The sequence below is a fragment of the Bubalus kerabau genome, chromosome 9 (assembly GCF_029407905.1).
Source record: "Bubalus kerabau isolate K-KA32 ecotype Philippines breed swamp buffalo chromosome 9, PCC_UOA_SB_1v2, whole genome shotgun sequence".
In the NCBI taxonomy this organism is placed as follows: Eukaryota; Metazoa; Chordata; class Mammalia; order Artiodactyla; family Bovidae; genus Bubalus; species Bubalus kerabau.
In genome coordinates, this window is record NC_073632.1 from 67,727,813 (window position 1) to 67,831,512 (window position 103,700).

At 43.0% G+C, this 103,700-nt stretch overlaps 3 long non-coding RNA genes across 3 annotated transcripts; 2 read left to right on the forward strand and 1 right to left on the reverse strand.

Annotated features, from left to right (window-relative positions):
- Positions 1-17,438: 17,438 nt before the first annotated feature.
- LOC129619950 (uncharacterized) lies at positions 17,439-41,008 on the forward strand. Its single transcript, XR_008698314.1, has 3 exons — positions 17,439-17,578; positions 31,553-31,690; positions 40,542-41,008. It is a non-coding gene; the product is annotated as an uncharacterized LOC129619950 (long non-coding RNA).
- An 8,853-nt stretch (positions 41,009-49,861) lies between these two features.
- Positions 49,862-98,777, reverse strand: LOC129619952 (uncharacterized). Its single transcript, XR_008698316.1, has 3 exons — positions 98,589-98,777; positions 87,134-87,350; positions 49,862-49,973 (listed from the first exon to the last, which is right to left on the reverse strand). It is a non-coding gene; the product is annotated as an uncharacterized LOC129619952 (long non-coding RNA).
- Positions 74,655-78,838, forward strand: LOC129619951 (uncharacterized). The gene is made up of 3 exons (XR_008698315.1): positions 74,655-74,842; positions 74,921-75,034; positions 78,310-78,838. It is a non-coding gene; the product is annotated as an uncharacterized LOC129619951 (long non-coding RNA).
- Positions 98,778-103,700: the final 4,923 nt, after the last annotated feature.

Sequence of the window (103,700 nt, forward strand, 5' to 3'; positions counted from 1 at the left end):
GCCAACTTTCTACTTAAAATACCTAGATGAAATAAAGCCGGATAAAAAAAAGCAAAAATTATTTAGTTAATGCACAGTTGAGTTCAAGCTAAAGAAATGTTCCAGAACTGAAAAAGAAGCAGTCATCACAACCTACAGTGGCAAGAACTGAAGTATAGTGGACCACACAGCCGACAGGCCCTGGCATAGACCTGTGGGGCTGAGGACTAAAATGTTAATGCCTTTACAGGAACAGAAGAGTCAAGGCCTTAGATTATTGAGAGTCAAGGCGGAGGAATAGAGCATCATTTTTCTGCAAGTCATCTGTGACGTAAGATCCTGGCCAGCTCCGCCCACAAAGATGAATAATCACCTCCTACGTGTTAGGTAAAGAGAATCACCTGAGAACACTGCCTGTGGGATCTGAATGTGCAATACCAGCATGGCATAGCAATTGACAAAAACCAGTCCAAGACAGACAAGCCTCCGAGGGTCTCTGCAGAGGAAGACATAAAGACAGCCCAACTCCAGTGAGGCTGCCACAGAAAAGAGCTTGCAGCAGTGTACTTTACAGTGAAATACTACATTCACAGAAGGAAACAGCTCCCACGAGAAAGAGACAGGATGTGCAGAACTAGGAACCTAAGGTCATAGAACAATCAGAAAAGGCTTATAAAATAAGCATGATGTCCCAGGCCCCTAGGACACCTTCCTCTCTTACCTACCTGCCTCTCCCTCAGCTCGTGCCTATGCTATCATTTGGGAGATGGGTCCCCCATGACCAACTTATTGAGCAGGAACAGTTGGAACTTAGTTCATGGTGAATTGGGTTGGCATGATGGTACAAGATGACCATGGGATGCTTCTGCACTATAACACATCTCAGGGTGTCTCAGGAGGACAGCCATGGGGGGAAATCCCTCAGATGAATAGATTCAGATGATGTACTTCATCATCTTCTTTGTGTAGAAAGCATAGTGACCTGGCATAAAGATTTACATGGACTCGTGGGCAGTAGCAGATGGTTGAGCTGATTAGTCAGAATCCTGGAAGGATTAAGATTGAAGTATTGGCCCAAAGAAGGGTAGGGATGGAGCCTTCATGAGCCTTCATGAATAGGCATGAAGTGTGAGATCTTCCACTTCTACACCAGAAAGTACGCCAAAAACGAGAGAGCCAACAAGCTGGAGGAGGTATTTGCAAACCAGGATGCCAAAAACCCTTGGAAAATCCTACCATGCATGCCAAGGCTGTCAGACGTTTACTTGCCATCTTGCAATTCTTCTGTCCTGTAGGAGGAGATAAAACACTGGCACTAGCATTATAAGAAGCACTGTACACAAAGCCTTCGGGGTTTCCCAGGTATCTCAGTAGTAAAGCATCTGCCTGCCAATGCAGGAGATGAGACGCATGTTCAGTCCCTGGGTGGGGTAGATCCACTGGAGGAGGAAATGGCAGTCCACTCCAGTATTCTTGCCTGGAGAATCCCATGGACAGAGGAGCCTGGCAGGCTACAGTCTATGAGGTCACAAAGAGTTGGACACGACTAAGCCACTAAGCACGATGATGTAATATTATCTTGGTTATAAAACAAAAGATATTTGTTTGAAAAACCTTTAAGTTGATGTTTGTCCCCTGTGTTAATTTGTATCTCATGGTTTCATAAAAGAACCAACTAATTAATTTGTGTCTGACATACAGCAGGGCATCCTTGCTGCTCTTGCCAAGTAATCCTGAAATATCCGTAAAGCTAACAAGTGGTCACTGTTCAGAGTCCTTGAAGATCTCTTACAGATAAAGAAGATTGAGAAAACCCAAGAGAGAAAACGGAAAAGCAGTTCACAGATGAAGAAAACCTGAATGGTCAACAAAACACATAAAGAGATGTTCAGTCATCAGAGAAATAAATAGAAATTAAGACAGTGGCAAAATGTTATCTATACTTTACTGAATATTGACAAAGTTCTGGGGGATGAGAATTCTCATACAGTTCTTGTGGGTATGGAACCACCTTGGAGAGCAATTTACTAACAGCCAGAAAGTAGAAGCTTTGCCTACCACATGTACACTAGAAATACTATCATACAAGTGCATGAGAAAATATACACAATATTTTTTAGTCATGTTGCTGTCATAGAATAAAAAATTGGAACCAATCCAAATGTCCATCAGTTGGGGAATAAAAACATAATTATCATGCATTCCCAAATGGAAAACTATGTAGTAATTTAAAATATGAGCAAATGAGTTCTATAAGCATCAAAATAGGTAAATCTTGGAAACACCATGTTGAGGGAAAACAGCAAAATATGATTTATGTAAACATTTTAAATATACCCAAACAGCACTCTATACAGCACTGTGTGTAAATCCATACATATGCCATAAAAATGAAAGCAGGGACAAGAACTAAAAACCTATTGTAAGAGAGTGGTTCACTCTGGGGAAGGAGAAAAACATTTCTACTGTCTATGTAATTTGTTTATATTCTAAAAAGAAATCACCTGGGGACTTCCTTGGCAGTCCAGTGGTTAAGACTCTGAGCTACCACTGCAGGAGATACAGGTTTGATCCCTGGTCAAGAAATTAAGATCCCATCTGCTGTGCGGCCAAAAAAAAGAGAGAGAGAGATGATCTGAAGCAAATAGAGCAAAATACCAACATCTGTTAAGTCTGGGTGGTGGAGACTTTTATGATTGTTTGAAATGTTTTGTCATTTAAGAAAAAGGTTTCAATTGATTAATTAAATTAAAATCAGAGACAAAGCAGAGCAGACTCCAGGCCTGCGCCAGGCCTCCTCTCCAGGCCAGAGGAGAAGGGTGGAGCTCAGGAGAGCCCAGCCACCATGCAGTGTGAGTCCAGGAGCCCTGGATGGGGCCACGAGACAGCCACAGGGAGCAGGGGCTGGTGGGGCGTGTGACGCTTGGTCTGGGTTGAGTGGGACTAGGCTGGAGGAGGAAGAAGTTGGGCCTCAAATCTGGGGCTGTTTGGGTCCAGCTGAGTCAGGACTGGTGAAGGGGATGACATTTGGGGTGAGCATCAAAAACCTGCCAGGGGAAAGTTTCGGGGCCGACTAATGGCTGCTCTGATCCTTCCTTCCCCGCTTCCTGTTCCTGAGACCCTCTTCTGCCTCCTCCTCTTCTCATCCTCTTCCTCACTCAGGAATCCTCTTCTCAGGACTTCCCTGATCCTTCAGTGGTTAAGAATTTGTCTTCCCAGGAGTGTGGGTTCCATCCCCAGTCAGGAAGCTAAGAGCCATGTGCCTTGTGGCCAAAAAAAACACACACCATAAAACAGAAGTAATATTGTAACAAATTCAATAAAGAGTTTAAAAATGGTCCACCTCAAGAAAAAAATCAAAAAAAAAAAAAAAAAAAAAGAATCTTCCCCTTTCTCCAGCCCTCCATCATGGGCACTTTTGTTTTGTCTATGCTATAGTACTGATGTCTGTATTAATGCATTTGCTCTATTTAGTAAGAGGCTGAGGTTCCTCATGGTGACTTAAAATAAATTGGTTTAATTATTTTTGTATCACTAGAAATTAAAATAATTTTTTAAGACTCTGTGTCTTCCAAAAGATATTCCCTTACTCTGGTCTGCTCAGCAGCCTTTGAGAGAAAAGTGCTTGTGGGGGGCAGGGGATGGGGGCTCCTCTTCCAATATATACTTTGCTTCAAGTTTTTTCTAAAAATAGTAGTCCATTAAATATCTACTGTGTGCTAACCCTTGTGTGGGCTCAGTACTTACATGAATTATTTCATTTAATTCTTGTAAAAAAAAAATCCACAAGCAATCCTATGAGGTAGCAAAAAATCCCCATGTTACAGGTTATTCCCATCTCATGAATGTGAAAACTAATGCTTGAAGGGCTTAAGTAACTTAAGTTAATTCTAGAAAATGGCCCAACAGAGAGTTAAAGCCCTCAGCTTTCAGAACTCAGCCCACAAGGGAAGAATTGTCTCTGATGGGAGGTCTGGACAGGACCCTTGAGCATATTATATCTCTCAGTATTATAAGGTTTCAGAAATTCATGTTTTCTGGTAAATTTAGGACTTTGTGCCCTCTCAGTATAAGTATTCAGATGATTCCATTTTCAACAACACAACAGAATTTTATTTTTAGGGTGTTACACCACCTTCAAATGTGGAAAGCTATATTATAAAATAAATATCAAACATCTAATTCAAATACCCACTTCTCTCTCCCACACACACTCACTCACTTTCAGGCACCCACACTTCCGGATCTACTAACCTAAATCAACAGGCTTAAGGGTTTCTCAGAGACTCCTCTCAGCATTAAGGATGCTAATTGCTACTCTCGCAGTTACTGGAAGATCAAAGAACCGCCCACAGAGCAGGGCTGCGCTGTTACATCTTTCAGAGACCAAACACTAATACTGCCCATCCCCCGCCATCCATCTCCCTCTCAAGCTGCCACGTTGGACCAATTCCTCTTCCTCTTCCCCACAGGCTCTCCCTGCCCCTAAAATAGCTCTATGCAAAAAATAAACACCCAAAAAAATGCCTGTAGAATGAATGGAGAAAGGTAACTTCACTATCATTATGCTCCCCTTCTGATTACCATGGTTTGTCTAAGGACCTGCTTGTTTGTTTGTGATAGAGATTCAGAAACCCGTCACAGGGAACCCTGCCCGGTCTCTATCCCAGGAGTGGGGACAGGCGTGCGGTGCCCTGTCACCACTCTGGCACTGAAGGCTCTGGACAAACCATGCATCACCACCCTGCCTCCTGTCCTCGAGCACGGCATGAAGCCAGAGAGCTCTCACTCAGGCCAGTTCTGCATCTGCTAGAGAGCAGGGTTATGAGAAGGGATCCCACTTTCTGGAGAAAGACAGCCCCCTTCGCCGGCGGGCACAATAGAAGGGGCCTTCCATTCAGTCTCGCGTTGCAAAGTGGAGTTGGCGCAGCCAGAGAGATTTGATCCCTCTTAAGGCATAAAATGTGACCTCAAGTGGATGAATGAGGCTCTCTCCACACTCTCAGGGGCTCCAGAAAAACTGTTCCAAGTTTCCTCGAGAGGAAAAATGAGATTCAATTACACGCAGGCCAGGGAGCCAGTCAGAGTGAAGACAAGGGGAGTCTCAGAGTCACCCTAGGGAGCTAGGTCAAGGCGACTCTGAGGGAGGTGACCCTTGCTCATCAGATCATCAGGGCTCTGACTGAGATGGCGCCTGTGCACTGCAATGGTCAGCTTGAGTCTTCAGGAAGACATCGAGTTGCACAGAAACCGGTCCCACTCAGGCAGTGATGTGCTTCCTCCCCACTCTGTGGACAAGGGGTCTCTTCCCTCCCATCCCATGCAGGCAGGCTCAGCTCCTCTGATGGATCCAGCCCACGTTCACACCTGGGTCCCTGTCTAGGGCTCCCAGAGTCAGCTGAGCCCTGTTCCCAGCCTGCCTCTCCTCCAAAACGGGGTCCTCATGTCCTGGGGCCATGCGTGCACATGCCCTCCTCCATGGTGCGTTTCCTCAGTCTGTTCTGGCCTACAGAGATTTTAATGTTGTTTTTTCCCTTCCTTCCTTCTTGTCTTTTCTTTCCTTCTTTCTCCCCTTCCTTCCTTTTTCCCTTCCATTCTTCCCTCCCTTCCTTTCTCCCATTCTTTTCTTTCTTTCCACAGTTTTCCCCCAAAGAAGACCATCTAAAATCCATCCCCACCTTTCCACAATCTGCCTCAGTGTCTCTGGTTTAAGGGTTTGTCTTCCATGGAACCATCAGTCTCCTAACAGTTCACCATCTGCCAGTTCTGCTCTCTCAAGTCCATTGGAAACCACAGCCACATGCAATCTTTTCTAAACATGGTCTGTGCATTGCACTCTCCTGCTCAAATGCCCTCAATGACCCCCATCAAGACTTTATTATTTATGCTCTGTCAAGGATGCCAGTGTGGAGGTATGTAAGGGAACCATCAACCTTGAATTCTAATTGGCACGGTCTTTGTATCTGGGCAGGTGGACTTGCCTTACATAAGTCCAAGCTGCAGAAATGTCCTAAGAGCTTGGGAACAAGATACAGTCTAAATGACTAGGTGTTGGCGTTTGGCTACCAAGATGGAAACCCCTGAGCTGTCGCTGGCTAGGAAAGGGACATGACCCCAGGGGCTAGAGATTCAGGACATACATGATTATTCTAGGAACAAATGTATATAGTGTGGGATCACCTAACGGTGGTCAACCGTCCACAATTCCTCTTCTCTACCCTCCATGCTAGTTAGTGCCAGCTTCCTGGGATAAAAAGTGAAAGGAAGATGGAATGAGAAATGAGTCAAGTGCAAGATGAGAAACAGCCGGCTGCCTGTCTTGCATGGGCCGTTGTAGTCAGCGAGAAGGTAAAGTAGCCAAGTATTCACCATGGAGGTGGCAGCTTGAGTGCAGAAGCACCCATGAGTGTCGACACCAGTGCTACAAGCCCAGGCCACTCAGAGAGTCACAGAAAACACAAAGTTTTAATGTTGAGTTCCCATGTGACACACCCAGGAATCCCTTGAATGGAAAGGCAAGAGTATATGAAGGTCCCTCTCCAGGTGGGATCTGAGTCAGGTCCATTAGAGTGACAATCATTTCTCATCTACATACTCAAGCTGGTAAACTGAGGGGATATGGGTTGTAGCTGAATAACTCATAAATTGAACAAAGCTAGCATGGATGGAGGAGCCTGGTAGGCTGCAGTCCATGGGGTCACTAAGAGTCGGACACGACTGAAGCAACTTAGCAACAGCAGCAGCAGCAGCATCCACTTTTGGCCGCTAATCCTTGGACCAAAGATCAACTTCTCAGCCCTCGGTGAACGTACCCCAAGCATCACTGCTACCATGGTTTTGTTCATGTTGTATTTGACTAAAGTGCCTTTCCTTCCTCCACTTCTCTGAATTTACTTCTGAAAATATTATCCATTTTTAAGGGCTCAACTTATATGCTACCTCTTATAGGAAGTCTTCCATGATTACCTCATTTCTAAGTGATTTTTCTCTGCTGAGTTCACATGACTGTTTGAACTTGCATGATGACTCCTACCACATCCCACTTTATGATGGAGCTATTCATGTGGGTCTCAGGTCACAGTGACTCCAGGTGACCAAATCCTATGGGATAGCATTTTTAGCTACCATTTTAGTTGATCTGTCAGTGGTATTTAATACTGTTGAATATATTCTCCTTCTTGGAACACTCATCCCCGTGGCATTTGTATTGGGTTTGCCTACCTTGTTTTGCTACCTTCTTTGGGTAACAGTACCCTGCTTTTCTTTTGAGGAACTTTCTGGCCAAGAGGTGTGGGCATGACTGATGCCAATCTCCAGCTTAGTGATGAACACATAAACTGAGTCATGCCATCAAGAGTGATACCTGGTGTCTTGCTGGAACCAATAAAAGAGAGAGAGTTTTTCTTTATCTTGTGTGTGTGTATGTGTGCATGCGTGCATGAGTGCACATGCTTAGCTGTGTTCAGCTCTTTGAGACTCTGTAGACTATAGCCAGCCAAGCTCCTCTGTCCATGTGTTTCTCCAAGCAAGAATACTGGAGTGGGTTGCCACTTCCTTCTCCAAAGGATCTCCCCGACCCAAGGATTGAACCCGCATCTCCTGTGTCTCCTGCATTGGTAGGTGTGTTCTTTACCAGCTAATTCACTGGGGAATCCCTTTCTTTACCTTAAGTAGGATATAAGCCTGAAGTTTCTGGCAGTGACCTGATCAGGCCACCACATGGAATAACCAATTCAGCAATTGGTTAGATGGTTAGCAATTAGAGAGATGGAGAGAGAGGCAAGTTCCCAAGGACCTGTCTGTATACTTGAATCCAGGCATGTCTGACTAGTTCTGAGTTCAGGTTATAAGAGTCAGTGAATTATTCGTCTCCTTTTTTTTTTTTTTTTATCAAATCAACTGAAGGTGGATTTCAGTAGCACGTATTTGAAGTATCTGAACGAGTCTAGTTCAGAAGCACAAAACATGCTCCTGGCTTTCCTCCTGCCTGGTTATTCCGGCTCCATCTCCTTTGCTGACCAGTCTTCCTCTACAGTCACAGTGTTTGTAAGTCACTCAGTTGTATCCTGCTCTTTGCAACCCCATGGACTGCAGCCTGCCAGGCTCCTCTGTCCATGGGGATTCTTCAGGCAAGAATACTGTAGTGGGATGCCATGCCCTCCTCAAGGGGATCTTCCCAACCCAGGGACCAAACCTGGGTCTCCCACATTGCAGGCAGGTTCTTTATCTTCTGAGCCACCAGGGAAGCCCCAATCCTCCTCTATCCAGTCTTTAAATGTCATAATCCATCCAAACTGGTCCTACCTCTCCTGCTCTTCTGTTCTTCATGTCTCCCTCGGCAATCTCAGTCACACCTCTGGCTTCAATCACTGTCTCAAATTTATAGCTTTAACCCAGGTCTCTCTTAAGACAGCAGATATATCAATTCATCTGTGTGCTCAGTGTGTCTACTTGAATGCCTCAAAGGCATCTTGGAGCAGTCACATCAATCATGAATTAGGATTTTTTTCCTCCCCAAAGAGCTTCCCTCCTCTGTTCCTATCACAGAAAATAGCACAAGACAAAAAATAAGGTCTTCTAAGCGATCCTCCACACGTTAGCCAAAGTATCTTCTTAATGTAAATTAGACCATGTCTCTTTTGCCTAAATGCTTCTAGACCCTTGCTATGGCTCCCAGGATACGTGTGGAACAAGGAACACAGAGCCAGAGCCCTGGCCACTGTGGTTCCCGCCCAATTCATCTTTCAGTGCTCTCTGCCTCCCTCCCTGAGCTCCCTCACTCTGCTTCTGATCTCTTCCTCAAAAGTGGCACGCTCAGGCTTCTACCTCAGGGCCTTTGCACTAACTCTTCCTTTTGCCTAGAACCCTGCCCTCATCGCCACCTAGTTCACTGCAGCCATCCTCAGGGCTCTGCTAGAAAATCCGAGAAGACTTGCCTGACTCTCAGATTGCATCAAGCACCCCCAAGCCATTTTCCTAGCACCTGGTAATTTTCATTCATCATACTCATGGTATCTGTTTGATTCATTAATGTCTTTCTTCCCCAGAAGACTAAGCTCCAAGGGGGAGAGACCATGTCCATATTTCTCATTCCTGTTTCCTTAGCACTCAAGCCTGCTATATGATGGCCAGCAGGTACCAACGAACATCTGTAGAAAAAAGTGCTGGATCCTTGATATCTCCTGCTACATGAATAAGTTCTCGGAGACACATGGGAGCAGGTGGGTATTAGGAGGGCAGCATCAAAGCAGTGGGATTGCCAGTGTTGAGGAAAAACAGTGGAAAAGGGAATTTCCAAGGGAAATAGCACCCCAGTGGGTGGATAGAAGCCTTCTGAGCATCAGGGCAAGACTATCCTAATTAAAGTGACACCACGAAGGGGAAGTAGGGTGAAACACGATCACGGGACAGTGAGTTTGTAGATAGCTCTTTGCTTGGCTGGGCTGTTTAGTTGAGAATGGAGTGGAAAGTCCCAGGTGATATTTTCTAATACAGATATATTTTGAAGATAAGCATTTGTAACCTAATCAAAGAGCTTCTTAACATGTGCATGATATGTATCATGGATAAGATTAAAAAGGTGGTCTGGGCTTGTCATGGATCATTCTGTTATGTGATTTAAGATGTGTGATGTACATGCTAACACTGTGTATTAAAACCTTAGAAGGAAATGTGACCTAATGGTGTTAGAAAACTAATAAGGCAGGGGCACAGAAGCATCACCCTCTGTAAACGATCTGTGCCAAGAGGTTTTTCATGTGCTACTCAGTCAGTAAAGAATCCCTGCAATACAGGAGACCCGGGTTTGATCCCTGGGTTGGGAACATCCCCTGGAGAAGGAAATAGCAACCCTCTCCAGTTTTCTTGTCTGAAGAACCCCATGAATAGAGGAGCCTGGTGGGCTACAGTCCATGGGGTTGCAAGAGTCAGACATGACTTAGCAACTAAACCACCACCATGACCAACCAATGCATGCCCCTCGGACAGGGAAGTCAAGAACAAAAAAATGAAAGGATCATTTAAAAAAATTGAATAAGTATGCATTGGACGGCTAATTTATGCCGTCTCTGCAACTTCCTAAGTCTCTGATTTCATTTAATTTCTTTGTGTCTCGGTAAAATTGGCATAATAGAGATTGTTAGGAATATTAAGTAGATAATAGTACATTGAGGTCTTAAAAACAGCGCCCGGACTAATATAAACAATTTAAAAGTTAACTGTTATTTTTTTTTTAGGTTTTTTTTTTTTTTATCATTATACGGAGATGACACTTTAGAGTCCCTTGGACTGCAAAGACATCAAACCAGTCAATCCTAAAGGAAATCAGTCCTGAATATTCACTAGAAGGACTGATGCTGAAGCTGAAGCTCCAATACTCTGGCCACCTGATATGAAGAGCTGACTCACTGGGTAAGACCCTGATGCTGGGAAAGATTGAAGGCAGGAGGAGAAGGGGACGACAGAGGATGACATGGTTGGATGTCATCACTGACTCGACGGACATGAGTTTGAATAAGCTCCAGGAGTTGGTGATGGGCAGGGAAGCCTGGTATGCTGCAGTCCATGGGGTCAAAAAGAGTCAGACATGACTGAGTGACTGAACTGACTGATATCCAGTGTCCTTTCTAAGAACGGAGGTTACAATTGTGAAGAAGACAGATGAGATGGAACTCTCATGGAACTCATTTCTATTCCAGTTAAGGGGGAGACCAGTTAGTAAGTAAACTAGTAAACAAGTTCATTTCAGAGAGGGATAAATGCAAAAAAGGTGATGGGGTGGGGCATTCCTGTGGGCAGAGGCCCCTTTCAAAAGGGCCAACAGGAAAGCTTCTCTGAAGAGGCAACATTGGAGCTGAGATCTGAACAATGGAAGACATGCGAAGAAGCCTAGCAAAGGCAGTTGAGGCCAGAGGCACAGCAAATGCAAGGGCCCTGAGGCAGAACTGAGTTGAAATGTGAGAGGCAGGAAAATGCAGTGTGCCTGGGTATGGTGAGAGAGGAAATCAGTGGTAAGAGATGAGTTCAGATGCAATGAAATGGAGAAAACCATCAGCACCAGGCTGGACTGACCAAGGAACAAATAAATAGCAAGAATCATGATGGCACATTCCTGATAGATGGAGGCTACGGTTCAGCAGAGTGTGAGCCCAAGGTACCCAGGAGCCAGGGTCCTGAGCCTAGAGAAAAGAATGGCTGGTACTGAGGCAGAGTCTTGCCATGGGTCTTGGCCTCAGAGGAACTATCAGGGGAGTGTGTCATTTCCTCGGTCCTGTCTCATCACAACAAAAATTTGAAGTGACAGACCAGCATTAGAGCCCTCGGACGGGCCAGTGTTACAGCTCTTGGACAGACGAGTGTCACAGGTCTGTGTTATAGCTCAGAGGAAAATACATCCTCGAGGTGTGAGGGCATGCCAACCCAAAAGATGCGAAGAGAAGAGAGAGAGACAGAGAGACCCCTGGCCCTTCGGCTCCTCTTTTTATATGTTTTTTTTTTCTCCTCCCCCTGGGCCTGCCCTATGTAAATTGGCTAGCCAGGAGTGCTGTTTGTTCTACCTGAGGTCCTCACTCCAGTCCTCGGACCTTCCTTTGTTCTATTTTAGTAGGCTTTTCCCTTCCTTGTCTTTTAGGCACCGCCATTCTGGACTCCTTTTTCCTGTCCTAACTGCCTAACAGACCCATGGCTTCAAGAAGGCAAGACCTTTCTGTTGGCCGTTGATCTTTCCACACACCTGTTATGGCAGATACAACAGAGAGTTGCCTAATCAGTATCCATGCTCTCTCTTTTCCTCATTAGCAGAAGCTTGATTTTGTTCACAGCAGCTTTAGTCCAGAGTGAAACAGAATTAGTCTAACCTAATCAAAACAAGTCTGCAACTTGAGGCCTGTGGTAACAGGGTGCTTAGGAACCCTGCCCCAAGGAAGTTTCTCTCTTAGGTATGAGAACCAAAACCATCTCCCCCACACCCAGCCTGGACACAGAACTGAAACTCGTCCATGCTGTGTGCACTCACATGACTTGGCTATTCCATTGTCTTCCTTAGAATGACTGGACTATTCCAGGACTATCTCACCTGAATGTCACAAGACTCATGAACTCCTCAGTGGAAAGCATCAACGGTGTTCACCCTAAGCTTCTTTCAAGCCTCCTCTGTGAATCCTTACCTTGCTGTTTCCACTGATGTTACCTTTAATCAACTTCCAATTCTCAATAAACTGTGATGTCACCTACTCTACCCCAAGACCCTGCCCAAGGTATCTTGGCCAGGGTGTGTTTCTGTGGAAGTGTATTTCTGTTATCAAAAGGTGCTGTTGGCAATGCTTTGGAAGCCAGCCTTTGACAAATCTCTCTGTCAACATAGGCTTTGTCTAGTGTTGTGTGTGTATGTCTGTGTGAGCGCTTAGTCGCTCAGTGGTGTCCAACTCTTTGCGATCCCATAGACTGTAGCCCACCAGGCTCCTCTGTTCATGGGATTTCCCAGGCAAGAATACTGGAGTGGGTTACCATTTCCTCCTCCAGGGGATCTTCCTGACCCAGAGATCGAACATGCTTCTGCCACGTTTCCTGCATTAGCAGGCAGATTCTTTACCACTGCACCACCTGGGAAGCTTTGCCCAATGTTAGCTACAAGTAAACACATACAAGTTATATGTATATTTCAAAAGCTAAAGATTTCCAAGGGGAGAAAGAGGCCTGTTTTAAAGGAGTGCAGATAAATATGCATCAACTTTTGGATATCCCTCTGAAATTTGTTTAAATTCCTCTTACCAGAAAATCAGGTTATAAATCTAGTACAATTTCCAGAAGTTCTCAATTAGATACCAGAGGCCACAAATCTTTTTTTCTTAAAAAAAAAATTTCTTAAAGTTTGAAATCACCTACTGTGTAGACTTAAGTTTCTTAAATCAGGACAGATAACAACTACTAACAAATAAAAAATACTACAAAGTTAACTGATCTTTATTTTTTTTCCTATGGTATTAAGATCAGAAAGCATGATAACATCCTAATTTTAAAAAATCATTTCTATATTTGTCACTCTGGAAAATGGTTCATTATTATTATTTATGTATAATTATTCTTTGGTTGATAATTAATTCTTTAAATTGTTTGACTTTATTTTTCTGTTTGTTTGACTCTACTGATAGACCAAGTTCCATGGTCAATGGACTTAACAGGTTTTACTTTTTTTATTTTTTGCAAAATGAAGTTAAGTGTCACCTTGTGTCTTGTGAAAAAATATTCAAGAGAGAAGTCTTGACAACTGGTTTTACAATATACAACAAACTCACATCTTTGAGTGTTTTACTCTGTGAGGCAGATTCATGGGTGAGAGCCCTTGGGAGAGGATAAAACATAGGAGACTGTGAACCAAAGTGTGATCCTGGGGTTACTGCTGACCAGAGGCCAGAACCCAGGCAGGAGACAAGCACATTATCTTATCATCAACACTCTGTGAATGAGGTACATACTGCTTAATGTACATTTTACTGAAGAAAAAATTAAGGCACAGAGAAGTTAAATAATACACAGAAGATCACACAGCCGAGTAAGCACCAGAACCAGAATTCAAGGTGAGGCCATCTGTCATAGGCTGTATGAAATAACACCTGTTTGTGGTGGTACCCTAGCAGGGCCAGAGGAGAATAAGAGAGAGAATTGAGTGAGCCAAGGCTGGGAGCCTGGGGGAAACTGGGTAGATTGGGAGGCTCATATTACACATTGCTTCAAGCTCGAGGCCAAATTCAAGGAGCAGAGATAAGATTCTTCCTGTTTCCAGCTGTGAGATTTGGGCCAGGCCCAGAAGCTGCCGCCCGCTCCTGTAGCCGTCCACATGGAACACTCAGTGTCAGGGGGGTCTTGTTAATAATGCAGACCCGTAACACAAGCAGGATGGCAGTTTGGAAGAGACGCCTGCCACTGCCCAGCTCCCCTCCCTGAACACAGGCAGAAGGAGGATGACAGCAAGACATGCGAGATGCTAGGTGAGCTGAAGGCAGTCAGCCGCCAAGAGGGTGGGCTGCAGACCCCATTAGGATGTAGTGAGGAATAAGATCCAAGGAGACTGAAAGCTGAGGACATAAGCGTGTGGCAGGAGCCAAGAGATTGCAGAGAAATGTCAGTCAGAAATGGGCTGCCTACTGAAACGAGTTAAAAGAAAAAGGCAGAATAAAGAGCGGTAGGTAAATACTAGGGAAAGAGCATGAAGAAAAGAGTGTGAAAACAGACAAGCAGGGATCACAAGAGGTGATGCTGTAATGGAGCAAGATCCTAGGGGCCTTCCCAGGACAGACTTCCCCAGGTCCTCTGCTTCTTGTCTGTAGAAAACCTTTGGCCGAAGAATAAATTTAATCCGAGAAGTGAGAAAATGCAGAAGCAAAGGAAAACAGTCAAACAAGACAAAGTAATAATAGTTCAGCCATCACACAAAGTCAAATACTTTTAGTTTCTCCTCAAGGGCTATAGATCGGAGAAGGCAATGGCACCCCACTCCAGTACTCTTGCCTGCAAAATCCTATGGACAGAGGAGCCTGGTAGGCTGCAATCCATGGGGTTGCTGGTGGGCTGCTGTCTATGGGGTCACACAGAGTCGGACACGACTGAAGCAACTTAGCAGCAAGGGCTATAGATAATATTCTGAGCCATATCCTTTAAGCTGTTTTGCAGATACTAAAACCCCCATCAGGTGAAAGCATTAACTACATGATGATCAGACTGTACCCATGACATAAGCTGCCACAATTCTGAGAACTGGCTTCAAGGAAATGGGAACAAAACCAACCCTGGAATTGAAGATTAGCTGTACTTAAAACCATCAAGATGACGCTGATTAGACCACGGCATGACCAATTTCAAGATGACAGTCAGAACTGACTGTGCTGTTCTGCACGGAGCCCCGTCCCTCTGCCTATATACCCTTAAAACTCTCCTTTAAAAGCTCTTGACCCTGATCAACAGGGGGAGTTGGCTTTTAGACATGAGTCCACCTTTTCCCTAGATTGCTGGCCTCCTGAATAAAGCAAACTTTAGTTTTTATTCCAACATTTGTATCTCAAGTATTGGCTTTCAAGCAGCAAGCAGACAGACCTGAGTTTTGTACAACAACTCCTTTGATGGGGAAAAATTTCCTGGAGACTAAAGTCATTAGGACAGAAAAGAACCCTCAGTTGCGGTCTGCTTGTGTCTGACATGGTTCTGATATGCCATATGCACATGATTATTGCGGACACTCCTTAGTTGTAAATAAGATAGGATGCTTCTGCTGCCAGCATCACTAGCCTCATATCTGTGAGGATGTAAGCTCCACAATAGTCAAGGCTATGATGATGTTACTCAGCACCGTAGCTCCAAAATTCAGCATAATGCCCGGGGCGTGGTATCTGTTCAATAGTATTTCTTGGGTAAAATAGGAAAGAAGGAAGTAAGGAAAGAAGTAGGGGAAGCAGGGAGGAAAGGGAAGAAAGAGGGGAAGAAGGAAGGGAGAGAAAGAAGAAAGCAATAAGGAAGGAAAGAAGGCAGGAAAGGGAAGGGAAGCTGTGACTCAGGGCAGCTACACTTGGCTAGCCAAACTGACCATCTTTTTGAAAGTGAAAGTGTTAGTTGCTCAGTCATGCCTGACTCTCTGTAACCCTGTGGACTGTAGCCCGTCAAGCTCCTCTGTCGCTGCGATTCTCCAGGCAAGAATACTGGAGTGAGTTGCCACTGCAGATCCTCCTCCAGGGGATCTTCCCGACCCAGGAATCAAACCTGGGTCTTCTGCATTGCAGGTGGATTTCTTTACTGCTCTGAGCCACCAGGGAAGCCCCATCTTCAGGAAGGCTATATGCAAATGGCTGTAAGAAGGTCTCCCTACCTCCTCTCCCAACACACACACAGAAATTCCAGGACAACTGCTCAAACTACAAAAGGGGGATAAACAATCCAGGGTGTGCATAGCAAAGCACTAAGCAGGCTTTGGGAAGCCTACATCCCCATGCCCGGGCCCCCTGGGTCATCCCAGTGCACTAGGTTAGTCTCTACTGTCTCTGTGTGGAGTTGACCTCTGGGCCTCGGGAGTCTTTAAAAGCCAAGCCAACCCAACCACACTCTGGTTTAACACACACTCACAGGTTCTGCACTGCCAGCGCCGCACCAGGAGCCTGACAGAGTCTCCCCTCTTCAGACAAACACTGCCCCTGCTTGCACATCAGAACACCCTTGGTATTACGGCCAAGGGAAAGAGGGTTTATCCCTCTGTTTTAGTCAGCATAGGTTAATTTATGCTGCAGTAACAACTCCAATAGCTCAGTAACTGAAAAACAAGATGTATTTCTCACTCATGCTACCTGTTCATCACCAGTTGGCTGAGGTTCAATTCTCCATTCCTTTCCCTAGAATCCAGGCTAAAAGAGCAACCATCCTGTGTGTATGGTAGAGGGAGAGAGAACTTCGAAGACTCTCACAGTGGCATTTAAATACTTCAATCTGGGACGTCTCTGGAAGTCCAGTGGTTAAGAACTCCATGCTTCCAATGCAGGGGGTACAGGTTTGATCCCTGATCAGGGAACTAAAATCCCACATGCCTCATGGCCAAAAAACAAAAACATCAAACAGAAACATTATTACAATACATTCAATAAAGACTTTAAAAATGGTCTATTCCCCCAAAAACCTTTAAAAATAAATAATAAATAATTACTTCAGTCTGGAAGTCACAAACACATCAATCACTTCCACGCAGTCATTGACTGGAAGAGTCACTCAGACCCCCCCACCCCCACAGCCCCAAGGGGTCTGGTGATACAGTCCTGCCATAGATCAGGAAGGCAGAGAGCTGGAAAGAGTGACCCTAGTCTGGAACTGAGCCTTAGACATGTGACTCAATCAATCCTAAGCCCCTTCCCCTTGGCAAAGTGCTGAGGGCTGGATGCCTTCCACTGAGGAAGTGTGGGGAAGCCCAGCCTAGAAGGATGGAGGTGCTTTCTAGGAAAGCTTGATGCATGGGGGTCCCTGTCCACACTTTCATATCCAGTAAGTGGGGGACAGGGGTTGTCTCCACGCTCGACCTTCAGTAGTGGTCCAGAGAGCAGCACTGAAGTAAGCAAGTACAACAAAGGGGCTGGCTTGAAGATATGTTCTCTTTTAAAAAAAAAAATGATACGGGGACTTCCCTGGTGTTCCAGTAGTGAAAACTGTGCCCTTCCAATGTAGGGGGCATCAGTTCAATCCCTGGTGGGGGAACTGAGATCCCACATGCCTCACAGTGAGGAAAAAAGAAAAAATATTGATAACAGAGAAATAGAAATTAATATGGATGTTCCCACCTCCCTTGTTTCAGGAATCGAGCTACATTGTTCCTTACTAAACAGTCCATGTGTTAAAACTGAGATTTGCCTTACTTCCTGGGATGGGTTTAACTGGAGGTAGAAAGGAAAGGGAGGTGTTGGGGAGAGAAACACAATCAGGCCGAGTCAAGCTGAGGAGGAAGGAGGTGGCAGACAGGCAGCCCTGCGAGCAGCAGAGGGCAAGGGATGCGGAAAGAGACAACGTGCAGGGAGAAGGTCAGAGAGCAAGTGCTGTTACCATGTCCCTTCTCAAAGTCCTCCCAGCAACTGCAAAGGTGAGTTTGCCCTTTACTAATGGTTCCTCTTTCTTGGAAATGGCAACCCACTCCAGTATTCTTGCCTGGAGAATCCCAGGGCCAAAGGAGCCTGGCAGGGTACAATCCACGGGCTCACAAAGTTGGACGGGACTGAGCGTACACACACGCACACACACACACACACTCCTGCAAAACAAATCACACGGTATCACCATTTTTAATGGAAGCATTTAAATTATCTTCCCTTTAAGTCAAAATCAAGTCAGAAGTACAGTTATCACTGCTGTTGCTGAAGACATTGCTCGGTATCTTTAAAAATGCTTGAGGACCAGGAAAAGATAGAAATGCGGCTTGATTTAGATATAAAGAGATGTCAAAATGTCATTGGTTAAGATGATGCAGTCGTTACCGGAAAATTCTGTGAAATGCAACTGTGTCTCGCACAAGCTTCAGCCAAGGCCATTGGCTGCTTTGTTCCCTGGTTTCCTCCCACTTACATCTTAACATTTTCTGCCCAAAATGCAGGAAATCACTTCAGCTTACTGAATACTCCCCCCCACCCAAACCTGAGAGCTCACCCCCAGCATCTATCACCATGAACCTCACAGTTTATGGAAGTAGAATAGAGCCTGGAAAGAAAGGCCGCAGAGATGTTTTAGTGACCTCACGCATGCATGCACCTCTTCAAAAGTGGATCAGAGGGTCTGTGACTGAAGGACACATATAGCCCTGGGCTGAGCACCCCATGGGCCCTGGAAAAAGCCCCATACAGAAGAGCCACAGAAAACTTAGTTTCAGAAGAAGGGCAGCAGAGGAAGACGTTTGGACACCAGAGGTCCAGGGGGGAGCTGGCCACATGCACTGACTCCTCCTGCACCAGGGAGAGCTCAGGATGGCTGAGGAAAACTGAGAACCAGAGGTCTTAAAAATATCAGTTTAAGCCCCACCTAACGTTTGGCCCCATGGACAGAGGAGTCTGGCGGCTGTATAGTCCATGAGGTCGCAAAAGTGTTGGACACCACTTAGTGACAAACTTAGTGTCAACAACAAACTTTTGGTCTAGACCTCAGAAGAGCTGAACCAGGTGACTTCTGCCAGAGCTTTTGATTTGGGAGTTTTGCATGGTTTTTCTGTGCTTGTCTTATGAAAAGCTGGGTGGTTGCAGCTTGCTTGGGTTCTGGAACATTTTAGAACCTGCATAACCAATATGGGCCTTAGAAGGAAGTGGAGAAGGCAGAAATCTCAAAATAGAAAGAAAGAAAGGGGAAAAAAAGGAAGCAAGGAGGAAAAGAGGAGAAAAGACAAGAGAAAAGAAAGAAAAAAAGAAAGACCCCACTCCCTTCACTTCTCCTCTCTGCCCATACAAAAGCCAGTGATGCTCCACCACTGTTCCCACACAGCCAGGCTGCACTCTCACTAGCAAGGCCATATTTTTATTAAACGCTGTGCTCTGGGCCCACTGACAGCAATCAGAAATAATCAGGCTCCATCAAAACCCATGCTACCCTGGAGAATGGGTACGACTTCCGCTTGGGCCTCCCTAGTAATTTTCCCTCTCTGAGCAGGGGCAACATGGAGCGGCTGCTCAAACACCAAGAAAAGGTGCAGCAAAGAGGCTCAACTCTCCAAGAGAGAGGACAGCCCCAGGCTGGTTAGCCAGGAAGGGGACCGACAGCGCAGGGCAGCCCGCAGGGGCGAGGCCGCCACAGGCTGGCTGGGGAATGTCCCTGCCGGTGGGGTGAGAAAGCTTCCGTGGCCATGGAAATCTTGATAAGAGATGACTCGCCCCACAGCAGCATCCTGGAGGCGGCCTGTCCGCCCACACGCCCATGATGGGCAGGCGAGACATGGCTGTCATCGTCCAAGGCAGCAGGCACCAGGCATCCTTTATTACCAGGGGAGCAGGCTCAGATCACCCTTTCTATGCCAGCTCTTAATTTCTTTTGTGTGGTCACCTCCCCCACCTGCCTTTTCCATAACTCAGTTGAATGGATCTGAAAGATGTCCAGAACTGGGTTGTCACTGGCAAAAGGGATACAGAGATGAGTTTCATGTATGCATCCTTTGATTGACTGAATACATATTGGTTGCGTGCTTGCTGTATACCTGGTGCTGTGCTTGGTGATACAGAGATTCTCATATTTGTGTCCATTTGGACAGAACTTGCTAGCGTTTTCTACATTGAGGGGAGGTGGGAGCTGTGATATTTGAACATCACCGCAGGGCAAACTGGAGATAATGCCTGCCCAGAGGAGGCTGCCTGGCTCCTGGGTGTTGACAGGGTTGGGTGCCAGTTCACAACTTTCGCCTTGTTTCTATTAATGAGGTGTAGGTGGTACCTCTAATCTGGGTCTGGCAATCTCCTCAAATGCCCTTGAGGGAAATTTTCCCTACTGTGGACTTTTCTTTCTCTTTTTAGTTTTGAAGCCTTGTCATAAAGGAATTTAGGGGCTTCCCCAATGGCTCAGCAGTAAAGAATCTGCCTGCAATGCAGAAGACCTGGGTTTAATCCCTGGGTTAGAAAGATTCCCTGGAGAAAGAAATGGCAATCCACTCTGGTATATTTGCCCGGGAAATCCCATGGACAGAGGAGCCTAGCAGGTTACAGTCCATGCGGTCGCAAAGACTAGGACACAGCTGAGTGACTAAGTGCATATGTACCCCCTCCACCCACCCCCGCCCCACACACACACAGAAAGGAATTTGTACAGAGAAATGCTGGCCTTAGGGTTAACCACATCATGAAGGTAAATGATTTAGCCTAATTTTCTCTGCAGTTGGGAATCTTAAATTAAGTCCATAGGAATCCTTTAAACTCTTTAGACTCTCATAATCATTAATATGGGATTATTTAGAAAATGGACTGGTATGAATATTCCCATTCTCTTGGTCCTCTTGATCAGAAAAGCCTCCCTCTTCTCTGACCAGTGAGTCTAGGAAAGCAGAATGTCACAGAGCTGGTAGATCATATATTCCCACAGCTAGACAGTTTTCTAGAAGGTTTTCCCAGTTGGACTCCAGATATTCCTGAGATGTGCCTCAGGGGTTTCTGGGAGTGGGCACCTCTGACCCCTCCTGCTTCTCTCAACCAAAGAAAACCCATGGTAATGTCAGTTTTCCTTTCCTAGGAAATATCATTTGAAGAAATGTTCCCTGTATTAAGAGAAAGAAAGAGAGAGAGCGAAGGAAGGAAAGAAGGAAGGAGGTAAGAAAAAGGAAGGAAGAGAAAGAAAAAAGGGAGAGAGAGTCCAAACCACACATTCACCAGAAGAGGAGACGAAAGCCCAGTAAGTTCACAAGACTTACCAGGCTCACACAGCTTCACAAAGCTAGCACTGGAGTATAGCTGGACTTCCCACTGCACATCTAAGATACCGTCTCTGTTTAGCCAAAGACACCAAGGCCTTTGATTTCACTCCCCTATTTTAAGGGAGCATGTAATATACTGGTTTTTGTTTACCTTTTATTTAGCAATTTTCATATAAAATTCTATCAGACTTCTGCTGATTTGCTTCATTAGAGAGATTCTTGAGGAAGAAGGCCCAAGCTGAATATTTTTATGTGGCTAAAGACAATCTTTGTTATGTCAAAGCAAGGTGCTATGATGAACCCCGTCAGTCAGACTCCTGTTGTCTCCTTGGTGGCAGGACGAGGGGAGCAGGCAGCCTGGGAGGGTCAGCTGTAGCTTGTACTATTATAACCTGCACCTTCCTCCACAATATTTTAGAAGATAACCTTTGTGGGTGGGAGAGGACGCAGATGCTTGGGTTAAACCAACATTTATCATGACAATGTCTCATCAAAACAAATTATTTCCTTTTCACCATTACCTGACTAGTCAACTTTTCCATTATTGCCCAGCTTTATCTTTCTGTCAGCATAAAAAAATACCAGCATGAGGTACCATGTGCATGAATTCTACAAAAAGCATATCGTCTGGAGGTTTCACTCCTGCAAACAGGCCCTCATATTCTCCCATTTCCTCCTGCTCGGTGCTTACATTCTGGTGCTTGGCAACCCGATGCCTGCTGTGGTAACTTACACAGGGGGCAGGCGAGAGGTGATAGCCCAGGGGAATCCCCGGGAAAGGGCAGATCTGCCAAGGGCCGCTATCAGATAAGGTGGAGGTTGTGCAGTGACTCAGACACTCTGAAAATGCATTATTCATTTATAACCATACTTCCCTTTATCAGAAAGCATGCCCTTGAAATGCTGTGTCTAAACAAAGTTCTGCAAATCCAGTCCTGTGTTAAAGGCACTGGAAAAACTTGCTATTCACATAATTCTTATAAAGCAAACTTTATCCATCAAAGCTGGAGGAGGAAATGGCAACCCACTCCAGTATTCTTGCCTGGAGAATCCCAAGGACAGAGGAGCCTGGCGGGCTGCAGGCTACTGGGTCGCTAAGAATCAGACAACGAATGAGCGACTGAGCACGCACACACACATGTCTACCAAAGACATCATTTATTTGTTGATTTGTTTATTCATTCCACGAACATAGGTTTATTCAGGACTTGGATCATGGTACTGGGTCAGTCACTGATAATAAGGGAGTGAGGGAGATATGACTTTTCTGTGCTTATGAGCCTCAAATCATTACATGAGCACTACAAGAGAAATACTGCTGACTGATTTTTTGCAAAAATGCATCTTCAGAGATATCTGCTTATCAGCAGACTGTGACTAAATAAATCATATTCTTGGGGCACCTGCCCCTCCTCCCTGACCCACACAACTGCCATCCCCAGCAGTTTGTTCTTCCAAGGCAGCATTTCCAATCATTTTCCCCAACATGTTTTAGTTTTGTTTTGATCCAAACCTTTTCTTGCAGCCGATTTGAAGTCCAGTGTGATCCATGAGCTTAGATCACAAGCACAACGGGGAAAATGACTGAAGAGAGAGAGCAGCTTTGGAGATAAGAGAACCTCGTTTGTGAAGAAAAAGATCATTGGAGACATCTCATTAACACATAGGTCCCTGTTTGTTTATGGGCATGTACTAAGTGGGTGACAAGAGAGCAATTAGCAGAAGGTTGAAAGATCAAGTGCCGAGGTTGATCCGGCTGCTGCACTGCTGAATGGTTGATCTGTCAGCAGCAGAAACCATCATGAGGACCTGACATGATGTGGTCCCTGGAAGAAAAACACCAGCCACTTAGTGGAAAGTTGATTTCACCCCGGGGTGGGGTAGGGTAGTGCAGTAATTTGTCCCTGCTGAGATTGATACGGGTGTGTCTTCCTGCCCACAGCGCCTTGGCTTAGCCCCACCATCTGAGAGCTCCCAGAGGGTCTGATTCGCTGATCTGAGCTCGTACATCCCATTTCCTCTCACCTGGGGACCCACCTTACAGGCAGAGAGGTGCCAGGATGGCCTGCGACCTCAGGATCCAACACTGCGCAGTCAGGAGGCTGCCAGAATGGCCTCTACAGGGCCCAGATCAGGTGCCAGGTCTGGGATAAAGCCCTCATTCAAGCTGCACAATATACTCTGGATATTCTGAATATGGGACAAAAGTGGCCCCTCTTCTCAGGTGATCTAAGTCACTTATGTAAGTCACTTAAGTGATCTAAGTCATTTATGTAAGTGACCTATTAAGGGCTTTGTGCTTCTCATTCCTTAAATGTACAATAACCAGAGCAAGTCAGAGCCAGACAAAAACCTGGTAACCAGAGAGACTGAGATTTCTGGAAAGGTTGGGGAGGGGTCTCAACTAGATCAGCAAAACTGCCCTCTGAGAAAACGGGCATTAATCAGGCCTAGGGGTAGCATCAGGGACTTTGGTTGGTCCAACCAACCTTCCTGATGTTTGTTTGTTTGTTTAAAGGAATTGAGAGGAAAACCAGCTGAGTGTTAAGTCAGCCAGCATCTTAAAGAATTAGTGATGGGCCAGAGTGAATTTAATATAAAGTGTGAGTGGATTTGAGCCACGTGAGAGGAGGAGGGTGCCAAGGCCGTCGGTGCCTGACCGGTAGACACACCCAAAGCCTCTTACTGCAAGTGTCTGCTGCTGGAAGCTTTTTCTGGACTTTAGGGGTGCTCAACCTTGCACAGGGCAGCCCAGGGGTGCTGAGGAATTGATACACCTGGGAACAGGCTGCAATAAAGCACAGCAGGTGGTGTGACTGGGAAAGGGGCTTGGAGAACATAGAACAGAGAAACAGAGTGCTCAGGAGTGGCCTCTCTGAGACGCAAAGCATGAGAAGACAGAAGAGTACTCATAGGCACAGAAGCAGATAGAAAGTGCCTCCAAGGAAATGGTAGACGCACAGAGTGGACAGAAACAGGCAGGACTTATACCGTGGAGGATCTTATCATCCTTGTTTGGAAACCTCAGTTATTTCCTATGAGCAACAGAAATCCACTGCAAGGGTTTTTTTTTTTTCTTTTTCACAGAAGGTTACAAGATCCAACTTCTGTACCATTTTTCTAAAGTCTACATATATGCCTTAATATACGATTTGGTTTTCTCTTTCTGATTTACTCTACTCTGTATGACAAACTCTAAGTCCATCTGCATCTCTACAAAGGAGCCAATGTCATTCCTTTTTATGGCTGAGTAATATTTCACTGTATATATGTATCACATCTTCTTTATCCCTTCCTGTTGTTGACCATTACGGTACAGATGAAACTATTTGCAGGGCAGGAATAAAGACATAGATGTAGAGACTAGACATGTGGACACAGGGGAAAAGGGCAAGGGTAGGGCAAATTGGGAGAGTAGCATTGACATAGCCACACTCCAGTTCAATTCAGTTCAGTTCAGTCGCTCAGTCGTGTCTGACTCTTTGTGACCCCATGAATCGCAGCACGCCAGGCCTCCCTGTCCATCACCAAATCCCGGAGTTCACTCAAACTCACGCCCATGGAGCTGGTGATGTCATCCAGCCATCTCATCCTCTGTCACCCCCTTCTCCTCCTGCCCCCAATCCTTCCCAGCATCAGAGTCTTTTCTAATGAGTCAACTCTTCGCATGAGGTGGCCAAAGTACTGGAGTTTCAGCTTCAGCATCATTCCTTCCAAAGAACACCCAGGGCTGCTCTCCTCTAGAATGGACTGGTTGGATCTCCTTGCAGTCCAAGGGACTCTCAAGAGTCTTCTCCAACACCACAGTTCAAAAGCATCAATTCTTCGGCACTCAGCCTTCCTCACAGTCCAACTCTCGCATCCATACATGACCACTGGAAAAACCATAGCCTTGACTAGACAGACCTTTGTTGGCAAAGAAATGTCTCTGCTTTTCAATATGCTATCCAGTTTGGTCATAACTTTCCTTCCAAGGAGTAAGCGTCTTTTAATTTCATGGCTGCAGTCACGATCTGCAGTGATTTTGGGGCCCCAAAAAATAAAGTCTGACACTACCATGTGTAAAATAGCTAGCTAGTGGGGACCCGCCGTATAGCACAGGGAGCTCAGCTCAGAGGTGGCTGACCTAGAGGCGGGAGGGAGGCCCAGGAGGGTGGGGATATATGTATAGACATAGCTTATTCACTTCATTGTACAGCAGAAACTAACAGAACATTGTAAAGCAATTATACTCTAATAATAATCATAATAAATGATCTAACTCGGGAGATTACTCTGGCATGGTATGGAGAAAGTTTTTGTAGGAACAAGGCTGGAGACAGAAAGACCAGGATTGCATCTGGCATTTAGATATATGAGTCTGCTGTGCAGGGACATGGCATGACCAATGATACAGTCATGAAAGCACTCTGTCGAGGGGATGAGATGTTCCAAAGGGAATGTAAACAAAAAAAATGAGTGGACAGCCCAGACCTAAGTCCGACGGACACAAACATTGAAGGAAAAGTTAGAGGCAGAGAAGACCTCAGAGAAGACCAAGGAAGAATAGCCAGAAAGGTAGATGAAAAACCAGAGTAAGATGGCAGCTAGGAAACCCTAGGGAAGAGAATATTTGGTCAGTAGCATCAAGTACTATTAAGAGGATAAGCAAGATTAGTCTCATCCACTGCTTCTGACAAAATATTATAAAACACAGTCTTTTAGGAAAATAATTCTTGAGAATCATAACCTAACTCCAGGGGATTTATTCAGAAGAAATAATTCAAGCAGAGAGGAAAAAACCTACTTGAGTGACTATGATGATATTATTCATAATGGCAAAACAAATAGACAGTAAAAAAATCTTTAATGCCTCTGATAGAGAATTGACTCAGAAAAATTATGACCCATAAATTTATTGAAATATTTTGCAACCATTAAATATTATAATTGTGACTGCCATGAAGCAACATTAAAATGAATATAAAATAGCATCAAGTGAAAAAGCAAAATGCAAGATTCCATGTAAAAATGTAAATGTGTATACAGATAAAGATTGAAAGTTCACGGAAAATATAAATACTTCAGATGTTAGAGAAGTAGAGTTGTGAATTTAAAAAATTATTCCGAGTATTACTGTTACATACTATATAGACAATAAATTACAATCAGGAAGGGAAAAAAATACTATGGAGCAACTTTATAACAGGTAGGAAAACCTAACACAATGTCAAAAAAACTTGCTGTCTGTGTAAGGATGGGTGCACGCTAAGTTGCTTCAGTCATGTCCAATTCTTTGCAATCATATGGACTGTAGCCCACCGGGCTCTTCTGTCCATGGAATTCTCCAGCGAAGACTACTGGAGTGGGTTGCCATGCCCTCCTCCAGGGGATCTTCCCAATCCAGGGACTGAACCCGAGTCTCCTGTGGCAGATTCTTTACCACTGAGCCACTGGGGAAGCCCCGTGTAAGGATAAGAAAACAAACATAAATGTTGCCACCTATAACAAGGTTTTGTGGAAGTGTTTGTTGCTTTCTGGGCCAAAGAGGATCAGATAACTTAAAATATACCTGATGTTCATCTAAAGAGAATAAATGTCCAAATAGCCCAGAGTGTGAAAACTGTTTACTTTTGGAAGCTATGAAAATAAAAGGAAATGAAGTTAAATGCAGCCTGATATTCCCCATATTCATAATATTCACAATAGATTCTACATACTCTCCCACTTACAGGGAGGAGCAAGGGAATTCATATCATTTGAGGGCCAACATGGGCCAGGAATACTACTGGTCCCTTACACACAGTAGTGGGTACCCCGCTGAGGGAGCGTGAGGACCCATGCGTCTATGGGGCTCTCCATCTACAGATTCTGCTCCTTCTTTCTTTGCCCCTTGTCACTTCCTCAGTGGGGAATTCAGTGAATTTCAGTGACTATCTTGCACACCTGGACAAGGCTGCTGAACCTGGACAAAGCTGCTAAACCCAGTGGAGACATGGCTTTGTTTCCCTAACTTAGTAAATTTAAGTGTCATGGTTGTCTTGTCACCTCTTCCCTTTCCATCTCCTCCTTTCTCTTCTCTTAACTCTGCCTTCATAGTTTTGAAATTCATCCATGCGTGACCCTATGGCTGAATCTCTGTTGTGTAATGCTCCTTTATTCTAGTAGCTAATCTCTTCATCTCACCCATATGCAGCATTTGAGCTCCATGCCAACTACAACCTTGTGGAATGTCAGGGCACTCCCTTCTGGGTGACTTCTAAGGAGGATTTAATTTCATCCCTGATAATCACATCCTGGTTTTATTTACTTTTCTAATAACTCTATTAGAATGTTTGGAAGATGACGTGCTTTTAATTGTTTCCCTCACCCCCAATGATTGGGAGAGTTAGTTTCTCTAATGGGCTTTGTAACTCCCATCCTTTATTTTTTATTGCTAATGGACTCTCTAGTAATATAAAATGACTGATGAGTGCAGTCAGAGAAAAGCAGAAAAATCAATACCTGCCCAGACTCCGTATTAGTTAAAAGCAGGTGAGGAGCTGAGGCTGTCAGACAATAGAATTTGCTCTGGCTCTAAAGTATCTGAAAGAAGGAAAAATTAGCTTATATGGGCTGTAAAGCTCTCAACAAAGGAGACTTTTCTTTATAAACACAGGGTGTTGGAGCAGGAGAATCCCAGAATAGGTTGGGTGTTCTTTGGACAGCTGTGCGCACTCTCTCCAGTAGAGGGCAGTGGTACACGCACACACTGACCACCAAACTGGTGCTGCCTTTCCCGAGCGCCTCTCCTCCCCTTCCAGTAGACCGTGCTGCGGTGATTTGGACCAGATCCAAAGCACACCCTGGGGCAGACACAGTCATAGTTAGCAAAGCCTCAGAGACAGCAGGCTCGCATTTGGTAAACCAGGTTCTGTGCAGCAAACCTACTAAACTTTGTACACCCATCACCTCATTTAGTCGTCACGACAGCCCTATGATTCAGGTACTATTACCATCATCATCTCCACCAAGAGATGAGAAAAACTAGGTTGGTCAGCTTGCCCAAGGACCCCCAACCAGTGGTTAGAACTGATACTGGAGCTGGTTCTACTCTACAAGCGACCCTGTTATGAATGGCTGACCCTACAACCTGTTCCGTTCATGTGTACCATTTATCATCTTGCTCTAGGGACTTACTTGACAGCAGAACCATAGGTAACTCATCCTTTCATCCATTCACAGCTAGCGGAGGGTTTTGCACATCGTAGGTGGTCGATAAATAAGTCTGATTCATCATTCATGCTTTAGTGTATCTTTTGATGGTCCTGTGATGGGCTGGGTAGTTTCAACACGCTCTGCATTTTGTCTTCGTTCACATTCTAAGATAGGTGATGGCCATGACACAGATGAACCTGGTGAAGGCATAAAGTGAGAAGTGAGAAATAAACTTGAACTAATACCCAACTGGATGAGGAATTTAGATTATAAATATAAACCAAAGGCAAACGGCTAAGGTGATTCTCTATGCCTGTTTCTTTCACCTGCAGTTCAGTTCAGTTCAGTCACTCAGTCGTGTCCGACTCTTTGCCACCTCATGAACTGCAGCACGCCAGGCCTCCCTGTCCATCACCAACTCCCGGAGTTCACCCAAACTCACGTCCGTCAAGTCGGTGATGCCATCCAGCCGTCTCATCCTCCGTCGCCCCTTCTCCTCCCATTCCCTCTACTATTCCCAGGTTTCTAAAACCTTCCATTAAAGTCCAGATTAAAAAAGACTCTGGGTCACTGTTTCCATAATTTTCTGTCAGCTGCCACCCCCAGGACTAGCTGGCTTTGAGCTTCTGTCCCCAGCTTTCCCTTTCAAGATTTCAGCCAACTATGTCTCTCTTGGTATCTCTCAGAGTTTAGTACCATTCATCCCAGAACACTCACTCGCCCTCATCACAATTCCTATCAAAGGCAATGAGACTAAATCCATGCTTATCTATAATTTAAGTTATAGTTAAGACTATATAGATAAGCACATTTGAATGTGTCTACATATCACCATTTTATCACCTCTGTTACAGGTAGAACTTTTATACCAATTCACTAATACTGTGCTATTGTCTTTAAAAAAAAATACTAAATGGTTAACTAAGGTAATCGTGGATAGAATCAGGACATATTTTTGTACTTTAAAGAATTAAAGAACATTAGACTGTAATGATGTCTATAAATAGTAAAGAGCTCAACAGTAGAGAATTCAATGATTATTTCTCAAATTGGAGCTCACAGATGATTTCTCAGAGGTCCTAGGGCTCTCTAGGAGAAATTTTAATGTTGTGTTTTTATTATATTTCATGAAAAATTAATATAAGTGTATTTTGGTTATCATTCCCTTTGAGAAGCTGTACAGCATGGTGATTAAGAGCCTGATCTTGAAGTAAACTGCCTGTGTTTACATCCTGACTTTGCTGTTACTGGCTGAGTGACCCTGGAAATTCTCAGCTCCTCAGTTCACTTATTTGTACAGAAAGGGCTATTTCATAGGGTAGTAGTAAGGGTTACGTGGATTGAAACACAGAAAGCACTTGAAGCAGTGTCTGATACACAGTAAGGACTTTATAAATGTTAATCATTATTTTAATTATTACCAAAAATGCCATATGATTTCAAGGTTTGTGTTTGTGTATTTATAATCACATAGTAACCAATACTACTTGAACTTCAGCACTAAGTGAGGGGTGGAGAAAGAGCTTGGATACATAAACGATGTGTTCACACCAAGTGAAGTCCAAATGCTATCACAATATGCCATACGGTGATGGATTTTTAAGAGTTTGAATGGAGAAAAGGAGTGGGAGAATTGAGTCACTCTCAAAAGCTCGCAGTGGTAGAGAAACACTGAACTCAAAAAAGAAAGTGTATCATCACTGCTATATTTTAAATGGATAACCAACAAGGATATACAGTGTAGCACAGGGAACCCTGCTCAATGTCAGGTGTCTCAGGGGTGAAGAATCCACCTGCAAGGCAAGAGATGTGGGTTTGATCCCTGGGTCGGGAAGATCCCCTGGAAAAAGAAAGGGCAACCCACTCCAGTATTCTTGCCTGAGAAATCCCATGGACAGAGGAGCCTGGCAGGCTACAGTCCATGGGGTCACAAAAGAGTCAGACAAGACTTAGTGCCTAAACAACAACAAAATGTGGAAGCCTGGAGGGGCGTTTTGGAGGGGAGTTTAGGGGAGAATGGATCCATACATGGCTTCCCAGGTGGCTCAGGGGTAAAGAATCCACCTGCCAAGTAAGAGATGCTGCTTGGACCCTTCAGTCAGGAAGTTCCCCTGGAGGAGGAAATGGCAACCCATTCCACTGTTCTTGCCTGCAGAATCCTGTGGACAGAGGAGCCTGGCGGGCTGTAAATCCATAGGATCGCAAAGAGTCAGCCATGGCTGGGCAAGTGTAAACAAACGTGGATCATGCATATGTATGGCCAAGTCCCTTTGCTGTTCACCTGAAACTATCACAGCATTATTAATTGGCTATACTCCAATATAAAGTGAAAAATTTTTTTAAAGAATGTGTATCATAGTGGACAATACCATATTCCTGTGGCAAGAGGCATTTTAGTCTCAGTAAAATCTCATCTGTCAGTATTAATGTTGTGATTTTAAGTTTTCTTTACCTTTCCTTTTATTTTTACTTAATTTATGAATTTCTTTTTAGAATTGTACAAGCTCTTTCAGCAGGAGTCTGTGTCTCCTTTTTGTTTTACGTATTTAAGTATTTTACATATTCTAGATCAATACTGGGACTCCGGTGGATTTTTTTTCTTCAAAAAAAAATTGTCTTTGAAAGAATTTCCAAACTTCTCAAGCTTAAAAATGCTGTTCTTATTGCTACAGTCTTGCCCTTTGGTTTGGCAGGTGGACCAGCAGTGAACTAAGTTCATTTAGGTCCAAGTTTTGCTTGGACATGTGAAATTTGAGGCATATATATCCCCATAACACCCCCTTCTTGTTATTATTTACTTACTTAACTTCAAAGGCTCAACTTTCAATGTTTAAAAAAACATTTCCAGCACTTAGAATAGCTTGTCTTACATGCTATATATTTATTTGAATATGCAAACCTAAACAAAATAGCAAGAAGCCGCACTGTAGAGCATGGTCCTGAAGAAACAATCATCCGTGCGTCCAACAGTCTCTATATTTCCATGAGAAGAATTCAGCTGGGAAAGTCCCTGAAAACACGGGACCTCCAGCTCCAAGTGGTGTGAGAGTTTGGCCAGAGTTGGGCTGAGGTAACTAGTCCAAGGTCGTAGTCACTCTGATTCCTTCCTCATGCTTCCCAGTTTGGTTCCACTTGGAAGACTCCTGACAATTTAAAGGAATAGACTACCTCCTTTTTTTTTTTTTTTTTTTTCCTATTGTGCCCTGCTCAGTCCTCCCGCGGACTATACGTCCATGGGATTTTCCTAGCAAGAATACTGGAGTGGGTTGCCATTTCCTCCTCCAGGGAATCTTCCTGACCCAGGGATGGAGCCCACTTTTCCTGCATTGCAGGAGGATTCTTTACTGCTGAGCCACTGGGGAAGCCTTTCTCCTATACCTTCATGCTTTTACTAATGCTCCTACCATGCATACATACCAAGTGTTCCCAGGCCGCAGAGAAAGCATTGTATTTAGAGGCCATGAGGTTTTAATTAACTGGTCTAAATTGTTGAATTAATGTCGGCAGCCCTAGGGATCAAATCCCAGTTGAATAAGAGGAAAAGAAGCTAAGCACATCCACTGAGATGAATTCCTAGAAGTAATGTCTAATCAGTGGCTCTTCATCTACCCAAGAAGCAAAGGACTCTTGATGTCACCCTTAAAGGTAAGCGTTTTCATGATATCCTGAAGAAGGTAGATGTATGATCTGTCATTTTCAAGCTGAAGAATGCGAGGCAGGGGTAATATTCAAATTAGTTCACAACTGGGAGGGAAAGGAGGTCCAACAGCCAAGCCAGTTGCCCTGAAGGCCCAGCTGCACCAGGTGTGAGCTGCTGGGTGGCTCCATCCTGAGGTGGTCCCCGTGGTTCCAGAGGAGGGCGAGGGAGGGATACCCAAGGGGCTCAGACCACAGCGATTTACCAGCCAATGGAAAAAGTAAATGTTATTTAATAATAGCTTTGACTATAGCAATGTTCGCTGGCTAATTCTCAGCTTGAATTTACCATGCCTTAGGGCCCAAGCTGGGGGAACAAAGAGGATGCTCAGGTTAGGAGTTTAGAAATTTGCTTATTTTCCATAAAGGCATGAGGACAGGAGCGTTTTTCAACACCAAGCAGTTGTGACTAATGGATTAAAGGTGAAGAGGGTAACTTCAACATGGGGAGGGGGTAGGGTGTCAGAATTTACCTCATTGTGAGGGCAAGGTCTTGGATTTCTGCTGAAATGTCATCGCTCCCGGACAGATGGTAGGTTTTAAACCACGTTTGAGATGTACAGTTAGTCGTCAAGAGACAGTTTCCTCTTAGATGGGACTCAAATTCCAAAGCATCTGCTTGGTGGGTTCTTGTTTTTTGAATTTTTTTTTCTTTTAGTTGCGCTGAGATTTTGTTGCTGCAGGCAGGTTTTCTCTAGTTGCGGTGACTGGGGCCTCCTCTCTAGCTGCGGAGCGCGGACTTCCCATTGTGGTGACTTCTCTTGTTGTGGAGCGCTGGCTTCAGTAGCCGTGGCACACAGGTTCAGTAGGTGGGGTATGCAGGTTCAGTATTTGTGGGGCAAGGGCTTAGCTGCTCCAAGTCATGTGGAATCTTCCCAGTCCGGGGATCAAACTCGTACCCCCTGCATTGGCAGGCAGACTCTTATCCACTGTGCCACCAGGGAAGTCCTGGTGGATTTTTCTGAATGCATATTCTCTAGCTAACATCAAGCCAGTCACAGAAACCGATGCTCATTGATCAATGGAGGAGGCAAAGTATTTTTCTGGGATTGTTTTAAATTTGCTGCAGGCCTAGAGCATGCTGTTTTCTCAGCTCTTCTGCCAGTGCAGCCATTTTAGGCTAAAAGGGAGAAGTCGTCAGTATACTCTTGAAAGGGTGAAGCCAAGGTAAGCTTCTGTATGAAGGCAAAGCCTGTGCTTTTATGAATGGGAGGGTGGGTGTTCCAAAGATAATTACTTTTTGATCTGAGTGATTGAAGGAAATGACTTTTCTGAACCAACCTTGCACAGAATTCAGTCAGTCGGGGCACAATTTCTTTCACATGCCATGGTTCACCCGTCAATCCCACCCCCAGCTCCCCTGCTTCCCCCGTGGACCCTGCCTGGTGTTAAGGCAGCCCACGCCCGCATTCCAACCAACATGAGAGCGGCAAAGGACAGCAAATATGCTCTCACCGACCTGAAGCTGTCAACCAAAACCATGACCCCCAATCCCTTGTCGCCGACAGAGCGTTCGGTCCAGGCAAAGTTTTTATGCTTTTTTAAATGAAGTGCTTTGAGGCAGGTTATTTGAAGCAGTCATCCAAGCTTGTCATTTAATGGAAACTGTGTGCAGGAAATTGCCGAGATGGAGATCTTTGAGTCAAGCAGTTCCCTAACTGGGGGGAGACAAGTGAAGCCAATTCTCATCTTCGTTTCTGAGTTCTAGTGGGGAGGGTTGTTAAGAACACTGCCCCCCCACCCCCTCCCAGGGGATGGGAGGATGGCAACACTGGCTTTAGTATGGAAAGTCTGTCTCTCACACACACACACATCCCCCTCCACACAACACACACACATCCACACACCCGCCCCCACACACCCCAAACTGCACTTTGTCAGAGCTACACATGACTGCCTCCCTCTACTCCCACTCCCTGGGAAAGAAGGAGGAAAGAACAGCTCAAAAGCCATCTCTACTCCTTCTTTTTCCCTTTCCGTGCCCATACATTTGTTCTAAGTGATAGGATGATCTTGGAGACTGGGATTGACTATACACACTATTGATACTATGTATAAAATAGATCACTAATGAGACTCTACTGTATAGCCCAGGGAACTCTACTCAATGCTCTGTGGTAACCCAAATGGGAAGGAAATCCAAAAAAAACAGAGGGAATATATGTATAAGCATAGCTGATTCACTTTGCTGTACAGCAGGAATTAACACAACATTGTCAAGCAAATACACTCTAATAAAAACTAAAAAAAAAAAGGAAAAAGGCAGTGCCTAAACCCAGGTCTAAGAATACGTTGGACAGATCATTCTGGTGGCTGTAGTTGTCAACATTTATGGTCCCAGAAACAGGTTTAACTGTCTTCTGAAAATTAGGTAGTCTTGCGTTGAAAAACAGGAGGAAATGACGGCTATCTCATGCTCTGATCTGGCATGGAAACATCCTGCGCATGCTAATTAGCAGGTCCTCACACCCGATTTGTGAAGGTGAGTGAGGGGCCCACTCAGTGGACCCAGGAGGTGGCAACGAAAAGCTGGCACTTCGCAGCTGCCACCCCGCCTTCCATGGCAGCCAAGGTGCCCAGTTGCAGGGCTTCCCCTGAGCACTGAGTCCCAGCAGAGGAATTGTGTGTTCTGACATTCTTTGCTAATGATCCTAGACGCCATGCCATTTGAAAGCCCTCTGATGGCAGTTTTCCTCTGATGGCAGTTTTGAAAGGAGAGAAAGGGGAATGGATGTTAAGCGAATGCCTCTTCTATACCAGGCAGTGGCTTATTTAATTTTCCCCAGAGCTACTATATTATTTTCCAGATGAGGAAACCGAGGCTCACAGAGAGATAAAATGGATTAGGAAAAAGGGATTTAGTTATGGAGGAAAAACAGAAACCTTCCCACCCCTGCCACCAAAACACAAAATCAAAACCAAAAACCAACTCTGAGGTCCAGGCAACTTACATAACCCACCAAAAGTACTGTTTTCCTATCAGCACCAACCAAATCTAGGATCCAAATCTCCCAGGATCTCCACCCTGTCCTGTATCCAGTAGCGTCTAATCCTAAAGGGACTGGTGACTGTCATGGTCCACGTGGTGTGGCCGTTACCAGTCCTGCTCCATCCTTACACCTCTCCAGATGATTTCTGTCCCATTTCCTTACTTCATCACAGGATTCCTCACCTCATGAAATCCAATCCCCAGCTGATGACTTGCCTGGCAGACAACTTTTAAGTACTCTCCACTGTAGTCTGTAAAACCCGGACAGTAACTCTAATCCTCACACCTAGAGATTTTGCACACTAACTTGTTAATGGTTTGGCAAATATTAACCCCACCGTAAAGGCACAGATAAAACTCAGTCTTCCCTCACAGTTCTTTTTTTTTCTTTTTTTTAACTCAAGCACAAATCTTCCTGCCTACTAGAAAGCTGATATTTTCTTTTTGATAACTATAAAAATTAGCAACTTGGATGCACTGGAGAAAAAAACTAAACTGCATATGTTCTTGCTTCTCTTTTTATCTAAGCGAACAGTGCAATGTTCCCGGGACACAGACGCCTGCTCTGTGTAAGGGATTGTCATATTGAGCTTGGCATTCCTCATCGATCACACTGCCCTCTATGTATTTACAGGGCTTTGAATAATCAAATCTGGGGGGTGTATACCTTGTTGTCCAAGTTCATTTCACAGCACATTGGTTAAGATAGATTTTTAATATGTCATCCAGGTCAATGTCAGTGAGCAACTCAGAAGGCCTAATGAAGGTGTTTCAGGAGATGAAAGACTAGCAAAGTGGTCCGTGTTTCCCGGAGGCTCTCTCCCTGAGCAATTCCACCCCAGCCTTATAAACACACACTTTTCCATGCAAGTCTCCCTTGAGTCCAGGCTGTCAATCATTCCCAGGCCAGCAGCGGTTTTATAAAGTACACAAAGGGTAATTACAGAAAGACCTCCACTAATTTTCACATGTAATCGTACCCTGGGACTTGAACCCAGGCTCCCTCCCACTTGATGGGTTTCCTACATAACTTCAATCTGGCAAACACAATAGAATGTAACTGCTTGGAGGGAGAGAAGGAAGCAGGGGGTGGAGGTGGAAGTTCAGACTAGCACAGCCCTAATCTTGAAGATTATTATAAATCCTTGAACACTGTGGAAACAATTAGATCTCTTGATTGGCCTTAACATTCCAAATCCCATTAATTAGCCTGGTGGGCACCTCATACTGTTAAGCAATGTGGTATAATGCGCCCACACCAATATCTGGCTAGAGGAGACCAGACAGATTTTAATTTTAGCACTAAGAAATTATACCTATTTCAGGCCTTGTGACAACCTCTGTGTAGAAATGTGGCTTTTTGTCACTAATATTTTATTTTTAAAAATTACTTTTGCTTTAGATATCCCATGAATACAAATTTTAAACTGTGCTCAGTTTCAAAAGTTGTTTTCTTCCTCAAAATTTGGAAGAAGATATTTTGAAATGACAAATTTCATTCAAAATAGACTTTTTTTTCTATCACTGTCATTTACAAGTTGCAAATTCTAATACTTCTAAGATGCAAATATTCACACAGCATGAAGTACCATGCTATCTGCCATGATCACACTAAAGCAAATGGAACATATGGTCCCTGGTGCTTTTTAAGTCTCTTGAAATACAAAAGCAAATAAACAAATAAGCACATATATCCATCATAGAACCCATAAAACTAAAAAGATATATGTCAAGTTCATTATTAATTCTCACCTGTGTCTCGAGAAAGATAGATGAGACAGATGAGATAAGCATACAGAGGAGAGAAAGGGATCAGGAGGCAGAGAAGGCAAAAAGAAAGAAAGAAGCACAGAATCAACCACTGGCATACCAGGGCAGGACTGAGGCAGAGGGACGGCAACTTTTTCCATTACACCCCAGGCTGGCAGAGGCAGCAACAGGTTTGGCAAGACGGGACCAAAGATGGCTGCTTATGTCACAGTAATCCACCCTTAGATAATGCTGCGTGCCAGGCACCTTAACTGTATCACCACCTAAATCTTTCCAACAACATATGAAATTTAAACCCATTTTCAGATGAGTTTAAATACAAGGAGTCTATGTAACTTGCCCAAGGTTGGCTTCCTAGGTGGCGCTGGTAGTAAAGAACCCGCCTGCCAATGCAGAAGACGTAAGAGACGCATGTGCAATTCCTAGGTAGGGAAGATCCCCTGGAGGAGGACATGGCAACCCATTTCAGTATTCCTGCCTGAAGAATCCCCTGGATGGAGGAGCCTGGAAGGCTACAGTCCACAGAGTTGCAAAGCCCTGGACATGGTTGGAGCCACTGAGCACACACACACACATGCACCCAGAAAATGGCTGAGTCAAGATTAGAACCCAGAAGAACTTCCCTGGTGGTACAGTGTATAAGAATCCGCTTGCCAGTGCAGGGGACACAGGTTCAGTCCCTGGTCTGGGAAGTTTCCACATGCAGCGGAGCGACTAAGCCCATGGGCCACAACTACTGAGTCCGTGCTCTAGAGCCCACCAGCCGCAACTACGGAAGCCCCCATGCCTAAAGCCTATGCTCCACAACAAGAGAAGCCACGCAATGAGTTTCACTCACAGCAACTAGAGAGAGCCCACTCGTAGCAATGAAGACCCAGCGCAACCTAAAATAAATCAATAATTTTTAAAAAATTAGAATCCAGAAGACAGGCTCCAGGAATCCCTGCACTTAGCACCCTCTGAGCTCCATTGCAAACACGCTAGAAATTACCCTACCAGGTGAATTACTCCATCAGGCCAGTCATCTGTTCTGCCTTTATTCTAAAGACATTGCCTAAACATACACTCAGCTTTTGGGTCAGCCCTGTCTGTGTGATACAGTCCTCTAACTCTGAAATTAGTTTATTGAAATTGGAGTTTTTAGAACTACTGATAATCAGAGCCATGCATGGCAAATAGAATGAGCTCTGGAAAATAAATTTTTAGATGAACAACAGTGGATGATGGTGAACAATGTAATTAGTTTCCTCGAGTGGCCTAGGAACTTTGATAGAACCAAAACAGGGGGTCTGTGTGTGTTACAGGTAATTGTATGTTATTAAAACTCACATGCAGGAGTCATTTGGATCTTTCTGAGAAGATTGCTTGTTGTGATCACTTTCTAGTCGACTCCAGACTCTACCACTTCTCATGATGTCTGAGGAGTGTTTCCACTTAAGTATAATATTGATTTTTAGTATGGTCTTTTGTAACTTTAGCATTCCCACAAAGGCATCTAGAGCACTCCTGTCTTTCCTGAGAAACAAACAAACAAAAAAAAATAGATATAACAACCTTTGTTGTTTAGTCGCTAAGTCATGTTTGACTCTTTTGTGACCCCATGGACTGTAGCCTGCCAGGCTCCTCCATCCATGGGATTTCCCAGGCAAGAAAACTGGAGTGGGTTGCCATTTCCTCCTCTAGGGGATCTTCCCTACCCAGTGATTGAACTGGCTCCTCCTGCATTAGCAGATGGGTTCTTTACTACTGAACCACCAGGAAAGCAATAATGACCTTGGGAGGCCTGATATAAGAACCCGGTTCTTTTAAAGTCTGATATCTAAGGAGAGGCATACTAGAAAGATGTAAAATGATTTCAGTGCCCAGACTTCACAGGCTGTAGTGCTCTGGGACTTCCCCAAATCTAGGAGGTCAATATTTCTGGCTCTAGGACTTGAATTTATTAGTTTGTGCAGAATTAAATAGGAGGAGGGGAGCTGACTCCCACTAAATCTACACATTAGAAACTGATGTATAAACCAGACAACGTTTATTTATTTGCCATTAAGGAAGTGTCCTTCCCATAATTATACACCCTATTGTGACCAAACACAGCATATTTCTCCAATGTGTTAAAATTGATTTCTTTCTGGATGTCAAGAAGGCTCTTGATCATTTGTCACCATTCCATTGCTTCAGATTGTGGTCATTACAATAGATTAGACTATTAATACTACATTAGGTTATTTGTTTCAGCCATTTATTTTCTTCTATGCTTGGTCATCTTAAATGGACTAGTTATTTCCCAGACCATCTACAATTCACCTCTTGATATGGGTAACCACACAGAATTTCTCAGTTAGTGATCTACGTTTCTAACTTGGTATGTTAGAACCCACCTTTATAGTTTCTAAGTTTAAATTAAATAAAAACAAAAATTTAACTCTTTCCTTCTCACTGAAGGCAGTTACAGTAACAGCTGACTTTGTTGAGTTCCTACTATTACACAGACTTTGCTATAAGCATTTTGAAGGTATTAACTTATTTAACCCTCACAACTACCTAGAATTTAGCTTCCATGATTTTCCACATCTCGTAGAAGAGGAAACCGATCTGATAAATAACTTTCTCAGGGTCAAAGGGTTAATAAGTGGCAGAGCTAAGACATAAACACAGTTTGATGCCCACACTCTTAACCGCAACACTAAATTACCCTCTTAGCCTCTCTGCTACTTGGGTGTTATGACTATTACAAATGAAAACAAAAAAAAAAAAAAAAGGAAGCAGCTGTTTTTCTCACTTGCTCTGACTCTAGCTAACTGTTCTTGACTTTTTTGCATTTTATCCATGCGGAACAAAGCTATATTTGTATTAACTCCAGATAAGTAAGTACCTGTTTTTAGCAGGGTCAAACATTTGAGAAGGTTTAGCAGAAGCTGGTAAAATATTTAAATTCAGTGATGGAATGGAAAGATTGCTTCCTGTGTTATCAAAACCTAAGGATATCCATCAATCCCTCCATTCTTCACTTTCATTATAGATACTGAACCCCCTTCTCCAAGCTTCTGGGGCTTCCAGCTAGGGAAAGTTATACCTGAGTGTGAGAACAGGGAGCATGATGTTTACAAGCAGAACAGCCAGCCAAAGGAGAACAAAACATAACGGAAATGTTGGGTAGCTGCAATTATTGTTAACTTTTTAAATTAATTTATTTAATTGGAGGATAATTACTTTACAATATTGTGATGGTTTTTGCCATGCATCAACATGAGTCGGCCACAGGTACACATGTGTCCCCACCATCCTGAACCCCCCTCCCATTACCCTCCCCATCCTATCCCTCTGATTGTCCCAGAGCACCAGCTTTGGGTGCTCTGCTTCATGCATCAAATTTGCACTGGCCATCTATTTTACATATGGTAGCGTACATGTTTCAGTGCTATTCTCTCTGACTGAGAAATCTTAGGCAGCTCATTTAATTATTCTGCCTCCGTTTTTCTCCCTTTGAAATGGCATTAGCGGTACTTGCTTCTGCCCATTTCATTAACACTAAAGAGAAAATGCTTAGAAAAGGACTTTGCCCTCTTCAGAATGTCCAAATGGAATCCAAATTTGTTGTGTATTTTCCTGCTGTTGAATACCTGCATGAGACTATTTTTAAGCTATTTTCTTTTTTAGCCTTCTTAGAGCAGCAGGTAGATTTAGACAGTTTGACCTTGGCACAGCCTTTAAAAAAATGATTCAACACAACAAATGGCCTGAGTTGGTGATGGCTAAGGTGTGGGGAAAGGACTCGGAGTGAAGTCAGGATGCTTGGGTTTGAGTCCTGAGTTCAGACCCTGCCATCTGAGTTGGGTGAAATGGAGGCAGTCTGGCATCCTCATGGGGACTCAGTTTCTTCATCTGTAAAATGGGGGCTCTGTTTCAGAACTGTGATGAAGACACAGGGGAATGAATATGAAGGAGTGTCACGACTGCACAAATCTAACTCCCAGTTTACTTCTTGACTTAGCATTGGACGAGACCTCACGCATCGCCTGGTCCCATCCTTCTATTTTACAGGTCAGAAAACTAAGGCTCAAGGAGGTCAGATGACTTCTCCAGGGCCTTGCCTGCTGACTGCTGATTCCTGTTCTCCCTCCCTCTCCACTTTCCCTGGTTTGTGAGTGGCTTCTTAAAACAGAGAGGGCAGGACACCTCTGTGGACAAGCAACCCCTGAAAAGACAGAGGACACCGTCCCAGGATACTAGCCGGCTTGCACCTCAAGTACATTCTCTGTGCAAAAGAGAAAAGTCTACACTTAGACATCAGCCAGAGCTTGGAAGAAACAGATTCAGCCATTAAAGTAATCCTCACACACCTCAGTGAGTAAATACAGTCATCCATATAGGAACCAGGTAGGAGTAAAACAACAGGTGCTTTGAGAGAATTACAACATGTATTTGTACCAGGGCCATATAAAAACCTTTTCCAAGCCAACAGGAAGGGCATTTATTATTTTCACTTAACATTTATTCAATAAAGAGTGTTGCAGAACAGGCTCTCATAATCTGAGCCCCCTTTGACTGTGTGTATAGCTTTTCAGATACCTGAAATTTTCTTCCTCTTACTTACAAAGATGCTCATTGAACTGCAAGAGGTGAGTAAACACCTGGAGAGATCTCAGAGGAAACCTGCTGAATGGTTCAAGGCTCTCCCTAATAGAAAGGATCAGATAGACACCTGACCTTCAGTGTATCCCAAAATATTCCAGCAGAAGGAATTAAGTCTTTAAATGTAGGCAGAAAGATGCAGAAAAGGTCAGGGTTGAAAGAAACACTATGATGGGGTCTAGATGCCCTGGGATCCTGTTAAAATGTAGATTCCGGATCAATCAGTCTGCAGGTGGATTCTGAAGTTCTGCTTTTCTGACAGGCTCCCAGGTGATGTTGACATCTGTTTGGGACATTTTCAGTAGCAACTCCATTCTCTATGCACCCATCCTTAGCTATTATTAGATAAAGCAAATAAAGTCTTGCAAAGGCTTTTGGGGGCTTGCATGAAGTAAAAATACAAGTTGATCAAGATATTGCTTAAAAATGGTACAAATGAACCTATTTATGAAACACAAATAGAGTCACAGGTGTAGAAAACAAACTCATGGTTACCAAGGGGGAAAGTGGAGGGGGGAATAAATTGGGAGATTGCGTTTGACATATACACACTACTATATATAAAATAGATAACTAATAAGAACCTACGGTACAGTACAGGGAACCCTACTGAACATTCTGTAATGACCTATTTGGGAAAAGAATCTAAAAAAGAGTAGATATATGTGTATGTATAACTGATTCACTTTGCTATAAACAGAAACTAACACACTGTAAATCAACTATAGCCCAATAAAAATTAATTTTAAAAAACTGTCTCTAGGTAGAGGCAAAACAAGGGCTATCTCTATCAGCAAAAAGAGATATCTGAAAATCCTAACTAATATTAGGGAATTTGCAATGTAATATATCATTTTCTCCAAAGGGATCTACCTTTGAATCAGGGCTGGAGGGAAAGGAAACTGCTGAGCACAGTTCCTCTAATAGTGCCGTGTCAGGCCTGAGGGGCAGTTGGTGAGAGATGTATGTGGGGGGATATGTCTTTTCTAGCATCCCCCAGCCACTTTCAAATACTCTGACTTCAAATATATGTCTTTTGACTCCTGTACCTGAAATAGCCAAAAATAAATATTCATGTGTTATGTTATAGGCATTTCAGTCAATTCCCAAGTGTACAATTTTAACTTAAAAGACTACAATCACCATAGCTTAAGTAACTGCATTTCCCACATTATTTAGCACCAATGTGTGTGCTAAGTCACTCCAGGCTCCTCTGTCCATGAGATTCTCCAGGCAAGAATACTGGAGTGGGTTGCCATGCCCTCCTCCAGGGGATCTTCCTGACTTAGGGACAGAACCCGGGTCTCTGACCTCTCCTGCATTGGCAGGCCAGTTCTTTACCACTAGAGCCACCTGGAAAGCCCATTTAGCACCATGCCTTGCTCAAAGTAAAGCTCTAACGAATATATTTTGACTGAAAGAAAGGGTGAGTAGAAATTTATTCATAGCCCTGGGAGGCATGGTGATTGGAAAAACTACTAGTTTTTCATTGGTCCTCATAGGCAAAATTACAAATGTAAACTTAATAATTCAATTAGTTTGCTCTGAAAGGATCAACTGATCTCTTATAATTAGCTTCAGCCTTGAATTTTACCCAGTAGGTCCTGGATTCAGCCTCTGTTCTACACGGAGAATTTCTTAGGGCTTCCCAGGTGGCACAGTGGTAAAGAAGCCACCTGCAGTGCATGAGATGCAGGCTCAGTCCTCGAGTAAGGGAGATGCCCTGGAGCAGCAAATGGAAACGCCCTCCAGGATCCTTGTCTGCAAAATTCCGTGGACAGAAGAGCCTGGCAGACTATAGTCCATGGCATGACAAAGAGTCAGATATGACTGAACATGCACACACACACACACACACACACACACACACACACACAGGGGCTCATATGGCAAAAGTATGTCACAAAGACCATAAAAATTTCAATACTCTTAAAAAGGTCCAATGTAGACAGCAGATCAATAAATGAAATGATGTCCTGATCCTTGAAGAACTCTACAATCACTGAATAAATGACATGAAGTTATTTTCATTATGAACAAATTTATTTCAATTTTCATTTTTTCAGCAAATATTGGTTAATATACTGAATTCAAAACACCACCTTTTCTTCTATTGAAGAAAGAACTTCAATCCTAAGAGGACAGATTTAAAAAAACTTTTTAAATCACAAACCTTTTTATTAAACATGGAGGGAAATAAGTTGCGTTAAGTTAACCCTAGAGTTTTCAAAATGCAATTATTTCATATACAGCTCAGTCACAAAGTTCAATGAACTTTTCCCCCCAATCAGTTTTACTGAGGTGTGAGTGAGAGTGTGCAGCTTGATGAGTTTTGACAAACATGCCTCCACTACCATGAAGATATAGAATATACATCTTGTCCCCCAAAGTGCCTTCATTCTCCTTGTGATCAATGCCCACCAACCCTGACAACCACAGCTCTGCTCTATGTCACTAAGGTTTTGCATTTTCTAGTTGTTTATATAAGTGGAATCACACAGTAGTTAGTCTTTTTTGTCCAGCGTCTTCCACTTAGCCTGTTGCTTTCGAGATTCATCCTCTGTTGTTGCGTCTTTCAGCAGTTAACTCCTTTTTATTGCTAAGCACTATTCCATTGTGTGGATATATCATAATTGGTTTATCCATCCAGCAGCTGACGGACATTTGGGTTGTTCCTAGTTTAGGCCTATTGTGGACAAAACTTCTATGAACATCCAGGTACAGGTCTTGGTGCTGGACATAGCTTTCCTTTCTCCTGGGTAAATACCTCTAGGTCAGAGTGGTGAATATGAAAAGGGAAAGCATTAGTTGCTCAGTCGTGTCTGACTCTTTGTGACCCCATAGACTGTAGCCTACCATGCTCCTCTGTCCATGGGATTCTTCAGGCAGAAAACTAAAGTAGGTTGCCATTACCTTCTCCAGGGGGTCTTCCCGATCCAGGGATTGGAGCCAGGTCTCCTGCATTTCAAGCAGATTCAGAGCTACCAGGGAGAAGGCAATGGCACCCCACTCCACTACTCTTGCCTGCAAAATCCCATGGACAGAGGAGCCTGGTAGGCTGCAGTCCATGGGGTCACTAACAGTCTGAAACGACTGAGTGACTTCACTTTCATTTTCCACTTTCATGCATTGGAGAAGGAAACGGCAACCCACTCCAGTGTTCTTGCCTGGAGAATCCCAGAGACAGGGACAGGAGAATCCCAGAGAATCCCTGCCATCTATGGGATCAAACAGAGTCGGACATGACTGAAGTGATTTAGCAGCAGCAGCAGCAGCAGAGCCACCAGGAAAGCCAGGACTTGCATGGTGAATATATCAGTTCAGTTCAGTTACTCAGTCATGTCCAACTCTTTGTAACCCCATGGACTGCAGCACTCCAGGCTTCCCTGTCCATCACCAACTCCCGGAGCCTACTCAAACTCATGTCCATCACATTAGTGATGCCATCCAACCATCTCATCCAATGTCGTCCCCTTCTCTTATGCATTCAATCTTTCCCAGCATCGTGGTCTTTTCCAATGAGTTAGTTCTTCACATCAGGTGGCCAAAGTATTGGAGTTTCAGCTTCAGCATCAGTCCTTCCAATGAATATTTAGGACTGATTTCTTTTAGGATGGATTGGTTTGATCTCCAAGGGACTCTCAAGAGTCTTCTCCAACACCACCATTCAAAAGCATCAATTCTTTGGTGCTCAGCTTTCTTTATAGTCCAACTCTCACATCCATACATGACAACTGGAAAAACCACAGGTTTGACTAGACAGACCTTTGTTGGTAATGTCTCTGCTTTTTAATATGCTGTCTAGGTTGGTCATAACTTTCTTTCTAAGGAGTAAGCGTCTTTTAATTTCATGGCTGAAGTCACCATCTTCAGTAATTTTGGAGCCCAAGAAAATAAACTCTGTTACTGTTTCCATTGTTTCCCCATATATTTGCCATGAAGTGCTGGGACTGGAAGCCATGATCTTATTTTTCTGAATGTTGAGTTTTAAGCCAACTTTTTTACTCTCCTCTTTCACTTTCATCAAGAGGCTCTTTAGTTCTTCTTAGCTTTCTGCCGTGAGGGTGGTGTCATCTGCATATCTGAGATTATTGATATTTCTCCTGGCAATCTTGATTCCAGCTTGTGCTTCATCCAGCCCAGCATTTTGCATGATGCACTCTGCATATAAGTAAAATAAGCAGGATGACAATATACAGCCTTGACATACTCCTTTCCCATTTGGAGCCAGTCTGTTGTTCTATGTCCATAATAAGTGTATATTTAACTTTATAAGAAACCATCAGACAGTTTCTCTGAAAGTGTCTATGTCATTTTGCATTTCCACCAGTAGATTACGAAAGTTCTAGTTGCTTCATAGTTTCACCAAAACTTGATACTGTTAGTTCTTCTCATGTTCGCCACTCCCCTGTGGGTGTAGCAGTATCTTGCTACTTTAATTTGCATACGTAACCGTGAACTTCCAGATGTTCAAGCTGGTTTTAGAAAAGGCAGAGGAAGCAGAGATCAAATTGCTAACATCCGCTGGATCATCAAAAAAGCAAGAGAGTTCCAGAAAAACATCTATTTCTGCTTTATTGACTATGCCAAAGCCTTTGACTGTGTGGATTACAATAAACTGGAAAATTCTGAAAGAGATGGGAATACCAGACCACCTAACCTGCCTCTCGAGAAACCTATATGCAGGTCAGGAAGCAACAGTTAGAACTGGATACGGAACAACAGACTGGTTCCAAATAGGAAAAGGAGTACGTCAAGGCTGTATATTGTCACCCTGCTTATTTAACTTGTATGTAGAGTACATCATGAGAAACGCTGGGCTGGAAGAACCACAAGCTGGAATCAAGATTGCCGGGAGAAATATCAATAACCTCAGATATGCAGATGACACCACCCTTATGGCAGAAACTGAAGAGGAACTAAAAAGCCCCTTGATGAAAGTGAAAAAGGAGAGTGAAAAAGTTGGCATAAAGCTCAACATTCAGAAAACTAAGATCATGGCATCTGGTCCCATCACTTCATGGGAAACAGATAGGGAAACAGTGGAAACAGTGTCAGACTTTATTTTTCTGGGCTCCAAATCACTACAGATGGTGACTGCAGCCATGAAATTAAAAGACGCTTACTCCTTGGAAGGAAAGTTATGACCAACCTAGATAGCATATTCAAAAGCAGAGACATTCCTTTGCCAACAAAGGTCCGTCTAGTCAAGGCTATGGTTTTTCCAGTGGTCATGTATGGATGTGAGAGTTGGACTGTGAAGAAAGCTGGGCACTGAAGAACTGATGCTTTTGAATGTGGTGTTGGAGAAGACTCGTGAGAGTCCTTTGGACTGCAAGGAGATCCAACCAGTCCATTCTGAAAGAGATCAGCCCTGGGATTTCTTTGGAAGGAATGATGCTAAAGCTGAAACTCCAGTACTTTGGCCACCTCATGCGAAGAGTTGACTCATTGGAAAAGACTCTGATGCTGGGAGGGATTGGGGGCAGGAGGAGAAGGGGACGACAGAGGATGAGATGGCTGGATGGCATCACTGACTCGATGGACGTGAGTCTCCGTGAACTCCGGGAGTTGATGATGGACAGGGAGGCCTGGCATGCTGCAATTCATGGGGTCGCAAAGAGTCGGACACGACTGAGCAACTGAACTGAACTGACTGAATGTCTAATGATTCAAACATCTTTATTTTCCGATTGGTCATTCATGTATCTCCTTTAATTAGCAACTCTTTACAATGGTTTTACAATAAAACCTCACTTTAAACATCAGTGAACTCAGGTCAAGAAAAGAAAATACATGCACTCACATTTATGCCACAGAGCTCCTGAGACAATGTCCTCAAGAAAGAAATGAGAGGTTTTATTAAACAGTTAAGAAAACTGGTATGTGTGAATTTCCACAAATACATTTGCTAGTCTACTTAATAGAGAGATAGAGATTTGGCAGCTTCCCTGGTGGCTCAGTGCTAAAGAATCCGCCTGCCGATACAGGTTTGATCCCTGGTCCTGGAGGATCCCACATGCCATGGAGCAACTAAAACTCTGCACTGCAACCACTGACCCCACCCCCGCTCTAGAGCCCAGGAACCACAACAATGGAGCCCTCATGCCTTACAGCCCGTGCTCAGCAACCAGAGAAGCCACTGCAATGAGAAGCCTGAGCAACACAACTATGGAGTAGCCCCCGCTCATCACACCTAGAAAAAAGCACGCACAACAACTAAGACCCAGCCCAGACAAAAAAGTTAAAAAGAGATTTTTTTTTAAACACAATAGTGTAATTTTCAAATGAGAAAAAAAATCAAAACCTAAATTAAAGAAGGGAAAGAAAATACTTTAGAATGTTGACTGACAGTTTTAAACAATATCAGCTTTGGGTCAGATTGTGATATAAAGAGAATATAGTATGGTGGGTTACAGCGCTGGTGATAAAGCCAGCCTGGATTCAGTCCTGGCTCTGGCACACGTGTGCTGATAAGCCAGGTCGCTGAGCTCTCGAGTCCAATGTCTTTAGGTATAAAATGAAAATGATAATAACTACTGCAAAGGTTTGTTGAAATAACACATGTAAAGTGTTTAGAATGGTATCTGGCATGTATTAAGTGTAATGTAATAAATATTAGACATTGTTACTCTGTTGATGATATTATTATATACACTCTTGAAAGCATGAGATTGAAATGTGTAGCCACCAAGCTAAACAAACAAACACGAGATTTGCTCTATAAATAGACCCTTTACAAGATTGACACTTGAGATCAATCCAGGTCACCACTGCTGGAGTGAGGTCTATTTTCCACCTCAGAGCAAGTTTAAGGAGGACTCATTTCTGCAAAATCATCTCCTGTAATCTGCTAGATGAACTGTCCTCCTTTCTGAGAGGAAGACGTCACCTCTTCCAGTACTAAGAAAGAAGACTATGGTTTCCTGAAAACAAAACCATAATTTGATCTTCTTCAACCCCAGTAATTAGCTAGTGGCTCAAAAGGAGTTTCTTTGTAAGACATTCTGTATATGAGGCCAATCACTTGCTAGAACAGCAGCTTCTAACCATAGGTAAAAATAAAAAATTATTATAAGTTATTATGAATAAATCATAATTAATTATGCTTTTACTTTCAATTTTTATTGAAATATAGAAGATTTACAATGTGTTAATTTCAGATGTATAGCAATGTGATTTAGTTATACATATATGTGTAAATGTATATATTCTTTTTTTACATTCTCTTCCATTATTACTAGATATTGAGTACAGTTCCCTGTGCTATACAGTAGGTCCTTCTTAATTATCTATTTTATGTATAGTAATATGTATACTTTAATCCCAGGCTCCTAGTTTATCCCACCCCCTCTTTCCCTTTTGGTAACCATAAGTTTGTTTCATATGTCTCTGTGAATCTATTTCTATTCTGTAAATAAGTTAATTTGTATCCTTTCTTTTAAGTTACCACATATAAGCAATATCATATGACATTTATCTTTCTCTGTCTGACTTACTTCACTTAGTATGATAATCTCTAGGTCCATCCATGTTACTGCAAATTGCATTATTACATTCTTTTGTATGACTAATAGTCCATTGCATATATGTACCACATCTTCTTTGTCCATTCATCTGTTGATGGACACTTGGCACCAATAATTTGATATTGTATTTAAATTAATATTTCAGTAATAATTTCATTTTCTACCTACTTGTGGAAAATAGTACATAGCCATGAAATTAAAAGACACTTACTCCTTGGAAGGAAAGTTATGACCAACCTAGATAGCATATTCAAAAGCAGAGACATTACTTTGCCAACATAAGTTCGTCTAGTCAAGGCTATGGTTTTTCCTGTGGTCATGTATGGATGTGAGAGTTGGACTGTGAAGAAGGCTGAGCGCCGAAGAATTGATGCTTTTGAATCAATTGTGGTGTTGGAGAAGACTGTTGAGAGTCCCTTGGACTGCAAGGAGATCCAACCAGTCCATTCTGAAAGAGATCAGCCCTGGGATTTCTTTGGAAGGAATGATGCTAAAGCTGAAACTCCAGTACTTTGGCCACCTCATGCGAAGAGTTGACTCATTGGAAAAGACTCTGATGCTGGGAGGGATTGGGGGCAGGAGGAGAAGGGGACGACAGAGGATGAGATGGCTGGATGGCATCACTGACTCAATGGATGTGAGTCTGAGTAAACTCCGGGAGTTGATGATGGACAGGGAGGCCTGGCATGCTGCGATTCATGGGGTTGCAAAGAGTCGGACACGACTGAGCGACTGATCTGATCTGATGTAGGACATTAAATCAAATAAAAATGTTTGCTGAGGACACTTGCAATCACTCCAAGTGCCCCTCAAGGTCTGAGGCTCCCAGATGGGGGGACCTCTATAACAGAACATACATGCAGATTTTCTCAACCTTGCCTCCCCCCATCTTGTGTCCAGAGACATCTTCCTGCCCTAAGATTATAACAATTTCCCCAAATGTTTTGTGTTTATCATGCAGAATGTATGTATAGCACATAAACAATTTTAAAGACCTCCAAGCCCAGGAGAGACCATCCAATTTCTTCAAATACTGAACTGTTCTCTTGACTGTGTTTTCTAGTATCTTCCTTCTGATTCTAGCAGGATCCTTTCTGTAACTGGTCTTTACTGCATTCTGTGGGGATGCAGAATGGAGAGACAGTTTCAACTTACTCAGCAAAAGTCCTCCAAGTCCTGAACTCTTTTCTTCTGCATGACCAAGATGAGACTTCTTTTCTGTAGAGATAACAGGTGCATCTGTACAGGTGTGAGTCCCTTGCAGGCCCCTAGGAGAAGCTCTGTGTTGTGGGTTCAGGTGTCATCCATTCACCTACTCTTCACACAATGGTAGAAAACCAACATCATTAACACAGGCAGGGAGGTGAGTCTGCAACAAACTGTTCTTAAGCATCAAAGACCAACTGATCGTTTGCCTTTTTAGTGAATTCCAAAAATCTGGAGTCATTTGAGTCCAAAGGGGGAGCTTATGAGAGTAGCGGTGGGGCAGGGGGAGCAAGGGAAAAATAGAATCAACTAAAAATATGCCTTCAGTGCTTGTGCTGCTCATTAGACCAGCACTGAAGCAGTACTGGTATGGACTGAATAACTGAGACTTTTTATAAGTAACTGAAGAGCTATAAAAAGCGTAGCATTTAAGAAAACAACAAACAGCTGTGTCGAATGAGCAAGAAAACTCTAAAGAAAGAGCCTGTCTGGGTGGCAAGAGGTCACACTGCTTCATGAGGAAGTACTAAAACATCATCAACATTTGCTACCTCAGTGTGTTTTCCTGGCTGGTCATACTACTCTTCCTTCCTCAGCCCCACTTCCCTATTGAAATAGAAAAACAAATGCATGTCACCAGAATGCTCAGCAATATTTCCTGGAAACAGCATTTCTCTTCTGTGCATCTAACCGTGGGTTAGGCAGTGGTACCCATGAGGGGTTCCAGATCAGCAGGGTGAATGAACACCTTGTGCATTCAGGCTGAGCCTCACTGCCCTGGGACCCTGGGGCTTAGCTCACATGTGTCTGAGGTCCTGCACACAGCTGCCCTTTACTTTAACGGAAAATGCCATCTGCAGGTACCACAGCTAGCAAAAGGCAGCCCTAACCCTCCCTGCTTCCTCTGGTAATTAGCCACAAACTCAATAATGAGGCAATTACCAGTGGGCGGCAGCATGGTAAGGTGATCAAATACATGGGCTTGGGGCTCTGATTTCCAAGTCCAGCACTTACCCCTGGGTTGCCTTGAGAAGTTAGCTAACCTCACTGCACTCTGCTTGCCTTTACAGTAATTAGTAAGTCAAGCAAAGTTCTCTTCCCATGTCCTTCAGCTGAGCCTCAGGTGGACTTTTTAGACAATGGTCTACGATGACTCTAAGAGGGCAGACTGACTTCTTCCCTAATTTCCAAGTTTTAGACACTTTTTCTTAATGGTACATAGTAAGTGTTGCTGCTACTGCTAAGTCACATCAGTCATGTCTGACTCTGTGCGACCCCATAGATGGCAGCCCACCAGGCTCCCCCGTCCCTGGGATTCTCCAGGCAAGAACACTGGAGTGGGTTGCCATTTCCTTCTCCAGTGCAGGAAAGTGAAAAGTGAAAGTGAAGTCGCTCAGTCGTGTCTGACTCTTAGCGACCCCATGGACTGCAGCCTACCAGGCTCCTCCATCCATGGGATTTTCCAGGCAAGCGTACTGGAGTGGGGTGCCGTTGCCTTCTCTGATAGTAAGTGTTAGTTGGGACAAATAGAAACTGAATAGTGGGTACAGATGGACCTATTTCCAGGGCAGGAATAGAGATGCAGATGTAGAGAATGGACATGCGGGCACGAGGGTAGGGGGCAGTGGGGGGAAGGGTAGAACAAACTGCTAGAGTATACTGACATATACACACTAGATGGTGGGAAGCTGCTGGGCTTCCCACAGGGAGCTCAGCTTGGTGCTCCATGATGACCTAGATGGGTGGGATGGGAGGTCCAAGAAAGTGAGAATATATGTATACATACAGCTGATTCACTTCACTGTAAGCAAAAAACTAACACAACGTTGAAGAATTATATTCCAATTAAAAATAAATAAAATGCATTACATTTTGTAATTTCTAAAGAAAGTGAATAGGAAAATGATAGACCTAGATCCAATCATATCAATAATTACATTCAATTTTAAGTGGACTTTATTTAGAAAACAGGTGGTCAGAGCACAGAAAAAGTAAAACCCAACTAGGTATTGCCTATATAAGATATACCTTAATCATAAAGGATTCGGATCAGTTGAAAGGAATTGGATGGAAAAAGTATGCCAACAGTAAGCAAAAGAAGACTAGAGCAGCTATAATGATATTAGATAAAGTAGACTTCATTACAAATAACTGGTCATAGGAAAAGAAGAACTCATAATTCAATGGAAAGATATAATAATTATAAATACCTATGTACCCAATAACAGAGCTTAAAATCAGTTCAGTTCAGTTCAGTCGAGAGCTTAAAATACATGAAATAAAATAGGCAATTAAAGGGAGAAATAGAAAATTCTACAATCATAGCTGGAGGTTTTAACACACACATCCACAGCCATTGGTAGAATAGCTACACCAAAAAAAAAAAAAAAAAAAAATCCATAAAAATGTAGAGGATCTGACCTAACTATTAACAAATATCAGTTATAGTTTTCTCTTCCTTCCATTCACATTTTCAGTCCGTTGCAAAGCTGCCAGTTCTGGCTCCCCGCCCCCTAGCAAGCAAGCCACTCAGGCCTTTGTCCCTTCAGAAGGCAGAGAAATGTGGATGGCATTATGCTTGGAGAAGCTTTTCAAAACTTAGTCTGCAGAGAACCTTCTGAATGCTGTAAGGTGGCTACATTTTTTTTTTTCCCCTCCTCAGACTGTTTTATATGAACCAAGTCTAGAATCACCAGTCTGTTCCCACAGCCATCCTGCCATCTGCTAAGCTTGACAGCCATTGCTGGAGCTCTCAGAATCCTTCCCTAAGATATCTGCAGTGTAGCCACAACAGATGTTTAACCATCACATTCCATACATGCTGCCTAGGGCAGGACCTCCCTCCATATGAGGACAGTGCTGGAGGTCATGTGGAACATTAAAATCTTTTGAAAGTGTCCACAGCAAAAGAATTTACACTTTGGCTCTGCCCCTTAGGTGAACTCTAAACAAATACAGCCCTCATTTATCTTTATATCTATTAGCAATTACTCAGATAAAATTGAAGATTGTATTTGAAAGAAAAAAAAAAATAAATGACAAAAACATTGTCCTTTCGAAAACTGTGAAAGATAAGGTTGCACCTTAGAAATATTTGCTCCGGTTTCTTTTCTGCCCAAGGCTGCTGTTACCTGGCAGCATTCCATTCCATGGAGTGTCTCCAGAGTAAGATATGTGTAATCCAAGGGCCTTATTATTCCAGCTGAACTGAGCAAAAACTTCCCCAAATAAGCAACTGATTTTTTATTCACCTGAGGACACGGACCTCAGGTAGACCAAGTTTCAGTTAAAAAGTCTGCATGCAGAGAATAAGGCATTTCCAAAGTTTGTGGATTTCACATGTGTTGGCATCTCTAACCACCATAAATCTATCCAGCATTCCATTCATCCCAACAGCCCTTGCTATGCCAAGGCCACGATTAAGGGTAGACAAAGTCTAGGGAATATGGATGTGAAACAAGAAGGGAACTTTGCAAAGGTTTTCTTGAAGACCATAATTTAAATAGCCCATTCAGTCATAGATAATGGCATTAATGGAGGTGGAGAAACCATTTCTGAATAATAAAGTCTTCTCTTTTCAGGATGTGCTTCCAACACAGCATAGCTCCCTGAGAGAAGAGTCTACTACTTTTCAAGCCCTTTTACCTCCAATCCCATTGGCAACTTTGGTGCAAGCATGCTAAGTCATTTAAGTTGTGTCCAACTCTTTATGACCCTGTGGACTGTAGCCCACCAGGCTCCTCTGTCATGCAATTCTCCAGGCAAGAATACTGGAGTGGGTTACCATGCCCTCCTCCAGAGTATCTTCCCAACCTAATGATTGAACCCACGTCTCTTAGGAACAGCCTGATTGGCAGGTGGGTTCTTTACCACCAGCACCACTGGGAAGCCCAGTAACTTCCATGTTCTCTCCTTAAAGAACACTCCTAGCACTTCAAATGGCAGCACCAAAACTCAGCTGCAGAAGTCTTGGCCACTTGATCACAAGATCTTTTCCCCCTTTAGGATCCTGTTCACCTGGACTCTTCCTCATGATAAAGCCTGTTAAAAAGGGACAAAATTATAAGAGTATCCCCTTCTTCAACAGAGTAGTCTTTGCTAACCAAACAGAGAGTCTGGTTCATTCCATGATTAATCTTTTCAATGCTCTGCAAGGACAAATAGGTAACAAGCACGAGGGTAAAGCATTTCCACAAACACATTTTTTACTGGAACTTGTCCTTTTGCAAAGCTCTTCTGCCAGATTCCATTAGGAAATTGCAAGCAGATTCATACATCCAAGTGCTTCTCTCTCTTTCCTTCTCATAAATATATAGACATCACGTGTCAGGGAGGGGGAGGACACTGAGTCTCTTGCATGGCATACCCTGCACAGCAGACGTGCAGGCAAATGCGAATACTCAACACGGCGGTGCGTGCATATATGCATATGAATATATATCATGTTATTACTCCTTGGCAATGAGATTCCAAGTAGCTACAGAAAGGGGAGGGAAAAGTTATAATCAATACAGCTGCACTTCAGAATGTCAACTGAAAGCAGACAATGATAAGAAGATGGGCAGCCTGTCCCTAGCAACATGAAAATAAGAGCCAGGACCACCTAAGGATTGATTAGGGACTGGGCCAAATTCCAGCCCTAAACTCATCACAAATTATGCTAAGAGCTCCCCAGGGAAGGCTCCAATTGGTATTTTTGAGCTACACATCCCATTCTTTTGATATAGACATCAGGACTGCCTGGGAGACTATCAGAGAATGAAAAGGCAAAGCAAAAAAAAAAAAAAATTGGGGAAGAGTTGTGCTCCCATCCAAATGCTTTCAAGCTTCCAGAGAAATCCTTCAGCTTCTTTCAGGCAAGCTGAAATTATTATTCCACTTTGTCATTCAGGTCCCTAATGAAGGGCACAGCCACCCCATAGAAAGGTAAAGAGAACTGTACATGAACATGTCAGTGGGCAAGTAGGAAGGGTGCAGCCTGGCAGAGGCTTCTAGCTGAAATGGGAGAAGTCCCTCCAAATCTATTTTTCAGGCAGTGTACTTTAAGATTTTTTTTTTTCCTTCTTCTTCCAGGAACACTTAGGTCCTGTCTTTTTGTAGACAGAGACATACACTTAATCGTAAGCATATTGTATGAAAGAAAAATGTATAGACCTTCTAGACCCCCAAATATATAGCAACGGTTCCAATTTTCATTACCAGAAATAACCAGAGGAAATGAGAAGCAGGTGTGGGAAGGCTTTTCTGAGTGATGCCAGGGCTTCATTTTAATTCAGTCCTGTATGGTCTGCCGCTGCCTCCCTGCCCTGATGCTCACATGCTCAGAGGTCAGGCTATTTAAATCAGCCCAATACACTCAAACGTGTTTCTTTCAGATCCCAGCTCTATATGGTTTACCAACAGAATACTGCACCAACTTCTGGCAGAAGCATCACTGTACCTCTTAGGAAATAGAGGCTCTTCTTAGGTGACATGAAATCTTTGGGGGCATAGCTTTGAGGAGCTCAGAACTTATCCAAGGAGAAGCGCTCATACATAAAGCATGGAACTACTTTTGGGTGGGTGGTAGAAATATAAAACAAGTTCCATAGTTCTTCTATTGGTAAACTAAATTTTAATGGAGTATGGAATATGGGGCTTGTTGTTATTGGGAACTGTTCAGATCACATCAATTTCTGATAATGAACTTGTTTGAGGGCAACCACCTGGAAAAGAGGAAAGTTGACGTAGATCTGAGGGTCTATTTTTTTTTTTCCTTTTCATAAATAACCCACATTTGCTTCTTTTATGTCCTTTAGGCAGCCCTTTTAATTCTTTGAAAATTTAGCATTGCCCACAAATTAAAAAGACATTAGCATCTGCTTTGAATGTATCTATCAGAAACCAAGGCCCACAGAGAAAGAATAACAGCTCATTTACTGGACAGGATTCCCCTGCAAGTGCCTGTTGTAGGACAACTCTATGTTAGTTTACAGCCCAGCTCTGAGATGACCACATGTGGCAATTTCAGAAAAGAAAGGGAGGGTCAGGAATAGGCTCAAGCCCTGATTCTGCCACTTCCTGGTGGCTGACCTTTGATGAGTGACTTAACCTCTATAGAACTTAATTTCCTAATCTATAAAATGAGGGGTTGAAATAGAAGATTTCCAAGGTCACTTTCTGTTATAAAATTTTATGCTTCTAAGTATCCAGCCCTCTTGAAAAAAAGCATATCTGGCTGTGCTTGTATGAATTCACTACACTTCTCACTCTAATGAGCTAAGAAAGATCTTAAAGTGACAAACTATTATATCTGATGGTAAATGTGTAGCCATGACCTTAATGAATGAATTTGCTCATAATTCAGCTCCATGGACGGGTCAGAGGCACAACAGTGGTCGTCAGCTATGGTAGACTGTTTGGGGGCCAAGCCTCAGCACAAGACAGTGCCACAGAGAAGTCAGAGCCTCCACTTTAGTGCTTGAACTCACCTCCCCTGAAATTTCACCCACTGGATGTCCCAAGAATGCCCACGCTCCCTTCCTAAGCCTTGAATCCAACCAGGAGATAGGCTGTGACTTCACATGTGGATGTGCAGAGCTCCTGGATAGATAGAAATAAGCCCTTGATGAAAGGATAGGTAATTATATTGGCTGGCCAATGTACTTTCAAACCAAAATGCTCATGTTTAGTGTTAGTTTTAGTGGATAGAGGGCCTCACTCCTTCTAAGATCTAAACTCACCCAGAACTGCATATATTCTTAGATCCATATTTCTGCTCATTTTCCCCTTTCACTATGGTAATCCCAGTGTTTCTCTCCCTTGACTACACACATTCACCCTGATTTACATGATGGACTTCTAAGTGTTGGAAACAGCCCTGACACAAATATGCGCCCTGCACTCACAGAGGGTAGGTGTACATGGATGCACTCACACACATGTGCACTTTCTTTTCAAAGATTATCATCAAAAAAAAAATAAATAAGCTCCTTGAACAACCTCAAAATCGTAAAGTTTTGAAGTGTGGCATCTGCATTGATAAATACCCGTGTTTTTACAGGGTACTGTACCCTGGTGTTTCAAAAAAACTGTTTAGTCGGATCATTCTTTTTCAGATTAGAGAGTCTCCCTCAATTAAACATGTGTGCCCAGTCATTTCAGTCGTGTCCAACTCTGCAACCCCATGGACTGTAGCCCCCCAGGCTCCTCTGTCCATGGAATTCTCCAGGCAAGAATACTGGAGTGGGTTGCCATGCCCTCCTTCAGGGGATCTTCCCAACCCAGGGATAGAACCTGAGTCTCCTGTGTCTTCTGCATTGCAGGCAGATTCTTTACCACTGAGCCACCAGGGAAGTCCCATTTAAAATAATTAATCTTCATATATGAAAAACATATTCAAACTTTTTAGAACTCTGAACTTTTCTTCTGAACTTAATAAAGACAATAACATTGACAACAGTGGAATTTTATATGAACCTACTGGGTATGCATGTGTGCTAAGTCACTTGAGTCATGTCCAACTCTGTGTCACCCTATGGACTGTAGCCCACCAGGCTTCTCTGTCCATGGGATTCTCCAGGCAAGAATACTGGAATGGGATGCTAAGCCCTCCTCCAGGAGATCTTCCCGATCCAGGGATGGAACCGGGCCTCCTGCATTGCAGGCAGATTCTTGACTGTTGAGGCTCCAGCGAAGCCCCCATGAACCTACTACTTTTGGAATAAATTATCCCTGGCTGATAGATAAGCAACCGTTATGGGTTGAATTTTGTACTCCTCCCCCAAATACACATGCTAAAGTTCCAAGCTCCAGCCCCTGGGAATGTGATCTTATTTGGAGATAGGGTCACTGCAGATGTAATTAGTTGAAATGAGGTCATAGTGGAGCCCGGTGGGCCCCAATCCAATATGACTGATGTCCTTATCGAAGGGGAAACTTGGAGACAGACACATACAGGGAGAACACCATGTGAAAATGAAGGCAGAGATCCTGGTGTTGCTTCTTCAAGTCAGGGAACAGCACCATTTGCCAGCAAAACACCAGAAGCTAGAAGAGAAGCATAAGCCAGATTTTCCCTCACAGCTCTCGGAAGGAACCAACCCTGCTGACACCTCGATCTTGGACTTCTAGCCTCGAGGACTGTGAGTCAATAAAGTGCCTGCTGTTTAAGCCTCCGTGTACAGCACTTCATTATGTCAGCCACAGGAAACTGAAACAATAACCAAATTTGGGGATTTTCTCCTCTAGGCTTATTTCTAAATTATCAAGTCCAAATGACTCAAACAATTTGTATAAGGCTGCTTTGTTCATTCTACTAACTGCACACACACAGTCACGTCCATACACGGAGAAGAGGGACTGGACCTGGCCCTATCGAGAGCCGTCGCTGGGAATGCCCCACAGACCGTGCCGTAGCTGTAGACGTCAACAGGGGTGGTGTTTTCTTACTCTCAGTCTTGAATCAGTAAAAGAAGAAGAAGAAAAAAAAAAAAAGCACACTTGCGTATTCACTGGTTTGGGCCCAGTCATGATTCCTTTAAAGACGCTGCCAATAGATTTTAGTCATTCTCTGGCAAAGGTTTCTCTTCAACCGCAAACACTGCATAGTTGCGGAATGACTCACCACTTTGAGTAATCTAATTCCTTGACCAGTACATGCCTGCTGCTCTCAGCACACACTGTCTTTAGTGGTGTGTTTTGTTTTGCTCTTTTCTCCCAGAGCTTCTTTCATACTTTCGTAAGGACACGGTAAGGGATTTACTCTGAGTCCTCAGAGAGGATAAATCTTGCTTCCTCAGCAGCCTGTGACCTGGCTACTCATCAAGAACCAAAATGTGAAGTCTTATTAAGCTTTCTCATACCGTGAGCTAAGCTAGAGGTGGCGTGATTACTGCAAAAAAGCAGTAAGTGTGGGCTGAAAAAAAATTTTTTCCCCAAACTGGAAGCCGTTTGCTAAAGAATCCAGGGGAAAAACAAAAAGGAAGATGCTGAATGGTGTTCCAGGAAAGATGGTGGAGTGAAGTTCACCCCACGTCACCACCAGGGTCCCACAGAGACTCACAAAATAACACCAAATAACACCCAGAAGCTATTTCTATCAATAAAGTTTAAAGAAATACCTCTGAGCTTATTTTCATATGATTTTTTTTAATGTGTGTTACAGGTATTTTCCCATCCAATATATTATAAGCACAAGCTATTTTGTTCTTTAACCAAGAAGTAATTTTTTCTCTAAGGCTGATAGATTGAAACATTTTGAATATTTGTAACATTTTCTATCAAGAAGAATTTGTATGAGTTTCTGGCCAGCACTTTTTTGAGTTGTTTTTTTTTTCTCTTTCTTCTTCCATGAGTGGGTTCCAAAATTGTGGAGATAGAAATTGGAGAAATGAAACCATCTACAAAATGAAAAGGCAACCTACTGAATGGGAGAAAAATATATGCAAATTGTATATCTGATAAGGGATTAATATTCAAAATAAAGAATTCATACAACTCAAGAGCAAAAACCCAAATAATCCAATTTAAGAATGGACACTCAGTCAGTTCAGTTGTTCAGTCATGTCTGACTCTTTGCGACCCCATGAATCACAGCACGCCAGGCCTCCCTGTCCATCACCAACTCCCGGAGTTCACCCAAACTTGTGTGCATCAAGTCAGTGATGCCATCCAGCCATCTCATCCTCTGTTGTCCCCTTCTCCTCCTGCCCCCAATCCCTCCCAGCATCAGGGTCTTTTCCAATGAGTCAGCTCTTCGAATGAGGTGGCCAAAATATTGGAGTTTCGGCCTCAGCATCTGTCCTTCCAATGAACACCCAGGACTGATCTCCTTTAGGATGGACTGGTTGGATCTCCTTGCAGTCCAAGGGACTTTCAAGAGTCTTCTCCAACACCACAGTTCAAAAGCATCAATTCTTCGGTGCTCAGCTTTCTTCAACAATGGACAGAGCAACTTAATAAACATTTTTTTTTCCCCAAAGAAGATATACAGATGGCCAATAAGCACACAAAATGAAGTTCAATATCACTAAGCACCAGGGAAATCCAAATCAAAACCAAAATGAGATACCAATGTATATCTGCCAGTATGACTAAAAGGACAATAAATAACAAGTGTTTGCAAGGATATGGAGAAAAAGGAACCCTGATGCATGGTTGGTGGGAATGCAAACTGGTGCAACCATGATGGAAAACAGTAAGAGGTACCCAAAAAATTAAAGCTAGAACTACCATATGATTCAGCAATTCCACTCTTGGGTATTTACCTGAAGAAAATGAAAACACTAACTTGAAAAGCTATCTGCACGTCCATGGTCACTGCAGCATTATTTACAATGGCCATGACATGGAAACAACTATGTCCATTGATGGATTAATGGATAAAGACGATGGAATACACACACACACACACACACGTACACACACTGGAATATTATTCAGCCATAAAAAATAAAATTGTGTAAAAAAATAGGTAAAACCTTGTCATGCAGTAGCATGAATGGACCTTAAAGGCACTGTGCTAAGTGAAATAAGTTGGAGAAAGACAAATACTCCATGATCTGATTTAACTGTGGAATCTAAACAAACAAAACCAAGCTCATAGGTACAGAGAACAGACTAACGGTTGCCAGAGGTGGGAGGTCAGCAAAAACAGGTGAAGGTGGTCAAAGAGATACGAACTTCTAGTCACAAAATAAAAAATTCATAGGGGTGTAATGTACAGCATGGCAACTCTAGTTAATAATACTGTATTGCATATTTGCAAGTTGCTAAGAGGGTAGATCTTAATTCTCATCACAAGGAAAAGAAGTTTATAAGTATGTATAGGGACAGAAGTTAACTAGATTCATTGTGGTGATTATTTCACAATATATACAAATATCAAATCACTATGTTGCACACCTGAAACAGATATGTATGTCAACTATACCTTAAGTTTTTTAAAAAAAGAAATTGCAGAAATGAAAGAAAAGTTCTTTAAATTCATTTATGCTATGCTGCTTTGTTCCACAGGCAAATATAGGAGAGAGAAAGACAGATCTTAAGTTTATGTTGCAAATGGAGATGCTTTCAGAACAAGCTGAAGAGTGGCTGTTTAATAGTATTATTTATAACTTATATTGGCATGTTAACACACAACTCTCACAAAACCCACTTCACCCTCAACACAGCCCTGAGAACTAGATATATAACCACTGAGGAAATAGAAGTTCCCAAGTTCTTTTTTTTTTTTTTTTTTTGTAAATTAATTTATTTATTTTAATTGAAGGCTAATTACTTTACAAAATTGTAGCAGTTTTTGCCATACATTCACATGAATCAGCCATGGGTGTACATGTGTCCCCCATCCTGAACCCCCCTCCCACTTCCCTCCCCATCCAAGTTCTATGGAAGGTGTTGGAGCTAGGACTGTCAGCTTAGTGCTCTTCATCCAGCATCCTCTAGGACAACTCACCCTAGACAGGAAGCATAGCTATTTGCCCCAGAGAATTCTCTAGTTAACATAGGATCAGACTCCTTTCCACCTAAGGATGGCAAAGTGAGCCACAAAACTTCTTTAAACTTCTGTTTTCTCATCTGCAAAATAAGGACAATGCCACCAATCCCCATAGGATAAGATGAGAGTAAAATCCAGTGGTACCAGTGAAAGAAGGTTAATAAACCATAAAGCATTAGGCACGTGTTATACAAATCGCTTTTCCCAGAGCTGTATCACGGTGAGTAAGGACACTTATTTGAACGTTTGACCTTAGGCAAGTTTCTTAATATGTCCAAGGCTCATCCTTATTGGTAAAACAAGAACACAATTAGGAACTTGCCAGTAAGATGATGGTTGAAACACAGAGGAACTGATCCATGCCAAGTACCCAGCTCTGGTCACTGCACGGACCCAGCAAGTTCTCAATAAATGCTAACGTTCATTGTAAAGCTGTTTGTATTTGATCCCAGCCCTTTACCAGTTGAAGGATAAGCAAACAGCCCAAGTTGTGTCTATCCAGACTCTTCACTCTGATGGCTGTTTCAACCCTATCTTCTCAAAAGACCTATTTGGATGAGTTCCACTTACCTTTTGTTTTGCAAAATTAATATCTCTGGTCCGTGGCAAACTTTCAGCCACTGAGCATGGTTTGCTCTCCTTTTATTCCTCCATGGCACAGGATCTGGTTGGATAATATTTACCCCTATCCTGATAGCCAGGGAGCAGAACCAACCCACTCCTCAGCTCGGGGTTCCTCCCCAAAGAAGGGCAGCATGACAATATTACTTCAAAAGTTAGCTGGCAGTTACAGAGCCAAGTTTTTGAACACACAGGAGAATATATCATTTTATGTACTAACTAGGAAAAGTCAACTGTAGCTGTCAGTGAGGAAAGGAATGTAAAAAAGCAGCAAGGCGCCTGACATAATTGGCACTTAAGACAAGCTGGGCTAGAAGAGAAAAAGCAACAAATTGTCTTCCGGATTGGATTGGTGTCTGATCATACCTTTAAAGAATGTTTTCACAGGAAAAGAAGAATAAACACCAAGCACAAACTAATCTTAAAATCTCATTCGTCTCTGGCTATGAACACTATTTCTTAATCAGGTAACTGCATTTTTCTGGAAACTAGATCATCCAAATGTATGTATAGGTGTATATATCTTAATGTATTTCCTGAGGGTCATGTAGATTACACACATCAACACTCACATGAATGGAAGCTGTTTACCTGTGTTCCAGTACGTTGGCGGTGCATGGGCTGGTTCCTCAGACTTGCTTTCAGGGAATAATGAAACTCTGAAATGGCCTAGTGATTTTCAGAGGAGAGAAAGTGAAACTTGGAAACTAGATGCAGATGGAAGCGTCCTGAAATCCTTGCCATTGCCTTGTTCCTGAGCGTTTCAGAAGTCAGTGTGTTCATCCTCAAACATTTCAGGGTTCTCCTAATTCCTCCCTCTGGGAGGTCTGTGTTTCAGATCTTAGACTTCCTACCCTATCCATTTTGTTTTTTCCAGAACTTCAGCGTTTGAACTTGTGACTTGCTATCACTGTATGGCTCTTGATTCAGTCAGTGATGTTTATGAAGTGCCTGCTACCTATCAATAAAAGGCATTGTACACACAGGGCACTTTGTGTACATTACAGAATACGTGATTGATACTGTAACCCCCCAGGTGTCTCCAAACAATGTTGAGAGCCAGCCATGAAGCAAGCCCTGAAGATACAAATTTGAATAAAGCCCAGAACCTTGCAGTCTAATATATAGACAAGTGAGGGATGCAGGCAGATAAATAATTACAACACAACATGAAAAGTACAAAACAACCAGCCAGGCTGTGGGTTTGCCCCATTTGCTGACTTTCTGGCTGAAATTCATGAATGGACTTGGTGGTGACGTCTAAGGACCTCCTGGAGAAGTGGGACACTGAGCTCCAGCCGCAGAGTAGAACCTGTTCCTGGCAGTGGATGGAAACCTAACCCGGTCGTCTGCCCACATTCCCACAGAGCATATTTCTCTTCTTTCTCATAAGAGCCATAGCATTTCCCTTTGGATCTGGAGAAAGCCTTTCACTGGGGCCTCTCACCTGTCCCATAATTCCCTCTCTAGTCTCATTTTTTCTCCCCCCATCCCCCATGTCTGTCTCTTGGTGTCTGTGACTTCCTTCCTGTTCCATTATTCCAATGCTGTCACCCCCTCATCACACTGGGCCTCCCCTAAATGATATCTTGTAAACAGCTGTCTCTCTGGAATATGGGGAGGTACGTCTTTTGCACTATGGGTAGTTAGAATACGTAGCACTGAAAATGTCTGCTGCTGCTGCTACTAAGTCGCTTCAGTCGTGTCTGACTCTCTGCGACCCCATAGACGGCAGCCCACCAGGCTCCTCTGTCCCTGGGATTCACCAGGCAAGAATACTGGAGTGGGTTGCCGTTTCCTTCTCCGAAAATGTCTGACACTATCCTATTTAGATTTTGTATTTTTATTTTTTAAATTATTATTATTTTTTTTTAAGGTTTCTCATTTGTTACCTAGTTTATACATAATAGTGTATGTATGTTGATCCCAATCTCTCACTTTATCCCACCCCCCCACCCACGCTTTTCCTCCTTGGTGTCCATATGTTTGTTCTCTACGTCTGTGTCTCTATTTCTGTTTTGCAAGTAAGATCGTCTATACCATTTTTCTAGATTTCACATACATGCGTTAATATACAATATTTGTATTTTTAAACTGAAAGCAAACATCTATAGATGAAATATTTCTCTTTCTAAGACAAAGAGTAAGTCAAGGACAACCCCAAAAAGAGCCTTCACGTGATGCTGACCCAAATGAAAGCAGGACGAAAAGAGAATTACATAACTCTGAGCACTTCCACTCTGTTTCAAGAGGGATACATTCTGGCGGGGAGGGGGCAGGAGGAAATCAAGAAACAGACATGCAAGAGACAGGCTGAGCCAGGGGTGTGAGTGTCTCTATACAGTGGACGCCTCAGGGGCTGCGGCCGGGGGTGTGAGTGTCTCTCTATGGTGGACGCCTCAGAGGCTGCAGCCAGGGGTGTGAGTGTCTCTCTTTGGTGGACGCCTCAGGGGCTGCGGCCGGGGGTGTGAGTGTCTCTCTATGGTGGACGCCTCAGGGGCTGCGGCCGGGGGTGTGAGTGTCTCTATGGTGGACGCCTCAGGGGCTGAGCCAGGGGTGTGAGTGTCTCTATGGTGGACGCCTCAGGGGCTGAGCCAGGGGTGTGAGTGTCTCTCTATGGTGGACGGCTCAGAGGCTGAGCCAGGGGTGTGAGTGTCTCTATATGGTGGACGCCTCAGGGGCTGAGCCAGGGGTGTGAGTGTCTCTATATGGTGGACGCCTCAGGGGCTGCGGCCGGGGGTGTGAGTGTCTCTCTTTGGTGGACGCCTCAGGGGCTGCGGCCAGGGGTGTGAGTGTCTCTCTTTGGTGGACGCCTCAGGGGCTGCAGCCGGGAGTGTGAGTGTCTCTCTATGGTGGACGCCTCAGGGGCTGAGCCAGGGGTGTGAGTGTCTCTATGGTGGACGCCTCAGGGGCTGAGCCAGGGGTGTGAGTGTCTCTATGGTGGACGCCTCAGGGGCTGCGGCCAGAGGTGTGAGTGTCTCTCTATGGTGGACGCCTCAGGGGCTGAGCCAGGGGTGTGAGTGTCTCTATGGTGGACGCCTCAGGGGCTGTGGCCAGGAGTGTGAGTGTCTCTATGGTGGACGCCTCAGGGGCTGAGCCAGGGGTGTGTCTCTCTATGGTGGACGCCTCAGGGGCTGTGGCCAGGGGTGTGAGTGTCTCTCTATGGTGGACGCCTCAGGGGCTGTGGCCAGGGGTGTGAGTGTCTCTCTATGGTGGACGCCTCAGGGGCTGCGGCCAGGGGTGTGAGTGTCTCTCTATGGTGGACGATTTAGGGGCTGCAGCTTTTGATGGTCGTCTCTGAGTGAGACAAGAATGCCATTGTTGCTGCTCTCACCACAGTTCTGGGAATGAAGAATAGCAACTCCTTTATTTTTATATCCCAGTATAATCTCTTTATTTAAGGCCTACATTTCAGAAGGTCTCAATCTGAAATGTGGATCTTGGAAAACCCTGCCCAGTAATCAGGAAGGCAGCCAGGGGAGCCTTGGAGATTGAGCTGCACTCCCAGCTGTGTGGATGTTCAGGCCTGTGACCTGAGGCCAGGTGGTCCTGGTCCCCCTCTGCTCTAGTCCGGCTAGGAGGTACTGCTGTACTTCTGGGGTGCTGGGGCTGCGCCCAGACTCTAGAACCTGATAGACAGTAGGCAAACCTCAGCTCCATCACTTACAATGTGACTTTGGGTCAGTTACGAAACTTCTCTGTGCTTCAGCTTCGTCCCTGTGAAATGGAGAAAACAACAGAACCTTATGGCGTCCTCATAGGGGTAAAGTGAGTTAGCATTTATGGGGCTCCCAGAGCTGTGTTGGACATGTTTACTATTACAATGCTCATGAATCCAAGAGAAATCTAGTTAAGGGCAAAATGGTGTCCTTTATTTGGACATAAACTATGAAATACCAGCATTTAATAAATTTAAATCTCAAGTCACAGAATGACAGATCCTAAAGACAGGTTTCAGAGAAGGCAATGGCACCCCACTCCAGTACGCTTGCCTGGAAAATCCCATGGACAGAGGAGTCTGGTAGGCTGTAGTCCATGGGGTCGCTGAGGGTCGGACACGACTGAGCAACTTCCCTTTCATTTTTCACTTTCATGCACTGGAGAAGGAAATGGCAACCCACTCCAGTGCTCTTGCCTGGAGAATCCCAGGGACAGGGGAGCCTGGTGGGCTTCTGTCTATGGGGTCACACAGAGTTGGACACGACTGAAGCGACTTAGCAGCAGCAAAGACAGGTTTTTAAAAAGGCATAATTCCTGGTGATACTGTAACCAACAAATAAAATAAAGGTGCTGCTCTGTGCTTAGTCATTCAATCATATCCAACTCTTTGCAACCCCATGGACTGTAGCCCACCAGGATCCTCTGTCCCTGGGGATTCTCCAGGCAAGAATGCTAGAGTGGATTGCCATGCTCTCTTCCAGGGGATCTTCTCAACCCAGGAACCGAACCCAGGTCTGCAGCACTGCAGGTGGATTCTTTACCATCTGAGCCACCAGGGAAGGGCTTCTCAGGTGGCGCTAGTGGTAAAGAACCCACCTGCCAATGCAGGAGCTGCAAGAGACACTGGTTCCATTTCCAGCTCAGGAAGATCCCCTGGAGAAGGGAATGGCAACCCACTCCAGTATTCTTGCCTGGAGAATCTCATGGAAAGAGGAACCTGGTGGGCTACAGTCCATAGAGTCACAAAGAGTCAGACACAACTGAAGCGACTGGGCATGTACACACACACAGCAACACAATATACAGGATTCTGCTGAGCCATTTCAAGGCAAAAGAGGCATCAACACAACAAGAATAGGTTTGTGTCCTTGCCTTTGGGTGTACATGCCTTTCAGGACTCAGGTGTGTATGTGGCTCCAAAAAAATGGCCCTATTGAGATGGACAGACTTTCTCCCTAGACTCCTGGGTTCAGAGAAACTCACAGTTCACCAAGGCAGTTTGCTCAACTCTAATTAGGAATCTGATTGCTGGTTGGCCTTGCACAAAGGACTTTTAATTAGGGCTGAGAACGCTTAGAAAAATCCACTTGGCAAGTCAACTCCCTCCCTCTATCTCTTTTTTAACATCTTGCCAAGATCATAAGGAAAGGGAGAGCTTAATTACAGTTGGTGTATATATCTTTAAGAAAAAAATACATTAAGTGCTTTAAAATAGGCTCTCTTGGCTCTGTGATCACAAGGATTTTACTCACTTCTTATCCCTGATTGGTCTCATTCTCAGTTACAGATGAATCAGACACATTTTGAGCAGCTTTAAGATTTGCTTTTCATCCAAAGCCAAGTAGGCAAATGGCAGTGAATTCACAAGCTTTTCCAAATGATCTCATAGGTTCCTCCGGCTCCATGGTGGGGGCCGTTTGCACTCTGCAATGCTGTTATCTTAAACACCCCCAGCCTGCTTGTGTCTAAGGGGAGGCTGCCTTGTAGGGCTGGGTGATGCGCTCCACTTTCTAGAAGGTGAGTTTGAGTACCTTCATAGGTGCGTGTGGTAGCAGTGACCTGAGAAAGGAAATAAGCACAGGGAAGACCCTCAGCCAGGAATTAGGGCCTGGAGGAGCTGGGGTGGACACGGAGCCTTGGAGATGGACGCTGTCCGGAAATCAGCATCTCTTCACGCATCAGGAGAATCATCCTCTCCTTAAGTCTCCCAGCCTGAAAACAGGTGACCCACACTTACCCTTCAGTCCACTGGAACTGGGCCCCGGCAGCCAGTGACTTCCTCATTATTTATGTGAAATAGCTGACAGCACATGGAGTGGCTGAACCTGTGCAATACATGCACAGGGCGACCCTGGGAAGTTCAAATCAGCCCCTCAGAAGCATGAGAGATTTTCCGACTGAAGTTTGTGTTTTATCATTCCTTTAGTCTCTGCCTTTTCTTTTTCTTTTTTTTAAACAAGTCTTTGTGCCTTGGTGCTAAGGATCCCTTTCATCTAATCTCAGACACCTGAAGCTCTGCTATTGAATTACATCTCTTCACTTACTATTTATGTTTGATGCAAAAATAAGAAAGCGAGTGGGAGCAGAAGACACTGTCACTTGCGTCTGAAAGGGATCTGTCCATCATCCCTGAGCTCCATCCAGCTCTTTCACACTTTTTCAACATGATGCTTCTGTGCAGACTCTTGACTTTGGCTCCGTAGAATGATCTTAACATTTAGGCACAGCCTTCTCTGTTGAGCTGATACTGATCATGGTCAATAGGAATTTTTAAACCTTCTGCCTTTTGACATAGACAACTGGTGAGGGAGGGAGGGGCCAAGTTGCTCTGAAATCGTTTCCAAGCCCTGGGAATATGTGCCGGCTACCCGAGTGCCTTTCAACACAAATATCTTTCTACGGTCTCGCTGGTTCTGTAGTGGCAGCTGTGACAAATATATTTCATGATTTTATGATGAAATGTCACTGGACTAAGAACTCCTTAATATCAAAGAAAATATTGGAGGGAGAACAGCTTTCTAATTCAAGCCAGGTGAGTTTCCAAGATATGGGGCTGATTGATTGCACCATATGTAGCCTCTCCTGGACATTACTGTTACCCCATCTCAAGAGATATCAGACATGAATTTACCACCATTGCGTTCTTCCTGCTTTTGAAAATAATCAGGTTTCTGTGTTACCTTCTTTCCCAACTGCCAAGAACACACTCCAGAACTTCGCATTAGCTCTTCTGATGAGTTGGAGAGGGAAATGTCATTATCCTTGTTTTACAGATGGAGAAATCTGAGGCTCAGGGAGGCTGTTTTGCCTAAGGTGAAAGTGTTGTTTTAATCCTCGACTTTTATTTTTATCTCTTCAGATTTCTTCCTGAGGGTGGTAATGAGCTCGGAGGATTCATCAGGACTAAACCTTGTCTGAAGACTTGTTTATAAAATTATTTCAATAAAATCTGCAATCAGATTGGCTGGGGCGGGTCTTCAAACCAAGCGGCTTCCCTAATGAGCACACTCGTCAGGGTGGCAAAATCTCGTTACCAGCCGGCTTCTCCCACACTTTGTCAAGGCGGGTGGTGGGGGATGGTGGAAATTTATTAGTAATAAAGACCAAAGCTCTAGGAGCTTTTATACGAGAACCTTGTTTCTTTTTTATTTCTTTAATTATTTAAAAAGTTAGGTTGGAAAATGGTTGCGGAGCAGCTAATAACGTGACTTCAGAGCAGGGTAGCTGAGCCCATCCCACTCATTAGCTCCGAACCAGCTTCGTGCTGGCTTTCCTTGGTGAGTTACTGGCTTCTAATTCCTCTTTCTTGGGGTTGTGCTATTTGCCCCTCTGATTCCTATCTGCCTCCCTGATTCAACTCACACATTTAAGTTATGGACTGAATTTTCAATGTAAAAAGAAACCCAGAAGGAGGGTTTTTGTGTTTCAGAGCCCAGGGCTTCAGAATCCTCATGGGTCTGGAAGCCACCATGGACTGCTGTTGGTTAGGAGTTTGTCCTCCATGTTTTCCGTATTTGTGATGCTTTGAAAGACAGGGTCTTTGGTTACTCACAACAGGACAGCACCCCTGAAGACAGGAGGCCAAACTATAGACCACTGTGGGGCTGGGTTGTCAAAAGGCCCCTCACTCAAAGACAGGAAAGTACTTTGCAGTCCTAAGGATCCACCATTGCTTGAAATAACCCTTTTTGAGGTCTATTCATGTTTCAGCATGTTATGATAGCACATATTTCTTTCTTTTTTGATTTAATGTTTAATTCATTTTTATGGATGAATTCTTTAGTGTGGATGTATCTAATTTTCTCTCTTCAACAGCTGATGGGCATCTGAATTGTTTCCAGTTTGAGGTTATTATAAATAATCCTACTATGAATATCTGCATACACGTCTTTGTGTAGATGTTTCCTTTCTCTTGGTGGACTCTAGGAGTAAAATTACCAGTCCTCTTTCTAAATGTCCATTTAACAAAATTTAGTAGATTTCAAACTTTACTATTACTGGGTAGTTGAATATAACATAGAAATCACATGTTTTATAAAACTTTGCAAGAATTCTTAATAAGCCAGCAGTACTTTTTTGAAAGGAGGGTTTTTTTTTTTTTTTTACATTATTTTTTGATAACTTTGTCAGTTCCTTCTCAAGGTTATTGGTTTTCTCATATGTATACTTTATTTAATGAATTTTAGCAATTTCCCACAGAAAATCATCCATTTACCAATATTTTCACATGTATTAACATTATCTTTCACATATAATATTATCTTATTTCATTTAAATCTCCTCTGCAATATGTCAATATCCATTTTCTGTATATTATTAGTTTGTATTTCCTTTTTTCCTAGATTCAAATGGTGAAAAGTATTTCCATTCTGTTAGCCTTTAAAAATATGAAAACACTTGAATCAATTGATTATACTTTACTTTCTAATTTGTAAATTTCTTTGTTGTCTATTTCTGTTTATTTGGATTTATTTTATTCTTCTATTTCTAATTTTTTAGTCATATGATTAGCTTTTAAATTTTCATTTTTCTGGTTTAATTTTGATAGTATTTGAGGCTCTAAGCATACTTCTTGGTACTGATCTGGCCACATTCCATGAATGCTTATATATAATTTTCATAACTTTCTAAATAGCTTGCAATTATAGTTTTGATTTTTTAATGAAATGCTTATAAAGATTTTTTAAAATTTCCAAGTGGTTGAGAGCTTAGATATTTTTATTCTTATTTAAATTTGTGAAAGATTTCTTTGTGGTCTTATATATTATTTGTTTTGCTCAGGGTTTCAAATAATAGCTTTTAAAAAGACTCATTTTTTGTTGTTATGGACCAAAATTCAATATTGGTCTATAAATCAACTTTCATAATTATAGCATTTCAAACTTTGGTATCCTCTTTTTGTTGTCAAAATCTGGTATTTAGGTCTCCTAATGACTTATTATTTTTCTATCAATTTTTGTTTCTTAATGTTTAATGCTGTGCTTTCATCACATGACTTTTATCATTGTAATATTTTCATTCTGTGTTATTCCTTTTATCAACATTATATACCAAATGGATCCTTTATTCCAAGGATTGCTTTATGACTCTTAGTTTTTCTAATTATTTCTGCCATTCATCTTTTTATTTCTATCTGCTTGTTTAAGATTTGGCTATTGTTTTATTCTTTTAGCTATTTAGAGTTAATTTTAACACTTACTGATGTTTTTCCTAATTTCCAAGTGAATTCATGTTCACTGCAGAAATGCTGGCAACTACAGAAAAACACAGACACACAAAATCATTCGTTACCCAGAGTTTTCTCTTTTCTCATCCCCTTCTTTAAAAATTTTCTTTGCTATGTTCAAAGAAAGCCAGAAGAGCCTACGTCAGGGCCTAAGGTCACAGGCCAATTATACCAGAAACCGGATCCTTCCACAGTCCAGAGCGTGGAGAGACAGAATTATCAAGAAATGCGCTCCCATTTCTGCTTCATTTTTTAAAATTCAAAAACAGCAAATCACATTCCTCTCTTGTCTACTGTGGGAGTGGAGAAATAAAGTGATTAGATTGCCAAGGATTCAAAGAAAGAATGATGTGAATCTGCTGCTCAGGAGGAGGAAGCCAGGCACCTCCCTCATGTCAGGAGTTGAGGGAAGGTGATTCCAGGGGCCACTGCTGAGAAGCAAAAGCATGGCTTCAGAACGGGCCTGGGTGTATGTGTGTGTTACTGTATATTTGTGTGTGTTTGTATGTATGTTGTGTTTTGTTGTATTTTGTGTGTTGGTTTTTTGTTGTGTGTATGTTGTTGTGTGTGCATGGTTGTTTGTTTATTGTTGATGTGGGTGTGTGTTGGTTTTGTGTGTATGTTGCCGGTGTGGGTGGGTGTTTTCATGTCTGTTTATTCTTGTTTGTATGTGCTGTTGTGTGTTTGCATGTGTGTATTATTTTGTGTGTGTGTGGTTGTTCTTGTGGGGAGGGGGGTTAATAGTAGCAGAAAGGGTTTGGCAGCAGCCCAGAGGTCCTGCTGAGGGTAAGCAGATAGTCAGCACAGCTAAGTTGTTTTCTTCAGTCAAGAAATTGGGTCTGAGAGCTGTCTCAAGTCATGTTCTGGCTGACAAGTAAGGTCCAGAGCTTAAGCAAAAATGTGTCCTACGTCAAAGGATCTGAAAATAGGCTCTTCAAGGAAAGGTTAAAGGGTTCAATCCCTTTAACCTAAAGGAAGAAAAGATGAAGTGGCTACTTAATTACTACCATCAAATCCACAAAGATTCTCCTAGACAGTGTGCAGTGGTTTTCAACTTTCTATAGAAGACAAGGTGAAATGCAATCCACTTAAAACAATGGCAAGATGAAGGAGTTTCTCAAACCTCAGATTTGTACAGCATGGAACAGTCTTCAGGGAATGATTACAGAATTCCCAGCCCCAGCGATCTTTGAAGAGAGAGAAATAGCCCTCTAGAATGCAGGTGCCATGACCTGTAGGAAACCAGCACAACCTCTGGGTCAGGCAGACCTGGGCTAGAATTTTAGCTCTACACAAACCCCAAATATTACCAACCTTTGTACTCTTAGCTTCCTCATCTGTAAATTGGGCATAATGACAAAATCTGTAGCACAGACTTTTGTTGGATTAAATCAAATGACAAAGTATGTAAATTCCTCAGCCCCAGTCCCTGGTACATAGCAGGTGCTCAGCAAATGTTAGTTTCCTCCCCCATTCAACTAGTAATTGATGTGCAGTTAACATTGCACATCCTCTGACCACTAAAGAGAAACCTAACTCAAATCCATTTACTAAAGATTTAGTAAGCTTCTCCTTATGTAAGGTACTAGGGCAGAAATTTCACTCCCCAGCATCCACTCTCCCTATCTTTGGCATGCCTCCAACTTTTGTGTGTGGGTGCACGCATCCACCCCCCCCCCCCCCCAGAGAAGGCAATGGCAGCCCACTCCAGTACTCTTGCCTGGAAAATCCCATGGACGGAAGAGCCTGGTAGGCTGCAGTCCATGGGGTCACTAACAGTCGGACATGACTAAGCGACTTCACTTTCACCTTTCACTTTCATGCATTGGAGAAGGAAATGACAACCCACTCCAGTGTTCTTGCATGGAGAATTCCAGGGACGGGGGAGCCTGGTGAGCTGCCGTCTATGGGGTTGCACAGAGTCGGACACGACTGAAGTGACTTAGCAGCAGCAGCAGCAGCATGCATCCACCCCCAGTCACTTTGGTTTTGCTGGAGCTTACTGGGTTACACCTGACCCAGACATTGCCAGTCAAAGCATCTGATCTTTCTGTCAAAAGTGATTGGTTCAGGAATGGAACATGACCCCATCAGAGGCAGTGAGCCCCAAGAGGCATTACTTAAGTTTGCTGGACAGCGGAGTTTAGCTTCTCCCAAACTCTGGGAGACTGAAGCTAGCACACCCATCCAACCTCCTCAAGAGCCTGAGAATTACAACATATAGAAGAGAGCAAAGCTGAGTCTAGAAACCAGAGAGAATCCAGCTCAATCCCTGGGCTTCTCAGCTATATGACCCAGTAAATCCCACTTTTTGTTTAAACTAGCTGAGTTGGGGTTTTATGTTGCCAAATGTGTCCAAACTGATAGAGACTATGTAAAAAATACAAAAATAAATTAGGCTGAAAAGCTGATAAGTTATACATAAGATGTTTACAAAAACAATAATAGTACAGGCCAAGTATTTATTATATACTATTTATCTAGGACTTATTACATGTCAGACACCACACTAAATTCTTTGCACACATTGGTTTATTTAATCTTCAGGACAGCTACTTTTATGGAATGAACAGTGTTTGACTTTGAACTTGAAGAATGGGTAGAAATTGAGTGGGTATCGACTGAGCGACTTCACTTTCACTTTTCACTTTCATACATTGGAAAAAGAAATGGCAACCCACTCCAGTATTCTTGCCTGGAGAATCCCAGGGACGGGGGAGCCTGATGGGCTGCGTCTATGGGGTTGCACAGAGTCAGACACGACTGAAGCGACTTAGCAGCAGCAGCAGCAGAGAAGAGAAAAGAGGGTAAGAAGAAGAGGGAACAGATGGAGACAGGAAAACACAGGAACAGTTTAGGGACCAGCCAGCAGTGCTATTCCTTGGGGCCTGGAGAGCAGGAAGGACAGTAATGCAGAATAAGACTGCAAAGGCAGACTGACGTGAACCCATTGGGAACTCAGGAATGTCAAGGCAAGGAATCTTGTTAATACGAGGTTTTTCAAGCAAAGAAGGAAGAGACTTCCAATCTGCTCTCACATGGCTTAGATTTACCTGGGGAAAATATTCTTATGCAGGAGATAAAGATTGCTTCCAGGTGAGTAGAGAAGGAGAAATAATGAATGTGGAGGTATTCACAACTTTTACCCCCATCCCTAACTCTGATAAAGACTGACACTTCCTTTTGAGTCAGCACTCAAATGCTCTCAACTGTTCAGAGTCTAGGTGATGAGAAAAACACAGCAAAGACAATCTGAGATGGTTAGTTGGTCTGTAAAGGGTTTAGGTGATGGGCAAGGGAGATGGACAACAGTCCTGAGTTGGAACTTATGGTGCTGGAATTTAAGGAAGAAAAAAAGAGAAATTCTTAAGGAGCTCTTGTCATCCATATGAAGGAAACTGGGAGGGAGGGTTTTTTGAACGTGAGGCTGTGAGGTTTCTTTAGAGAAAAAGCCAGGGTTTGAGGCACGTCCTCATAATTACTTTTTCACTTCCAGATCACAGATACTGAGATATGTTATCATTAGGAGGAAGAGTTTGTTTTAATATTTACTGAAGAGTATGGCTGGCTGACTGAAGATGTGGAAGGGGAAAAAGCATTTTGAGTTCAGCTTGAGGGAAGACCAGGGATGTGTGTACCCAGGGAACACTCAGAGAAGCAGTCTACTCTGAGAAGAAGCACCCCCAAAAAGTGAGAACAGAAGGTGTGGGTATGTCAAAACCATATGAGATGTTCCTCCGAAAGTTAAACCAAGAATTGCCATATGATCTAGCAATTCCACTTCCAGGTATAGACCCAAGAGAACTGAAAGCAGAGGCTCTAAGGCACACTTGTATACCAATGTTCACAGAGCACTGTTCACCGAAGGCAGTGTGGAAACAATCCAAGAGTCTGGCAACAGGTAAACGGATCAACAAAATGGGGTATGTACAATGGAATAGTACTCAGTCTTCAGCAAGGAAGCAAGTTGTGATACATGCTACAATGTGAATAAATCTCAAAAACATTATGCTAAGTGAAGTAAACCGGACACAAAAGGACAAATAGTGTATGATTTCGCTTATATGAAGTATCTAATACACGCAAGGGCTTCTCAGGAGGCTCAGTGGTAAAGAATCTGCCTGCCAATGCAGGAGCCGCAGGAGACTCAGGTTCAATCCCTGAGTCAGGGAGATCCCCTAAGATAACATGGCAACACTCCAGTTTTCTTGCCTGGAGAACCCCCTGGACAGAAGAGCCTGGCGGGCTTCAGTTTATAGGGTTGCAAAAAGTCAGACACAACTGAAGCGACTTAGCATGCATGCTCGCAATATATGCAAATTCCTAGAAAATAAAGGGACTTCCCCGGTGGTACAGTGGATAAGAATCCAGCTGCCAATGCAGGGATCGAACACTAGTTCCCACAAGCTGTGGGGCAACCAAAGCCGTGTGCCGCAACTGCTGAGCCTGCACTCTGGAGCTCACAAGTCACAACAACTGAGGCCTTAGGCTGCAGCTACTGAAGTCCGCCTGTCCTTAAGCTTGTGCTCTGTAACAAGAGGAGTCACGACAATGAGAAGCCCACACACCTCAACTAGAGAGGAGCCCTGGCTCTCTGCAATTCGAGAGATCCTACAAAGATCCAGGGCAGCCAAAAACAAATATCCCATTTAAAAATTTTTTAAATTCCATTAAAAAAAAACAAAGTAGAGTAAAGGTGACCAGGTCCTAGAGGAGGGGAAGAGGAGATGAGGAGCACTGAGTTTCTGTTTGGGATGATGAAAAAGTTCTGGAAATGGAATAGGGTGATGGTTGCACAATACTGTGATTATTAAGGCCACTGAATTGTACACTTAAAATTGTTAAAATGGTAACTTGTGTGTTGTGTATATTTTACCACAATTTTTTAAAAACCACACAGGATATAAAGCTATTGATGCTGGACTAAGAAGTGGGGGTTGTCTACTATCCCCAGACAGAAGTCTGGATCATAAAGGAGAGCTATCAAGGGTTGTTCTAAGGAGATTAATCAATAGCCATGAAAGAGAGAAGTTTGGACCAATGCCAACCACTGGCCGAGGTTGTGAACTTTTAAACTAGTGTGTGTATGTGTGCTTAATTGCTCAGTTGTACCCGATTCTTTGGGACCTCTTAGACTGTAGCCCACCAGGATCCTCTATCCATGGGATTCTCCAGACAAGAATTCTGGAGTGGGTTGCCATTCCCTTCTCCAAGGGATCTTCCCCACCCAGAGATCGACCTAGGTCTCCTACATTGCAGGTGGATTCATTACCATCTGAGCCACCAAGGAAGTCTTCAAACCAGTAAGAATGGGATAACTCTAAGAGCCAGACAAGGGGAGAATTGAAGGAATTTTTGATAACTGGATGGGGACAGAGACACTGGGGAAGCCAGGCATTTCTCATGACTCAAGCATTTTTTTCCTTACAAAACATTTGCTGCAGTGGTTAATTTCCATTTTTTACCAAACTAAGTATTTCCTTCCTAATATTACCTAACTTTACCTTTCTCCACTGCTGCCATAAATAGAACTCATCAACCACAAAGTCACTAGAAAACTGTCAACCTCAGCCAATATAGAGCACTCAACCATATGGAAAAAAGTGGGCAGTCATGACTCAGGCAAAGTGACTCTGCTTTTCTGAATGGAAAAAACATTCCACATTTTGATCTTGACCAAGAATGTCACTGAATGCAACTCTGAGGTCTGTAAATAAACCTTTTTTTCCCCCTTTGATACTGCAATGTTTCCTATTGCATAACCATATGCTTTGACAAAGAGACAAATGTCAAACTCTCATCTAATCAATATAAAAGCCATCTTACAACCTGTTTTTCAGGATCTCCTTTTTCATTCCTTATGTTTTGTAACCCTACTATTCCAGTAATATTTTAATTTCAATTTCTTTCATATCTACACAAAATCCAAAACAAAGTACATGTTTATGTAAAAACCTGAATTCTTCTTACAGGTTCAAAAACAATTTTGCTGCTCCCTCAGACACAGCTTAGATGTGTTTTATTATCGAAGGGACCCTGGTGTCTCTTAACCACAAATGAAGTTAAAGCAGTTAACCTGTTTACCCCACTTATCACCCAGCGTCACATAGTGGCAGAGCAGAGTCTTCAAAGCTTGGGAAAGAGGGAGGTATGTTTTGGTAATGAGGAGAAAGGTCTGACACCAGACCAGATTAGTGCCACAGCGAGAGGCTCTGAGCAGGTCACAGAAGCAAAAAGACAGAAGAGAGGATGAGGGTGCTGGCAATTGATGTGATACCTCTGCCTTCATCACCCCATATGTTATTAATACATGCAAAAGGAAAAGATTAGCTGGACTGTACCAAACTAGATCCCTCCAACAGCTGGAGGTATAGGCGTTGTTCTTCTCCATGGCATCTATTCACATACACTATCTTTGTGGAACTCTGGGGGCGTTATAGGAAAAATACTTTAGCCTTGCCACTTCAGGAACATGCATGTATATTCACTGAACAAATACTTACTGAGTACTTCCTATTCTGCCAGACACTGTGCAAAGTCCTGGGGATAAAACTGTGAAGAACCCTGTCCTTCAGGAGCCTACAATCTTAGTGGAGGAGACCACGATAAATAGAATGATAAACAAGTCATGTTCATGAGAATGACAATGAACAGAAAGAACAAGAGTGAGGAAGTAAATAGAAACTGCAGCAGGCCACCTCAGATGGGGTGTTCAAGGATGTCCTTAGAAGGGGGTAACATCTGAGCTTGATCATCAAGGATGAGAGAGAGTCAGCCGTCTCCCCTTGGGGGAGCTTCCCAGAGCAACACAAGTGCCAGACTCGGGAGCACTTGCTCAAGAGAGACAACAGAAACTGCAGTGCTGGCTAAAGCCAGATCTTGAGGATCTTGTAAACCACACAGGGGTGGTCAGAAGCCACAGAAGAGTTTTAAGCAGAAGGCCAGGGCTTCCCTGGTGGCTCAGTGGTAAAGAATCTGCCTGCAATTCCGGAGATCCAAGTTCAAGCTCTGAGTTCAGGAAGATCCCCTGGAGAAGGGAATGGCAACCCACTCCAGTATTTTTGCCTGGAGAATCCCATGGACAGAGGAGCCTGGTGGGTTATGGTCCATGGAGTTGCAAAGAGTTGAACACGACTTAGCAACTGAACGATAACATGCTTTTATTTACATTTTTAGATGATCACTCTGACTGCTGTGAGGAAATGGAGGTGAAACTGGAAGCAGATTTCTCAGGAAGCCACCATGAGAACCCAGAGAAGTGATGATGGCAGTTCAGACTAGGGAATGGTTCTCAAAGTAGGGTCCCCAGCACCTGGCAACTTGTTAGCAATGCAAATTTCAGGCCCTACTCAGCCCCAGTGAATCAGCATCTCTGGGGTGGGGTCAAGCCATATGCATAGTAACAACTCTTCCAGATGATTCTTTTATTTATTTATTTATTTAATTTTTGGCTGCACCAGGTCTTCCTTGCTGCTCTCAGGCTTTCTCTAGTTGCAACAAGTAGCTACTCTCTAGTTGTAGTGTGTGGGCTTTTCACTGCAGCAGTTTCTTTCATTGCAGAGCACAAGCTCTAGGGTGCATGGGTTTCAATAGTTGCGGCTACTCATCTCACTGGTGACTTCGTAAGGGTCTCTCAATTATTCCTGGCCTCTGGCCTCCTCCACTGCAGGGGGTCACCCCAGAGCACTGCTTTACCCACCATGTCCTGCAACATCATTAATAAATTCTTAATTTATAAATTCTTAATTAATTAGTAAATTCTTCAGAATAAAATTCAGATGATTAGATTGATATTCAAGGTCCTACACATTTTGTCTCTCCCTATTTTTCCTAACTTGGGCTTCCCAGGGGTAAAAAATCTGCCTACCAGTACAGGAGATGCAAGAGTTGAGAGTTTGATCCTTGGGTCAGGAAGATTCCTCTGGAGAAGGAAATGGCAACCCACTCCAGTAATTTTGCCTGGGGAATCCCATGGACAGAGGAGCCTGGTGGTCTAAATTCCATGGGATCGCAAAGGATCCGACACGACTAAGCAACTGAGTAACTGAGCATGCACATTTTTCCTAACGTACCTACTTATACTTTCCAATATGTACCTTATACTCAAAAAAGGCTGGCCTATTTGTAGTCCCCTGGGCATGCATCATGTACACCCACCCACACCGCCTCTGCCCTAACCTAGAATGCCTCTCCTCTCCACTTTCTCTCCAAATCATTCCCATCCCTTCAGATCCACTTCTGTCCCCACCTCTCTTGGGAAGTCCTCTTTGACTTTCCTTACCCATAATGGTCTCTCCCTTCTCTAAATCTTTAAAACCACTCCTATCTGTGCCAGTCATCTGATGCTCCTCAGGCACTGCCTAGCATGACTCGTTTCCTGTTCGTGGGCTTGGGCCTTATCGCATCAACCGGATTATAACCCCACTTAGAGCAGATGCCACATTCTACACAGTGATTCATCACGATGATTATGTGACCTCTTATGTCTCCCAGACTATATTGTGGAGCATGATGGACAGCACAATGGAAACACAGATAAGCAAGGATATAGCAAACGGGTCTCACTGTCTGCCCCATTCGTGGCCCCTTCTGGGAATCTTTCACATCCCTTCAACCCAAAGCAGCCAGTCCAGTGTGAGAAAAGCAGGATGTGGCCTGATGAGGCACTTCCGTATGAGGTTCTGCCTGAAGAGACACAGAGGTTGCTGTCAGTTGGTGGTGGCTCCTGGAGCTTGGAGATCATGATGGAGGGCTGGACTGGCAGCTGTGCTGATGAAGAAAGCAAGAGGACTGTGCAGAGGAGACTGGCTTAGGTGGGAGGTCAACAGAGAAGATGTGCAGAGACAGCAATTGTGCCGCTTCTAGAAACAGAAAGAAAGACTCAGCTCCTGGTGGCCAGCTGATTCTCAGGTCCTGTCTGTCACTCAACAGGGTTGAGTTGTATCTCCTGTCCATGAGGTCCCTCTTTACCATTTCAGGACATTGGAGCTCACTGGGATGGCTTTCTGGTTTTTGCCTTCCAAGGAACTTTGGCTGGAAAAGAGGCGGCACAGGCTGATAATAACTCTACCTTCCATTCCTGCTACTCCTCCCAGGATGGGCTCCTCAGGTCCTGCCCCTTCCCTTCTTCTAGGACTGTCACAACAAAGCATGATTCCTTGATTCCTAACGTTGAAAACCAAGAAGCAATTGCTCAAATGCTGTCAAAAGTGACATCCACGTTTGAGTGACAATGATGGCTTCGGTCCTGTCCCCATCCACTTCTCTATTTTTAGTTCCGCTCCTGCTCTCTGCAATTACAGTGCCTAGCGCCGAAGCAGTTGCCAGGAGTTATTTAACAAGTACCTTGCCCTTCTTTGAAGATGGTGCTTTGATCATGAGCTTACATCCTCCTCTCAGTAACAAAGATTTCAGAATGTGCCATTTCACAAAACACTGAGCCTCTTCTGGTGTTTTCTTTGAATGACGGGCTTGAGCCCATGGACTGATCATGGACACTGGAGTTTATCAAAAAGAAATTACCCTAAACGCAGTGTCTTCAGCTATTTTCTCTCCATCTCTAAAATGGGACTAACATGCCCAAGTTTTCTCAAAAAGGCCAGAAAATGAATTAATATAATGGGTGGAAGTGAAAGTATGAAAGTGTTAGTCACTAAGTCGTGTCCGACTCTTTGTGACCCCATGGACTGTAGCCCCCCAGACTCCTCTGTCCATGGAATTCTCCAGGCAAGAATACAGGAGTGGGTTGCCACTTCTTTCTCCAGGGGATCTTTCCTACCCAGGGATGGAACCTGAGTCTCCTGCATTGCAGGCAGACTCTTTACTGACTGAGTCACCAGGGAAGCCCCATAATGATAGGAAAGAACTTTGTAAATACATTCCACATAGTATTATTTTTCTAATTACCAATGTCCATTTATCTTCAGGTAGATCATTCAAGGTGTAAGTGTTATGTTCAAAGAACTATGAAACACTTAAAGCTGTGTTATGACACAGGGGCTACCTGAGTCCCCTACTAAATGATGCTGATGGACATGCTGTAGTGCCCACTCCCGCATGCACATGTATTTATCTAATATTTGAATTTTTTACATCAAATGCAAATTATTTATCCCATCAGAAAATCCTATGTATAAATTAGGGATCAATCAAAGGTAGAAAAATTGGGGAACCACACCTGCAGGAGAGTGAAGAAAGCCAGATAAAGGAAGAGAATTTGGACTTTATTTCATCACAATAAACGCCTCAGTGGATCCTGAGGACACTGGGCTGACCCTGAAGACTTGTCCCAAGCGAAGCCAAGAGGCAGAACTCTGTACCCCTACCTGTCAGTCATTGGGTGCAAGCTGCCCCCAGGAAGGGGTATTGCCTTCATCTGAGAGCAATTCCTGGGAGGGGTTACTCAGGCCAGCCGTAGGCTGGGGAATGAGCCTAAAGCAGATGAGGAAGCAGGGGTTGCAAGGATCTGAGCACAGTGCAACGTCTATTACAAGAAGCCAGAGTCACCTTTGTGTCTTTTCATGTGTCAATGAAATAAGCAACTAATAAGGAATTCCTTGAAGAAAAGGTGGTCTTCACAACGGTTTTCTTGCTCCAAGGACACACTGTAGGGGATGGAACATACCTCGGACTACCTGGTATCTGACACACAGGGCTAACAGGAGAATCTGTGGCAGGACACAGGAAAACTCCAGACATGACCCTGCGCCTACACCCCAGCCAACAGCACATACTGCCGGCTCCTTAACCCACAGACTCACATCTCTCATCACAGGTATTTCATTCCAGGAATGAGGTCCTGGCCTTAGCTCAGCTGAAAGGGATGTTTTGCTTTTCATGTTCGCCATCTCCTCTAGTACGTACACCTAAGAGCCGACAGTGTTATTGCTTCAAAAAGGCTTATGGCTATTAGCCTGAAATTAAAAGGTATTCTCAGAAACAACTGGGAGAATTAAAAGATCAAAAATAACATTTGAAACCTTTGCAATTCCCCCATTAAATGACAGGATGTGCTAAAACTCACCTATACTCCATTTTGCAGGAGGAAATCCTCCCAGGCTATCTTAAACTTTTACACATATTTATTCCTTGCAACATTTTTATTAAACTTACTGAAATATGTTGTAGAGAAATACACCCTTGATCTTTATCAAAACTGTATATTTCTTTTAAGTCCTGAGGAAGGGCATTCTCTCTCACCTAATGAAATTGTCAAGTGGCAGCTCTAATGGCCTCTTTGGCCCATCTTGCTGTCCCGTCTAGCTCAGAAATTAATCAATTCAAGAAGACATATTAACTTCCTGGTTAATTCAAAGATCAGATTCTATGATTTTTGTTCACCTATAATGGACAATGTGTCCGGGTGATTATCTCCTAAGAGGATCACCATTTAAGCTTTTCCTGGATGCTCAATTCTTCTTTGTCCATTTTCTAGCATTTTTATCTTCAACCAGGAAAAAAATGTACATTGTCCTACATTCGTGGTTTGGCAGATTATAAGCCATCATTGTTCCTTTCTCTTTTTGATGTTCTTCAGATTTTTAGAAGTGAGTTTAACAAGTACTTTGAGTTTCCTCGGTCCTTTCCAACTTGTCACCATCATAATTGCAGATGCACTTCATTGACAGACAAATAAACATTTACCTTTTTTGCCTGAGTATGAAACCAGTCCCTGCCTGCACTTGCTGGTATGGGCAAATTCTCACCAACGTGTGAGGCTATAAAAGTTACAGGTTAATAGCATGGATTCTTTTTTTTTAATTGAAGTTGATTTACAGTGTTGTGTTAGCTTCAGGACATGTGTAGTAATCATACCTGAAGTGTTAGCATCCAGCCCAATGCTCTCTTCAAAGAGGGTACTCAGATGTTTACGTAAATGAATGGATATTTTAATTCGCTAGGATATCATCTTTGGGGTGCCTGAGAGTGTGATATAGAACATGATCCCATCTGAAATAGAAGAGAATGATTACGTCAAGTGATCCAGATACATAGATATAGTCTTTTTCAGATTCTTTTCCCATATAGGTTATTATAAGGTATTGAATATAGTTCCCTGTGTTTCACAGTAGGTCCTTGTTGTTTCTCCATTTTATTTTATTTTAAAAGAGGGAAGGAGACACAAGTTTTGGGGTGTTTTTTCTGGTATGTTGTTGTTTAGTAGCTGAGTCAGTCATGTCCCACTCATTGCGACCCCATGGACTACAGCCCACCAGGCTCCTCTGTCCAAGGGATTTCCCAGGTAAGAATACTGAACTGGGTTGCCATTTCCTTCTCCAGGGGATCTTCCTGACCCAGGGATCGAACCTGTGTCTCCTGAGTTGTAGGTGGGTTCTTTAACACTGAGCCACCTGGGAAGCTGCTGTTTATCCATTTTATACATAGTATTGTATATCAGTTAATCCCTAACCCCTAATTTATCCCTCCCCTACTTTCCCTTCAGGTAATCATACGTTTGTTTTCTATGTCTGTGAGTCTATTTCACTTTTGTAAATAAGTTCATTTGTATTATTTTTTTAAGTTCCACATGTGAAGCGATATGGTATATTTGTCTTTTTCCATCTGACTTACTTCACTTAGTATGATTAATCTCTAGGTCCATCCAATATAGCATGGATTCTTGAGCTGGATTGTCTGGTTTCAAATTCCACCTCTGCCACTTAGCTCTGGAAAGAATCACAACTTCTTTGTGCCTTAGCTTCCCTGGGTATACAGAATATCTATTCACAGGGTTACTTAAAATTTTTAAGTTTTAAAAATTTTAATTAAAAATAAAACTGTTAGAATTAACTCAGCTAAAAGCAGTGTCTAACATGTGATCTACATATTTTTATATGTGTGCATGCATATGTATACTAGTTATTATTACTAGTATTACAATACAAATTTAAAATTATTATCAATTATACAGCTAAATTATGGTATTTGTCAATAACAGCACAAAATTTATTATGATATAATCATTCTCTTCTATTTCAGATGGGATCATGTTCTATATCACACTCACAGGCACCCCAAAGATGATATTCAAGCTAATTAAAATATCCATTCATTTACCATAAACATCTGAGTGCCCTCTTTGAAGAGGGCATTGGGCTGGATGCTGATACTTCAGGTATGATTACTACACATGTCCTGCCCTCAGAGCACCTTTCCTCCCAGAGGTCCACAAACACTAGCCCTTCCTGTCAAATAGTGGACCTTTGAGCACATTTTCTAATCTCATATTTATTCTTAAGCAGTCATTATTAGCGAATGTCTTTATATTCTGTCATGAAGCTTCCTCTCAGGTCATTGAAAGCTTAGAGGAGATAGATATTCCACATTAGAGAGGGAGAGAAGATTCCAAAGAAAGGCTTTAGCAGGTACAGTGGTATTTTTCTACAAAATCATTGTGATATCTCCACTGATATCTTTTTCTAGGCAGGTGCTATATTAGTAGACCACTTTTTATACATCTGCAACCGAACAGGGCTGACAGAGCTAGTCTTTCCCACTCCAGGCTTCTCAGGTGGTGCTAGAGGTAAAGAATCTGCCTGTCAGTGAAGGAGATGTACGAGTCATGGGTTCAATCCCCAGGTCAGGAAGATCCCCTGGAGGAGGGCTTGGCAAACCACTCCAGTATTCTTGCCAGGAGAATCCCCTGGACAATGCAGCCAAGAGGGCTATAGTGTAACTCCATATCATTCCTTGGATAATGGTTTGCTTTCACAAAATTGCTTGTTCCCTCTGATGACTCCTTAGTATTTATTGGGAATATAACTAATTAAGTCAGCTGCACAAATTCCATACTTATTGTGTGATAAAAATTATACTATATAAAGTGCAGGAGCTAAAAATATCAAAAGCGGTATTAACCAAAATTTATAATTAAAGAAGAATACAAAAGTCATTACAGCACATTGGAACTAATCAGGAACAGCTTTTAAAAGGTGAATTTTAAGCCAGAAAGGTTACATGCATGGACTGGTGATATTAAAAGCAGACAAGGGGGTTCTGGTATCCAACAAGGTACAGAGGAAGGCATTTGAAAATCTGTGCATGCATGCACACACACACACACTCACACACACTCCTCTGTCCTTCCCAAACTCGTGTGCATATGTCGGCAAAGACAGTCTGGTCAATGAGCTTGACGGATGGCTGTGAAGTGTGTGCCATGTGGCTGAACTGGAACCCATGATAGTGTGGACCCAGACGAGAATGAACTTTTCAAGCTTCCCAGGTGCCTGGAGCTGGACATCCCTGTGCACACGGATCCCTGTGCACCCCAGTGGAGCTTTCACCCATCAGGTGCCCGAAGCATCGTCCTCGACCACCGAGTAGTTGAGGTAACTCTCAACTCTGGTAACTCTCTTAGGTTCTGTTGCCTGGGGAGTGCTCCCTAACACAATACAGAAAGAATTTCAGGGCTGCCCATCCAGAAATCTGATGCAGGGAGCTCCTAAGGGGTGTTAAAACTGCCCTCCTGTGACCACAGTATGGGAAAGAATCCAGACCTGGAGAAACCACACACTAAGAGGGCTCAGGTTAAAAGCTCAGAGAGCCAAACATCTTGCTCGAGTGCTCGCCGTAGGCCAACAAAGCCTGAGAACTCTCTGGAAGCTATGATGAAGGCCAAGAAGCAAATGTCTACGGCAGCAGGCAGACAAGCTGGCGACAAGATCAACGCGGCACATCTGAGCATAGGACCAGAAAGGCTTCCAGCAATTTCTGTGTGAGCAGACACTGTGGCCAGACATCAAAATCCATGCCTTTGTGCAATCTCAGGACAGAGAGCAAGTTCAAGCTCTTTTAACCAATTCTTTGGTCTTCATAGAACTTCTACTTAAAACATCCCTTCATTATCTATATATATATACCTGGACCCAGTGGTCACTTACCTTGAGAGTTAAGTTCCCAGGGCCTGGATCAAAGCAAACAAAATGGGCATCTCCCACCCCCTCTACCCACTAAGGAATTGTCCTAAAAGAATGATCTGTGTGTCACTGTGCCACACGGAAGAGTGGCTTATACCTGAAGATAAATCCTGTCCCTCCATCAGGCTGGTCTGATGGGCCAGCCTTTCAGGACAAATTTGTGCACCTGAACCTCCTCTAACCTTGAACTTCCACTCCAAGGCTGCCTCAGTCAACCTGGTATAGGAAGAAGGAGAGACCCAGTTACTTGGGCATTTTCCCAGCTTTCCTAAATTAAACTTGATTCTGTATTATCTATCCACTCATTCATTCACTCATCCATTCGTTCACTTTTTAAAACTGGAATATAAGCTTTACAACATTGTGTTAGTTTCTGCTGTACAACATGAATCAGCTCTATGTGTACATGTATCCCCTTCCTCTGAAGCCTCCCTCCCACCACTTCAGGCCATCACAGAGCACTGAGCTGGGCTCCCTGTGTTATACAGCAGCTTCCCACTAGCTAGCTATTTACTCATGGCAGTGTATAGATGTCAACGCCACTCTCTGGATTCAGCCCATCCTCTCCTTCCCCCCACCCTCTGTCCACAAGCCCATTCTCCATGTCTCCACTGCTACCCTGTAAATAGGTTCATCAGTACCATTTTTCTAGATTCCATATATGTGCGTTAATACACGATATTTGATTTTCTCTTTCTGACTTCACTCTGTATGACAGACTCTAGGTTCATCCATATCACTACACATGAGCCAATTTTGTTTCTTTTTATGCATTCATTTTTTAAAAGGCTCATATACAGCACTCACTAAGGGCAGGACATTCCTCTAAATACTTTAGGAATTAACCCATTTACTCCTTACAGTTCCCTATCACACACACACACATGCACACACATACACACATGCACACACATACACACATGCACACACGAACACACACACGTCCTTTGCCCCTCAAGTGTTTCTACTTCTTTGTCTGTGCCTTGTATGTGATCATGTATCATGCCCTTATTTATGTGTTTGCATTATCTCAAACTGGATTAACAGCTCCTAACAGGCAAGAATGCTCTGCGGACACTTACCCAAATGCAATGACTAGCAGGGACATCAACAGTTAAGTTCCCTTCCTGGAAATTGCTGAAGAGGGTGCCACTGGCTGATGCTGTAGCTTCCTGAGGATAAAATAGCTGGTTCCCCTTTCTCTTTTGGGGGTGTCTGTCTAAACCATCATCATTGTTGCAGGTACTGCTGTTTCCACACACTCCCGCCCACACACAGGTAACAGCAATGCTGGGATCCCTGGAAAGATATCATTTTTCCTGTCAACTTACAGGACACTGTGGATGAGGGGCCATAGAATTTGCTCCTGCATCCAGGCCTGGCTCCATCACACACAGCTTTACCATGGCAGGGAAATTCTTTTTATGGAGTTCTGAGTGCAACAGTCTGGCAACTGGGGGCTTAACAAATGTTTTTTCATGATACTGAAGCTGATGTTCAGAGGAACAAAATATTTCCTGGAACAAAGGGGTACATTGTGAGTGAATTCACCTTTTATTAAGGGCTGTCTGGCCACCAGATCCCTCTGTGCCCAGCATGCAAGGAAAACAGACCACAAACATGAATGCAGGACTGGACATGCAGAGACTGTGACCACAGAACCAAACTCTTCAGCATCAAAATGTGTCTACCGTGCAAAACAAACCCTACATTCAATAACCAAGTTGGGGAACAATGAACAGACATGAAGGATTAGGAACTCACAGACTGGCCTGAGCAAAAACTCCCAACTGATTCCAATCTCAATAGCAAGTGTTTATTCAAAAACACTAATTAGCAGGCAAAATGTGGGTTCATGAAACAGTACTCTCCAGAAAGTGAGGAAGGATGGAGAACGTGGAATGGGGGCAGTGGGGGGAAGTAAGACCATTTTCCTCGTGAGAATGATGAGAGAATTGCTTGCTCAAGGGCAAATTTTATGGAAAGTCATGATCCAGTGCTAACAGAGGAGAAACCTTTCCAAAGAGTTAATGGAGCAGTTAGAGAAATTCAGGTTCAGTAAATCATGAGGACTGGGAGTATTGATCTGAACATCCTGGTGGATGAAAATATGGAGCTGAGCTGCTGACCAAACTATATAATAGAACAGCTCTTCCACAGAGGATGGGGATTTTTAGTTGCTGAGCTGATGCTGCAGTCTTGCCCACCCGGCTCTCCCTCTCAAGCTGGTTCTCTTTAAAAAAATGCTTTCCACTCTGTCCTGGAAGTTGGTCAACTAACCTCCCACTCACATAACTGCCCTTCTCATCTCTGATGAGTTCTAAATCTACAACCTCCAGGCCAAGCTCTCATCTGACCTCCAGGGGGACAGTTCCAGGTATCTCAGGGAATTGGGTAACTCACTGTCACAACTAAATCAATGCTCATCCTGCCCAGAGCCCTCACCACCATCATCAGTGAAAAAGCAAAGCAATCAAATAAACCATAAATCTTTTCAATCGTGTTTCCTATCTGTCAACTTTGAAAATATGGGTTTACCTGTAATCCCTCCCTTTTTCAGCTCCTTTACCCAAACTGTCAATAATATCAGCATTTCACCAGTTATTCCAGTGATTTCTATAATTCTGTTATGTCATCTAGAGAATGAGAGTAAGAGACTGACATGAAGACTGACCAAAAACCATGTGTCCGTGGAACACTCAGAATGATACCAGGCATTTCGTTATTATACACAAGCCATCATTTTGACCAGCACTGGCATTGCAGGAAAATATTTCTCCAATTCTTTCCTCTAGACACTCCACCAGCATCACATCAACACCTTCATTGCCTCAGCCATTGGAGTTTGGGATGTTAAGTTTCCAAGCCTTTAAAGCCAGGAGCCTCCTAAGAGAAATAAAGACCAGTCCTTGCTGCTTGTCACAATCTACTGGGAGTTAAAAAAAATAGATACCAAGTCCCAACCCCAGACTTGCAGAATCTAAAACTTGGGGGAAGGTGTGCCTAGAAGCAGTTTGCGTTTTTCAGCAGCCTCTCTGGGTCTTCTGCTGCAAAGTCAGGTATGGGAACCACTATATAAGACAAGGCTATTGCATATTCTCATTCTATAGATGAGGATACTGAGGCAGAGAGAAATTAAGAGACTGAATTAAGGACACAGAGCTGGGAGGTAGCGGGGCCAGGAGGAACCCAAATCCCAGGGTTCTCAATCCAAGGACCTTCCTGTCACCATCCTGGCTACTCTTAGCCTTCTGGATGCCATAGATCCCTCCCCTGTTCTTCTCTGCTACCATTGTCACACACTCTAAATACTTGGTCTACATTGACCTCTGTTCAAGACTCTAAAGTAGTTCTCCAGGGCAGGGCTACTCTCCATATGGAGAAGGGTATAGCTAAATGATTTTGTTAGAAAATTAACCCATGAGAGGTATAGTGATTTACTGGTGAAGATTTAGAACAGTGGGTACTTATTTGTAGCACAACATTAAAATTCTCATCTTCATCATGTGTGAATGACAGCTACTCCAAATCAATGTCAGCACCGTTCTACAGGTCAAATGTTATGTAATCTTACAAAAGAAGTAACTTGCTGGACAGTGTTACGTGATCATGCTCATCTCCTGCATCAGGCACAACCTTGGCACTAGGGTACCAGAAATGAGAGTTCCAGAGCTCCTTTGGATATCTGGTCAACCTTATAGACTCGATGGACTAGAATAGTATCCTGAAGGGAAGAAATGAGATCAGGCTTGGACTTCATCCAAATAGTATTGCAGGCTGGGGATTTCCTTCATGGAAAGCCATACAAATCATGGGGATAAGTGTGGGGACCCAAGGCAGGGGTCCTCCCCATGGATAAGAGGAGTACCATCTCATCAGTTGGTTAATAGATGGGGATCTATGGAAGAGTACTTCAGAGCCACTTTTCAAAGCTTTATATAGATATCTGGCCAACTGCATTATATGTTAAATAAGTAGGAACTTGGAGGCATTAAAAATTAATAGAAAGCTGTATGAATAATGAATCTGTGGCAGTGTATAAAATGATCATACATTACCTCCAGGTTAGGCAATGCATCTTGGAAATGGCACGAGCTATGTGAACTTACAGAGTTTTCACTGGTGGCCTGAGAAGAGGAACAAAGGAGAAGGTAAATGAAATCTGGGTTGAATGAAGGCACAAGTTACTGATGCTTTGAAGCAACGTGTCTAAGGATTTCCATATACTCTGTCCCAATTGGAGACATGTACCACAGCCCTGAGCCTCTGAGCCCAAATTGCAGAGGCTGATTCTGATCTCCTGTGACAGAGAGACCCCTTAGGATAGAAGTAAAGCAGGCTATAAGTAAAGGTTACAAGTACCCCTTGGGTTACAAGTAAAGCTAAAGGCAAAGGAGAAAAGGAAAGATATACCCATCTGAATGCAGAGTTCCAAAGAATAGCAAGGAGACATAAGAAAGCCTTCCTCAGTGATCAATGCAAATAAATAGAGGAAAACAACAGAATGGGAAAGACTAGAGATCTCTTCAAGAAAATTAGAGATACCAAGGGAACATTTCTCGCAAAGATGGGCTCAATAAATGACAGAAATGGTATGGACCTAACAGAAGCAGAAGATATTAAGAAGAGGTGACAAGAACACACAGAAAAGCTATACAAAAAAGATCTTCATGACCCAGATAACCACCATGGTGTGATCACTCACCTAAAGCCAGATATCCTGGAATGCGAAGTCAAGTGGGCTGTAGGAAGCATCACTACGCACAAAGCTAGTAGAGGTAATGGAATTCCAGTCGAGCTCTTTCAAATCCTAAAAGATGATGCTGTGAAAGTGTTGCAGTCAATATGCCAGCAAATTTGGAAAACTCAGCAGTGGCCACAGGACTGGAAAAGATTAGCTTTCATTTCAATCCCAAAAAAGGCAATGCCAAAGAATGTTCAAGCTACCACGTGACTGCACCATCTCACATGCTAGCAAAGCAATGCTCAAAATTCTCCAAGCCAGGCTTCAACAGTACGTGAACTGTGAACTTCCAGATGTTCAACTTGGATTTAGAAAAGGCAGAGGAACCAGAGATCAAATTGCCAACATCTGTTGGATCATCGAAAAAGCAAGAGAATTCCAGAAAAACATCTACTTTTGCTTTATTGACTACGCCAAAGCCTTTGACTGTGTATACCACAACAAACTCTGGAAAATTCTTAGAGATGGGACTACCAGACCACCTTACCTGTCTCCTGAGGAATGTGTATGCCAGTCAAGAAATTAGAGGGATTCTAACTGTATATAGTTAGAAATGGACATAGAACAACAGGGTGGTTCCAAATTAGAAAAGAAGTACGTCAAGACTGTATATTGTCACCCTGCTTATTTAACTTATATGCAGAGTACATCATGAGAAATGCCAGACTGGATGAAGCACAAGCTGGAATCAAGATTGCCAGGAGAAATATCAACAACCTGAGATACACAGATGACACCACCCTTAAGGCAGAAAGCAAAGAAGAACTAAAGAGCTTCCTGATGAAAATGAAAAAGGAGATTGAAAAAGTTGGCTTAAAACTCAACATTCAAAAAACTAAGATCATGGCATCTGGTCCCATCACTTCATGGAAAATAGATCAGGAAACAGTGGAAACCGTGAGAGGCTTTATTTTTTGGGGCTCCAAAATCACTGCGGATGGTGACTGCAGCCATGAAATTAAAAGACACTTGCTCCTTGGAAGAAAAGCTATGACAAACCTAGACAGCATATTAAAAAGCAGAAACATTCCTTTGCCAACAAAAGTCCGTCTCGTCAAAGCTATGGCTTTTCCAGTAGTCATGTATGGATGTGAGAACTGGACCATAAAGAAAGCTGCTGCTGCTGCTGCTAAGTCGCTTCAGTCATGTCTGACTCTGTGCGACCCCATAGACGGCAGCCCACCAGGCTCCCCCATCCCTGGGATTCTCCAGGCAAGAACACTGGAGTGGGTTGCCATTTCCTTCTCCAATGCATGAAAGTGAAAAGCGAAAGTGAGCACCAAAGAATTGATGCTTTTGAGCTGTGATGTTGGAGAAGACTCTTGAGAGTCCTTTGGACTGCAAGGAGATCCAACCAGTCCATCCTAAAGGAAATCAGTCCTGGGTGTTCTTTGGAAGGACTGATGTTGAAGCTGAAACTCCAATACTTTGGCCACCTGATGTGAAGAACTGACTCATTGGAAAAGACCCTGATGCTAGGAAAGACTGAAGGCAGGAGGAGAAGGGGAAGACAGAGGATGAGATGGTTGGATGGCATTACTGACTTGATGGACATGAGTTTGAGCAAGCTCTGGGAGGTGATGATGGGCAGGGAAGCCTGATGTGCTGCAGTCCATGGGGTCTCAAAGAGTCAGACAGGACTGAGCAACTGAACTGAACTGAACTGAGGGCTTCCCAGGCAGCACAGTGGTAGAGAATTCGCCTGCCAATGCAGGTGACACAAGAGAGGTGGATTCAATCCATGAGTTAGGAAGATCCCCTGGAGGAGGAAATGGCAACCCACTCCAGTATTCTTGCCTGGGGAATCCCATGGACAGACGAGCCTGGAGGGCTACTGTCCGTGGGGTTGCAAAGAGTCAGACATTACTGAGCAACGCACACGCCTGCTGGTAGTTTTCCATGCTTCCTTTTCATCCTTCCAGTATCCAGTTACTTGGTCATCTCCTCTCTCTCTCTCTCTCTCTCTCTCTCTCTCTCTCTCTCTCTCTCTCACACACACACATACACACACACACACACACACACACACACACGCAATGCTGGCATATGCTGGCTTTCAGAGTTTTAGATACTATGTTGGCTCAACATGAAACAAGCAGACCAAAAAAAAGAGCATTTCCTGCAAATTAAAGACAGGCAGAGCCTGGTAACACAGGTGATGGGGTGAACATTTACAAAGTCTGCCTCTCAACACTGCTTCTTTGATGCACTTTATTTTGCCCTAAAGGAATTTCATGGTAATGAAATCTGTACTCAAAAATCAAGCCTTCCTAACTAGAGATACCTTGGGATTTTTTGTTCTCTGCTGTGTAGCTGTGTGTGGCATGACCCTGTTACTGAGTGTGTGTTGGGGATGGGGGGGAGTGTTGCTATCAATGTATGATATAAGTCTGCTTTGAAAGCTGATCCCATGGGGTAAAGTAAGATACAGATCTAATTTGATGAGATGGTAAATTTTGACCTGTCTTACCTAACAGAATTCTGGTGCTTGTTTTTTCATTATAAAGATTTGGGGTAATAACTTTATTTAGTGCTTGCTTTTCTACCCCCCCCCCCCCCGGATTTCTAGCAGAAAGTCAAAGATCCTGATTTACAAACAGAGGTTTCTTAACTACTATTTTTAGAACAATGCTGTACCAGATTTATAAGGGAGGTTAGGGGGAGAAACTCCAGTCACTTTCAAGCAAAGTAGCATTTCACTGCATAATAATGAAGTACTAATTGCTCTTTGTCATCACTTTTTATGCAAATTGCCCTGGAGCATTTGCCCAATATGCGTTTTACATTTTAACAAAGAAAGTGGAGTCTTGACAAACAAGAATAGTATACCCAAGCAAAAATAAAAATATCAGCTATAAAATAAAACTGCTTAAGGTGCATTCTCTATGGTTATAACTTTTTCTATTATATCATTCCCATTATTAGATCTATTTGACCAATAAGATTTCTTTGAATCTAAAATAGCAGTTTATGTGTCAGGAAAAAATAAGTTGGTGGGCAAAACCTGAATATTTTGCTCATCATACAATTTGCAATGGAAGTTTGATGTGAAAATTATGTTCCCAGCAGAATTTAAATAGACCAGGTCAAAATCTAGACTGTCAAAGGAATCCAGTTGTGTCAAAGCATTTATAACAGGCACAAATCTCACTATTTTAGAGGTTTCAGTTATTCTAATGGTTCCCATTTTCATAGAGACAGTCATCAGCGTTATATTAAAAAAAAAAAGAAAGAAAGAAACATGATTTGCATATCACAAATGGGTAGAGAGGTTAAAACATATCTCAGGATGTGTGTGTTCAGATTCCAGTCTGGAGACAGTTACTAGTCACTATCTTGGTGACCATCAGGCAGTAGAGGGAAAAAAAGAGAGAAATGTGATTTATGAGATTTCTGAGACCTTCGGAGTAATCTAAAATTCAAACCTGGTCTTCTAGGTCATTATGAAGATATATTTGTCAAGGTAAGAGGATAGAACATATTTTATTTAACAGTCTGTTAGTTTGATCTATACCATTTAAATATTTAAACATATGGTATGTGGGCCTCCATTTGTACTGTTGCCCTAGGCTCCACAAATGTTAGAGGCAGGCCTACTTCCTAGAACCACTCCTCCACTTCCAATTCACAAGCTTCCATCAAATCTGGACCTGCTTATTCTAAAAACAGAATACAATTGGCTCAAGGCAACTGATGTCCAGAACTATCACTATGCTATTCCTAAAGCCATACTTTGCAAATCAAAAAATACATTATGTGACAAGGTTCACTGTTTACAAAGAAATAGAGGATTTCTTTCCAGATGTACAGAAATGAGCTGTTGCCTTATTAAATGACCATTGTAGAGTAGGATAATTCCTGGAATAATAATGAATAATGGGAAGCCTGTTTAATTCCAGACTTCTAAGCCATTTACAGTCCTAAAGTCATTAGTCCACAGTCCCTTCTTCTGAGCTGGATCCACAAGGTGTGAGCCACTCACTTTTACAAGCACCTAGGCCCAGAAAAGTATTGCCTAAAGTCACAGCATGAGTCAGGGGGCAAGTGGAGTGCAGAATCACTCATGGTCCCAGACACCCTCCATTAGACAACCCGATTATGAGATGAAATACTGGTAAACACAAGCTTCTGTACCCAGGAAATGCACTGTGAAGGGCATAATGAATTACTTATGTTGCGTAGTGTATATATAAATCATATTAAAGCATGCTGAATGGTACATTATCATGCTTCTATTTTGCATTACAAAAGTAACTAATGTAAGCTGCAAAGTGTACTTTTAATCCATTATTCATTTCTAAAAGTAGTCAGACCACTATTCAAGTACCATAAAAGGCTACCAGGATAAGCAAACCTGCTTTTCAATGGATGAAGATGAAACAGCAAGATTTTTAAATCAATTTTAAATTAGTCAGGCTGTATTTATCAAAACTCATATCAAATCTATGTATTCTCAGTTCAGATGGAGGAATTATGACAAACCATAACTTTTTCTCCACCCCCCCACACACAAAATTCTATTTCTCCAGTCTAGCATTAATATAATTACTTTCATTATGTGTGATTCTCTGATACTGTTTATTTTACTTCATTTTTAATGTTCACACTGGTTCAAAATATATTTTTAGTTTTCCTTCTCATTTCAGTTCAGCTCTGTACACTCTAGTTTTTCCACAGGGGCTGCCTCAAGGAGTTAGCACTTTTTCTACAAATGTTTCCCTAACACAAAAGCAAGAACTTGGGGTGTCTCCATCAAGCCCCTAGCACTCCATATAAAGCACCCCACAAAAGCTTTTTTAGTCAGGGTTCAAAATCCAGGAGCCAAAGAAGAAAAGGCTGATAGAAATTGATACAAAAGCAACATAAGTAGGAAATCCAAATGACAAACTAAGAGAATGTTTGCACCCTAAATCACAAGGAGTCCAACCGCTTAACGTTTCATGAGTCTCAGAAATTGAGAAGGACTTCGCTGGTGGCACACTGCATAAGAATCTGCCTGAGAAGCCAAGCACCACAAAAATGAATAGCTGTCACTCATTGCAACTGGAGAAAGAACTTGCAGAGCAATGAAGACCCATTGTGGCCAAAAAGAAATAAATAATTGCTTTAAAAACCATTAAAAAGAAAAGAAGACATTGAGAAAAGTCCAACAGCCTATCTGAACAAAGGTCATGAAGAAAAAATTTACAGAGGGGGAAATACAAATGAAATACATATGAGAAAACTTGCAGCTTCACTCGTGAAGTTCAATTCAAATTAAAGCTTCACAATGAAACCATTTCAAATTGGCAAACATTTCCCCAAGTTTGATAATATAACTGTTGACGGGGCTGTAGGGGAAATAAACACATGCTGGTGGGACTGCCAATTAGACTAAATAGTGGATGGCAATAGGTCAACCCCTTATAAGGTAACTCCTTATCAGAGTTACTTGCTTTGACCTAGTAATCCCAATTCTGGGAATTTATCCTACATAGAGATTCATCTGCACCCTTATGAAATGATATGTATGCAAGGTTATTCACTACAACATGATTTGTAGCAGCAACACTTGGTCCATTAATAGATGTGATGGCTAATTTTATATGTCAGTTTGACTGGGCCACAGGCTGCAAATTATTTGATCAAATGTTATTCTGAGTATTCCCATGAGGCTGTTTTTGGATGAGATCTGAAGCAGTAGATTGAACAAAGCAGACTGCCCTCCCTAATGTGGGTGGGCTAGTTGAAAGTCTGAACAGTACATATCAGAAACAGTACTCACTACAGAAAAACAAATGGGGATGACCTTGGTGAGACCTGCTGCTGCTGCTGCTAAGTCACGTCAGTCGTGTCCGACTCTGTGCAACCCCATAGATGGCAGCCCACCAGGCTCCCCTGCCTCTGGGATTCTCCAGGCAAGAACACTGGAGTGGGTTGCCATTTCCTTCTTCAAAGCATGAAAGTGAAAAGTGAAAGTGAAGTCGCTCAGTTGTGCCCGACTCTTAGCGACCCCATGGACTGCAGCCTACCAGGCTCCTCCATCCATGGGATTTTCCAGGCAAGAGTACTGGACCTAGGACACATTAACTAAGTAACTGTTATGTGTAGAACAAAATGTGTTAAATGCTTACCTTTACATGAAAAGGGAGATAAAGGTACATATTGGTAATTGCTTATATTCACATTAAGAAATATTAAAAGAAACACAAAAGCAGTAAATAAAATCATTTCACTAGGGTCAGAGTGAACCAGGATATATATGCATAAAGAGATACGTTTTCAGTCCTTTTGCTTTTTGAATCATGTGAATATATCACTTATTCAAAAAAAGCTAAAATAAATTTTAGAATAACTAATAGTGTTTCTTGATCACATCACCCTAATTGATTTCTTATATGGCACTATCACCATTGGAGATATTCTTGTTTAGTTTCCCTGTTTTCTGTGCTTTAGGACAGGGGTCAGCAAAGTATAGCCCATGAGCCAAATTCAACCCATCTCTTATTTTGTAAATAACGTTTCAGCAATAAACAGCCATGTCCATTCATTTTCATATTTCTCAGACTGCTTTTATGCTACAGGGGCAGAGGTGAATGGCTGTGACTGACACCAAATGGCCCAAAAGCCTAAAATATTTACCATCTGGCCTTTTCCAGAAAAAGTTTGCTGACACTTGCTCTAGAACTCAAATCCCTTCTTAACAGAATGTGAGGGTAGGGGCTTCCCAGGTGGCTGGTGGCAAAGACCCTGCCTGCCAGTGCAGGAGATGTGGGTTTGAATCCTGGGTCAGGAAGACCCCCCTGGAGGAGGGCATGGCAATCCATTCCAGTATTCTTGCCTGGGAAATCCTATGGACAAAGGAGCCCGGCGGGCTACAGTCCACAGAGTCACAAAGAGTCAGATATGACAGAGCATGCACACACACACAAGGGTAGGAAGCTTATTTGGTCTCCAACATATTCCTTCAGTTCAGTTCAGTTCAGTCACTCAGCCATGTCCAACTCTTTGAGACCCCATGAACTGCAGCACGCCAGGCTTCCCTGTCCATCACCACCTCCCAGAGCTTGCTCAAACTCATGTCCATCAAGTCAGTAATGCCATCCAACCATCTCATCCTCTGTCTTCCCCTTCTCCTCCTGCCTTCAATCTTTCCCAGCATCAGGGTCTTTTCCAATGAGTCAGTTTTTCACATCAGGTGGCCAAAGTATTGGAGTTTCAGCTTCAGCATCAGTCCTTTCAATGAACATTCAGGACTGATTTCCTTTAGGATGGACTGGTTGAATCTCCTTGCAGTCCAAGGGACTCTCAAGAGTCTTCTCCAACATCACAGTTCAAAAGCATCAATTCTTTGGTGCTTAGCTTTCTTTATGGTCCAACTCTCACATCCATACATGACTACTGGAAAAGCCATAGCTTTGACTAGACGGAACTTTGTTGGCAAAGGAATGTTTCTGCTTTTTAATATGCTGTCTAGGTTTGTCATAGCTTTTCTTCCAAGGAGCAAGTGTCTTTTAATTTCATGGCTGCAGTCACCATCTGCAGTGATTTTGGAGCCCCCCCCAAAATAAAGTCTTTCACTGTTTCCATTGTTTCCCCATCTATTTGCTGTGAACTGTATTCCTTACACTCTTGAATAGGGTCTAGGTTGATTTTCCTGAAAAACAAACTCTGAGCTGGAGATCAGTGAACAGCAGGCTTCTTAGGGCTGCTCCTAGGATCACCTGAGGGAAGGAAAGGAGCTGGGAAGCAGGGAGGAGTCAAGCACCCCCACCAGCCTGCCCCCTCCCCCCAGTCGCAAAGGACTGTCTCACCTGACCACAGTGGTGCTTCCTGTAGGTGGAATGACCCTTCAGAGCTCCAGATGAGTTGAGAGGACTGCGGCGTTCTGGCCCCACTTGGATCGGTCATTGCATGGGGGCATCCGGGAAAGGAGGTATGACTTTCTTTCTTCAGTCGAAACAAATCCTGAAGCAGTGTCACTAGTGACAGCTGTCTGCCAACAGGACTCCCCAAAGCTGGGATATAAAAGTGAAAGTGTTAATCACCCAGTTGTGTCCAACTCTTTGCAACCTCACGGACTGTGTAGCTCGTCAGGCTCCTCTGTCGGTGGAATTCTCCAGGCAAGAATACTGGAGTGGGTTGCCATTCCCTTCTCCACAGGATCTTCCCAACAAAGGGATCAAACTTGGGTCTCCTACAGTGTAGCAGATTCTTTACCATCTGAACCACCAAAGCTGGGATAATAAGGATTTAATTTGGGGTGGAGGAGCATATGACATAACATCCATCACAACACAGCATTCATCCCTGACAATATGTAAGCAACTGTGTGAATGCGTGAGCATGTATCTTCCAGTGATGACTCCGTCTCTTTGAAAAGTCCCCTTGAGTAGATTTTATTCTCATCACCTTTCTTTGGGTTTTTCAGTACGTGTCTTAGTTTGTGTATGCTCAGATGCAGACTCTGAGACAATGGCTGGAGTTCAACTACTATATATATATATATTTTTTTAATTTATACATATATATATTTTTTTTTCCTTAAATGCAGGGAACACTAGTAGAGGAAAGAAGTCAGACAGAGAAGGTAAGGCAGTTAACCCACTGCCTGTGGCAACAGAGTCATCCCCTAGTATCTGAGGGCCATTGGTTTCAGGACCTACACGAGCTACCAAGTTGCACAGAGGCTCACATGCCTTGTATAAAATAGCATAGTACTTGCATACATCCTACACACATCCTCCATATACTTTACATCATCTCTAGATTACTTGTAGTATCCAATACAATATAAATGGTATGTGAACAGTTTTCAGTAAATGTCAGATTCAAGTTTTGCGTTTTGGAACTTCCTGGAATTTGGGGGGGATTTTTTTGAATATTTTTTATCCTTAAACCCACAGAGGCAGAAGTTGCGCCACTTGTATGGATTACTGCTGCTCAAAGTGAGGTTCAGGGAATAGCGCCCATCCAGGAACAGTTTGTCACTAAGTTTACAAACTACAGTTGTTGTCAGTTCCACCTCATCCTGATCCTCAGTTTCTGAGCAAAATTTTCCCGCATTCACTCAAAATCATTAATCACCTTTAACTTAAAGTTAAGAGCCAATGTCCAGTGGAAAATACTACACCAGTTACAGATTGGTAATTTTCACAGTTTTCTAGCAGGTGAAATAGCTCCCATCCCAAACTTTTTATCCTTTGAATCTAGAGAGTCTATATTTCTCATTGTAAAACAATGGTTCCCATGGGAACAAAGTATCAGATTCTCTTAGCAACCACTGCAGCTCCTATAACATTGATAAACTTGGTATCAATATCAAACGAATTTTACTAAGTGCTTATTGTTACTGTAAAACCAAGCTTACCATAATTTAACTTTAAAAAATCTAAGCAGGATATAAAACTTCATATAAACTGTGGTATGTACAAAATAAAGTATGTATAAAATACAAAAAGACCTCAGAGAAATAAACTAAAATATTAATTCTTTCTTTCTTGATGAATGTGTGTTCTAAATTTTTGCTTTGTGCACTAAATAACTATAACACCAAAAAGAGAGAGAACTCTAAACACAATATAATATAAACACATCTTTTAACTCAGAGATGAAGAGTGGACGTATCATTAAGCTCTAAGCTGTTGGTCACAGCATTTTCTTCTCTTGACTTCATGACTATATCACTGGATGAGAGGGTACCAATCACTTAACCACTGGCCTTTAGATTCTTTCCATGAAGAGTGATGTCTAAGTTTCTTTTGAACTCTAAAAGTCAAAAACTTTATAATTTTACTTTTCCACAATAATTATATGTGGAGGCTTGCCCCAATAGTATTGAAGCAGTTTGCAGGTTTTGGAGAGCATAATGCTAACCAGGGAATAAGAAATAACAAGTGTTGATGATATGGAGAGAAGAGAACCCTTGTACACTGTTAGTGGAAATGTAAATCGGTGCAGTCATGATGGAAAACAGCATAGAGGTTCCTCAAAAATTAAAAATACACCTACCATGCAATTCAGCAATTTCACTTCTGGGTATATACATGAGGAAAATGAAATTGCTATCTGGAAGAGATACCTGCACTCCACTGTTCACTGCAATATAAATTACAATAGCCAAGACACAGGAACAGCCTAGCCAACCAAAGTTCACATGGATGGACCTTCAAGGCATTATGTTAAGTGAACTGAAGCCAGACAGAGAAAGACAAATACTATATATTCTCACTTATATATGGAATCTAGGAAAACTGAACTCATAAGTATTGAAAATAGATTGGTGGTTGAATGAGGTAGGGAGTAAAGGGTGGGCAAAATGGGTAAAGGTGATTCAAAGGTATACTTTCAGTTACAAAATAAATAAGTTCTGGAGATCAATATACAACAATACTATGTTGTATATTTGAAAGTTGCTAAGAGAGTAAATCTTGAAAGTTCTCATCACAAGAAAAATAATTATAGCTATGTGAGGTGATAGATTTTAACTAAACTTATTGAGGCAAACATTTTTCTATATAAACCTGTCTAGATCATTATGAAGGTTGTACACCTTCAACTAACACAACATGTCAATTATATCTCAACAAAACTGGAAAAACATAAAATAAATAAAAAGGAGAATCTCCCGGAGAGTTTCTTATAAGCCGATGACCGGGCTGCACCCTCAGATTCTCCATCAGTAGTTTAGACTAGGGCATTTTTATCATGGCTTCCCAGAGGTTCTAACATAGGTCACATTTGGGCACTAATCCACAATCTATGTGCAAATCTTGAGACTTAAAAATCATCAAGAAAAGAAACCATTTGGCATAAGAGAATGAGTCTTCCTTGAGATCATCCAAAACTAAGTGGTACAATTGGAACTTAGGGCAGTTTGGGTCCTAAGGTATTTAACTGAGACTCATCTATTAGTTCGGAGAAGGCAATGGCACCCCACTCCAGTACTCTTGCCTGGAAAATCCCTTGGACGGAGGAGCCTGGTGGGCTACAGTCCATGGGGTCGCTAAGAGTCAGACATGACTGAGCGACTTCACTTTCACTTTTCACTTTCATGCATTGGAGAAGGAAATGGCAACCCACTCCAGTGTTCTTGCCTGGAGAATCCCAGGGACGGGGGAGCTGGTGGGCTGCCGTCTACGGGGTTACACAGAGTCGGACACGACTGAAGCGACGCGGCAGCAGCAGCATCTATTAGTTCCAGTCCCTTTGTTACATTCATCCTAGACCTCAGCTCCATCAGTATTTTTTTCACTCTTTGAAGCCTCACTCTGCACCACCTGTAACATCCTCTGTGACTCATCACAGAACACATGTGGGGCCTGGCACCTGGAAATAGACACGCTTTTCCCTCAGAGCGGAGACCTGCCTCACGCTCTCTAATAGAAACAACGCCTGCTTTGTCCAATGCAACAGCAGCCGCCGACCTGCCACTGGCGATATGAAAGCTAACAATAAAGGATGGAGACAAATGTAAAACAGTGTGTGTAATATATTTAATCCTCCACACTCAGAGTGAGTGAAGTCGCTCAGTCGTGTCTGACTCTTTGCAACCCCATGGACTGTAGCCTACCAGGCTCCTCCATCCATGGGATTCTCCAGGCAAGAGTACTGGAATGGGTTGCCATTTCCTTCTCCAGGGGATCTTCCCAACCCAGGGATTGAACCCAAGTTTCCTGCATTGAAGGCAGACGCTCTACCATCTGAGCCACCAGGGAAGTACACCATATTCAGAAGCAGTTGACAAACTAAACTTTAAAACCAGCAGGCTTTTACTGGAAACTTTCTTCTACCGTGAGTATGAAACAAAGATCCACCTGTGAGTAAAGAGCAAAAATCTTCCCTAAAGGGGTCATTTCTTGAAGATAAGCAAATTTTAAAAATCCACAAGAAATGTCTTTCCTAGGTGTTTACTGCAAAAAGATGGTTTTTAATTTAATAACCAGGAGAAAGCACTCTACGAACTGTATGATGCTGAGTTTTGACGTGAGGTTGGAATGGGAAAGGTGTTCATGTCTGTTGCTTATTATTGTTCAACATAAGTTCTGTTTACTTAAAAAGAAATTTGTTTTGCCTATTCTCAAGTGTTTTTACCGAATTACATAACCATCAGGGATAGATGAACGACCCCATGGCTGCACATCACTGCCCATGCCTGATGATATCAAAGTTTTAAAGTATCTGCCAAACACTGGATGGGGGAAAGTGTTTTATTGTTGCTTCTATTTGTCTTTATATCATTACTATAAAGTTGATCAGCTTTTTTTTAAGTCCACAAGCCATCTCTTGCCTCTTTTGTGAAATCACATGTTTGCTTTGCTTATATTTCTATTGGATGTGTTCTATTTTTATTTGCATGAAGACGTGCTTTGTAGATTCTGATGTTGGTGCTTGGCCATAGCTTCTCTTTAAATGCATCATGGGTTTAAGAAAACGCAAGATCTGAAAACCAGTGCATAAAACACAGTGGAGCATAATGAAACACGTTTCAAGTGCATCCTTACCTTTACAAAAAGGTTATTTACATACACTTTGAAATAAGAATAATCCTTCTAGCATTTAAAATATCATTAGTTTGGTTATACTTTATTTCTTGATCTGGGTGCTGGTTATATGTATGGGTGGTTGACTTTGTGAAATTTCATGGAGCTGTAAATGCATAGGTTGGTACCCTTTACCATAAGTAAGTTATATTTAGTTAAAAGTTTACCTAAAAATTCATTAGATTTATATCCCAATGTGCATACAACTTTTCATGGATGTGAGTCTGCTATAACTTTTGTTGAAGATGGTACATTAGAAAACACAGCGACGGAGGGAAAAGATAACAGAACAGAATGAGTTTCTGTGCGTTCAAACAAGGCCACAGGAGGTAAGAAAGAAGACCCAAGTCAAGGTAAAGGGTGACCCAGTGTCAACAGGATGAC